Source organism: Alligator mississippiensis, chromosome 2 (assembly GCF_030867095.1).
Source record: "Alligator mississippiensis isolate rAllMis1 chromosome 2, rAllMis1, whole genome shotgun sequence".
Classification (NCBI taxonomy): Eukaryota; Metazoa; Chordata; order Crocodylia; family Alligatoridae; genus Alligator; species Alligator mississippiensis.
The window spans coordinates 57,889,750-58,019,122 of record NC_081825.1 but is presented as its reverse complement, the minus strand read 5'-3'; the positions used below and the strand labels follow the sequence as shown (position 1 = coordinate 58,019,122).

Here is a 129,373-nt window from a genome sequence, read left to right as displayed (position 1 = left end):
TTTGTACAACTTTGTTTTTAATTTCTCCTGGCTTTCCCCATTCTGTATGCTTACTCACAATGACTGGAAGGACAAGTTAGCCAGATTTTCAGCACTGAGTCCTTTTGCAATAATCACAGGTTTTCTAGTATGAAAGATGGTAACCCTTATGAGTATGAAGTCAGGCAGATGACGAAGTAGGTTGTTGAGTATGCAAGCTCACATCTCTCTGAAACAGCAAGTCTTTAAGATGCCCCCCTGCCCTACCTTCTGCCACTATGGAAGTGGGATCCTCCAATTATACTGAACTGGTTAAATGAACATTCTCTCCAATATCACTGTACATAATGCATTTTATTATGCTTTGTTCTGCCAGTATGTGCAGTAATGGAGCAGACAGAATATGGTTTAACATATGCTGTGGAAAGGGAAACTAAAATCAAATGAAAATGCTAACATTAGTACATTATAGTGAAAATTAATCTACCTATGTTCTTCCCTATAAAACATATGGGATGAAATCCTAGTCTCATCAAGGTCAATGATAACATTTCCCAGCAAGGTTACCAATCCAAGAAATTGTTTTTATTGACAATCTGCAAACTTTTACTAACAACCAAACTCTCTTACTGACATATGTTTTAGATAATGTAACTATAACCCTTCTACCAGGTACTAGACATCAGTAACAAGGGCCAGATTCAATTTAGGGGTTTAACACCAGCTTTTCACTCTTATTTAACTGCAGCAATGATTTTATACTGTGTTGCCCCACCCCACACCCTACTACTCTGACCACACCTCAAATTGTGCTGCCCCCCAGCCCACCAGCCCCACTCCTCTTCATTCCAACACAGACCCCCACCTCCCATCTCTCCCTACTCCCAGCCCTGTAGCTCCATCCCAGCTATACCACACTCTGCTTGTCCCACTCAGTGCCTCAGACTGCCTGGCCCTACATACCTTAAAGGCAAGCAGCCATTACAGACAGCACAGGTAGACACAATAACAGCACATAGTATTGGGGAGGAGGGGGCTATGGAGGCTTCCATGGGCTATAAAGCTCTGAGAGAATGCTCCCTACAGGATGCTGAACTCCTGCTCAGACAAAAGACAGCACTGCTCTAGCTCTGTTTGTCCACCAGTGCTTTCCACCAGTCTTTCCAATGACAGCTCTTCATTCAAGCTCAGGGCTTCTTAGTTTTTTGCTGACAGCTGACTTTTAATGAATTTTATAAACAAGCATTTTTAACCCTTTTTATGGCCCCTCCAGAAATTTATGGACAGGTGTCAACCCTCCTCCTCAGTGACTTTAATGGGGCCATGATTTCTATTTCTGTCTCTAGCTCTTCACCCAATCTTGGGCCTCCCAGTCCCTTTCTAATTCCTAGCAAGGTATGTGTAACTGATTTCTGCCTCTGGACTTTTGATTTGATCCTGGATGCTGCCTTTTGGTTCTGCTTTCTAGGTCTATATCCCAGACCTAACCATTAAGGCCAGACTGCCCACCCATTCCCAAGATGAGACTACTGGAATCTCAGTTACAAATAATATTCGACTTAAATTAGGAGGACAAACAGATATGCATGTGAACTTCAGAGCCATAGAGAAAAAGCATTCTGAGAGAGACACCAGTAGACCACAGGTCCTGGACCAAATCAGTACTTCCTGAAAATATTTTGTGAATTCCTAGTTAAGTTAATTTGGTGCACAATATTTAAAGCATGGCACAAATCTGGATCCATATTAGGAAGCAAAGCACAGAATATACACCATGTTAGGAAGTAGGCATTGTTGTTAATCAGTGGGGGAACAACTTTTTTTGGTAGCCATATTACAAATTAGTCCTGTGTGCTACTCCAATCCCCTTCCTTTGCCCAACCTGCTTCCCTGTTTTCTGTTCCCTGCCCAGTCTGCTGCTTTGCTGCCCATATTCTGCCTAGTCTGTTGCATGCCACACACAAAGATTGCCCATGCCACTTGGGACATTCATGCTATAGGTTAGCCACCTCTGATTTAAATTATCCCCAAGACCTGTGCTTGCATAAGTTATTCATATTTTGGGACATTTTGGTTGCATCTTTTTAAATCAGTGAGTTTACTGGTGGTGACGATAAGTCATACTGAAGAAAACAAGAATAAACTCCAAATGCAGACATTAAATTAGAGAAAAAGTGCAGATTCAGTGGTCAAAGAACATGAAGCAGCAGTAATTTCATTATCCCAGCTATAATGGTTATAATGGAAAGAGTATGCATTACCCTGGTATTCCCTGCCAACTCTGGTATTTTCCCATAGAATTTCTGCATTCTGACCATTAGATAACAGCACTATTGTGAATGAGCAATACATTCATAATTCAGTATAATGACATTTTTTTTTATAAAGTAGTGGTCTATTCCTGTGTATTATTTCAATTTAAATATGCTCATCTTCTCTCAGTGTGACTTGGTAGAAATGTTTGAGACGGTTAGAGGGAGGTTAGCTTGTGTTAAAAAATGGCCACCCAATCTAACTTAATTCACCCAGATGTGGATCTTACATTTAGATCCCTAGTTAGGTCAATCTAGAGGTGCAGACAGAAGTGACAATTTTTGCCCAATCTGACCACAAAAAGTGGTCTAAAGCCATATCCAAACACAAGTGCACAGCTGCAGACCACTTGAAAAATGGCCGATTGGGCAAAAAACAAAATCTCATCTACATGAATGATGCATGCCTCCTGAGGCTGGGGGGGCACAGCGATCACCCACCAGTGGCAGCAGCGGTCTTGGCGGTGGTGGCAGTGAGTGGAGACCACCCACAGGTGGCCACGGTGATGTCAGCGGCAAGGGCAGGCCAAGTGAGGACTGCCCAAAGGTGGCCACAGCGGTGTCAGCGGTGAGAGGGGCAGCGAGCAGCAGGTGGCAAGTAGGGACTGCCCGCAGTCACCATCCACACTGTTGGTGGCAGCAAGCAGCACGTGGGGACTGCCCACAGCCACCGGCGGCCACATCAGCGGTGAGGGGGAGATGGGGGGCAACCACCTGCAGAAGCTGACAGCGGGTTTGGCAGTGGCCAGTCTCAGCGGGGGCACGTGTCCTGCTGTGTCCCCCTATATGTCGCCTATGCTCATCTAATGAAGCATCAAACTAAGTCTGTCTTTTTAAGACTGACTCAGAGAATCCGTACACTTCTGTTGAAAGTTTAGTTGTCATGTCCCTAGTCAGCCACAGGCAGGAGACAGAGAGACTTAGAGTCTCTTGTCAATTTTAGACAGGGCTGAGACTGAAAAGCCCAGCACTGCAGGGAGCTCTGGGGTGGTGAGCCACACTGGCTGCATGTGCCACAAGGCATGGGGGACACTGCACTTTGGGCAGGTGGCCAGACCCTGCCAAGTCCAGATCACTGCCCAGTTTCTCTCCTGATCGTGTCTGGGGAGTGGGTAAGCAGGCAGGCTGGGGGTTCACAGGCAGGCAGGCAATTCCCTGGGCTGGGATGTGGCGGGTCCTGATCTGGGTGATCCCTGGGGGTGTGGGACCCTGGCAGAGAGCTGGAAAGCCCTCTAACACCACCCCCCACCATCAGTTTAACAGCGGCTGTCACAGAGCCAGCTGCTGAAATTGACCAGGCATGCAGCCACTCCCAAAGCCAGGCACCAGGCAGCACAGGCCAGAGCTGGAAGCCCAGGCTGGGCTCCCAGGGGTTCTGGACGCCCCCTCCCCCCCCCCCCCCACACACACATTACAGTCCCCTTGCCACTTTCTGTCCACAGCCAGCTAGAGTCAGCACAGGCAGGGGCTGGCCCTCCAAGCTAGGATCCCAGGGTGCGGGACCCAGGTGGGGGGCTGGAAACCCCTCCAACACCTCCCCCTCCCATGCCCCTGTCAGTTTAGCAGTGGCCTGGCATAGAGCTGGTTGGGTGTGCCCAGCTATGGCAAATAAAAGCCCTTCACCAACTACCAGGTGCTGTTACGAGGCATGGAGGGTATACCTAACTGCAGCAGCTAGATGACAATGGGCATTCATCTAGGGTCTGGAGTTTGTACAATCAAGGGATCCTTTTCCAAATAAAGGGGTGAGGTGATTGCTGGGAGCACCTTCAAGGGTTTCAGCCTGTGGGGATATCCTAACTGTTTCAGCCCCTCCACTAGTGGCATCTCCACAGCTGCTGTTAAAGGAGCAGGCACATGCTGGGACCCACAGCTCTGCAAGTACTGCTCTACTTCCAGCAATCATTCTTTCCAGGAACCCTATCAGTTGTCCAGGCATTACTTCTGACTACCAGGTACCCTGACACCATTCAAGCCATGGCTTCCCACTTCCAGCACACAAGCATGGATACCCAGAAGCTGTGACAGGTCCTAATGATTGCCCTGTGTGCCTCTTGCAGTATGGTAGGGTACCTCACATATACCCTGCTGAACCTGACACATCAACAAGAGGCCCTGGAACTTGCCCTCATGCCAACACACACCTTGCCATCTGCCCTGCCCCTGCAACACAACCCATTAAGCGCTAATGGCTATTCCTCAAGATACTTCCTGGATAATGACAAGGGCATTCTGGATGGTGTGAATGCTGGGGTGCTGTGGGACCACCTGAACACTCTCAAGCTCAGGATCAGGGCACACCCCACCAGCACTGGCTGGTGGGAGAGGATCATCCTTGGCACCTAGGATGATGGGCTCTGGCTCCAGATCTTCTGCATATGTTAGGACATCTTCATGGACATCATCACCCAGGTCTCCCCCCCCCCCCCCCACACACACACATTAGACATCAGGACATTCGCATACAGCCAATCCTCAGGCCAGAGAAGCAGGTGGCCATTGCTGTCCTGAAGCTGGCCACTACTGGCAGTCTCACCTATATTGCCAACCAGTTTGCTGTTGGCAAGTCCACAGCTGGAGAGGCTGTCTGAGAGTTTTGCCTGGTCATTCAGGACATCCTGGCAAACTGGTTCATCTGCCTCATCAACCTCCAAGAGATGGTAGCTGGCTTCCAATGCATGAACTTCCCCAACTGCATTGGAGCCATAGATGGTACCCACATCCCAATAGTCTGCCCATCCCATAGTAGCCAGACCTTCATCAACTTCAAGGGCTAGTATTCAGTCATGCTGCAAGGTGTCGTTGGCCATCAGGGTCACTTCACTCACATTTACACTGGCTGATCAGGCAGTACCCATGTTGCCTTTGTCTTCTGAAACTCTCCACTCTCTAACATGATGGAAAGTGAGTGCTACAGCCCCTGCCTCCCTGATTTTGTCATTGGTGAAGTTGTCATCCTCCCATTCATCATAGATGACCTGGCTTACCAACTTCTGCCCTGTCTGATGAAATCCTACGTGGGCCATGTGGATTGTCTAAAGGAGCACTTCAACTACTGCCTGAGCAGGTGCCAAGTGGTGGTTGAGTGCTCCTTTCACTGCCTAAAGGCACACTGGTGGGCTCTCAATGCATGTCTCAAGGTGGATGAGGAGAACCTGCCATGAGTTGTCACTGCATGTGCGCTCCACAATACCTGTGAGTCTAGAGGGGAGGTATTCCTGGAATCCTAGGCAGAGGAGGCACAGCTTGCTGGGGCATGTTGATGTGAGTGCATGCGATGCAGGAATAGGGCAGAGGGCAAGCCCTCTGCCACCACTGTAGGCCCTGACACCACACAATGGCTGGCCAACTACTTTCTCACCCTCGTGGACCAGGGAGTGGAGTAGTAGCAGCATGCTCTGTGTACCCATGCTTTGGCAATGGGCCATGCCTCTCCAGCCCCTGAGCCACAAAGCAGGCTTTGAGAGCATGCAGCATGATGAAGGCACAAGCCTTGTTTTATACTGTTGCATTTACTGGGCTCAGGGTTTGGTCCTCAGGCCCATATTGTTCAACATCTTCATCAGTGACTTGGACGAGGGGGTGAAAAGCACCATGTTCAAATTCACAGATGACACTAAGATGTGGGGAGAAGTGGGCACGCTGGAGGAGAGGGACAGGCTGCAACTAGATCTAGACAGGTTACAGGGGTGGGCGGATGAGAACAGGATGGGATGCAATACTGACAAGTGCAAGGTACTGCACCTGGGGAGGAAGAACCAGCAGCATACCTACAGGCTGGGGAACTCCATTCTTGTCAGCACAGAGGCAGAAAAGGATATTGGTGTCATTATTGATTCCAAAATGAACATGGGCCGCCAATGTGGGGACATGGTCAGCAAGGCTAACCGCACCTTGTCATGTATCCACAGATGCATAACAAGCAGGTCCAAGGAGGTGATCCTCCACCTCTATGCAACACTGGTCAGGCTGCAGTTGGAGTATTGCATCCAGTTCTGGGCACTGCACTTCAGGAGGGATGTAGACAGCATCTAGAGGGTCCAGAGGAGGGCCACTCGCATGATCAGGGGGCAGCAAGGTAGGCCCTACAAGCAGAGGCTACAGGACCTGAACCTGCTCAGCCTCCACAAGACAAGGCTGAGGGGGGATCTGGTGGCCATCTACAAACTGGCCAAGGGGGACCAGCAGGCTATGGGAGAGTCCCTGTTCCCCCCGAGCACTACCGGGAGTAACAAGGAATAATGGCCATAAGTTGACCAAGAGTAGATTCAGGCTAGACATCAGGAGGCACTACTTCACTGTCAGAGTGGCTAGGAGCTAGAACCAACTTCCAAGGGAAGTGGTGCTCACCTCTACCTTGGGGGTCTTCAAAAGGAGGCTAGACAGCCATCTAGCTGGGGTCATTTGACCCCAGCATTCTTTCCTGCCATGGCAGAGGGTCGGACTTAATGATCTGCTCAGGTCCCTTCCGACCCTACCTACTATGAAACTATGCAACTGTGGGGGTTTTTTAATAAAGAAAACATACAGAACATGTTCCCTCCCTCTTTCCAATTCACAGTAACTGGGGAATCTTCAAAGGATGCGTTGGGGTCAAGATGGAGGTGTGGGAGGATAACAATGCTAGGACAGGTTAGGACAGGGATGGAGGATGGAGTTGAGTGGGGTGGGGGTCTCTTGCACAGGGCCAGAACTGAGGGGAAAGAAAACCATGGCCATGAGGCAAGTGACACCCTGTCCTCCTGGGCTCTCCATCAGGGGACCCTTAGCCACTTGGCCAAAGCCCCCAGAGCCCCGTTTCCCCATTCGAGTGCCAGGAGCTAGGCCATCAATTGCCCTGCCCCCTCCCTCCCCACCTTGAAGTGCTCATATGGCCCTTCAGGGCTGGTTTGAAAACACTTTGGGAGTCTGCACCTTCAGGCAGATCCCCCATGGTGGGGGGTAGAGCCGTGGAGAGTGCTGGTGACCCCAAAGGCCCATACTGTTGCCACATGTTGCGGGGTACTTGGTGCCTGGTAGCCCCACCCCTACCGAGGTGGGCTAAGTGCTCCCCATCGAAAGGAATGCTGATGCCACTCAGGGGGATTATACATGGTTACCAACTGATTCAGGAGCATGTGGCTAAATTGCCTCTCATGGCACAGCAACTCAGTAAGCTCTATTATGGCACAATTTGCCTCATCCAGACTGTTTGGTTATCTGGACCCCCTGCTGCTGTGCTGCTGCAGCCCACTTCTATGGCTGGACCAGCCTGTCCATTTGCCCCCTCCTTTCCTCATATTGGGCCTGCAGCTGCTCATTCCTGAGTCCACAGTGCATGCAGAGCGTTCACAGAGTGAGACAAGAGACTATAGCATTTCTAGTTTACTGCCTTGATGATGTCTCCTGAGATCCCTCATGCATTCAGCAGATGTTCTCCCAGCCAGCCTTGAGTTACCATCTATTCCACCATAAGCAACACTCCCATACACAGATGCAGCATCTGCTGTCAGGGGAGGGGGACATGAGGCTTTGTGTGAGTTTGAAACTTTCAGTGATTACAACATACTATAAAAACAGCCTTCCTGGACCCCCACACATCACTTGCCTGGACACGAATGCAAATACGCCTCAGCGAACCATGGTGAGTTCTCTGTTGCTACCCAGGACCCTACCCTCCCTGGGCCAGTGCCACTGATGGAAGAAGGACAGTCTGCTCTGACAGCATCCCTGGGAAGCACAGATCTGCCTTACAACATGAGAATCTGCTTCAAGCGGTACCTGTGGCAGAGCTATGAACTGCTCACACCCCAGGATCAGTTCACAAGTGCCAAAGCTATTGACAGTCTACCCAGCCATGACCTGTCTTGAGAGCAATTCCCAGGGTCTTGTCTGCTTAACAAGAGCCCTGTCTTGCCAGCCCTGGTTCTTTGAAGTCCATTTATTTTCATCATCCGTCCGTCCGTCCGCCTGTCCGTCCATCCATCACTTCTACCATGGTAGGTTGCTTTGCTTACATCGGTTTGGGATAGGGAGAGCAGTGCCTGATTTAGGCACAAGCTAAGTAAGCTACATCTTAGGGCCTCACATTATGAGGGGCCTCTAAATATGAAAAAAAACAACCTCACAAATCCAGTGTGCTCAGGACTCAGCACGTGCCGGAAATTTGAAAATGCCGCATTTTTTAAATCAGCACTGCAGCCAGTCACAAAGCTGGGGAGGGGTTGGGGGGATAGCAGCGGCCGGTCCCAGAGCACCAGCTGCATGCAGAGCAGTGGCACAGGGTGCTTAATGGAGGCAACAGCAGCCGTGTGCAACCTTCCCCCACCACTTCCAGGTTGGCGGGGAGGAGAGGCAGCCAGTCCAGAAGCGATGGGGGACGTGCCGGATTACTGGTAGTGCTATGGGGCCTCTTAAACTTGACATAGCTTAGGGCCCCAGCCTGTCATAATCCGGCTTTGAGGGGGAGGGTTTTTTTCTGGCCCTAGATGGGTATGATTACTGTATGGAAGGGGGCGTGCTCTGTGGGACCAGAGGGCTGAATTTCACATCTCCCACATGGGGATGGAGAAACATTAGGCAGCTTTTGGAGCCAAGGGAGTGGGGTGGGTTGTTTTTTTCTTTTTTGCTGTGGTGAGGCAGCCAGTTATCTATTGATTGACATTTTAGAAATTGCCTGCATTGCTCAATAAATACCCTGAGTCCCCTATCCATTGCTGGCTTCTGCTGTTGATTCTGTCTTGGTTCCTCACTGTGTGACCTCACAATGAATATGAGAACTTGCAACAGTTAGCTGAAGTGATTGAGAGGAGCTGTTAATGGCCCTATTTTTGCTGAGAGTTTCTACTGGCCCCTCTGCAGCTGAGGGGTTTGGAAGTGGGGGGATGGGATGGGACAGTGATAAGTCCTCTGATCAATGCTTAATGTAATAATGCATACACGGGGGGGGGGGGGGGGGGGGGGGCAGTAATTTACTCTACACCCATGCCCCAACAAGGTAAGACTTTGTGACGACAGGGTTGCCCAGATTCTGCTATGGCTTGCCACCATGAGTCCCTTCCTCCAGAGCCCAACCCTTCTCCCCTAAGCCCTGGGTCCTTGTGGCTGTGTGGAGCTGTGGCTAGCTGTGCTCTCCAGGGGTGTTGGGTTCCCTTCCTTTGGGCCTGAGTCATCAAGAAAAGGTGGGAAAAGCTGGTGGTTGGTCTCTCAGGCTGTGGCCCCTATGTGGAGACATACCAGAGCCTCTGTGCCTGCCTGCAGTCTGCTGGTTCATGGTCAGAGGATGGGGCTCCCTGGAGGTGGAGGGCACCTCCTGGGAATCCGTGCCCTGTGTCTCAATGTCTGCATCATCCCAGCTCACCTCCCCCTCATGTGCACCATGCTTCATAGTTGTGCTCAAGGGCAGGAATAAGCTGCAGCTGCACCTCTGCTCCCACCTCCTGAGATGTAGTGAGGACAAACACCAATGTGCTTGTCTCCTCGCAGGATGGCACCACACCTGCAGTCTTCCACTGCGGCCTTTGGGAACCCCTTCTGGGCATCTGTTTTGCTCGCTGTCACGGGGCAACCCATCAGCCCTTCCACATCTGCAGGTGTCCCTGACACCAAATCCTCCTGCCCCCTACCCCCATGGTGCCAAAGGTGTGTAGGGTTTTGATGGCTCTGTGTTCGGTGAGGATACAAAGCTTGTAAAAGGGCATGGTGTGCCTTCAGGCCCTGGAACACTTGTTGGAATCCTGTACCTGGCTAAAGGTGCCCTTCAACAGTTTTATTTTTACTCAACATTGCTTCCAGTCCCTGTGGTGCCCACAAACAAGCATCTGCTAGGCAGTGCTCATATCGATGTGCCTGTTGCAGTGCCTTTTCTATAGCTGGCTTCGGACCTTTTCCTCACCCCAGATGGCAATGAGGTTTCTCACTTCCCCAAATTCCCAGTTGTAACCATGAGGTTGGCTGATTGTGGAGGGGGAGCTGATCTATCCACGGTCCGCTATGTAGCTGGTGAAGTTGTCAACAACACTGGATGAACGAGGGTCTGACTTGCAGGGTGTCAGGGTACCTGGTAGTCAGCAGTAATGCCTGGACGACTGATAGTGTTCTTGGAAGGAATGATTGCTGGGAGTAGAGCAGTACTTGCAGAGTTGTGGGTCCCAGTGTGTGCGCCTGCTCCTGTAACAGCAGCTGTGGAGGGGCTGTGGAGGTCTGAAACAGGGGCTGAAACAGTCAGGATATCCCCATATGCTGAAACCCTTGAAGGTGCTCCCAGCAAATCACCTCCCCCCTTCACTGTGAAAAGGATCCCTTCAGTGTGCAAACTCTAGCCTGTAGGTGAGTGCTCATTGTCATCTAGCTGCCGCAGCTAGGCACACCCTCCATGCCTCTTAACGGGGCTTGATGGCTGGTGAAGGGCCTTTATTTGCCACTACTGGGCACATGCACCAACCCAGCTTTGGGAGCCCCAGAGCACGGATACATGCCTCGTCCATTTCAGCAGCCAGCTCTGTGCCAGCCACTGTTAAACTGACAGGGGCATGGGGGTGTTGGAGGATTTCCAGCCCCCAACCCAGGTACTGCACCCCAGGGATCCCAGCCCAGAGAGGCAGCCTATGCCCTCAACACCTCCAGCTGGCACTTCAAGCCCCTGACACGTTGCTGGTTGCTGACAGTAGCCGAGCTGGCTGCAGACAGAAAGTGGCAGTGCAGCTGTAGGGTGGGGAGGCGGTCTCTGAGCCCCCATCCTGGTCCAGCACCCCTCGGACCCCAGCCTGGGCTGCTTGCTGTGGCCTCAGGGAATGACTACATGGCTCAATTTCAGCAGCTGCCTGCCAGCTGGCATCCATAGCCCTGGCTGGCTTACAATGCAAGTAGCATTGCCCCCTACTGCCTGGCTTCTCTCACTGCATGGAGGCACAAGCTAATCCTTTGCATGTGGGCTTGTCTGTCTGGTTTTGATAACACTGTAAATTTTAGAGCTTTGTGTAAAGCGATAAAGTTTACAGCGATATTGCTAACTTCTGTCTACACCCTTAGTGCAAACTGTACAGAAGTTTCAGGTAGGTTAGATCAGGCAAAAAATAGCTGACCCAATCTAAGTTAACTGTACTTTAAAAGTAGGCTAACCATGGGAAAATGGAGTAAAACTGCAGATTTTACCCTTTACCAGAGGAAAATGCAGATTTCTCATTTTAGCAGAGAAACCCATGGATTTTGCACTTTTGCAAAGAGCTCTCTGCAGGCTGGCAGAGTTCCAGCCTGCAAGGGTCTGGGAAGGAGCAGGAAGAGGGCAACATATGCATGCACATGGCCTCCAGGCAGCCTGGAAAGTAGCTCCCACAGGTAAGTGGCGCGGGGCATAGGTGATGTGTAGTGGGAGCACATGCCCCCTGAGAGCGATGGTGCCCAACAGTGAGTGCTTTGGTTGGTAGGGGGGCACAAAGAGCACTACTGTCCCCCTTGAAATTGGCTCCACTGGTGGCATTGCCCCCCCGGTGCCTCTCCAGACTTGTGAGGCACCAGTCGCCCATTGAGGCCTCCGTAGGGACATTGGAAGAGAGTTGGGCAGGGCTGAGGATGCTGCCCAGTTGGGCAGTGCATTGGTCTCGAGTCCCAGAGCCACAACGTGCTGCCACAGGGCCCCAGTGGCAGCTGGTTCGGGGACTGGAAGGGAGGGGTCGACTCCCCACCACTGTGTACACTCCCAGGGATGCAGGGAAGACCCATGTCCCCCAGATATGTACTCAGGGCAGGGACAGCCATGGGCTGCCTGCTGCGGGCTTGGGCTTCCACCCTGCTGCCCTTCCCTGGGGCCTCTGCAGCTCAGCAGGTGAAACCCAGCACTGCAGGGAGCAGCAGGGCTGCACAGGAATCTCCTTGCTGCTGCAAGCTCCGCACTTTCCTGGTGTCACATCCTCTGCCCATGAGGCAGCAGTGAGGGGCACAATCCTATGCTGCCACCCCCACTGCTGCCATGGGCAGGGGACATGTGTGACAGACTAGTTGGCAGTGACTTAGCCCAGGGGTTTTGAAAAGGCAAAAGGTGATTGGAGGACTTGGGATTCCCTTTCCTCACCAATCTGGTAATGATTTGGCCCAGGGGTTTTGAAGGGGTAAAAGATGATTGGAGGACTTGGGATTCCCTTTACTCACCAATCAGGCCCCAGAGACTCACCCTCCATGTCCCCTGATTGGCCCCTTGGGTCACCTGGAGGGGGATAAAAGGGGCAGCGCGGCTGACTCAGGGGAGACTAGCGAGTGACCACAAGGAAGGAGCTTCAAAGAGCTGGACCAGCGGGGCAGGAGCAGTTGCCCCAGAAGCACCTGAAGGAGTGGGACCTGCAGACAGCAGTTAGACCCTCAGCAGTGTTGTGTACGGCCAGCAGGAGAGGCTCCCCGCTGGGCTCCAGGATCCCCTATGAGAGGCTGTGGCCAGCAGGAGAGGCTCCCCAGCTCCAGCAAGGATCTGAGCAGCAACCTGAGAGGTTCTCAGCTCTGCTTCCAGCTCCTTCAATAAGAGGCCAGGAAGCTGTGAGGCCAGGGCTCTGGGAAGGTCAAGCCCTCTTACAGGTTGGAGCAGTCTCAGCACTGGTAGTTGTGTGGTAGAGTGTCTGCCTACCAGGTAGAAGAACTGAATTCAGAATCCTAGCTGGGGCAAGTGAAGTAACAGGGAGAAATCCTTGTTGCAGTGGAAAGAGGTCATTGTGTTCTCCTTCTTTCCCCTCTCCAGGTACCTAGGCTCTATATTCCTTGTTATTTGACATTTTGTGCCTTTTATATTTCACCAACCAGTATTGTTTGTTCTGCTGTTTATGTTTTATATTTTGCTAACCCTGTCTTTTGTCAATGATTGTAAGTGTAACCTTTGTTGAATCCTGCCCCCTCGGGGCATTGTAGTGTCCCCTATACCCCCTGGTTTATGCCTGTTATGTTCCCAGTACTGTTCTCTCATTAAAAGGTATATGGTTAAGGTCCCATTGGTGGTCTGGCTGCAGCAGCTGGGCACCTCTGCCCCACCACTCCCCGCCACCCAAACCCTCAGTAGGCAGGCAGCAGCGAGGTGGAGCCGGGCTCTGCTCTGCTGCAGTAGCTATCACCTCCTGCCAGGAGCAGGGGACTGTGGACCCAGGTCCCTGCCCCCATAGCCCTGGCAGCCTGGAGGCCCCTCAGGCAGGGGGCTGTGGGAGGTTCTAGGGATGGGATTGAGGGGCCTTTCATTTTAAACAACAGATTTTGGGGGTTTTATCAGAGAATTTGCTATTTTTTTTTAATCAGGGAAAACCTGGATCCCTGCAGATCAGGTACAGTGAGACCGATCTATCTGAACTTTTATACACATTCATAACACAGCCCCAGGGTCAGGAAAGTTTAGACTCTGGGCCCAGCCCTGGGGATGTATTTTTCCTAGTCCACCCCAGCACCAGGCTATTTTTAGCCCCACAAATGTCTGTATGTACCCCATATATCACTTATAAAAAATTCACATGAATGTATAGATTATTTTTTTTTCTCTTTTTAAAAGTAATGATATTCAAATTACCCATACCTGTTTTGTGGTGTTTTCAGAGAGCACTCTTAATTGAAATTTTGCACACAAAGAAATCACAACAAATATACAGAATCTCTGAACATGCACACAAATCCTGAGGATGACAGAGAAGAAACTGTAGCACAGTATATGTCATCATGAATTAGATTACGGGGGCTGGAATCAGACTCACATTATTTTTAGGGAAGATCTCATGTTAGATTAGGTAACTGACTTTTGACAAGTTTAGGAGAAAGAAAAAATTCTCACAGATTAAACCTATTTCCTGTATTTTATGTAATTTTTTGTTTTCAAAGTATATTGTTAACTTTTTAATTGGCAAAACCAAAAAAAATCTATTTTAAAGGGAATGTCTTGAATTGAGTTTTCTAAATTATTTACCAAAAAAAGACTCATAAGGATTTTTCTCCTCTTGTTTTGATGTTCATAAATTCTTTGTCTGCAAAGGTTTAAGCTTACAAGAGTAAAATTACCAGTACTTATAATCATTAAGTATTTGTAGAATCTGCCTGTGGAGAATATTAGGTAATTTGGTGAGTTAGTGTTGTTTTATGTATGTGATTGTGGGAAGTAAAACCTGAGGTTGGACATGAAACAGTGATTTAACATCAGAAGAATCTGTAAAGACCCATTTGGTTATTTTATTAGGAGCAATATTTGTTCAAATGCCAGGAACTGCATGAAAACCAATGGAAGAATTGAGGCTTGCCAGCTGACATGGGGTTTTTGGGACCTTGCTGAAGGTCTCAGGAAAGGACTTTCAAGACAAAGACAAATCCATTAGAGACTATAGGGGCACATCCCCACAAGTAGGAATGTGTGTTTCCCAGAGACAAATAGCAACAGCACATTTGTGCTGTTGCTAGTTGTCCCCAGGGAACACCCCTGCATGCACACTGGCACATGGCAAGTTGCCCCAGGCCAGGTAGAGGAGACTGGGGCCAACAGCCTTACCTGGGGTTCTGGGGAGGCTCCCAGGGCTCCAGCAGTGGTGATCTGGGCGCACAGAGCATGGCCACCAGCCAAGCATGGCTCTGGCTGGCCAGGCTCTGGTTTCAGGCAGCATACACTGCTACCATGTGTGCTGCCCTGCTTTTTTCTGGCACCGGGATCTGGCGGTGTCAAAAAACCGCCACCATGCTGCTAATTAGCAACACAATGAATGCCTGCATTTGCAGCACATGCAGTTTGCAGTGCTGCAGACCACACATACACACTTGTGGAGGCACGCCCTAGCAGCCTTAGCTTCCAAGAAGGCAGCATTGAGAGAACATTCAGAGGACCCAGACTGTAGCAATTTCTGAGAGGGAAGTTTGAGCTGATATTGGTGGTAAGCCTTTCCTTGAGCTTGAGAGGACAAAGATCTCACCTTCTAAGTGAATTCATCCATGGCTTGTGAATTATAAATGATAAAGCAAGAGTTTGATAACCTGATCTGTAGTGGAACTGTGGTGACTGAATACCCCTTCAAAGAACGGGTGAGCCACCTGCTCCTGGGGAGCAGAGTGAAGGCAGGGGAGGTGTCATGGGATGGAGTCCTCAAGGATGGCCATGATCTCCTAAGGGCCCTTGACCTTGCCAATTTGGCCCAATGGGCACCCTCAGTTCTCGCCCACCACGTCTTTGATGGAAAATATAAAAATAGGGAGGCTGCCTTTAAGGCCTCTTGGACATGGTTTGATAGACTCTCTGAACCCCATGGGTTCCCAGACCTCTTGTAGGTCCCATTTCACAACAGGTGTTTCGGAAGCACCCTAGCCTTATGGGCTTTATGTGTGGCTCCAACCACCCCTTTACCATGCCCCAAGCCTCGCAGATGGTACTGGCATTGTCTTGCCTAGGTCTCATAATTCGGCCCCTTGTCCTCGCTGGGCTCTCCGCAGCCCTGTCTCTGCGCCCCTCTGCACCGGGGTCTGTGCCCCCCAAATGCCACGCCCTCTCTGGCGCCAGGGTCCCCACGGGGACGTGGGTCCCCAATGAGGCCTCCTCCTTCCCCAAATAGCCTCACCCAAACCACCAGTCTTATACAATGACAAATAAAATATAAGACCCTGGGCTATAACATAACACAAGCTACATAAGTTGAGCTCGGCCCCTCTACATTACTCAAGCAGAACCCAGTCATACCACCACTTACTTCAGGAGGGCTCCTCCCTTGACCACCAGCAGAGAACTGCCTCCTAGTCCCCAGCCTGGGGTTTATATGGGCCCAGGGCCCTGCCCCTTCCAGCCAGCTGACCAGGTGCAGGTGCAGGCTAATTTCCTCATTAGCTGGTTGCCATGACAACCTGCACCTGGGCTCCTGTCTGGCTCTTTGAGCTCTTCCCAGGCAGTTTCTGCTCTTTTAAGAGCAGGCACCTAAGTGCCCTGCGACAGGGTGATATGACTGAGACATGAGACACTTGGTGGTAGCAGTTGCTGGAGTCCAGAGAACAGGGAACCATTAAACTGGATACAGACAAAGTATTGTAAAATGCACAAAACAAAAGATACTCAGATACTCTTGGAAAAGGTGAGTGGTACCAAATTTTCAGAGAGATGAGATTTTTGAATTAACAGTCTAATTTTAATAAAACTACTCACCGTGTTCCTATGCAGACAAAGTTTCTGCTTGATACTGTAGTTGACCTGTACGTAAAATTTCCACTGTTGTAAGTAGAACCTGTGCACGCATAAGACCACTGCAGGACCCGGATAAACATGTCTGACAAGAGCTTTTGAAACAAAATGTTTACAGTGGCATGATTGCTTGGTATTTATCATAATGCCAAAGAATGCCACACAGCTTGTGGCACCAAACATCTCATTCCAATATACACAAAAAAGTAGAATGCCAGACAAGAAATGGGCATCTTTAAAACAGTGCCTTTTGAGACAACAATTACAATCAGCCTTTTATTTTGTACATAGAAGTCTTAACTTTTATGAAGCGGATTTTGTGTTCATTTAAGGTATAGAATATGGCCCAAAGTGTATCAAAACCATAGCAATTTGGTAAAAACCTAATTTACCATTCATAACTAAAATGATGTTAAACCGTTTGTTAGAAAAGTGCAAACAATTTCTTGAAAAAGTCATGTCCCTCTTATATCTTCTGTGCATATCAAAATGGATACATTAAAGAATGAATTAAAATATTTGCACAATATAATTTAGAACAGCAACAAATGCAAATATGATCACAATGTGTCAAAATGCATATGCTATAGGGGTTGGACCACATTTTATAGTTTCCTTTCTCATCCCAGTGAAAACTGTCTCCTATAATTTATAATCTGAGAAGACCCTGGACAGATGTGTACTTTTTGTTGCCCTATCAGGATTATGCAGTTTAATATATGGGCAGATTTTGTTACTCCATTCTTTTGTATTGCTCAAGCTGTTCAAAATGAGCAAAATTGGCTGTATTCTATGACTTTGATTCCCTCAGCCTGTTGAAAGTCTTAGAGGGTAAAGACTAGTATAGCCAGCTGGAGCTCCCAGTGCAAAGGGCATGTTAGAGGAGGGCAGCTAGATACGTTCAAAATGGCAAGCAATTCCTTCAGGATCACATAGCATAGAACATGGCAGCATAAAAGAGAATGAAAGAGCCATGTCCAGCCCCCCATTCTCTGCTTTACTACAAGCTTTGCCCTCCAGCGTTCTCCAGTTTACTGACAAATCTGTCCCTATAAAATAAAACTTAAAAAAATAACACTCACTTTTCCTTTTACACCAATGTCCATGTTGATTGACACTCACTCTAAACAAAATACTAAAAAATCTTTTCTTTATGGTCCACTCAAGTTCCTCTGTTATCAGTCAGGACATAATGGGCAGATTTTAATAATATTGCACTACCTGATAGTTTTTCCGTTTTAACTTGCATAGTATGGTTTGGTTTGTAGTTCTGTTTAAAGCTCCAGACCTTTCCTCTTCACCAGATTGATACATTATTTCCTCATTCTAGTCTCCTGTTTTGAAATACTTGGGAGTACTCATATGAAAATGATGAATATGTTCATAATTGTGTCCATCTTTGTAGGATCCAAACCTAAGTAAAAATATTGAATATTGGGTAAAATGAAATATTCTATGTAATCAAACTCTGCCATTTTAAAGTGTAATTAATATTTCATCTTAATTATTGTTGGTATTAATTTCTTATAGCAATATGCCATAATTTAATTTGCATCATGATCAACTATAAATCAGAATCCAGTCAAGTGAGAAATGTTTAACAGAAGCATTTAATTTCTTATACTGTGGATTCATGTAATGGGATTAATGCCCTGGACAGTCTATAAATAAAACTCCAGGTAACATGTTTTGAAGTTTCACTTTTTCACTGAAATCCTAGCCCCATCTTACCCTAGGGGGTTTGCACTGTTAATGTCTCACACTTCTTAGTCTTAAAAGCATGCCAAAATGTTATAAACCTTAGATCAATGGCATCATATATATTTCATACCACATTTAAACTGTCTCTTAACTTGTGTTTGACTGGTATGGTAGGTGTGTTCAGACAAGGAAAACCAGATTGTTTATTCAAAATGTCAGCATTAGACATGTAAAAACCATAACAATTTTCTTTTAAAAGTTATACAGGAGTTAAAAAAAGTAAAACTTATGCTTTGATGGTTGTCATTGTCCTGCTTTCAAGCAGCAGCTAAAGAATTTCAAACGGGAAATAATTCTACATTGAAATCAACTGAAAAATATCTGGACTTTGAATCCTGATGGTAGGTAAGTTTCAACATATGGGATACAGTGTGTAAACCCTAATGCATGAATAATAAGTAATGATCTCAATATCTGAAAAACAGACATTGAAACTTACCTCAAACTTCACTACCACTTCTGATTTCCAACCTGCCCTCATTTCTCTTACTTCCTATGTATTAGCAGGTAAATGGAACCATCCATGGAATAAATGAGACCTTCCTTAGCCACAGGAAGATCAAATTTCCACAGTATTCTCATTGTCATTTTCCACAAAGCATATAAATAAACTGCCTCAGAACTCTTTTCCTTTAACGTTTGTTCTGACTCCTCATTATTCAGGACTCATATTATTTTAAATGGTCTCCATAATGAATATTTAGCATTTATATTTCATTTTATATTTCAAATGATAATACATTATGGGTTTCATCCTTGGAAGTGCCACGGAACATACAACATGTAACTCCCATTACATTTCAAAAGGATTGCAAATGCTTGTAATCTCTCAGGATCAAGTGCTAAGCATGGGGTAACTTACACATCACTAGTGTGGGGTAGGTATTAACTTCAATTTTCAGAGCAGTACATGGGAGATATAGAAAAGCTATGAGACTTACTCAAATCATATGCCCTATCAGTGGGGGGAAAAAAATCAGGCTAGAAATCAGGGGCTCTGGCCTCCCAATTTTGTCTTGGCCATATCCCATGTTGTATTAAACAATTTTATTGGTGTTGTTGTTCTTTTTAAATACACTAACCTGGGATTGAAATGAATATCCTCAGGAACTTGGCTGGGGTTGATGACAATTTTGTCATTGTCAATATAATTCTCCAAGTCATCTGGAATTCGAAACTTAGCCATCTGAACTTCTGAATCACTTAGGCCAGCATGAGAAATGCGGGCATAACCCAACCTATCAGGGTACAAATGCAGAATTGCCTTGAAACAGCAATTTCATTACATTAAAACTTTGGTAACACTCATAGTTACCATTGTAACTGACCAATATCATTCTTTCCATTCCTATAGCATCCTTCATGCAAAATTTTCAAAGCAATTTACACATGTAAACTTTACAACACAAATTTGCAAAAGTAAAAAGGTAAGAAACTGTGTTAAGTGCCTAAGACCACATGCTGGGCAAGGATTATTGCTTAGGAAGCACTATGTTGTAAGTTACTGCTTTTAGAATAGACACACTGATACAATCACAAGTCAACTTTTTCAATTAAATCACTCTGAAAGTCTCCAATATGTATTCAGGGAAGGCAACTGAACTTAAAGTGCGGGAATAGCCATAAAAGTTACTTCAAAACAGTCACATAGGGACGTAGCTGGATGTCCGGGGCACATGGACAGTGATGACTTCCAGTTGCCACATGATAGCAATAGTGATCACATAGCTGCCAGCAACAATTGCTTTTTCGAACACCTCCCCCCCCACACAAACACACACAACTCAGCACCCAGTGTGTTTGCCACTTTCACCCTTCCCTAGTTACACCACTGCTTTAAAAATTACTCCTTGAACAGCAGTTACAGACAAACATTTTTCACTATGTTTTACTCCTATTAACATGCCAGAATACATATAGCTGTAGCACAGTGAGCTAGACTGAATTCTCGTTCATGCATCGCCAATGGAATTATTTACAAGAAGCTTGACTACTCTGGCCCTAGTCCAGGAAGGCTCTTAAACACGTGCTTAACTGTAAACATGTGCATATCCTCATTGACTTCACTATCAGTGTTGCTGGAGTGAGTCCAGAGCGCTCAACATCTTGCATAAGCCTGCCCTAAAATACAATTTCAGAATTCATAAAATCTGCGTGGTGATATGAGCGTCCAAAAGAACTCAGCTTGGTTTTCGCACTGCAGGATGAAATTGCAAAGCTGAGCCTTGAGGGGTAGGGCAAGAGAAAGGTGTCTTTTTGTGCATTAATTGAGCAGTTCTAATCTGAAATGTCTTGGCACACAAAGATAGAACTCTCATAATGACATTTTTATAATTTCACTTTACACAGTAGAATCACAAAAACTCTTAAAATCTATCTTTCAGTGTTTCATCTTACCTCATATACCTAACCACCATAAATAGTTTTCTTAACACTTTACCTTTAGCTAGTCTAAAAAAATAAAGAACTTTGTAAATTAAAGAAAAGAACAGTGTAAATTTAAGTTCTTTTGTTCATATGAGTTATACAGATTTCTATCATAATATCTAAAAATTAGATATCTAGATATTAGAAAATTAGCATCTTTCAAGTCAATAAGTCATCCATTATGACATACCTTATTAGTCCACGATACATAATATAATCACACCATCTGTCATGATCTGTATTATCAATATCCTGCAGGGGAAAAGAAATCAAACAAATGAAGAAAAATGTTTCTTCAAAGACAGTTTACATTAGTATCATACCCATGGGTAAACATAGTGCAAAGAAAGAAAAATGTGATATTAGATCCAGAGAGGTAAATGAAAGAAGACTCATTTTTAAGGCATTTTTAAGATTTTAAACTACAGTAATATTTACTAGCAGGTAAGTGAAATATAGAACTCATTTTAAAACAAGCTGTGTGAGTTTTTTGAGCGTATAAACTGTATTTTTAATTCAGTTAATTGTTATTTGTAGTAGTAGTAATTCAAGATTACCAAAACATTCCCATTTTCAATTAACTCTGTGTAATCTCTGGATCCAGGAGCTGAAGTGATATATCCAAGAAATACAACCTGCTTAGAGCTAGCCCTTAACAGCTTTGCAACAGCTCTGGCCTGGAGTTTTCTGTCCAAGTCCTCTCTGGAAAAAAAAAGTATATTTTAAAAAGACTATTCTGGCCCTTAAAAAAAGAACACTATTGCACAGAAAACCACCTATAGGCTTAACACATACATACCTGTGTAACTGTGTACAACAAAAAATTACAATGATAGGTTGCTTTTATATTTTATATTTTTTCAGGGCTTCATTTTTTCAGTGCATATAAAACTGTAGGTTCTCTCACTTAAGTACTTTCCATGAACACTTTGTTCTACATTTTTTATACAGTGCTCATCTGCAGGTATTATATTTGCTGTGGTCAGTCTGTTTACATTAGAGGTGTAGCTATCCCAGCACACAATTGCCTCACATGTTTAGGGATGTCCACAGTTTAACATGATTTATGTTATGGACAGGACAACATTGTCTTAGAATTTTGCTATCACATTATAGTGTAACTTACATGAAGTCGTTTTCCTAATGCCACTCAAGAACTATGCCATCCCAGAAACACTACTGACAAAAATGGCCACCCAGAACACCTCACGTAATTGTGGTTTGACAGTATGAGACTTAAGTGTCACAAAACCCTGGTTGCAACTTTACAGACTGTAGCCTAAGTAAAACCTTACTATGCCCTGTAATGCTATGTAAGGTACTATGACTGAATCTTAACTGTAATACACTGTAGATCAGGAGTGGGCCTGGACTGGATAAGTAAAGCAATGCTTGGTACAAGGTGCTCTTCCTGAGACCCTTCTGCCTACAATCTTGCAGTTGGTTGTAAGTGGGGAAAACCAAGTCCCTCTCTCAAAGGACAGACAAATGCTGACCATGATGGTGAGGGAGTGAAACCTCTGTCAAGAAAACTGTAGGACTAGCAATACTGCAAGCTCCAAGCATTAAAAAATCCTGGGTAACACCTTACAAAACATAAGATTAGCTAGAATTAATAAAAGGTTTGTTGTAAAATAATACAGTTCAGGTTATTTTTGTCTGCCTTCTACCTTTAGAGATTGAGTGTATATTTACAAGCCATTCACTGCATCTAGGAAAGCTAGAGACATTTTTAAAAAAAAATGAACACCAAGATCCTTAAAATCATTTACTACTGGAGCTTGAGCTCTAAGGAAAAAAAACTTGGTAAATACTATGAGAATTGGCAGCACTAGTATTCTTCCTTAAATAAACAGAAAGTTAACCTTACTATTTTATTCCACTAAGAACAATTTTTGAGTGTAGGAGGTGGTGTTGGAGAAATCCCTGAATTGGATTGAAAATTAAAAGACACATTCCAATTGAAACAAGTATCAGCATTGTACTCTTCTTGTGTAAAGCCACAAGGCCAAAGGTCTTGCATGAATGAACATTCCATTGTTACCGATTATGTCTATATACCACTCATTTTGCTAACAAGAATTCCCACTGTTTACAGGAGTTCTTTTATGATTAAATTCCTATCTGACTGCAAAATTTCTCTAGGTATAAACTACATCAAATAATAGAAAATTCCCTAATTGTCTCTACAAAATTGGGCATTTTTTACTGGATAACACAGAGAATAAAGTAGAATAAAATAACAATACTTAAAGAGTCTCAGAATCTGTCCATTATTATTACTATGGATTATACAGCAGCATTCAAAACACTTTTTTAAGGGAAAGACTCAGAAAGACAATCGATTTGTTAGTCACATTATGCTTCTGAGTTGCCATTTTTTATTTCTGATGCTGGAGGCAATATTTCACAGTATTAGTTCTAGATGCCCAGAGATATGACTATGGCCACATACAAGCATTATTTTTCTACTAAGAAAAACTATGAGCATGAAATAATGCATTCAATTTCTCCTGTGGGAAACATTCTCCTTCTGGGAGAAAGATTTTCCAGGTGTCAACCTGGGAGATCTCTCTTGCAAGGGTAAATGTTTATCTACTCCCCTTCTGTTCTGGTCCTGGGGAAATGGGGAAATGAACTAGCAGGGCAATGCTGCCCCCCTTCCCCAGACCTGGGACTGCCCAAGGGAGGGAACAGAAGAGGACCAGAGCAGTTTAGTCCCTAGTCTGAGAAGCAGGTAGGGGGTTTACTGTGCTGCTTCCTCCACTCAGCTTCCAGCCAGATCCTTGTTCCCCACTACCTCCTCAGACCAGGGTCCTCCAGCTTAGGGTAGGGGCTGGAGGTTTTGCCATTCTGTTCCTGGAGTCTGGAAGCAGAACAGAGCAGGCTGCTCCCCATCTGTTCTCTAGTCTGGGGAAGGTGCAAGGAGTGTTTCCCTGCCACTCCACTCCCTCTGGAGACCAGGAAGAGTAGAGCAGCCACCATTCTCCATGCCATCCTCAAATCAAGAGCTGAACACTTGTATACACTGTCTCAGAAAGATTTCTCCTGGTGGAAATTTCTCAGAAATTAATACCTGTTCATGGCCTGGATTTTTTTTCTTTGTTTACACAATGTGTTTTATTGGAAGCCTGAAAATCTCCCATCTTTCAGTGCAACAAAAATCAACTCCACACTTAGCTCCTTGAATTTCTTACTAAGCCACACTTTCTGCACCTGTAGCCAGCTCTACCATCCTCATATAATATAATGAAATTCTTTTAATCTACTGAAGGAGGATCTGATCTAAACAAATAGGTATACACTATGATATAAAACCAGTGTAATAGCTTTTTAAGGTCTGTAACAATGGATACCAGAGGCCCAAACGATTTTAGAAGATTCATTCTCTTTTAAACTGACACAGCAAGACCCTTTCCCCAAGAATTATCTGCATCTCAGTATCTTTTCTGATGTGCCTGATTTTAAAACAGCATTATGGAAGACATTTACACTTTAAAAGCATTACTCAGTGCCAATTACATTTTGCTTTCCATTTTCTATGCCATGGGGTTAATAAGAAATACGCACTCTTCATTTCCAAAGTGAGCAACAACAAAATCCACCAGCTTCCCTGTAAAGTTGACAGACATGGAGATGGCTGGGGCAATCTCTCCCTCAGGGGATGGGAGAAGATGATGAGTAGATCTCACTATTGGGTATCTTGAAAGAACCATAATCCTAAATGGAAATAAATAAAAAGACTGTTAAACGTCTTAGTTCTAAAACACAATGCGTATGATTTAGACACAAGCAGACCAAACACATTGATATCCGACCTACTAACACTGGTCTAACACTGCTCTACAGTTAATAAAAGAAGGTAAGTGGAACTGGACAATAGTTAGTATGTATGGATTAATTTTAGCATTTAGAGCTTGAACCAGTTTCTCCAAAGTGAATGAATAGATTCTCTCTTCAATGGACTTTGGATCAGACTCTAAATTTTTAGCATAGCATCTCAGCAAATTTATATCTGCTAGTCTCATGACAGCAGGCTCAGTGCCAAACTGTACAAAACAAATGCAGCACAGAGTAAAATAGCTGTAAAAATGAATATATTCAATATCTGTATTTATAAATGTAATAAAATCATTTTTAAAGTTTTTATATTAAAAAATCAACAAATACCTGAATAAATTATTTAACTGTTTTGTCAGTTAAAACTTTGTTAAAAAATTGTCAGTATAGTCTTTCAATAAGGAAAGAAGCTGCAAAGGGTCTACTGTCAGGCACCGAGCACCCCAGGAAAATGCGAAAATAAGATCACTGTGCCATTTACAGCTCCTAATAGCATAGCCCTTCCAGACAAAGTACACACTTGTTATGGTGTCCCCGACAGGGTATGGTGCATTTCAGAAAAAGTTTCCAAAAAACCCAGCAGAACTACATTGACTACCTCATAACCTACAGAATGGTGGGAGGCAGCTAGAGGAGGGGGGGAGGGGGATCTTTTGAAAATTGCGTTTATACACTAAAGCCTAAAACTACCCAAGAAGAGTGGCTCAGGGAAGGAGAGCTGAACTAAGTGGTTGGTATCCTGCAGGCAAAACAGGACTTCATGCAAACGATCCTAATATAATTTTTTGGTTTATAATATTTACAAGTAAACCACTCCTAATTGCAAACCTTCTGTTTTTTTCAGCTCCAGTCTAGACATTTTTCATGTAGTTTTTACTGTCACAAAATATTTTATGAGGTGGTATTTTAGTAGGAAATTTTATCAAGCAATACTCATTCTTGATCTGCTTGATTCTGCCTCCTTTAAATCAGGGGTGTCAGACCTGCAGATGTGGGTCATCCAATCTGCCATCTGTCATAACCCAATGATTTTTAGTGCCTCGGCACATTGGAATTTTCCCGCCACATGGAGCTTTCTTTGCACGGTGGATTTCTCAGCTGCAGAGAGAAATCCCTGGTGCAAAGAGTTCCCGCCACACATATGCAAATTTGTACCTCATTATTGGCTGATTCTAAATTATTCCTACGTGGCGGCTAGCAATTGGCTCGCTAGCCGTACAAAAGGTTAGAGCGGTTTCCGCCTAAGTTGGAGGACTCCACAACCATCTCGTGGGGAACTCTGAGCGCGCTGTGGAGCCTAGCAAACTCCGCATGTGTCTTGGAGGAGGACAGAGAGGCCTGATCAGCTCTTAGCCACTCCCCGTCATAGTGTAATTTGACGTATCCCCCATGTGAAAAAGCACTCGTGGAGTCATATATCGACGACTCATCTCGGTTCGGTGTGGTTCGGAAGAGATCTCATTTGTGTTTGTTTGTCTGCATCTGCAACTCAAGCAAGTTTTCTCCCTGCACTGTGACCATCGGCAGTGTAAGTAAAGCTTTCTTTATAAAACCAATACACTTCCGTGCCTAACTCTACTCCGTCGTGGAAAAACCCCACCTGATGGTCCGGGCTACTGGCCATAGCCTTAGACCGACCCTCGGTCCCCACATGGCATCACAAACAGGATCCAGGGAAGACACGATGGAGTTAGAGTTAGTGAAAAACTGCCCTTGGCACAGTGGAAAATGGCATGTAACAGACGCCGAAGAATTGGAGGCGCATATCGCTTACCATCAGGCAGGCGGAACGGGTGAAAGGTCCATCAGTGGGTACTTTTTGCTGAAGGGAGAAGAGAAGGAAGCGCATCTTCACCCCGGAGCTTTCGGGTGTGTGATGGGTGGAGAGCCGGTCCTGTTTAGATCCCGAGAGGAAGGGGGCACCGTATAATCAGCCTGAGTGAAACCGGTGGGCGCAGTGCACCCGACCCTCGACCCAAAGTATACCCGCTGCCTGCGATATGTGCAGGAGACGGAAGACCAGTTTACTCCCCAAGCAGTGTTGTCTAGATTGAGGAGCCACGAGCTCCCGTCCGATCTCCATGAGAGTTTTGAGACGGAGGGACGTGCCGCAGCTGAAGGGGCAACCCTGAGGTGCGACAGGGGAAGGATGTTAAGTGCAATGGTCCAAGCTATGACAACCCTCATGCGGGAAAACGCAAGTTTAAAAGCCCAGCTGCTCGCAACCGTTCAGGCGGCTAAAGATGCAGCTGGGAAAGAGGATCTTGAGATGCCATTCCAAGATGGCGCCGAGCAAGAAGGGAGCCACGCGGAGGAGCCAGAAAAGATGGGTGGAGCTTCAAAAGAATGAGCGAGAATCCGTCCAGCGGTCCCGCCCACTGAAGTGACGTCGCCTCCGGCAGCCCCACCTTCTTGCCACGGGAAAGAAACATCGAGCGGAGGAGAGCATCTGCCCCTCCTACCAGAATCAATAATGGCTCTAGCAGCAGTTCGCCCTGTGACACCGACCTGCCAGTCAACTGATCCATCGAGTGCAGCTTGTACCACCACCTATCGTGCTCGTACTCGAACTGAGCTGCAGGAACTGTACGAGGAGTCAAAGATCAGACCTGAGGAGACCCTAGCCGTGTGGATGGGATGCCTAGTTGTGGAATTTGGGTCCGATTTGTTGAACCTAGAAGAAGCAAGCTTCCTAATCTGGCGGGCCTCGTGGAGTAGAGGGCATGCCATCGACGTCAATACAGTGACGTTCAACACTCATTGGCCCATTCTGCTTCCGGTGCTTGCAGCAGGACAAGTCGGTCAGGAATCTCACGCATGGCATGACGGACAGCCAGAGAAAGCCAGCGCGGAGCAGCTTTTGCTGGCTATGGTCAGAGTCTCGTACTACTCCTGGAACCCCAGAGCATGTGTACTGGGACTAACACCATCCCAACAGAGAGGGCCGTGGCCTCATCCTTATCTGCGAAATCCTAAAACGATGCCAATAAAGCTGGACAGCGTAAGAGTCTGTGTTGAGGTCTATGGGGGAAAGAACATCGTCCTCCGAGTTTTCCTCAACCCCATGGTTGGTCAGCCTGCAAGCAACCTTTTGCGTCAGATTTCGCGATTGCGCATCCTCATGAAGTCGAGAACACCTAGCGACTGGGAGCACCGATCTACTATATACCCGGATGAGGCTCAGGGCGCGAGCCCTAGCGAATCTGATCAACCGTTGCCGCAGAGAACGCCTGAAGAGCGAATCATGTTTGGGTTCCTCATAAACCATTCTGGGCTCACCAAACGACATCTCCGAATCCTGGGGGATGCAGGCCAATGGCAATTGGCCTACGAGCTGGGTTTTCAGTATCCAGACAAGCCAGACGACGACTCCTCGACGTTGTCATCGACGTTTTCGTCTTGCTGAGCGTGGATAGAACCCCGTGGTGTTTGCCATCCACTTCCACGTCGGTTGTATCCATGAGCGTGCAGGAGAAAAATCGTCTAAAGCGGAGCCGTGCCCGAGCACCTGTATTGTGTGCTGTGAAAAGCGGGAAGCGGTGAGAAATCTCGCTGACTGCCCCATCGCGCGCGGTTCCATATAAATATTGTAATATAGGTTAATTTATCGTTTTGAGGATTTTCTTTTCACAGGTCCAGGACTCAAAGTGCGTGGTGGAGGGAAGTCCCAAGAGAGAGAGATGGAAAACATCATTAAAGAAGCGAGGACTTGACTTGTGACTTCGCCATGACACCCACTGAAGTCCTGATAGTTGAATTTCTGGTTATGAATAAAATTATGTGTCTGTGTGTTAAGTGCCGGCTATTATCTCATTCGGTCCTTAGAGGACGAACTTATTGTGTTGTCTGAATTTGTGTTCAACCGTTTAACTTACGAACCAGCTGAAAGAGCTCATAACAACTCACACGACGCGAATGTGGTTTAAAATTCCGGCTGTGCCATCGGCAAGGGGGCATGTCATAACCCAATGATTTTTAGTGCCTCGGCACATTGGAATTTTCCCGCCACATGGAGCTTCTTTGCACGGTGGATTTCTCAGCTGCAGAGAGAAATCCCCGGTGCAAAGAGTTCCCGCCACACATATGCAAATTTGTACCCCATTATTGGCTGATTCTAAATTATTCCTACGCGGCGGCTAGCAATTGGCTCGCTAGCCGTACAAAAGGTTAGAGCGGTTTCCGCCTAAGTTGGAGGACTCCACAACCATCTCGTGGGGAACTCTGAGCGCGCTGTGGAGCCTAGCAAACTCCGCATGTGTCTTGGAGGAGGACAGAGAGGCCTGATCAGCTCTTAGCCACTCCCCATCATAGTGTAATTTGACGTATCCCCCATGTAAAAAAGCGCTCGTAGAGTCGTATATCGACGACTCATCTCAGTTCGGTGCGGTTCAGAAGAGATCTCATTTGTGTTTGTTTGTCTGCATCTGCAACTCAAGCAAGTTTCCTCCCTGCACTGTGACCATCGGCAGTGTAAGTAAAGCTTTCTTTATAAAACCAATATGCTTCTGTGCCTAACTCTACTCCATCGTGGAAAAACCCCACCTGACGGTCCGGGCTACTGGCCATAGCCTTAGACCGACCCTCGGTCCCCACACCATCCTCACCTGGTACCAGAATGAAGGAATGAATGGGAGCAATAGTTGGCCCATCATGGGTTTGCACCCCTTTATCAGCCTCAAACTGCTGTGGGAAGAGGTGTTGGTACAGCGCTTACTGAAACTACCCCTGAATTTACCATTCCCCATTGCTGGTGGTGGTAGCACTTGCCTTCAGGGGTGAGCAACAGTGACTGCAGTAAGGGCCATGTCAGCACCCACCTTGCAGTAGGAGGCTGACAAGGGGACACAAATCCACTTTAACCCCTGGCTGCTGGCCACGCTGACGTCTCTGTGGCTGCCACAGCCACAGCAAAAGATGAACCTCTGTCAGCACCATGGGCAGCAACCACTGCAATCAGAGTAGGTGCAACATCTGCAAAGCAGGGAATTTGATCCACAAACTAATTTGAGTTTGATACCCCTGCTTTAAATCTTAAGCCTCTGGCAGAATCTTCTAGCCAGGTGTTGTTAGCAAGCTTCATATGCCATAGAAAACCCTAAATCCACCTAGAATTTCAAAACAAACCAATATCCCAAGGCAGGGCTTTCCAACTTCTTAGTGGCCAGGGGCTACATACTATGGGGGTCCATGGTCCTCCCCCACCTCTCCAGATGCAGGTTCCCCATTGCACCACATGGCAAGCTACCCAGGCACTACATTCATGGGAAGAATGCCCCCCCAACACTGCACTCTCAGTAGAAGGTTGCATGGCCCCCCTACAGCTGTACCCCATTCATAGGTGGGAGTGCGCCCTCTCCCTCCCTTCTCAGCCATGGCCTCCCCTGCTGTACACATATGATTGATGGTGATTGTATAGCCACTGCAGGCTACACTACCCCACCCCCTGGGGCAGGGGAAGGAAGTGGAAGCTGGAAGAGGAAGGGGGAGCCCAGAGACCTCAGCTGCAGCAGCAGCCAGAGCAATGGGGGGAAGAAGGGGGAGGCCAAGGATCTCAGTTTAATCCTCTGCAGGCTGCATACAGCCCACGTGCTGTCAGTTAGACCATCCTGTCATAAGGTGTTACTTTGAGACAGCAAAGATCTTCAAACACACCTGACTAGTAGTTGGTCAAGAAGTAATAAAGAGCTGTCCACAAAACATATGGATACTACTCTTTCTCCACATTTCCTTGTGTACAGTACAAGCTGGATTAACTTAAGATCATCAAAATTGCTAGTCAAGCATAGTTACATTCTCCAGCTTTATCCTGCCCTTTTAGCCTAAATCACAGGTTGGAGTAAAACATAATGAAGAGAAATGTCAGCCAGTTATACTGTTTGGAATATTGCCCTTTGAAATGTGACCAGACTGCATGCTGGTAGGAATGTCTTCCACTACATTGCAATGGGTAGGAGAATTCAGAATGCAGAATTTGAAAACTGGCCCTTCTAAAAATCAGTACCACATTCATCTTCCTTAAGTTTTACAGCCAGAAACTTAGTGCATATTGTTCTCAAATTCTAGTTACATTTATTCTGTGAATTTTCTGAGGGTTCATTTGTCCACTTTTGGAAAACCCAAGGCTGTATGGTATGTTCAGTTGCCTTGGAGCGATCTTCTACTATTAAAGCATATGGCATTTTAATTGGTATATATTTTTTTAATTTAGGTCTTTAAAAACGTCCCATGCCTTCTGTATCCAAAGACAACTCACCCCCAAGTGTGATCTCTTGTACTTGGACCAAAATCTGTGTAAAAACCCAGTTTTTCTCCTAACCACATTGTTGGATCATTATTCCCCATGAATGGCTTGGAGGCATCACTCTCTATAATGGTAATGAAGTCAGCACCTAGTAGACAAAAATGTTTTTAAAATTGTAACTATGTCAATATAAAAATCAATAAGCTTCTTTCTGACCCTACTGGGATTTGTGCAGCACCAGTTTATACCACTCCTATAGTAACCAAAGTACATAATGCAATATAAGATTTCCTCTCTCTTCCAGTAATTGAAGTATTCTCTGAATCTGATAGACTACAAGGAAAGGAATATTGCCATCTCAAACAAGGAGTCCTTCCATCAATAGCTCAGGCTGCTTCCACCAAGTAATTTCTTAATAACACCCTCCACAAGATGGAATTGTAGCCTTACTTCACTTTTGGAGCATATTATTTAATAGTGGGGGCATCCACATGTTCATTTATGAGCCTTCGCTACTGTACATTAAGTTTAGTACCTTTAATATGAGGTATTAGATAAAGGTACAGTAGCTGTGCTAATGCGCAGTAGCGAAGGCGAATGCTTTTTTGTGATGCTTAATGTGCAGATTAATTATACTGCGCATTAGCATGGTTTTTGCTGTGATGCGCTAATGCGCAGTAGAATAGTCCACTGTGCATTAAGATGCCTCATGTAGACATGCCCAATGTGATAAAAATACTGGAAGAGGAGACAGTAGCTCAGATGGTTTGCAAAGAGACACTGATATTTTCACTTCTAGGCAATAACTTTACCAGGTACAAGGTAATGCTTGATCCTTTATCAGGTATTTATGTTTACATTAACATACAAAGATAATATAAAAGTTACAAAGAAGACATTGTGTCTAATAGTTAGAAATTAACATGTTTTTTAGAATTTGCCTAAAAAATTCTTACTATCTTTTTACTTCTGAATTATTATATTTAGAAATAACATTTCACTAGTAAAAATTAATGTTGAGAGGAAATAAAGTAAATAACTAATCCTGTCATTCCTGCTTGCAGGGCGAGTACTTGACCAGTCAAAAAATACCTGTTTAAGCAATCAGTCAAATATTTTCAAATAATGGTCAACATTTTAATTTACTAGAAGAGTGAAGAGAGAGACTTTGATCTTCAGTAGGTGAGATAATTATGCTAACTACAGTAAAAAACAAGTTAGTTAATGGGTGTTGTGAAACAATGAAATTAAATTCTAAAAAACTGTAAGGAATTTTTGGACGTATCTACACATTGTCATGCCATAATATTGCTATGGCGCCATGCTTTAGTACTTTCTAACCACCCAACTGCACCATGCACATGGCACAGTTAGATTTCATTGTTATGTTGCCATAGCGGCATGCTATAACAGGGGAGCACGTCGCTACAGTGACATAGCTGCCAATCACATGTAGACCCACGTGATTCCTACATTGCTGTAGTGCATTGCTGTCACCATAGGATGACTTGTAAACGTGCCCTTTGTAACTACTGATGTTAGATAAGTGTAAATGTGAATTATATTCAAGACTGAACAGTTCCTTGGTTTTTATCCCAAAACCACAAGATCAGCCCAAACAATTACAAAATTTAAAAAAGAAAAGAAAAAAGAAAAATACTAAACAGGAAAAAAAACACACTTGGGAGCTATAAAAGACAAAAGTCAGTTTTTTAAATAATTACGCTTAGTAGACAGCAGAGCAGCTCCTCCAGCATGTTGCTGTGTGCATTTGGAGATGCCTGCAATCACAGCAGACAGCCAGTAGGAAAAGCTTTTCTGTACTGTTGGGTTTGATTCTCTCCTCAGCACAATGTAGCTTTTGAAGCTGTCTTGCCAACCCTAAATACATTTCTTATGTAGACCCTTCCAGCTAAAAAAAATATCATGGTCTACACTGTTATATCTGCAGGAAAAAAACTAAGAGGACAGGAAATACCCCAAATTTTAATTCATGGAGCTCTCCAAACTGTATTTTTAAAAGGCTGGGGATCCCCTACAGAGTGAGCCAAGAGTCCAGCCCCATTAATCACAAAAGTATCAGGACATCAGCAGAGATTAGAATCAGTTCCTCCCTGCTTCCTGGACCCTGTCTCATAATGACAGCAAAACTCCGAATGGAGCCAAGGCACCAATTTCTCGTCACTCCTCACTGACCTTAAACCAATGCTTGCTCAAGGGAAAAACTGAAGGAGAACAAACATCATAATGCTAACTAGAATGGCAACATAACACTTTCCTAACCACCTCTGTGCCACTCCAGAGGAGCTTCTGTAAGAACAGTGTTACAAAGGAAGCAACACATATATATACCCACTCACACACACACACACACACACACACACACACACACACACACACACACACACACACACACATATATATTGCCTAATCTTAGACCCTTTCATAGATACAAAAGGGACAATCCAATCATATAACTGAATATTATCAAAAGAGGAAATTGAAATGTCCTAACAAAGTCATAAAACATAACATCCAAAATAACTGCATCATAATTACAGCTCTCAACTACTCTTTATAATTGTTTATTTTATTAATTTCTCATCATCAACAGAAAAAGAGTTAATTTCATAGGGTATAATTCATTTTTAGTTTTTTCATGGTCCTCAGGGAACTATGCAGCACCATAAGATGCAGTTTGCACACATTGTGAGGCGTATTTGTTTAAAACTTGTTTTCATTAGAATGAAAATAAAAACCATGAAAAAGTTAAATAAAAAACAAGCCAAAAACAGCATATTGAAAGCCAAATTGGATCCATGAGGGCCTCAGAAAGTTTCCTATAAGTAAGAGTGCCAAATATTTTGCTTACAGAAATGTGTTTGGACAGTCATTCTTTTCTACTACAAGAAAAAAAGTCTGAGGTTAATTAAGAGCTCTTTCCAACTGGAAATACCATTAACACAGAGTGAAATCACTTTCTCTTATTGCTGAATGTAAATGGATTTTTAACCATGCCACTGAAGTGATTGGACTGCAATAGCTATATATACAGAAGTATACATCAAACACTTTTTCTAATGCCTTAAAGCAATGGTTCCCAATCTGTGGTACGTGTGTCACCAGTGGTACTCAGACAACCTGTTAGTGGTATGCGTGAACAGATTTATTATAATAACTTTATGTGACAAAAATTTGCTGGTGGTACTTAAGGTTGAACTGAATTTTTTTTTCCAGTTGGTACTTAAGAATGTATTGTTTTAAATTGGTGGTGCGCAATCTGTCAGGATCTGGGAACTGCTGCCTTAAAGAACAGTTTTGCCTTAGCAAAAGAGGGGACTTGATGACCAGTAGGTGGCTCAGTGTCTCAATTGTAGGATTCTACCTTGTAGGACATAATAGTATAAACTAAGCTGCTGGGAGAGAAACTAAGACTGAAACAGAGAAAAAATAATATTGACATAAGAAGTACCTGTTTGGTTAAGCAGAAGAGCTGACCCTTCCAGGTTAGGCCACCCTTCATTGTCATAACCGAACCTGAAAGGCCAGACCATAGCAGAGAAATCCCTCTTTGGATGCTGAAAAAAACAAAACAAAACAAAACATAAATAAATAAATAAACAACTATGCAAGCCCCATTATGTCTTTTCATCTGATTTGTGGCATCAGTTATAAAGGTGACATACCACAGGTCTAAGAAACATTTTATTCAGAACATTGTCCCATCACTGTCATTTGGAGGTATACAGATATTTTAATGACACAGAAAGAAGAACTGAAGTCATGACATTTAAATGTGGCTCCATATATAAATGTAATAACATGAATAAGAATGAGGGTAGAAAAATCAGTTTTGGGAATGAATATCTGCATCTTTCTCAGAGCATGCAACCACCCCTCTCCCTTCACAATCTATCATAAGCCTGGATAAATACTATAAAAAGCTACACACAGATATTTGCTCAAAGTTTAATGAATTCACATTCACCTTTTTTAAATCTTTCTTGCATGTCATGACTCTTCCAATGAAAATATTTAGTACTTGTCAACTCAAAAAGCATATTTTGAGTGAATATTTGTGGATGGCCACAGAAAGCACATTTCTAATCCATAATTTTAATTATCTGTACCAGAAACATGGTTTTGTGACACTTCTCCAGTCACATAACAGAAACATGTCAAGTAAACAGTGTTTCCAGTCAAACCAGGTCTAATTTCAGGTTGAGAATACTCAACACTTGCAGGAAGCAATCTACATGCTAAAATATGTTAGTATCAAAAGAATTATCTCAGAGTTGTGGCTATAACTATATCTGCCAACTCCTTGGCCAGGTAGGAATCTGGGATCTTCCAATTTCATCAAATCTTCTTAATGAATCAGTTAAGAAGAGCACATTTAATTCAAGTAGCTTGTCAGAGATACTCCGTTCAGAGTGACATTTATAAATGTATAAATGAATCTGTGAGTTAAGGGTTTTTTACAAGACTAGTTTTCCTATATGGCAGCACAGTAGGTCTTTGTGCCAGCTTTAGTGCAGTTTTTCACAGTAATATTACACAATTACACATACCAGCAATGCAACATCACATCAACCTCATGACAAGCTGCAGTTAGGGCAGCGTTCAAACAAAAAATTTAAAGCAAATTAATCAAAGATTAATTGCAGGGGTGGTGGGGGAAGGAAGAATTCATTCTAAATAGTCTAATCTAATTTTAAACAAAATACTTACTAGGTAGACAAACCCTACAGTCTAACCAAACCTCTGTTTACCTTATTCAAAGAGAACATAAGCATGGTACCCTCTCAAGGATGGTGATTTATGAAGGTTGGAAATGAAAATGAAACTGATGCTGGTCTAAGGACATAAGCAGGCAAGGTTCTTTGGGTAGATGCAATATTTTTTACGAGACCAACTGAGTAGTTGGAGACAAGTTCTTAGCAACTGAGTAGTTGGAGACAAGTTCTTAACAACTGAGTAGTTGGAGACAAGTTCTTTTGGGCACAGTCACCCTTCTTCAGGCATAGCAAGTCTCTGCTGGTCTGAGACTCCAAGGAATGAGAGAAGCTAACAGTGTGACTGGATGTTAGTGAAAATGTAAATAGGTACAAAATTAGGAAGACAAAGGGTAAAACAGGGAAGGGAGAGGGGGAAGGAGGGGGAAAAAGCCAAAGGTGAATCAAGGATACTCTACAATAATAGTGATTCAAGGTAAAAAAAAGAGGCTGTCTGTGAAGAAGGAAACAGCTGGAAATTAGGAAGACAAAGAGCAAAAAAGGAGGAGAGATGAGGGGAGAAAAGTGGGGTGGAGGAAAGAAAAGTGTAAAAGGTCAGGTCTGGCAGGTACCTGGTGAATCAGATGTCAGGCAGGTTGTAACGTGTCATAAATCCAATGTGTATATTGAGTCCATGATTTTTTGTATCCAGTAGATTTATGAAGTGAAGTCCCTAGGCTCGTCTATGAAAGGTATTTTGTAAGTTCTGATGAATGCACGGTATGAAACTGATGCAGTTGTATACCATACATAACAAGTCAACACTGCCAAACTCAGGAGAAAATCTGAACAGATTCTACTGAAGCCAGACTGTGTGTGCCTTGATACAAAACCATTTGTTTGCTTAATTATTGTTACACATACTTAGGTCATGCTGTACCTAGTCATCACTGCTGTGACTATCTGCAATACTATTAGAGAAGCACTCAGACTTCTTTGTTACTCCTCAGGTTAAATTCTGCTTTGAAGAAGATAACGCTGTGTCACCCTAACTAAAACAAGTGCCCTTATTCATAGACCACCACATATTACACAAGTGCTCTACTAAACCCCTGGGGAAGATCCCTATCCTCTTCACTACATAGTGGTGTATAAAACTCACATAAACACTCATCAGGGAAGGAGGAGAGGGGCGAGGAAAAGTTTTCTCTCAAAGAGAAGTCATTTGAACATCTCCCTGATCATTTCCTCCTCAAGCTTTTGGATAGAAAAAATATCCTCCTTTCCCAGGTCCTTCCTCAGCTTCTTTCCCAACCTGAAAATAGGTGTTTTGTGCCCCAAATCTTGTTTAACATCTCTCATTCCCACATCCCCTTGCCCAATGCTGAATTCAGTGCCAGGGGAAAGGCAGGAAGGAAGTGGCAGCAGCATTCATCCTTGGAGTCTCAGAGTTAAACTGAAAAGCCAGTGAGTTCATAGAGCATATTGTGCATGCACTGCACAACCAAGGTGGGGTGTGCCCCCTCCTCCCGATTCTCTCCTGGATCTGCCAAGGTTGAAAATATATTATTTTGTTAAAAAGGAAACATATTACTCACCCCATGACCTAATTTCTTCTCATAAGCTTTATATCGTAGTCCTAATCCTAGCAAACCCATACCAACAAGTAGCCACAAGACTTGAAACAAAAAACAAACATGGGAGATTAGTTTTAAAGGGGAGGGGAAGTTAATGTCATGGTCTCGAGTCAAGTATGTAGGAATATATTCCCATCCTAGAGATTAATATGCATGGAAAAGAACTACTGTTAGTATACATTTCAATATCTATATATACCAATGACAATACAACCCCCAAGAAGAATATTTATAAAGTACATGAATATCTGTACACCTACAGATATTTTTAGAAGGAGAATGCATTTTACCTTGCATGTGTACTCTTCAAAATGAAACAGAAAGAATAGTCTTTGCACAGACTTCACTTTGGAATGTTTACACTAATATGTTAATTATTACAGAAAGCCTATCAGGGAAGAAAACTCTTTATAGTTTTCCTCTCTGTACCAGACACTCATTTGGTACATGCAAGTGTGAATGTGTTGATGATGTATTGGCAAGAAAAATATAGCTTGCTTTAAAAACTTCCACATCTCAAAAAGATGCAATCCCTGCCAACCCTCCCTAGCAGCACTTTACTAAATGTATTAACTCCCAGATGTATTAATTGTCAGATTCCTAGAGAAGTACTATGGCCTCACAGAATGTGAATTTGTGATTTTCTAATGCTTCAGGAGTCTGCCAAATTATAGCACTGGATAGCTTCTCAAGGGTTGGCATTTCATAACCTCTTTGTGGTTCCCTCAGATTAAATCTACAAAGAAAAAAATAATTTGTAACTCCAGTTAATTCATTCTTCAAATTCTTTAAATAAAGTGTAATATAATAAATTTTACCTAAATATCAAACCCTTTTACAAACTGACAGATTACCTGGGCACATTTTATCAGGAACAAAAGAAGAAAAAAGGACATATTATTTACATAAAAATACTAAGAAACTATGGGCTTTAATAGAATATGAAGCTGCAAAAGCTGGAAATGTTGATGAAGTTAACACGACAGTCATTTAGGTTCTAAACATGTAATAACTGAAGCCTTAAAAAAAGGAGAGAAAAATAAAAGAAAAGGTGAGCAGGTAGAAGCTCACATCCTATGAAGTGCTCTAAAAATGACCCTGAATCATAGGAAAGAAAGGCTGGAAGGGATCTCACAAGGTCATCATCTAGTTCAGCCCCCTGCTCAAGGCAGGATTGTCTCTGACTAACCATCCAAGTGTCTGTCTAATTTGTTCTTGAAAATTTCCAGGAATGGAGATTCCATAACCTCTCTAGATAGCCTGTTCCAGTGTTTGACCACCCTCATAGTCAGAAAGTTCTTTCTAATCTCCAGTCTGTTTCCTCTGCAGCAGCTTGCGACCATTGCTTCTAGTTCTGCTCCCTATGGCCACAGAGAATAGCCTCTTTCCAATCACCCTCCATATATTAGAAGACTTGACAAATCCCTCCTCAGTCTTCTCTTCTCCACACTAAATAACGCTAGTTCTTTCAGCCTTTCCTCAAAGTCCAGACCCCTAATAATTTTTGTTGCTTGACACTAGACCCTTTCCAAACTGTCCACAACCTTCTTAAAGTATGGGGTGAAAACTGCATACAGTTCTCCAGGTGAGGCCACACCAGTGTTGAATAGAGTGGAAGAATCATTTCCCTTGATTTGCAAGTGATCCTCTTGTTGATCCAATTTTTTTTCCCCACAGAAACTTCTTTAAAACACTTCATTTTGAAGCACTTTTAGTTACATGTGTATGCTCCATGAATAGACTTGGCAGAATGTGTTTTTTCTTTTTTAGTAATTTTGACAGATAATATCAATGTTTATTTTTAAGCATTTCTTTTTAATTTTATCAATTTAAATTATCACAGGATTGCCTTAAATTAGGGATATGGGGCAGACAATTTATTAATGACACACAACTACTAACAAACATTTATTAATGACAGATCTACACCAGCTGAGTGGCAGATCTGCCATCAGTCCTGGCTCCACTGGCTAGTAGCTTCCTCATGTGCTTTGTTACTTCCTTGTTCTTTGTTCCCAGGCCCCCAAGGTTTCTGGGAGTTGCAGTCCAAACTACAGTCAACACAGTTCTGTAGAAATATTTTTTCATCCATCTGCGAGTGGGAGGTGAAATTGACGTTTATCAATGTTTACTGCCAAAAATCAAATCCTGCCAAGCCTATCCATGGAGCACTCAGTCTTCCAGGATCTCATAGAGCTGCTCCCTTCTGCTCCCCCACCAGTTGAGGGATCCTCAACTGGTGTAAATTATCATAGCATTTCTCTGGAACTAGGCCAGTTTATACCAATTGAATAGCTGGCTCTGTAACCAAGGCACCAGGAAAACCTCTATAAAAATAGCTGACTAAAACCTTCAACATTTCATTTTCTTTTTACTGAAACCAGATCCACAGTTCAAAACTAAAATTAGAGCCACCTAGCTAAGAAAGGAAGCAGAATTATACTTACATAGCTTAATACATGTTTCACTCTGTTTGATAAGTGGCTTATGACTGCTTTTGACTTGGAATACATAGCTCAGGTCTTTTTTGGAGCCAGTAAGTATACCTGATCCAATACACAACACGATAAAGCCTGTAACAAACAAAAGTTAGCTTTTCATACATCTATAACACTCTAAATACAAAGATCATTATAGCTAAGAGCTTACATCTGTAAAGTTTCTGGACACTTAAAACTAAAAAGCTGTCTCAGCAATCATAACTTTTCCCCATTGCAAGTATTAATAAAATGTAATATTAAATACATAAATCCAATAAATGCATGCAGGGCTTACTGGCAATGAGAACCCTACTTAATGTCATCATGATACTCACTTAAGCATGCAATATCTCAGCCGTAATCTGATATTTGATTTACATACTTGTGTTGTGTATTGTAGCCAATAAAAAAAAAATCAGTTACTAAGCATGCATTTTAGTTTATATAAAATTTAAAATATGCCACTAATCATAAATATTTCAAAATAAGAGTATTAAACAGTTATTTATAAACTAAGAGAAGACTTAAAGCTCAATACACTCCTATTTTACATTATTATGAGGAATGGATAGGCATGATCTGGCATTGACCAGGGGTTAGGACTATCTAACTCCCTCAGGTCCCTTCCAGACCTACTTTTCTTTATGATTCTAAGGGTCCAAATGAAATTCTCAAAATTTTATTTTAATAAATTGCTGTTCAGAAAGATCTAATATATTGAGAACAAAGGGACAATCATGTTAAGCATTCATTGTTCTACTCTGGTACCACAAAGCAGGTTTAAGACTAGTTAAGGTAAGTAACTGAAGATCCCTTTATTTACCTAACTCCTCCAGTAGTCTAGAGCCAGGCCAGGTATGCATGTGTGCATGCATGCGCGTGCGCGCACACAGACACACACACAGACACACACACACAGACACACACACGCACACCCCCCATTAGTGCCTACAGCCCTGTCTGACCCTGAAGCCCTTGGGGACTGCCGCAGTTAGTGCAATAGAAAACCATTCCTTCTTTGGAGTGGAATTAGTGTTCAACAGCCCAAGGGAATCAGCGTATAGCCAGCTCTGCGGTCTTTGATCCTAGGTTGTACTGGGTGTAAAACAGACAGTCCTGAAGATCAGTCTCATTTTTTATATGAGCTCAGAGTGCTTTACCTTTATTGTTGCTATTGATTTATCTGGTTTATTATCACTCTACTGGTCTAAGTTTGATTTTGTCTTATCCAAGATGATTCAAAGGTCTTTTGTAATACCATAGATCACTTTTTAAAATATTTTAATAAAATTGTTATATAAGTAAAAATGGCCACAGCCCTGTAGTAAGATCTATAAACACAGAACCCTACACCATTACCAACTTCAGTAAATCCCTGAAGGATTTCTGGTCCCAAGTCAAAATCAGAGTCTGAGATTTTATTCAAACTCACACTGGATGGTTCTAGTCATCTGCTGAGATCTACAAGTCCCACATCAGTCTAATCCCTTTAAAATTTACTGGGTCCAATCTGGAAAACTGAAAACAAGTTATTCCTAAAAATTCGATTTACATTATCTTAAAATAATAGCCTGGTAAATACCTTCTAGATTCTGTCTGCCCATTATTTTTTATAAATCCTCTGCTCTTTCATCAAGACAATAACCACCATTCACATAGGAAATACAAGGCTAACTTTTCAGCTGTGTCCTTGAAACCTGTATAAATTGTCTGTAACAGCCTAGGTTAGGGGCTAGTTTAATGTGGCAGTATATTATATTCTTCCACTCCAGAGCAAATACAGAGGACTGTGCTGTTTAAGACTAAAGACAATAAAAATTTAGGATATTTAAATAGCCAAGAAGAAGCTTAAGTTTGTTGACAGATATCATATTCTTTAACAGATATTTTCTTCTCAGTGTGTGTAATTTAGTTAAATGCTACCAGTAATATGCTGTATTCCTTATGCACCAAAGAATCCCATTAGCTACACTGAAAATTTGGATGCAGGAAGAATTCAGCAGAGGGCTCTCTTGGAATGCAAGAACATGCATATGCTTCATTTCTATTAAACATCAGGCTGTTGTTACTGAAACCCAAAAAATCATTTCTGCAACTTTCTCACAGTCCAAAGTACATCACATCAGCTGCAACGAATGCCTGTATACCACACAGGTGATCATACACTTACTATACACAGTAATGCAGCTCTCCAAATGGGAACAGTTCTCAAGGCCATTAAAGTCAATGGAAAGACTCATTAACTTTGATAGGCCTGGGATAACTATGAAGCAGCACTGTTACCGGTACAATGAGGTTTGTTGTTTTTTTATATATCTATGATCTTACTTTCATCATCATTTCCCTCATGGTGGTTCCCTACATAAACTGCAGCGAGAGAAAGGCAGGATATTGGACAGGAGGAGAGGGCAGAAAGCAACACTCACACCTGAAAGAAACCAAAAGAAACAAGTTTGCCAAAAGCCAAGCTGTAAGGGAGGAAATGCAGTAATAAATACAGTCTTGTGATGTAAGATGAAAGTTTCTGTAAGCAATGGAGTAGTGTTAAACGCCCAGAAACTGTACTATCTCTATTTCTTCATCTTAGAAGACTTAGGGGCACCTCCTCAGGTAGTATAAAAATGAGTTCATTCCAGTGACTGCACTGGGTCTGGCTAACAGTTAAAATGTCAAATGAAGACACTGTCAATTGAGGTCATAGATACATTATTCTCAAGTCCCCATGCCAGTTGAAATACTTACAAGGATTTACTTCCAAAGGAGTGTTATATGGTACAGGGTTTGTTCCACAAAAGCAGTGTTTCTGGAAGTGTTTAACACTTCACTGCCAAGCCAGGTCTTCACATGATTTTTGAAATAAAATTGATGAATTAAGAAAACTATTCCCATAGACCTCCAGAACATTCCCAGAGCAAATAAAGCTAGATACAGTAAAACCTCATTCATTCAAAATGCAGGGGAACAAAAACTACTGACTTTGAAATAAATGGGTTCTAAGTAAATGTACCATTACTGGTTTGAATATATGCAAATTAGTACGGGTGTCTTGAGGCGGTCCAAGACAGGGGGTGACAGAGCCCCTTGCTTGGGCCTTCTGTATTTCTTGTGCCTCAAACCTTGTCATCTTGAGTTTTAACATTTTTGGCACCAAGGGGAGGGTGTCAGGGCTGGTTCTGCCCCCCCTGATGCCAGCCTGGTATTGCAGGGCCTCCAAGCCTGTTGCCAGTTCCCTGCAAAGGGAACACCAGCCTGTTGTTTTTTTTAAGGACCACAAAAAAAAACAACAAACAGTTCCTACCAGCATGTTTGCCCAGTATGGGCCTTGGCTTTGTGCCAAGTATTCTATGGTTTTCCTGGTCCAAGGGACCAGACAATGGATTCAAATTTCAAAGTAACCATGTTTTGAATTATCCATATTGTAAAGTATACAAAAAGCTATTCTTTTGGCTGGGGAATGACAATACTGATACTCTAACTATTCAATACCTAATTAACAAGGCATTACTGTAGAAAACTGAATTAAAAAACTTTTTCATAATCCAAGGTAAGCAGAAACCTGACTACTAGTCTCACAGAATTTGAAAAAAAGTATGCAAACTAAAAAATTAAAATGATGTAGAGTGGTAGCAAAAGTATATCTGAAGTCTAAAACTGTCTGGGCAATCATGAGTCAAGTAAAACATATTAAGAATATATTCAGTTAAAATGTAAAATAAATCAACCATCTTAAAAATATATTATGAGAGCATTTTAGCCCTCCAGTTTAACGTTTTTAAACATGACTATTCGTCAAGATGCTAAATGAGGTTTTAAAATACTAATTAGCATGTATTAAAATGCCATTTGTTTTCCCACCATAGATAAACATAAAAGATGGAAACAAGCTGTTACCTTTTGTTGCCTTTGTCCTGCCATAAACATTTTTTCATGGTGGCACAAAGCAAAAGCAAACAGATGTCCATATCCTTTGTCGTGCCACAAATGCAAAGTGAGAGGCAGTAGTGATTTCTGCCACTTGATTGCAATGGACGTCTATTTGCTTTATAACATTGTGAGGAAAGCCTGGAGTTGCCCACAGTCTCCAGCTACCCCAGGCAGGGACTCCCAAGGCTTGGGAGGCTCAGTCCTGTATGTCCCAGGAATTGCCTCCAGCAATCTCTAAGGCACATCTCTAGAAGCAGAGAAAGTCATGGTTCCCCACTTCCAGACATGTGTCCCCAGCAATATCAAGGGCCTTTAAGTGTGGAAATTTGACTTTCCCCGCTTCCAGAGACGTGCCCTAGAGATTGCTGGGAACATGTCTCTGGAGGCAGGGAACAGCCATGGATAGATCTGGTGGGGGCAGTGCAGTGGTGCATTCACACCCCACCTTTGATTCCTGGTCCATCCAAAGTTTAAAACTGACTGCCTGACAGTGGCAACAGCATTTCTATTCAGGCAACAGTGAGGGAGTCACTTGACTTCATGGCTCATTATAATCTACCTGATTCCATCTAAACTCATCATTCTGCAGGGTTAATGACCCTCTCTCCCTTTTTAATGGTCTTAATGTTCCACCAATCAAATTATTCTTTCTTCTGCAAGTCTGCTGTTTGTTAGCTGCTCCTCTTAATATAGCTCCTACTTCACAGCCCTGCAAACTGTTTTTAAGTTAAGATAAAAACTTAATTCAGGTATGGAAACAGTAACTTAGGTGAATATCAACCAGGTGTGGAAATTGTATCCAGTGCTTCACTGGAAGTTGTGTCAAAATGCTAAAGAAGTCTAGATTTTGTTTTATGAATCCAAAAGAGATATACATATAATTCTAATTACAACAGGACTAAAGAAATAGCATCTATTGATTATTTTTACCTAGCTTGTTCTGTTTTTATATATAATAGGCATTATAGCAAATTAATGCATGTTCCAATAAAGTTATACTTGTTTTTGCTTCAATCTTGAACTGAATAATACAGCCCTAGGCTCCTACCATTTTAGTAAACTTCTAGGTTCTTTTTAACTGGAGAGAAAAAAAATGTGTGTTTTATACTATGTGATGATGATGTACCACATCATCTGCCCCTCACCTCCCCACACGTTTTCAAATCCTAGATCTGCCTGTGGGAATACCTCACCCATTTTTTCACGTGATCCGACCAGTGGGTGACTCAATTCTTCAGTGAAGCAGATCAGTTGTGCCAGGTCACATCCAGGCTCAGGCAATCCCATCCCGCCCCCCCCTCCCCCCCGCCCTTCCCCACACACACTTTACCTACTAGTAACATAGCCAAAAGATCCACGTTTAGGGCTTTCAGAATTTTCCTCCTAGACCAATCCCTAATTATTTTTGCCCTTCTCTGCTTTTTCTGACACCAAGATACCCAGAACTGAAAACAGCTGGCTAATGAGGTTAAACATTAACATAGACTTTTGCAAAAGTCTTCCTGAAAAAGACTATCAACTCCCTGCTTTGAGATGACATTCATATACAGGCACTCCTCACTTAACGACCGAGTTCCATTCCTGCGACTAGGTCGTTAAGCGAATTGGTCGATAAGCGAGGAGCCGCCCCTTGATACTGCGTGCCTTGGCTTGAGACGCCGCGCTGCCGCGCTGCTGTTTCCACAATACGTTTCGTACGTATTATGGAAACGGTCCGGCTCTGAGCAGCAAAGTGCTCCCCTGAAGCCAGGGCTGGTGGGAAGAGGATGCTGAGAGAGGGAAGGAGCTGGCACCAGGGAGCAGGAGGGAAGCTCGGCCCCGGCAGGCAGAACTAACCACCGCCCTTAAACCCACCCTCCAGACCCGCGCGCGGGGCTGCTCTGCGCCCTGCCGGCTGTTGTCGCGTGGGGCCGGGGGCATCGCTCCCCCGGCTGCTGTGACCTGGGCTGGGGGTGTCAAGCCTTCCGCGGGGGCACTGGGTACTGGCTGGGCTGGGCTGTGCCAGTGCTCCGACGGGGAGCGGCCCGGCTGAAGGCTCTGGCACCTCTGGCTCGGGGTCAGACCCATGCCATAGTTGGGGCACAAACGCATTTTACCCTGTGGCTGCACTGGCACGGCCGGGGAGGGGGCTGCCTCCTCTGGAGCGGGGCGCCCAGCGCTGCTGCTGCCCTGGCCCCCGCGAGGCCCTGGGCTGGGGCGGGCGGGTCCTAACGGCATCGGCGGAGCAAGAGCCCGCCCTGCCCTCGCACTCCGGGCCGGCGCCTTCCAGCGGGCGGCCGTGCACGCGTCCCGGCCCCACGGCCCCAGCGCTCCCGGCCCCGGGGCCGCTCCAGGACCTCCGCCCTGCCGCCTTCGCGCCTGCAGGCAGGTGGGAGCCGGCGGAGCTGCCCCGGCCCCAGCCCCAGTGAGGAAAGCCCGCTCCGTGCACCCCGCCCGGGCCGCAAGCACGGGAGCTGTCCGCCCCACCGTGCTGAACCTGCGGCGCGCCATTTCCACAATACCGACTGCTCGGAGAGCTGGTCGTAAGTCCGCGCGGTCGTTAAACAGGTAGGTCGTTAAGTGAGGAGTACCTGTATATGCAAAACTAGCCAGCCTTGACCTTTATTGCTTCCATGTCACAATGTAAAATCTACTTGAATTTACAAGCAACCCTCCCCTGTCTAGTGTCTACCCTACAAAGCAGAAGAATGTTTGCACAGATAAACTCAAGTTAGCTTTAAACTAGTTCACTAAGGTAATGCTTATGGTGTACCAAAGCAGCATGGCAGTCAGCCTGGACTGACTACTTGACTACCTAGGTTCCCATACTGGTTCTCTAGCCTCCACTAAACTGGGTGCTGCTAGCAGCTATACCTTTATTAGGTCTGAACTAACTAGCTCAGGAACTATCTTGGATATGTCAAAACAAGTAGCAATCATACTTCTGGGTTGTAATGTTGGCACATCCTTAGATCAGTATGAAATCACTGATTCCCATATCTCTTCCTCTCTTTGAACACGGAGCTTTCAGATTCTTTCCATTCTTACTTTTTCTGTAAGCTGAATATCATTTTATTTTTTGGCCACATATTCAAATACTTTTAGCAATAGAGAGGGAAATAGGTTTGTTATTCTTTATTATCTTGCTTATCTCCCTATCCTGCCGTCATGGTAACGCACCTACCACACTGAAGTCAATGGGAAATTTCCTTTTCTTTTTTTGTGTCCTTGTGACAAGATATCTAACAAAATTTGCAGATTAGTTGGAATCTGACAGGTTGTACCATGAGCACTTCTGCTATGATCTCAAACTTGTAACCTTTGAGCTTATCAACTGTGTCCCTTAGTGCCTGCACCACCCCAGCCCCAGTATGAAGTAAGCATGAGGGAAAAGCCCTCATAGAAAAAAAAAAGCATAATTGTATAGTTATTCCTGGTTATGAACATACCTAGAAGAAGGTGGGAACTCTCTCTTATGTAAGTTCCTCCTGGCACAAATTTATAAGCTGTGCACCACACACAGAAGAAAATTTCTAGAACACAGACAAACATAGCTGTACTCATGGCTTTCCCAGGATGCAGAGAGCTGATGAAATGTCCACTCAGTCGAGGCCATACACACATTGTAAACATGGCAAGGATGTTGCCGGCTATAGCAGCGCTCCAGGTCTGTAAGTAAAGGAGACCAGCAGAAGAGGCCATGCCTATGAAGAGACACAAAAGAGTGTCAGCGAGTCAATCAATTGCACTTTTCCTTTTTACTGCTCACAATCTGAAAGATTTGGTTTTCTAAAAGACAGAAAAAATGGGTAGCAATCAGAAATTTAGTGTACTTAATGAAAAAGGTAGGCAGTATATGAAAAGGTACTTAATGAAAGGGTACTTAGTATACTTAATGAAAAAGGTCGGCTACCCTTCAGAAAACAGTTACAATCAATGAAAATTTCTGTGGCTCCTTCCATTTCATTCTCTCAGCCAGATTAGGGCTGGGCCCTGGGCAGGTATTGCATTTGTACTACTAAATTATAAAAAATTAGGGTTGGAAGGGACCTCAGGAAGTCGTCTAGTCTAATCCCCTGCTCAAAACAGAACCATTCCCAACTAGATCATCCCAGCCAAGGTTTTATCTAGCTGGGTCTTAAAATCTGCAAAGATGGAGAGTTCACAACCTCTCTGGTTAACCTGTTCCAGTGTTTTACTACCCTCCTAGTGAGAAAATTCTTCCTACTATCTAATCTAAACTTCTCTTACTGCAACTTGAAACCATTGCCTCTTGTTCTGTCAGCTGCCACCACTGAGAAGTCTAGCTCCATCCTCTTTTGAACCCCCTTCAGGTAGTTGAAGGCTGTTATTAAATCCCTCTCAGTCTTCTCTTCTCCAAACTAAATAAGCTCAGTTCCCTCAGCCTCTCTTCATAAATCAAGTGCCCCAGTCCCCTCACCATTTTCACTGCTCTCCACTGGAATCCCTCCAATTTGTCCACATCTTTTCTGTACTGGGGGGGCAAAAAACTGAGCAGAGTACTCCAGATGTGGCCTCATCAGTGCTGAATAAAAAGGAATAATCACTTCCCCTGATCTGCTGACAACACTCCTACCAATGCAGCCCAATATGCCATTAGCCTTCTTTGCAACAAGGGCACACTGTTGGCTCATATTTAGCTTGTTGACCACTGTAATCCCCAGGTCATTTTCTGCACAACTGCTGCCCAACCAGCCAGCTCCCAGCCTATACCAGTGCATGGGATTCTTCTGTCCTAAGTGCAGGACTTTGCATTTGTCCTTGTTGAACCTAATGAGATTTCTTTTGGTCCAATCCTCCAATTTGTCTAGGCCATTCTGAATCCTAGCCCTACCCTCTAGTGTATCCATTACTTCCCCCCAGCTTGGTGTCATCTGTAAACTTGCTGAGGGTGCGCTCTATGCCATCTTCCAAGTCACTGATGAAGCTGTTGAACAAAACCTGCCCCACGCACTCCACTTGATACCAGCTGCCAACTAGACATCAAGCCATTGATTACTATTCTTTGAATCTGATGCTTCAGCCAGTTTTCTATCCACTTTACAGTCCATTCATTCAGCCCATACTTCTTTAGCTTGCCTGCGAGAATGTTGTGGGAGACCATATCAAAAGCCTTGCTAAAAAAATCAAGGTAAAGCAGATCCACTGGTCTCCCTGAGTCCACAGAGCCAGTCACCTCATCATAGAAGGCAAGCAGGTGATTGCCCTTGGTGAATCCATGCTGACTGTTCCTAATCACCTTCTTTTCCTCCAAGTGCTTAGAAATGAATCCCGTGAGGGTCTGCTCTGTGATTTTTCCAGCGACTGAGGTGAGCAACTGAGGTCTGTAGTTCCCTGAATCCTCCTTTTTCCCCTTTCTTAAATATGGGCACTATGTTTGCCCTTTCCTCAACCATCCGGAACCTCTCTTAATTGCCATGAGTTTTCAAAGACGATGGCCAGTGGCTCTGCAATCACATCAGCAAACTCCCTCAGCACCCTTGGGTGCATCCCATGGACTTGTATATGTCCAGCTTTTCTTAACAGTCCCTAACCTGTTCTTTTGCCACTGTTGGCTGCTCACCTCCTCCTCAGACTACTACACCTGGCAGCAGAGCCTAAATGTAGCACTACAGGGGTCTATAGGATCCCCTATAGGACTCCATGCTTCTTACCCTACCCAGAAGCCCTGGTAAGACTTTGCTACTGCTGTTGCTGTTTCAACAGTCAAGAATCAGGGCTCTTAAGGCACCAGCAACAATTCCTGCCACTGCTTCAACAGGCCCAGAAAGGGCCAAGTGAAGTCTAAGGCTGTGATAGACCCACGTTACCCAGTTCCACCAATCTGCTGATAAGATACAAGCAGCAGTGACTCTGTCACAGCCCCCATGGCCAGCAGAGTCCTCGTGGTCACCAAGAAGAGCAGTTCTCCACACCCCTGGCATGCCTGGAGGGCAAAGTGCTTGTCTTTGGTAACTTCTGCTTTTCAACAGTAATCAATTGACCATTGACAGCCTGCCCACTTCCCCAACATGGAAGAGGCAGATTGTCAGTGGTCATACTCTGGTAGCAGAGGCCCACAGAACAGCCCACTATTGCTCCCTGGCTGGAAAGATTGCCTTTGAGGTGATTTTGTAGCTCTCCAGCCAAATACATCCCCACAGTGCTATATTTTTGTAGTGCTATAAAAGTCCCAAGACACTTTGTAGGACTATAAATGAACCTTTACTATCCTAAGAGGCTGTTGTACTAAGAGCTGAATCTGAATAGCCTAATGACAATGTATGAATAGCGCAGTCTGTAATGGGTTAACAGCCACCTGACTGTCACATAGCTGCTCAGCCAAAAGATCAAGTGAAGGATCAGCTTGGTTATGTATAGGTCTCGTCTCCTCCCTGTTAACTTTATACAGACCACAGCATAGTCACTTTGTCACAATCCCCTGGACCATAATAGGATTTGGCCTCAAACAGAATAGCAATACAGACTATGCTCACAAAATTAAATTTAATCTTAAAAAATATGGAACTACTGAAATACAAGAAAGTAGTTATACATTTTAACTGTGATCATCTGAATTACGTACATATCAACGTGATGCATAATAAGGTCAGAACTATTCAGTGTTTGATTAGAACAAGTAACATAGATAACACAAGAATAAAACCCTTTTCTAAACAATGCAGACAGACTGTGCTGTTCTTACTGTGCTCCTGTCATCAGTATGATACTTTCAGTATCCACCACTGTAGCAGAAATTATTAGGAAAACTTCTAATTGTAGGACTGCTACATATCATGATTTTACTTTGACTCAGGATATTTGACATCTTAACTGAAATCCCAGCTCTTGGTGATACAAGTTTATAGGAAAATCTAGACTTTCATTATAAAATAAAATAAAGAAAATGTCTAAGCTTCATAGTGGTAGAGAACAGTTTGAGCAAGTGATGGAAAGTGCCCTTGCAGGCTCAAAAAATTAAAGCCAAAATAAAAAAGAATCCAAAATATATCATTATTTTTAAAACTACTTATTTGAGGTCCTGATCTTTATTTTTGAATATTCAAGACAAGTAAATTGCTTTGTCCTCTTGACAGAAACAGCCAAAGGTAGATTTTGAAAGACCAGTAAAGCACAGTTCATTTTTCTATTTTAAATTCATTCAGGTTTCCATAAAAACTAAAATAATTGCTTGTCTGCCTGTCCTGAGAGGGCGGGGAACAATTGCCATCACACATTCAAGAACAGGGCAGCTGGCCAGAGTATTCCTCAGGCTCTGGAATATCAGAGATCCTGACCCCTAGACTGCATGTGCCCAGATCCAGCAAGCCCCAAAACCACCCATTTTACATTGATTGCTTTGCAGCCCCAGGGACTTGAATGCTGGCAGAATAATCAACACACCTGAGATACGATTTATCAGACTGTCCTGCATTCTTCCACTGCCAGGGATTCAAGGATATCTGTAGCTAGGAGGGTTGGGAATTTGATTTGCCCTAAAGTGAATTTTAGATCAAACTATACATCTTTAACCCAACTGTACTGCCCAGTCAATAGGATCACCTTTTGCACATATTCTCAGCTGTCTACTGACAGCTACTGTCAGTGAAGTCAGTGAGGTCTACTGACTTCATTGCAAGACTACACTCTGCAGTATTTGTTAGATCAACCCTATGGTCTTCACTGCAAACACTGAGATATGGCTAAGCTTGCCAGAATTTGATTTTTATTGGTAAACATTGATAAACATCAATTTCACATCACATTGACTAACAGAAAAATATTTCCATCATTAATAATCAAAATTTATAGAAAGGGCACATAAGAAAAATGATGGCTGATGAAGCATGTGATGATGGGGGAGCATTCCTACAGAACCATGCTGACTGTAGTTTAGACTGCAACTCCCCAAAACCCCAGGGGACTGGGAACAAAAGGAAGAGGACATGACAAAGTGGAAGCGGGAGCTACGAGCAAAAGGAGCCAGGACTGATGGCAGCTCTGCTGCTCAGCTGGTGGTAGGGTGACCACCCATCTAATTGGGTGGGAAGTCCCAGAATGGGAATATCAAGTCCTGGTCCTGAGCTGCATGACTCCTGGACAGCATTTGTCCCAGATCTGCAGTATCCTGCAGGGATCCAGCTTTTCCATTCACCATGGGAAACAGCAGGTTTCCCAATGCAGACTGGCAGCATTCCAGCCTGCCAGGGACTGCTGGGAGTGGGACACAGGGGGCGCCACATGCATGTGCACGCCCGCATACGTGCATGTGGCTGAGGATACAGCCAGGCAGCGTGGAGAGCAGCTCTCTGCAAGTAAGTCTATGGGGAGGAAGTGGCATAGGAGGGGCAAGGGAGGAATTTTGAGGCCCCCATGGTGAGGGGGGAGTGGGGCAGGAGCTGGGGGTGCTGCCTAAGGGCGGTGCATGGGGCCTGGGGCTGAGGTGGGGGATGGAACCATGGGCAGCTCATCCTGGGGGGCTGTGGCTCCCCACCACTGTGTGCACCCCCCAGGGGCACATGGAGGGGCATGTGCCCCCCAGATTTGTTTGCGGGGTGGAGGTGGATGGAGGCTGTCTGCTGCAGTTTCTGGGCTCCCTGCCCTGCTGCCCTCCCCCTGGGAGCCCCATGCTGGCCACACCACCATGGTGAGGCACCTCCTCCCCACCTGGCAGCAGCAGGGGTGGCAGCAGCATGGACGTGTGCCCCCTGCTGCTGCCAGGTGGGCAGGAGGCACGCAGCTGGCATGGAGCTCTCAGGGGAAAGGCAGCAAGGTGGGAGCCCCGAGCCTGCAGCAGGCAAACCACACCTGCCCCTGCTTCACTCAGGTCAGCTCTGCTCCAGCCATGCTGCTGGAGGGAGAGGGAGGTTGGGGGTGGTGAAGAGGCAGGAATGTTTTCTGCCTTTCCATTCTGAAAAGGTGGTCACCTTAGCTGGTGGAAGTTCTATAGTAGCTACATTTGTTATGGTTAACTGCACTACAGTAGTAGTATATTGTTATTAATAAAGTGTCTGCCCCCCACACTCCTAATCTGGTGCAACCCTGAAAATTTAAAACCAATAGAAATCAAAATAAATGCTTAAAAATAAACATTGATATCATCTGTCAACATTATTAAAAAATAAAAATCAAATTCTGCCAAGCCTAGTATGACCCAGATCTCACACTGGCATAAAGCTGTGGAAGTCAGCAGAGAAAGGCTACTCTATACCAGATAAAGAATCATGGGCTAGATTAGCATACAAATGACCTAATAAAGTATGTGTACAATAAAGAAGTACTGAATTTAGTGCCAAACAAGAAAATTGATTAAATAACCTATGCTAGGTAATTATACCCTCATAAAAAGTAATTCTATTGGCATTATGTTCCCGCCTCTGCTCTATCAGGCATTCTTGTGCAGCCTTAGCCCAGACTATCAATCTTGCCTGTCCCAGGCCTACGAGTGGACCCCAAAGGCTACCCCAGCTGACGTCCGGGGATCCCCTTAACTCGCCTGCCATGACTTTGAATGGAACCTCAGTGGAGGGGTTCCCCTTCGAGGCAGCCTCCAGGGTCATCACGCTTCTCAGCAGGCACTCATGGGGCTCCGACCTCCCGTACACTCCGGCCACTCGCCACCTTCAGTCGCGGGTCTTCTGGCCCTTTGGCATCCCTGGTTCCACTTGATTTCTTCCCTGGCCTCCCGTGGCCCTCCAGCCACGAGCCCCAGTGTCCCTGGGCCGCAGCTCAGGCATGAAGGCTTTGAGGCCCTTGGTCCTAGATCCGACTATCCCGTATCCCTAGTGTCCTATTCCAAACAGCCCATGACGTAATGTGTGATCCCCACCACCATGACTGCTGGAGAGATGCAGCCAGTGGACCAGGAGGCCACAAAGAAATAAAGTGACCCTTAGCCTACAGGCCCTGTGTTTTCCCAGTGCCTCGGTGCCCCAGCCCCGGTTGCTTGCCCCACTCGGGGCTCCTATCTCTCCCCCAGGCCTGACTCCACTCCGGGGATGGTGTCCTGGTCGACTCTTCTTGGGGATGCTGTGGGTCCATCTGCTGACTCCCTTACTTAGTTAACTGCCCCTGCTTGGGGTCTTCTGCCGCACCTTGCGGCTATCCCCGTTGGGGTTCCCGTCAGCTCCGCTCTCATTACCTCCTCTCCGGGCTTCCCTGTAGTTGCTCCGGCTTCCTTGGCACTCGTCTCCTCTGCTCTTCCCACTCACCGCTGCTCCCTTTGTCAGCTTCCCTGCCAGCTCTTCTGCCGGCATCCCTGCCGGCTTGCCAGTCGGTGTGCCTCTGCTGGCTCCGCTGCCAGCTCCTCTGCCAGTGCCTCTGCCGGCTCTGCTGCCGGCTTCTCTGCCGGCTCCGCTTCCGGTGCCTCTGCCGGCTTCTCTGCCGGTGCTGCTGGCAGCTTCTCTGCCAGCTCCACTGCTGCTGCCTCCACCGACTCCACCCCCGTCGTCCCTGGCTGCCCGATGCAGCGGCTCCACCCTTCGGGGTGTGGGCTTCCCCGTGGAGCCTCCGCTTACCAGCCTCCCTCCTGTGCTTTTGGGGCAGTCTTTTGTTTCTGCCGGGCGGCGTCTCCAGCCGACGTCACCTGGCCCCAGCTGAATATGAACGCGGCTGATGAACCACATGGGCGGTTTCTTTGTGTGCGCCTTCTCACTCCTTTTGGCCCCTGCAGATGGTAAGTTGGGGCTTTCTTCTATTTTGGGTTAGGGTTCTCCTGGAACCCCGGCACCCCGGGACACATTACTAGGGAAATTTCAGTGGAGGGAGCTGTGTGGGAGATGATTTTTTTGTTTGAGATACAACCAAAAAGAAGAGATTTAAAAAACAAAAACTGCAGCATGTCTGCATCAGATTGTCTCATACCTATCAGACACCAGCAAAAACTGGTGAGGGAAGACCAAGTCCAAAACGAAAGCATCACTCCATGAGCCAGTCCCAATAAAATGGCACCTCTATTAAAAAATAAGAAAAAAAGAAATGCAATTATTTTAATCTTATAATTAATTGTACTCAAAGAGAGACTTTCAGATGATGCAGAAAGCACTTATTCATTTAATTTACATGCTGATTTAAAAAGAGAAAAAAACTACTAACATACTACTTTTCATATCTTATAACCCTTTTGCTATCAAAGATGCTTACATGAACAGAAATATCTTTATCTAATACACTTTTCATTTCATTCTTGAGTGGGCGCATCTGCACAGGCCATTATGGCGCATGAATAAACCGCAAAGCTTATTGCTCCACAGTTCATTGCGCCTAGGTGTACCAGTTACACATGCATCCAGACCACAGCACATTGAGTTGGGCTGGAGCACCCCCTGGCTCGCATGCTCCAACCCAGCTGTGGAGGGGCCGGCTGAGGCATGAGGGTGCTTCGGCATGGGGCTAGCCAATAGGCAGCTCTCACACAGAAGCCCCCACATGTCCCAGCCAGCTGGGTTGGCACACAGTGCACAAAAAAACTCTGCAGCAGGGTAGTACTTGTAAATGTAAATGTACTACCCTGCTGCAGAGTTTATTTTCATCTGTCCTAATAAGGGCACATGTGTAGACATTGAGACGTTTATTGTGCAGTTATTTAGTCAACTGTGCAGTACACATCTTGTGTGGATGAAGTGAAGCTAAAACTGTTTAGTCAGAAATATTACCCTATGTGCATCTCTAACATGATTCAGTTTTATGTTAACTTATAAAATTGCTCCTCAAGTTTACTTTTATAGACCTTCTATTCAGTCAGTGATCCAACTCATTTACTATTTTTATAAGTCTTGCATTAATACATTTTGAATTATGTTTCTTAATTTCAAAAACCACTTTTGGTGTGGTAAATCAGATACTATGCTGGAATACTAAGTCTTATCCCAGGGCCTAAATCTTGTAATTTACTATCCTGGCTGACTAAAAATTATTATTGAATCGTTATACTGCTGTGATCAAACCTCATCCTGGGTTACAAAATGCATATGATTTATTATCCAGGCTGCTTAAAGATGGTGTTTAATGGGTATACTGTTCTAGAAACCAGATAACACAATCAAGAACTGATCCCTGATCAAAGAAGTCACTGCAGAAACATATCTGAAAATAAGTAGTACTGAGGAAAATTCAAATTGTAACTTCTAGTTAATACACTTGGGCCCCCATCCGCAAATAAGTTCTGTGTAGGAATAACTTGGCACTTACTCTATTATACAAACGTACTTGCATCGTGATCATCACTGTATTATCTGAACAGCATGACTAACGCCTATACATCTTGTTCTCTCTCCCTCTCTTCATGGGGCAGGAAACTAATACAGTGACATGTTTTGATTTGGCAGAGTTTCAAGCTGTGAAGTTCATTGAAGGATTGGTGCCGTAACATTACTTTTCAAAGTAGGGGGAAGAAAACACAAAACTCCCTTACCCATATGGATTAGGATCAGGCCCAGGATATGGGTGTCCACTCACAGCCCATCTAGAAACAAGGGAGACTTCTCCAAATATCCAAAATGTGAGGAATATGAGGCTGCCAAAAGCTGTCCCTGACAGAAGCCAGTTTGACCCAGAAACAGTTTCTTTAGCTGTACCGCCAGTCTTCTTACTATATGGGCCTAGAATAAAACAAAGACATATTGTAAATATGGGCAAAAAAGTTGACTAATGCCAAAAAAAATTTAAGAAAAAATAGCTGGGATCAGAAAACAGTCAAGAAAATTTACCAACTCAGGCACATGCAGACACACACGTGTATGTGAATGTGTGCACACACAAATCAACTCACCTACACATTACCACAATAGGTGATAATGAAAACACCTCATTACATTTTACTAAATATGGTACTTAGAAAAAAACTGTTCACCTTAAGGGAATGGGCTCAATAGATTTTTAAACTACTGTATACTGTATTGGCATGAGTAGTCTTTAAGACATTTGTGATGTTAAATCAACAGAAAAGTCACTAACATTAGCTGAAAGGGAGCTGCTATCTGAAATCCTAAACCCTGGTAAGAATGAAACAAGACACTTCCAAAGAAACCAGAAATAACCCTCCCTCCTCTTTTTTCCATGCATTTTAGATCTTCTGTCTAGTAAGTATTTAATTTGACTGTACTATCTATGTGGTGATGTCAGCAATCAAGGATTATTTTCCCAAACTAACCCCCTTTCCCAAGTTTATAAAATTTTGAAAATTGGACTGAACTCACCCTAAAGTCTTAAATTAGCATCAATTTCTGTTATTAAATATAACAAAATGGATGAACATCATTTCATCTATGATTACAAAGCAGACAAACTTGAGCATTTCTGTTTTGTTTCTTTAAAAACAATGTAAGTTCATGCTCTAAGTTGCAGAAAGCTATTGTTGAGGATAATTTGTTTCTCTAAGCATTTTACATTATTAACTAAAAGTATCTATGACACCATTTTTAAACCTAGAGACCCCTAATTAGACTCACAAATCTATTTAGTTCAATACCTAAATAAAAGTGGCCTATTTTCCAGACATGTTAGATGACAGACTGTTGAGGTCAGCGGGAGATTCTAAATTTCCCAACTAACCTAAGCACTCATCTCCAGACGTTCAGGTCCTGACATATCAGACTTTCAAATTAGTATTCTGGATAGTGATTCAGGCAGACAGAAATCAGTTTTAGGGTGTCTTAATGACAGGGGGAAAACTATAAAAAGTAGTCCCAAGCCTGCTCTTAAAAACTCCCAAACATGCTTGAAATCATTTTAGTACTATATACAGCTTGTACAGAGTGCATGGGGTGTAGTTTGATACACACGTCTTATAAGGATAACCTGCTTGTCCCGTTTATGGACTTTTCATTCCATAAGCCAGTGGTTCTCAACCTTTTTTGTCTACAAATGGGTCCTGGTACATCGATGGCCAGTCCCAATCCAGTAAATAGTTTAAGTAGAAAACACACAAGTATTTTGGCCCCAAAATATTTATTACAGTCTACAAGTTAAAGCAGCTCAACAGTCTTAATTTTAAAGATAGAAATCAACATTAACAGGTAAACATTAACAGCAATATCATCATGTGGCCCTCCAAGTGACATTCATCATTGTGTAATTTGCACAAATCAATTTGCCAGTGCCCTTCATTCCTGAGTTGCCCTGCCAGTGCCCCTTATGGCCAAGCCACAGCACCCTGGCACTGCTGGTGCCCCTCACTCCTGACCCACAGCTCACTGGCCCCACCAATGCTCCTCACTGCTGACTCATTCCCCTGCCCACCAGGCCATGCTGGTGTCCCTCACTCCCAAGCCACAGATCCCCCTCCCCGCAGCCTTGCTGGTGCCCCTCACTCCTGATCCACAGCACCCCCATCCCTGTTGGTACCCCTCACGTCTGATCCACAGTCCCCTGCCCCCCTCATGGTGGTGCCCCTCATGCTTGACCTGCAGTTCCCTTCCCCCCCAGCCCTGCCAGAAGTGGTCCCCAGCTGACCCAGTCCTGCCTGGTGGCTGCAGTGACTACAACTCATGTGGGCAGTGGCATAGTGAATCCAGCCCCAGCATGGGCTAGAGGGAGGAGGAGGGGAGGCCTGTGGTACCCCCCCCCTGGGTTGGGGCTCCAGTGCCATGCCAGATGGCCTGGCCATGGCCTCCCCGCCAAGCAGAGTCTCCTAGCCACCCCATTCCTGTGAGCACAGGAACCGGCCCTGGCGCCACCAGCCTGGCTATGCAGCTCCCCACCGCCCCTGAAAGGCCCCCCACCATGCCCTTCCCTCACTGGAGGGACAGGTGCCTCCTCCCCCACCCTGCCACAGCCCCAATGCCTGGCCACCTTCCTCCAGTACCAGCAGGCACCCAACCAACTCACATACCCATCCCCTCTACACACCCCTGCTATACACACACCCCCTCCTTCCACAGTCCCCCTGACAGCCCCCAAGCCCTGGCCCTGCATCCCCATAGACTTAACTGCATCCATCTGCCAGGGCTGCTCCAACCACCCTGCCTGGCTGCATGTCAGCCATGTGCGTGTGTGCGCACAGACACACATGGCACCCCGTGCCTCCAATCACCACAAGCAGCTCCTTGCAGACTGGAAGGCTGCCAGCTTGCAAGGGGAAGCCTGCATTTTCCTACATTTTTCTGTGCCTGTTTGGGACCTTTTCAGATAGTCTTGAGAGCCACTTATGGGTCATGACCCACAGGTTGAGAAACACTGATTTACACAACACCCTTCCAAGCTGCGCTACTGCTCTTCTGCCCATAGGTGGCCAGAAAGAGCACGCAGCCTGGCCAGCTTGACCTGAGGGCCAAACCCAACCAGGGCAAGGTCTTCGACGTGACCTCGAAGTGGGACTCCAGCAACCACTTCATGTCCAGAGGGAGCTTCACGCACTTCGTTGACTGCTGCTTCTTCCACCACGCCCGCCTCAACTGCCTGCCTCTGAACAGGGCCGTCCACTTTGGCCACCGGGACAAGAGGTGCCGACGGTGCGGCTACGCGGCAGATACCCTCCCCCATATGCTGTGCAGCTGCAAGCCGCACGCCAGAGCCTGACAGCTCTGCCACAACGCTGTCCAGGACCACCTGGTGAGGGCCATCCCGGCTGCAGCGGGGGAGATCTCCATGAACTGCACCGTCCCGGGCTGTGACAGCCAGATGCGTCCCGACATTGTCATCACTAATGAGAAGGCCAAGAAGGTTGTGATCATGGATGTAACCATCCCCTTCAAGAATCGGTGCCAAGCCTTCACCGATGCCCGAGCTCGCAAGCGGGAGAAGTACGCTCCGCTGGCCGACGTCCTGAGGGGCCGTGGCTATGACGTGACAGTCAACACGCTCATCGTGGGAACGCTCGGAGCCTGGGACCCCAGCAACGAGAGTGTCCTGCGTGCCTGCCATGTCTCCTGCCGCTACGCCAAACTGATGCACTGATTCATGGTGTCTGACACCATCCATTGGTCCCACAACATCTACGTGGAACACATCACGGGCCACCGCCAGTACTCTGACCCCACCAAATGAACCACCACCGGACCAGACCCAGGGGGGACCGCCTGAACCCCCCACTCTGCACCAGATGGACCTTCACTTCGAGAGGATTCTTCAATACTGAACGACCCTGCTCCACCTGAAGAGGACCCCCACGATGAGACTCTATATGGACTGAGACACTTTTTGTTCGAACCACTTCTTCTACCATTGCGGACCATTATAACGGGTTTGTATGTATCTATCTTCTTTCTCTCTCAGCATCGCGAACTCCCTCCCTCCCCTTTCCCCTTCCCCCCACACCCGGGCTTAGTTGGCTAACATGGTATCTCCTGTAACCTAGTTGCGTTCCCCTCCTCACCCCCATACTTCTATTGTTAGTCCCTTGCTCGGACACTATGTATTTCCCTACCAGCTTTGTCATCTTTTTTGGATTCACAATCCTAAACATTTACAATAAAAGTCAATCTTACAGATGCACGTAGCTCTGCCCTATGAAAAAGCATTAGCATATTTTATCCCACGTACTTCAGAGGGACTTGAAGTGGAACAGTGAACCTATAGGTCTGTAGGATCCTCGGACAAAAGGCTTTTTCCTGAGACAGTTGAAGTATCTATTTATAGCCTTTTAATGGCTCAGCTTCAAAAGAAATACCAGAGAAGAGACTGAATAATGGCTGACCTGAGAGGTGCACAGAGAAGTGCAGCTTCCAGCTCTAACTCAGAACAATTTTTGCAAAGTGTTCCGAGTTACAACATTACCCCATACCAAACAGAAGCTCACTGTTGGTTCCAGAGGGAAAGGGAATGGGTAGGAGCCTGCAGCCAGGTTTCCAAAGCAATGGCCAGCACTCATAAAGGAAGAAAACCCTTCATTATTAAGCAGTTAATCCTGATAGCCAATGCGTGGGAGAAAATATTGTGCATCTTCTAAAGAATGCAAGTGTATTCATGCACAAAGACTCAATACCTGATTTTACATGAAACAATATGTACCTATCTTCAGCACTGAGATTTAAATATTTTTATAATTATTTTTATAAGAATTTTTTTACTATAACATTTACCTGTAAAAATTCGGTCAGCTGCTGCTATGAAACCTATGATCAATATGACCATGTTGGCAGTTTGTGAGCTCCAGACTGGGTTTAGCGAAGTATACCAGATTCGTAGTACAAGAAGAAGAATCTTTCCTAGGATGAATCCCCATATCCTGCTGTATCTGTAAATGCAGAATCAATTCTTGAGTATATGGTACACTTTAAAAAATGGTATATGCAAACTGGGATTTAATTATTGTACAAATACTATATTAAATTTAAATTATTTTGCAATTATTGTTCAGTTCATCAATTTGAGTTGTGCTCATGAGTCATCTATAAGCATATTGATATTTATAACTATAAACAATACCTTTGTAAACTGTCTCCTGACCACCATGTTACTGTTTGAACCACCAGTGATGAGGAAACACCTGCAGCCAAGATCAATAGTCGAAGTACAGCATTCGGAGCTTGATATGAAACTATGCTTCCTGCAGACAGATGCAGAAACTTACTTTAAAAGGGCTACATTTGGAACAGACCAAGAAATAATTATTTTCTGTGCACTTGTTCAAATTCACCTAGGATTTATGCCTTGTTCCATGCTAATGTCATAGTTAACTTTTCTTTTATTGTTAATTGCTTTAAGGGCACCTCCAAATTGCCCCTATTATTACAATCCAGGAGATAATCAAATGCAAAATTACTACCAAGTGCCTCCAGCCATAGCTATTCTGTAAATATCAAAGATAGCTTTGTATGAAACTTCAGTGCACAAAATAAAACAGGTGATTATCAATAGGAGCAGTGGCGACAAAAAACTAGCTACTTATGAGGGACAGCTGGATCAGTTTATTAAAGAGATTACATAAAGTGTTTGCTTCAAATAGCAAGGAACTGGACTCTATGACCTAAGGTGTTCCTTCCATTCACCTTTAAATTAACAGCAAATTTTCCTTGCTGTAGTTTTACCATGCTGTTCTGTCAATATGACTTAGTATTTAACTGTTCAAGCTGCTGCTCCTTAAGTCCCTATTATACAAACTATTTCAAGCTAATAAAATCTGAAAGTAGTAAAATCTGAAAAAGCTGTATCCAAAATGGATCTCTCTGGAACATACAAGGTTTCACTCCATTAGCAGTCCCCAAAGTTGCCATGAAATTCTGATTTTTGTCCCAAGACTCAGACTTAGTCATACTGAACATTCTTGACAGCCCATTTCATTTCAGCAACAAGGTTTGCTGTACCTAGCATATTCATTCTTACAGGTTGGCTTGTTCCTGCTTCTTGCAGCTCCCTTCCTAGGTATGTCACCCTGGAATCACCTAACCTGTAATCAGTGTGCTCCTGTCCTTTCTCATGGAAGTAGTCACCCTAATGTCTCCCTGCCCTTCTAACATGCCTCCAGGATCAACAAGCTTCTTCTGACTGCTTTCCTATGGCACAGAAATGAATGATCTCTGATCAACTAGCTTACTTTATCTGGGACCAGCTCACTTCTCTCCTGTCCAACAAACAGAGCCTATCCTTTTTCTTCTTCAGGAGTCCCTTGGCATCATTTTCATTCCAGGTTTACTTCCTTCCAGTCCACCTCAGTTATCCTCCAGCAAGAAATATACTTTCCAGATCTCCCTTATGCTCCTTGTAAGAACCTTCCACCACATGCAGTAAAACCTCTTCTCCCCTGCAAAACCTGTTCAATAGAGCAGGGTGTCCCTATTTGCTGTGGAGAACATGGTTTGGGAGGCTTAATTAGCTCACCAAGTTAAAACAGGTAAATTTACCGCACATACTTCAGAGCCACATTACCATGAGGTGGCTGCTGTACTTATGTCTGCTGTATCCCAGTGAAAGCTAAACCGTGGTAATTTAGTAGCTGTTTCATTTGGGGGTAAACTTCTACTTGCCACTGAAAAAGTAGACACAGGAAGCAGTTGCAGCAATTCAGCTGACATGTGTTAAGTCCAACCCCCACTTCACCTTAAAATATTTTATCTACTCCAACCCTGAAACATAGTTTAGCTAGTGTTGACAACACCTAAAGGAGCTAATGTAATCTTTCAGATCTGGCAAACTTCCTTAGGTCACTAAGGGTCAATCTTGCATAATGCCTTCTGCATTTATGGGGGGGGCTCTGATTTAACTTAAACCAGGAAGGGGTCTGGGACAGAAGTTCCATAATTTGGAACTCCTAGTTTGGCCTCAATCAGTTAAGTTTGATACTTACTACATTCAACCAGGTTTATCTTAAACCAGTTTCGGCCGTTTTGAAACTGGTTTATGTACACTGAACTTTTGTTCTGTTACAGGTTTAAGCCAGTTTCTGATTCCGTAAATCAGTTTATGTGTAACTTCCGTCTTAGGCCTAAAGGCTACCATTTTTGGCAACCTGCCCAGAAGATCTAATAGAGGTTGGATATGGCCATATATCAGCATGACAGCAAATTGGCCTGGACTTTGGCCTGCATCTCTGTACTTCCTGTGCTCGCTCTTTTTGCATGTTTAATTCTGCTTATCTCTATTGATATCTTTTGCTGAACCCATGATGAAACTGGTAAGTGCAGTTATAATGTATGATGTAGTGGTTACTGGAGAATGCATTAAGAAGTAGAATGAGAAAATAAAGGAATCAGCAGATGCTAGGGGATGAAAAGCAGTCCCAGCCCCTATCTATGAGCCAGATGGTTCCTCTGGATTGCTGGGCAGGAGAAAATTCAGGGAGGAACTATGTATATACAACTATATACAACTATATAAGGAAGCATTCACACCACCTTCAGAATTATCCCTATTACAGAGCAGTTACAGGATTGGATATTTAGTCACCATGCCGAATTTGAGCATTTGAAAAAGGCTGAAAGCATTATTCCCAAAAAGATGACAGATAATGCCTGAAGCAGCCCTAGGACAGACCTTGGACAAGGGGGTGAAAAGCAACCTGTTCAAATTTGCTGACGATACCAAAATATGGCGAGAGGTGGGCACTTTAGCAGGGAGGGAGAGACTGCAGAAAGACCTGGATAGGTTGCAGGGGTGGGCTAACAAAAACAGGATGCGTTTCAATACTGACAAGTGTAGGGTACTGCACTTGGGCAGTAGTAACCAGCAGCACACTTATAAGATGGGAAACTCCCTTCCTGAGAGCACGGAGGCAGAAAGGGATCTTGGAGTCATTATTGACTCCAAGATGAACATGGGCCGACAATGCAAGGTCACGGTCGGCAGGGCTAACCGGACCTTATCGTGCATCCACAGGTGCATCTCAAGTAGGTCCAAGGAGGTGATCCTCCCCCTCTATGCGACACTGGTCAGGCCGCAGCTGGAGTACTGTGTCCAGTTCTGGGCACCCCACTTCAAGAGGGATGTGGACAACATTGAGAGGGTCCAAAGGAGGGCCACCCACATGATCCGGTGGACTGCAGGGCAGACCCTACAACGAGAGGTTACGGGACCTGAACCTGTTCAGCCTTCACAAGAGAAGGCTGAGGGGGGACCTGGTGACCAGGGGGATAAATTCCTTATAAACTCACTAGGGGGGACCAGAAGGGTTTGGGGGGAGACCTTGTTTCCCCTAGCACCCCCCGAGATAACAAGGAATAACGGCCACAAGTTGTTGGAGAGTAGGTTTAGATTAGACATCCGTGAGAACTACTTCACAGTTAGGGCAGCTAGGATCTGGAACCAGCTTCCAAGGGAAGTGGTGCTGGCTCCTACCCTGGGCGTCTTTAAGAAGCGGCTTGATGCCTACCTGGCTGGGGTCATTTGAGCCCAGTTTTCTTCCTGCCCAGGCAGGGGGTCGGACCTGAAGATCTGCAAGGTCCCTTCCGACCCTACTAATATGATTCTATGATTCTATGAAGTGTCTGTTAGAAATTACATTGATTATCCCATGATTGGGGGAGCAGCAAAAGCCACAGACTCCTGAGGTTTTGCTTGCACAGTGTTTGAAAAGCAACCTGTCAGAAGATGCTGGCCTGTGTCCTAAAAGGCTGAGCAATAAGGTGCATTTTTGTAGCATTTAATGCTCTGGGCAGAAGGCTTCAAATGAAGGTTCATCAATTAGCTCAAGTCAATGAAAAACTAAAGGAGCAATAGTGGAAAAGGATCTCAGGATTCAGAAGATGTGTATGCTAACAGAAAGCTATAGAGAGTGTATGGGAAGTAAGAGAAGGCCAGGAAAGGACTTGCTGAAGTGCAGAATAAGAGGACCAGTGCTTCAGAAGGGTCCAAATTAGGGAGGTGCTCAAAAGGGACAGCAAGTCTTCAGGGAGCAAGGCCTTGGGTTCACTGGAAAGAATCTCTGTTCATGAACTGCAACAGACTGTCACTGGACACATCTATATGTGCACTAATGTGCCATAATTATGGTACATTAAGTTTAGTATCTGTAATAAAGGGTACTAACTTAATGCACCATAATTGGTGCTACTGCACAGTAGGGCTCTGCAAAACTTCGGCAGCCGTTTCATTTTGGAGGTGTTTCGGCCCGTTTCAGCACTTGAAACACTGAAACCAAAACAAAATGGAAGGATCCAAAATGTTTCAGAAATGTTTTGAATGTTTCACAGTGTTTCAGAGGCACACCCGGGAATAGTCTGGCACAACCCCTCAGTCCTTCTTTTAAAGTGCCAGGAGGCTGGGGCCGGGCAGGGGATGGGGCCGGGCATGGCAGCCAAAGGGGCTTCTCCCACAGCTCCCCCCAGTGGGGCAGAGGGTAGGCCAGAGGAGCAGCAGGAGAAGCCCCCATTACTGCCCTGCCCATCCCCATCCATAGCCCAGCACCAGCCTCCTGGCACTTAAAAAAAAAGCAAAAAAAATAGCCCTGTACTCATAGGCTGTAGCAGCAACAATCAGGGCCTCTGAGCACTCATGGCTTAGGCCCCCCCCCATGCAGCACAGGACATTGGGGAGCAGTGGGGATCACCCCTCCACCTAGCACCCACGCAGCAGCTGCCCCATGGTGTGGGCACAACGTGGCTCAGCAGGGCACCAGGAGGCTGGGGCCAGGTGGGGCAACCATGGAGGCTTCTTCTGCAGCTTCCCCTGCCTGGGGACAGGCAGGCACAGCCAGAGGAGCCACAGGAGAACCTGCAGCCCCCCAGCTGTGCCTGCCTCTCCCCAGCTGATCCAAATCTCTGAATCAGCACCAAAACAGCATGGAAACGCTGAAACAGATTCAGCCAAATCGAAACAGAACAGTGATCTGAAACACCAAATTTAATCACTGTCCCTCCGAAATGGCCGAATCTGAAACAGAAATGAAACAGCCATTTCACACAGCCCTACTGCACAGTAGTGCCAGCACATGTCTTTCAGGTGATGCTAATGTGCAGTAGACTAATTCTACTGTGTATTAGTATAGCTTTCACTATGAGGCGCTAATGCACAGTAGAATTAGTCTACTACTCTTTTAGCATCTTATGTAGACATGCTCCCTGAGGCTGAGCCTTCTCTTGCTCCTGATTTGCAAAATAGACTGTGGCATCTTATGAGACTGATCCTTGTACCCTATTCCCAGAGAATCATAGAATAAAATACATTAATGGGGAAGGAAGGAAACTGTGGGACAGTGATACAATATTAGGACTTGAGCAAAAAAGACGTCTGATTCATACCACATATTCAGTAATAGCATGGAGCTCTATCTAAAGGAACAGTTTTCAGCAGAAAAGGCTTCAGAATATCAATTGCTAATGAAACTGACTTAAAGGACTTCTGAAAGAGATAGAGATCATTTAGTAAAATGTAGAAAGGGATTAAATTAACAACATGGATTAAAGGGAATCTTAGCATACAGTGGGTATGTCTTCACTAGCACTTCAATGTGCATTAGCCTATTTTAATGCACATTAAAGTGTCACAGAAAAGTGCTCTTTTGCTAATGTGCATTAAAATAGGCTAATGCACCTTCTTCTAGTACCTCACAATGGAGGCACTAAATGTAATGCGCATTACCAAAAGCACATCAATGAATGTGTAGACATGCCCACTGAGTCCCTAAAAAAGGCAGCTGATATATACCGGCAACAGGTAATGAAAGGCTAAAGAATTAGCAGTAGAGAAACACATATAGCTTGAGGCAATAAATAAAAAAGAACAAAGGCTGTATGACCTGAAGGTAGTTACTGCATAAGGAAAATTATTGGATCTTAGTAATGATAGTGATTTGGCCCCCTTTTTATAAATACCTCAGATTGCAAATACAGCATTACTCTTGATTTACACACTAGTGGGAGAGCTAGCTTTCTTGTAGGTAGACTGGAAACAAGTTTCACCCTTGAGTCATGATATGAGAATAGAAGGTGTCAAATTCGTGTTTCACAGGCTGTCTTCCTCCTGCTTTCCTTATCTCTAAATAAAGGCATCACTTAAGCACACTGGCAGGATAGGGTGAAGGGTGACAGTTCCATTTTATGGGGGACCCTCACTGCTGGGGGAGGGGTGTGTAGTCTGTTTTAATGAACCAACCATAAATATTAGTTCTGTGAAATAGTATAGAATCCTTTTGTGAAACTGATCCAAGCTAATGATGAACATGCCAAATGTTCCAAGCTGGAAAAGGGTCTGGCAAGCAGGTTGGTCCCTCTCCAAGTTAAAGAAGTTCTGATCAAAAAGGTACAGTTTGCATGTTACAGCAGTGCTACATCTAACAATTCAGCCAGTGGGAAAGTTTCAACATTGTAGTGATACTAAAGTTACTTCTTTGAGTTACCCCAGTTGATAAAAATGTAGCTTATCAACAGCAGAAACAAGATAGCACAGTTCAAAATACTAGATAGAGAAGCACATGATCAGTGGACCCCAGTGGAATAAAGCAAAGCTACTATGATAGCTAGGATTGGTTACTGGGAATAAAGTAGATTTAGAACGGATTAGAGGGCATTTCCTTTTGTTAATTAGATTTGTATGCCTTTCTCCCCCAAATTAGCTCAGTGTGGCATACAATAAAAAACAAAATAAATTATAAAACGGATAAAAATATTAAAATAAAATAGCATGTTATCAAATAAGTTCCCCAAACAATGCCCCAGCTGTACAATGTAAGATGAGGCTGTCACAACCCAAAGTTGTGAGTTTTGTTTGTGTGTGCTTCGGCAACGCTAAATTATGTTCCTGCTAAAATTACAGCTTCCTTGCACGGTGGAGTTCTCTGCTGCAGAAGAGAACTCCAGTGCAACGGGGAATTTCCCGCCAAATTTGCAGCTTCTTTGCATGGTTCATTTCTTTTGTATCTTGGAGATGCACAGTGCAAAGGAGTTCCCGCCATTTGTATAAGAGTTCGTACCACATTATTGGGCAACTCTAATATATGCATACGTGGCAGCTAGCAATTGGCTTGCTAGCCGTATAAAGGGCTTGGGTGGCTTCCGCCCAAGTTGGAGAGAAATCACTTGGAGAGAAATCACCTAAAGAGCGTGAAGATCTCTAAGTGCTGCGGATCCTCACGGACCCAACGCATTTCTTAAGCAGGCAACAGAGGTCTGAACAGCCTCTAGCCTCTCCCTGTCGCCGAGCGCAATCCTAGACGTATCCCTTTCCTATATGCTCAATTTTCAAACCCACGGAGCCTTAACAACTCCGGGGACCTGAGAATCGAACAGAGCCCACGGAACTTCGACAACTCCGTGGGAAAGAATTGCCGAACCCGCGGAGCCTAAACAACTCCGGGGCCAAAGAACCGAATTTGTCATAGTCCTCCAACAAGGATTTAAGCGGAGCTGCACCTGGAAAACTGTCCAGCCTACACCGCGACCATCTTGGGTGTAAGTAAATAATCTTTCAATCAACCATTACGCTTCTGTGACTAATTCTAGCCCGCGCGTGCCTTGCCTCCGCGCGGTTTCCTCTGACCCCGCGTGCCTGGGCTGCTGGCCACAGCCCGCGTGCGCAAAGACGGGCCCGGCTCGCCCCCGGCCCGCACAGAGGCTACAGAAATTATGGTGGTAGCATGGACTTCAGCATAGATGGCAATGCTGGATACAGATTTGGATTGTTAGTCTGCATTGAAATCCATCTTGCTGTGCCTTCCTCTCCATCATTACTCATGCGAGCCAAATTAAATGAGGGTGGGTATATTTACATATGTTACAGCTGAACCTTCATCTGGTGGCTAGATGTTCCCTCACTATAAATATATGGATCCTCACACACAGCATGTGTATGGTGTACACACAACGAGACAATACAGCACTGATTTTAACAAGCAAATAGTATGCCTGAGTTTTGATAAGGAGAAGGGATACAGGAGTGAAGCAGGAGATAAGTATGACTGGAAAGGGTGCCTGGCAGGGGAGGAGATGGGGGAAGGGGTCTTCAGAAAATAGATATTTTTCCCAAATGAATGAAATGAACAAACATAGTTTTGAGGTTTTTGTAATTGTTTAAATGAATAGCCAAAAACTAATGTAGGGAGCAGGCACTCTAACTAGAACAATTACATTTAATCAAAATGTCAATTTTCCATTGAAAAATAGTTTTGCTGTGAATTTTTGAGCTAGACTTAGAGGAAAGGTATGGGAGATCTGGGCCTGGTAGATGAATGGAATGGGGGAGGAGAAGGCAGGAAAGAAAAGGCAGGGAGCCAACAGGCACAAAGCTGCAGGGGAAGAGAATGAGTGGGAGACATGGCATGCTAGGACAGAAAGAAGAGTGACAGCATGAAGTAGCTAGACCACTTGAAGGTGAGAATCGTCAGCTGGATATAGAAAGTGTCCAAGCCTTTAAGAAAAGCTGCTGCTTCTGCTGCTTTAAAGGTGGGGCATTTGGTAGTTTAGGGTGGTTTAACTGTGTCCCAGAACCCTTGGTAATAGTCAGGCATAGGCTATCTGAGGCTCCAGAGGGACCTAGTGTTCTCACTGGCTGTACTAAGAACAGAGAGGGTGAAGAAACTGTTCCCATCTCATCCCTTATTGCTGCTGTTATGCACAAGAAGTCAGAGAGGTAAGGGCTAAATCACAACTGGTCCAGCATAGGTTGACACCTAGGGGAGAAGGGAAGAGGACAGGCTGTGATCCCTCTCAAGGCAAACTCTTGCAAAGAGACACTATAGGGATAGCTGGATAAAGAATAAAAAGGGATAGAGATGTTACTAGTGCTGCCAATAGTACTACAAGCCTCAGAACGAGCCTGGATGGGGACACAGGGTGGATCATATCCCCATAGTGGCAGAAGCTAGCTCTGTTTAGGAAGTCCCACTGTCCAGTGTACTTTCTGCAGTGCCTAAACACTGCATTAGATCTCCAATCAACGCCACTCAGTAGCACAGCTCATCTCCAGAGCAGCTTGACCAGAGCTCGAACCATATCTTTTTTTTAATGTGTAACCCACAAACAGGTCAAGAGAATCTTTCACATCCTTTATACACAGCCACAAAATAGAAAGTAATTTTTAAAATACGGCACTTCTGACCTGGACCCCAAAGACCTCATTGCTCATTAGCAAGCTCCCTAATAATTATATTTGCTAAATAAAACACCACAATGTAAAAAAATCCTGGGGAAAAAAATTCTAATTATCAGCATGGCCAACAGGCTGTAGCCAAAAATCTCTTCAACCTGTTTTTCTCCCCTGATACCACAGCTGCAAAGGCTCTTCTAGACCACTTGAGGCAGTATAGGAAAAATGGGTCCCAATCCCATCTGGCGTGCCAAAATCTGTGTGGCAAAGTGGGCTCCCCGACTAGCCACAGTGCTAGTTTACCCACTTGCCTTTGGGCACGCCACCCACCTGACTAACCTGCCACACCTTGTTGTTAATTAATTAAGATATTAATTGAGGCGGGAGGCTGCCCATTCTTGCCCCGAAGCCAGGGGGTGCTATCTGCAGCTCCATTCCTCCCCTACACCACAGCCCAAGCCTCACAGATGGCATCCAGATAACACAGTGCTCCCAGCCTACAGCTGGACCAAGCTTAGGCCTTGTTGTCAGGTCTCAGACACACTCACATCCATACTGCCCTCCTCTCACTAGAGCCTCTCACACTCTACCCTCTCTCACAGGGTCTCTTTCACACATTGACAACTTATACTGCCTTGCTCCCTCTTGGAGCAGGCCCCTTAGGCCGTAGGCTTTACCTAGTTCGTACCTTGGGTGGCAGACGTACTGTCTTTTGGGTCTCTCCCGTGACCCTCACCGGGGTAGTGGCCAGCCAATTACCCGACCGGGTCTAAGCTTGCCCTGGCCCCTTCCAGGGCAACTCTATATAATCAAACATACTGGGTTCCCAGGCTTCTGGTTTTTCTCCTGCACTGGGGTGTTCTTAACTCACACCACAACTGGTTCTCCAGGGTCTCATGGGGACTCTCACTCCCTCTCTGGAACAACACGTCATTGTGCTCTACTAAAGCTCTTGCTTTCGACCCACACTCAGCCTCCCAGTGGTGGAGGACTTACTGGGGTCAGGACTCACCCCTCTCTGACTGAGCCCCCTTTACTTGGCCCCTGGCCCAAACTACAGCCTTAGGCGTCCGGAGACATACCTTGGCCTACTCCCCTCACATGGGGTTGCCCCCTCACTGGGGCTCCTCTACTCTGCCCCCTTCACTGGGGCTTCACACCACACCCTTCACTGGGGCTCCACGCCGCCCCCTTCACCGGAGCTCCACAGTCTGCATAATATAATCTTTAAAAAGCATTTTTCTTATATAATGGGAATTTGTACTGATATGAAAGTCTCTATTTATTAACAGAATTAAAATGGAGTTTTCTTTTCACTCTGCTGTACTGGTATACTAACCAATACCATGAACACATAGGATGTTTTTCATAATGTATTTAAAAACTTGGAATGTCCAGTTTTGTACCAAGTTACTAAGGTGATAAATCCAATGAAAGAATTAAACCAACTGTAGCAATTATAGAAATATTACAGTTGTTTGTCTCAGGAAAAGTCATTGGTTCCATGTTGAAGTCTTCGATCAGCAATGCCCTCCATGACAAAAGCCAAGATATTCAATATGTCTTTAGACTTAGTCATTCTACTACTGACCAGATCATAGAATTATAGAATCACAGAGCAATAGGGTTGGAAGTGATCTCCAGAGGTCGTGTAGTTCAACCCCTTGCCTGAGAGAGGATCATCCCTATCCAAACTTTCCCATACAAACCATAATCTAAACTCTATGGAAGACTACTGTCAACCCAGGCACAACACCCTAACATGCCACAGGTAAAGCAGGGGAACCACAGCAGCTAATAGGCAACTTCTATGAAATGTTGTAAATCCATGCTCGAGAGATCGTTGGTAGAGGGCCATATCCCCCGCTACAGAAGAAAGCAAAAACCAGCACAGTCCATACCAATCTGGCCATGGGGTAAAATTCCTTCCTGACCCCACATATGGTGATCAGTCTGACCCTGAGCAGAGAGCCAAGATTCTCTAGCCAGGAACCTCCAGCTTTGGTCCCAGCAGAAACATTGGCACACCCGAATCAAAGTCCCCAGCCTTAGCTGTAGCCAGCACCAAATGCCTCTGAGGAAAACTTAAAAACACCCTGACACATGTAGCAGAAAGCAGGGGATGGAAGCAACCAGCAAAGATCAGAAGCATGAGAAACACCCATGGTAGAACCTAGGCAGAGAGACCCCTAGATCATACCCAACCACTTGTTGTCCAATCTCTTCTTGAACACCTCCAGTGATGGAGAGTTCACAATTTCCCTAGACAGTCTATTCCACTGCCTCACTATTCTAATAGTGAAGAGGTTTCTCTGGATAGCCAATCTAACTTACTCTGCTGCAACTTCAAGCCATTGGTTCATGTGCATCTCTCTGAAGCAGGAGAGAAAAGGTCCTTTTCCTTTTTTTACGGCAGTCTTTCAAGTATTTGAAGACTGCTATCATGTCCCCTCTTAAGTGCCTTTTCCGCAAGCTGAGCATGCCTAGCTCCTTCAGCCTCTCCTCATATGACATGCTTTTCAAGCTCTTTATCTTCTTTGTTGTCCACCTCTGGACCACCTCTATATTCTCCACATACTTTTTTAAATGTGGAGCCCAGAACTGCACACAGTCTCCAGATGAGGTCTAACCAGTGCTGAGCAGAGAGGCACTTTCATCTCCTGTCTTGCAGCTAATGCTTCTATTGATGCAGCCTTTTGTGTTGCTGCATCACACTACAGACTCATATTGAGTCTGTGGTCTACCAACACTCCCAACTCCTTTTCCATAATGCTGCCATCCAGCCAGGTGTCACCATTTTATGTTTATGTATTTGATTTGTGCATTTGATTATTCCTTGCATTTGGCCACACGGAACTTCAGGAGTAGTAGTCTCTCTATCTTTGTGAGAAGATTATGAATTTAATAAGCCCCTTTCAGTGCTTTTTAACTATTTCTGCTTGTCTTTTACTCAGTGCATGTAAAAAGCTTGTGAAATCTGATAAGGTGACTTGGCAGCCACAGGAAAAATGTGTTACTGACAGCAGAGCTTTATAATGGACTGGAAAGCTGTACGTAAGTTAATGGTTGACATACAGCAAGATCTCCTGTTTCCACAGGCATTCAGCCAATTGCTCAATATTAGCTTTGTCTGAAAGAGGCAGATGTCACTTCCACTCAACTGAACACCTTTTTGCTTTGTAGCCTTGAATACACCAACAATACTGCCTGATCACTAAACCTGACAAGCAGCAGCACACTTTGGTTTAATCAATCAGCCAACCTGTACAAAAGTCCCCCTATCATAGGACAGCTTCCAACTCCTAATGATGATCAACTTATTACTAATCTATTACAGACATGATACAAGCACGAGAGACAATGCTGGAGGATGGCTGAAAGGCATGGATGCTAGTATGGCAGCAACCACCATAATTTTGCAGCTTCTCCAGTTGATCTCCATGTAGGCAACAGCAAATGTCTCACCTGTGACAGAGCTATGGTTATAATTAATTGTACTGTGTAGCAGTGCAACGTGGGTGCTAAGGTGTGGCAAACTGATATTTCAGTGCTTCCCATCTTTATCAATTGTTCTAGAGCAAGTTCAATAATGGAGAAATTGTAGCCAAAGTCAGCAATTGCCTCTATCACTATTATTTTGGCTTTGGCAGCTTTCTTGGTATGGAAATGTCATTACAGTGCAAAACTAGTGACTTACAGGATGTGTTTGCCAAGAAATGCCACTATACATTTGGTACACATGTGGTCACCAAAAGCTTCGATGGCACAATTAAATCACCAATGACAGCAACAGAGAGAACAACCAGGCAGTCCATCCAAAGGATCAACTAGAGGACTGATATACAGAGCAGCTACAGTTATTTGAGACTCCCTTGATATTAACTGCTGCATACAGATATGTAGTGTTGTGGATCACATGAAGCAAGCACTTCAGGAAACCTAAAGACTGAGATGTCTCTATCACTTTTTATTATATATTGCCTTTAATCCTCTCTCCCTAACCAAGGTACTACTTTTCAAAGTTATTCAGTACATTTTCAGTTAGAAAATGTTAAGAATTCTGCTATTTGCAGTAAGCCATTTAATCAAGGATTTCACAAAATCTTCACTTCAAACCCTAACACAAAACCACTAGGCATAAAACCAAAAACACCCAAAACACCCTGCAATATGCCATGGGTAAGTCCTTGCCAATCTGACCTGGGGGGAAAAGATCCCTCCTGAGCCCAATTTGGTGATTGGTATGACTCTGAATTGAAAAGCAAGATCCTTTAACTAGAAAAATTAGTTTTCCAAGTAGTGGCAGAAGCATCGGCATAATCCAGTTTAAAAATTCAGCCTTAGTTGTAGACAGTAGCACAAAGCTTCAGAAGAAAAAAAACAAACAAACAAACAAACCTTGCATCATGATTTTATATTGTTAACTCTCTGTCAATATGCCTTTGGAATTCTACTCCAAAATGGTGATAAAAAGACAGACACTAGGAAGACTAGTTTTACAATTAAAGTAGAGTTTGAAGTACAATACAGGCTATGGTTATACCTCAGACTTCACCATAGTGTAAAGACACCTGCACTTGCTACTATCTTTAAACAAGCTACCTTGCTTCTCAGGAAAATAATTTGGCTTGCAAGGAATTCTGTGGCTCAGAGACTTCTAGTAATTCAAGTTAACCTGTTTAAGGCTAGCTTGGGTATCAATAACAGACATATTCGCAACCATATACAGAACAAAATCTTAAGATATACCTAGACATGTTTCTCAAATCACCACAGAGACATTTGATTAGCTTTTCTTTTTCTTTCTTTTTTTTTTTACTTTTGCTAGCTTTTATTTTAAGGCTTTTTGTTATGTTTAGGTTTTCTCTAACTTTTTCAAGGTTCTAAAGCTACATGTTAATTGTTGTCTGAAACATAGATGTGATGCTTCTTCTTTTCCCAAGTCATGCACCTCCAACTTAGCCTGTGGCCCACATGTGGCCCAGCTCAGATCCTCAAAAACCGAAAGCACCTTCATACTGGCAAGGCCAGATAAAGCAACCTTGGTCTCTAGGCACACACAAAAATGAGATCCTTATGGCCCTCAACTTGGAATAATAGTAACAGGGGATAGCTAAAGCTGGCTTGATGGGAAGCCCACCACTATGCTTCTTTGGTCTAAAGAATCCCAAGAAGATTAATAGAATGGGCAGCACAGTCACAGGCATGAGCAACTGGTGCCTCCTAAATCTGGGGGGGCACCTGCAGAAGCTGCCAACTGCAGCAGCCCTGTCAGGGTGGGCACCAGCCCTGCTGACAGCATCAGTGTTGGCTGTCAGGGGGGAAACCGGCCCCATCGGGGGGGCACATGCACCCCCTACCAGTCACCTATGGCCACAGGCTATGGGCAGGTGAACAGAGGCCCAGAGAACTTCTATTTAGTAGGGGTGCACCGATAAAGATTTTGAGGGCCGATACCAATAGCCAATTTCTAAGGAGGCATATTGGCTAATACTGATCCGATTTCCAATACAGCTGTGTCCAGCTGGTAAGTCTGTTGGGGTGGAAAGGGAGTGGGGAGGGAAGGGGCATGGGAGGGCAGATCAATGCTTGCCACGGTGGGCGAGGGAATGGGGCTGGGGCAGATGCTGCCCAGCCGGGTGGGGCGGGGTGGGGCATGGGACGGAGTCACAGCTTGTCTGGGGAGCACTAGAAAGGTGGGTGGACTCCTGCCCCTGCACACACCCAGGGAGGGCATGGGGGGGGTGTGCCCCCTGGATCTGTGTGGAGGAGGGTGGGCTGCAGCTGAAGGCTGGAGACAGGGATGTGCCAGGCTCTTCTTGGCAGGGGCTGGGCTTGGGGCAAGCAGTGGTGGTGCTGGGAGGGGGCTATGGGGGGGGGGGGAGCTGTAGCCACTCCAAATTTCACCATAGTCCCTTACAAACCCCACCTCCCAGCACTGCCACAGCCTACCCAGCTGTGCGCTGGGAAGAGCCAGGGCTGCTCCGGGTGGATGGTGATGGCACTGAGACAGGGGTTAGGGTGGGCTACAGTGAAATTTGGGGTGGCTGCAGCCCTCTTGGTAGCTCCCTCCCAGCACCACCACTACCCACCCCAACCCCAGCCACCTGCTGAGAAGAGCCCAACACAGCCCCAGCTCCAGTCCACAGCTGCAGCCTGCCCACCCCACCCTGAGCAGATCCAGGGGGGCACCCCCCCCTGCACTCCCCAGATGAGCCATGGCTCCATCCTGTGCCCCGCCCCACCACGGCTGGGCAGCGCTTACCCCAGCCGCAGCCCCACTCCCTCCCTCACCATGGGGGGCGTTGATCTGCCACCCCACACCCCTTCCTTCCCCTCCCCTCTAGCTTTCCATCACAACAGACTTACCAGCTTCATGCAGCTCTCCACACTGTCGGGCTGTGCTCCTCACTGCCTGCATGCTGTGCTGTGGCTGCGCGCGAGCACGGAAATTTATCAGCCAAATTATCGGCTGCACTGGGCTGATTTCCAATACGGCCAATTTTCTTTATATCGGTGCCAATCTGATATTGAACCAATGTATCGATGCACCTCTACTATTTAGAGAAAGATTGAAAAGACAAATAGGTTAAGTTAACAAAGAGAGAAAACTAATAAGAGGTGATAGGATGAAGATTTACAAAATAATCAACAGCTTGGAGAAAATAAGCAGGGTACTTCTAATCATCTTCTCTCCTCATACCAAAAGAAGGAGATGGTCATTGAAACTGAAAAGCAACATATTTTAAAGATAAAAGAAAATACTGTTTTTACCCCTTACATTATTTAGTTTTGGAATTTACTTGCAACAGAGTATCTTACTTGCAATTCCAAGGCCTCAGGAGTCAGATTTAGAAATGTGCATAAAGACTCAGAACATCTACAGTTAAATTACATTTTAAAAGACACAGAATCATAGAGAAATAGGGCTGAAGGGAACCTCAGGAGGTCATCTAGTCCAATATCCTGCTCAGGGCAGAATCATGCCTGTCTAAACCATTCTAGACAAACATTTGTCCAGCCTGATCTTAAAAACATCCATAGATGGAGATTCCACAAGCTGTCTAGGTAGCTTGTTCCAGTGGTTCATCACCCCCAGAAGAAGGAATAGAAAACCTGTGCTTCAAGGCACAAGGCAGCTACTGACTGATAAGTTAGAAAGAAACTTTCCCCTCAGTAGGGCATTTTGGAAGTGTCCATCAAAAGGTTTCTTACAAATTCCTTCAAAGGCTCTGGATTCTGACTACTGTCAAAGATAGGATATTTACAGAAGGGTCCCAAGCCCATCTGGTGTGCCAAAGTTTGCATAAAATAACTTTAAAGAGCATTTTTCCTATAGAATGTGAATTTGTACCGATATGAAAGTCTCTATTTATTAACAGAATTAAAAATTACTTTTAACTCTGCTGTACTGTTCTAAAAACCAATGCCATGAACACATGGAGTATTTCTCATAATTTATTTTAAAACATGGAATATCCAATTTTATACCAAGTTATTAAGGTGAAAGATCCACTACAATCATCTGAATCCGTTCCATCAATTGAATATTAAACAAACCATAAAGCATACTTACCAACCATAGTCAGTCTTAGCAGGGCTAACATATACTTGTTGTTAGCCAACTTCCAAAAGGGACCAAATATTAAGAATACTGGAGAAAAATAAGCCAAGGCAAAAACTTCCCAACCAGTAAGTGCCAATGTTTGTAGGGGGAAGTAATAAATCATAGATGGGAAGGCATGGAAAAGAGACCATGAAATGTAACCTAAAAGAAAGGTAAAAGAGTTATATCAATGTGTTTTCCTTATTACGTTTTACTTGAGATGTATTTACACCTAAAATACACTGGTTAGAGTTCAGATTGTGAATTTTCAGTAGCAGCTCTTCTCTGGAGAGATTTTTTTTTAAATTTCAAGTTAAATAATTATATTTGAAACAAACAGGTGAGACAAGGAGGGAACATAAACAAAACAGATCATGCATTCAAAAGATATATTGATAAGCGCAGGTCATGCTGACTTCACATCTTCATATTTTCCAAGTAGGAAGCAACTGTGCCCACCTGAAACCTGAGCTTCTGCTCCTGCTCCTGCCTTTGTTCCAAGGTAGTCTGCATCATCACAGGACCTCACAGAGGTGAGAGCCAGCTATGAACTGATGGTCCAAAGGAGTTTTCCATCTTTTGACTCCTCTGTGAAATCCTCTGACATATGAACTTTCATTTCTACCCAGAATAACTTTTACAATCTTTTCTCCGATGCCAGATGAAGGGTGTTCGTGCCCGAAAGCTTTCAATTAAAGAACATTTTTTTTTTTTGCAAAAATCTTGTTGGTCTAATAAAAGATATCATCTCTACTACAAGTCCAGATTACTTTTTCCTCTGTGCCAATACGGCTACAACCTGGATACCTGATGCAAAAGGAGGGATTTGGGGTTTTTTTTGTTTTGTTTTGTTTTCCTGTCGACGGGGGTTTCTTTTCTCCATTTAGACAATGAATACAGGCAGGTGAAGAGCCACTTCTCTTCGACAGAAGTGTTTGTGAATCAAAAAAAGCAAAGCTGGTGTCCAGAAATGGAGTGTGCAAAGAGGGTCTACACAGGTCCGGGGACCTGCAGCAGCAGAGGTCAGTGCAGGATCTCAGCACATCACAGGGAAGGCTGGTCAGACAGACACAGACTGACAACCGGCCCCACACGCGCGCGCGCGCGCACGCACGCAGTCCCAGCAGAGCAGGGGGCAGCGCCCTCGCCGCCGCCCCGCGGGCTGCCCCAGGCCCTGCTGCTCTCCCCACCCGCGCAGCGGGACCCTCTGGCTGGAGCCGCCCCGCCTGGCCACGGCGGGAGGATTCCCAGCGCCTCCTCGCCGAGGGCCCGGGCAGGTGCAAGAGCCCCCCCCCGGCATCCCCGCGGGAGAGCAGCCGGCGGCACCTACCCAGCGCCGCTTCCGCCAGCAGCTGTCTCTGGAGGGCCCACATCGCCGGACTGCCGCCGCCGCCGTCTGGCGCGCCACAGCTCGGACACTGCTGCCTCTGGGCGGGGCGGGCAGGGCGCGCCCAGCCTCCCCCGCTCGGGGAACGGGCCCCCGCCTTCCCGGGACACCCGAGCCCTTAGGATAGGCTCGGGGCGAGGGAGGGCCAGGAGATAAGCAAGCCCCATGCTGAGGCGCGGGCTGCCTCCCCTCCCCAGAGTCCTGCCCGCTGGAAGGGCAGAGCAGAAGCCCTCGAGACTCAAATCAGGGCCAAGAGGCTAGGCAACCCTCAGGAGCCATGGGCAGTCCTCCAGCTCGAGGGCACTCTCCACCACACCTCACTGGTGGGTCTTGGGATGGCTTAGGAGTCTGATCCTTGAACCACTGGACTTCAGGGGTTTGTTTCAGCCCAGCACAGGTGTAGGCTAAACTAAGAGTCAGCCTTTGTGGGTAGAAAAGGCTGGCTAGGGTTGTACATGGGATAGAGACAACAAAGGGACCTGTATGTTCTCGCTTTTCTTTTTCCAGGAAAGTACAGGATGTCTAACACGATACGTGTAATATATGTTCAATAGACACTACTCAGGGATGTTTGTATATACTGTGTAAAAATGAGATGACATGCAATATGATACCAATTCTGATGGTTTTTTTAGTATGTTATTTGGAATGTTGTATTATCCTTTTGTGAGGCCTCTGTGCCTCTGTTTGGAGGTCGTTTTGAGCCTTTTGTTACGGTCTGGTTTTCTAATAAAATGTTTTTAAGAAAAAAACAAACAAACGATCCATTGCCTCTCTGCCTTGTGAAGGCTCAGATCAAGCAGAGTGGGAGGGGGGAATACCACCTATGTGTGTCCAAGAAGGCAGTTTTCCTGAACCACCTCACAGGAGAACTGCTTCTGGCATGGTTCAGTACCTGCCAAGGTGCAACAGATTTAAGCCTGGTTTATGGAAATGGGAGTCTCCTCCCTTGCTTGCTCTGGGGGCCATATGGTTGAGGGCATGCAAAACTCGGGGGCATCTGAACCCCAAACCTCCCAGCTTGAGCTTGCTTGTAGGATGCCCCCCAAAGTTTTTGGAAACATCTGAAGCCCCAGGTGTGGGTGGAGGATGTTTGCCAGTAGTAGGGCCACTTATGGTTCTGGACTCTTGAATTTTGAATTAGTTTTGGCTAATTTGGCCTCAGATACAAATTAAATACATTTTTTAAAAATCCATCCAAACCCCAAGGTTCTGGGCTTGGGCCTGCATGTAGGGTGCCCACCAAAGGATTTGGAAACAGCTGAAGCCCCAGGTGGAGATGGAGGATGCCATGTATGGTTCTTGAATGACTCATGGATTTGGAGTTGATTTGACTGATTTGACTTTGGACACAAAAAAATTTCCTTAAAAAAACATTTTTATATATATATATATATATATATATATATATATATATATATATATATATACACACATACAGTAAAAATGCCTTAACCGGCACCTTACAAGCCGGCATGCTCTGTTAACCAGCATGCCGGCTTGAAAGGCAAAAGTGAAACCGGAAGTATCCATTATGGCACTTCCGGTTTCTCTGAGCCCCCATGGCCCGGGGCATAGCAGGCTGTGCGAGGCCTGCCTCCATGTCCCTTGGGGCCTGCGGGAGGGGCAGCAATGCCCCAGATGCGGCGGGACAAGGGGCATTCCAAACAGGCAAAGATGCCTGTTTGGGCCTCTCAATTAACCGGCATATTTTGTTATCTGGCACCCCCCATTCCCCATGGGTGCCGGATAACAAAGCTTTGTGTGTGTGTGTGTGTGTGTGTGTGTGTGTGTGTGTACATATATCCATCCACAGAAGCTGCAGGTCTTTCACCAGGGGGAAGTAGGCTGCAGGCTGGGATTTCTCTCCTTTTCCTTCCTCTGCTCGCTCTTCTCTACTTTAGGAGTAAGATGCTTTACCTCAAAAAAAGCTGTGGCTTGGTTGAGGTTCCAGTGCCATTGGAGCCAGTTGGCATCCAGTGACTCCCAACTCTTGAGGTCTGTGTCTGTTCTTTTGTGGTATGCCTTCAATATGGCCCTGCAGCATTTCCTCTGGCCACCCCAAGACCTCTGACCATTACTAAGCTGAGAGCAAAGCACTTGTTTTGCGTATCAAGTCAAGGATCCACACACGACATCCAGTCCTTTGGTGTTTGAGGATTCCTGACTCAATCCTGGTAACACTGTCTCCATCAAGGATGCTGGCATTTGTGTGGCAATCTTCCCATTTGATGTGGAGGATTTCTCAGAGGCATCATTGGTGATACCTCTCCAGGATCTTGAGATGACAATGGTATGTCACCCACATTTCACATCCATAGTGATGAATGGGGATGATGACTGTTTCATAGACCTGGATCTTTGTGTCTTTCCAGAGATTGCGATTAATAAAGACATGTCGAAGCAGTTTTCCAAAGGAGGCACTTGTGCATTGGATCATGTGCTGGCTCTTCTCATTGTAGCGTGAGATTTTGAGTCATGCTAAGATTTTGAGCAAGACTAAAACCTAAAATAGAAGCAGGATGCTATAAATTAAATGCTAAGTTGGCTATTGCAGTAATTTCCATGCATCTTCTGTTTTAAAATTTATATATGGTAAAAACTATAAGCTTGATAGATAATTGGTGGTGGTGTCAGAGAAAGTTGTCACTGCAAAAGTGAAAGTATCAAAAGAGGAAGCAGGTGCAAATGGGTATCCTGGAGAGACAGACACAGCTACTGTTTCCTGCTTCTGGAAATTGGGTCAGAAGACACCTAGGAACATTATGCATCCAACAAAGGATCTGAGGATCAGTGCCCCCAAAGACTACTGCTGAGAAGCTTTCATTTTGCCTGACAGGTTGTATTGTGGAGAGGAAATCTGTATGTCTGTCTGGGGATTATGAATAAAGATTGCCTGATACCAAATCAGAAGAGTGGCCGTGTCAATCCTGAGATGCCTTGGTAAAGAATTGTACTGGCAACACTCATCAGTGTTCTCTCTCTGAGAGAAATAGCTACTGAGGTAGGGGAAATGGTTGACTACCTAAAGGGTCTTTCCCTTGATGGTAACTTGGGGAGGGGGATCACATTCATGGCTGGGGCAAACTGATAGAGCACTCTAGTTTTCGCAATTTTTAGAGAGAATGCCAAAGTTCAGTAGGCTTCTCCAAAAAGATCCAATATAATCCAGAGGTTTTCCTCAGTGTGTGCAAGTCATTGGGTCATTGAAGATCAACGTTGGTTGTTTTGAGTACATTGGTCTTTGAGCAAAAATGACCCAGAGCCCTCTATTCAGTGAAGAGCCCTCTGTTCAGTACTTAGTGTTAGTTCCAGAAGAAAGCCAGTCCTTAATGAGAACCAGGATGACTGTCAGAAAAGTGGATTTGCCAGAATTGGGGCAATGTTGCATCCTTGCTTGACACCACTTCAGATGAGAAATGGATCTGTCTCTGATCCTCTACAAAGCACAGTCACAATCATTTGATAATGGAGGAGCCTCAGGACCTTGATGTACTTTCAGGACATGCAAATCTGGGTCTCTGCTAACCACACACAGCAACCCTCAGGTGGGGTGCACAAAGGAGAAAATGGGAGAATGAAATGCGAAAGGGAAATTTGCTTGCTACATGTCAGTGGGTGGGGAAACTGAAGTGAAGAACAACAGCCCAAAGAACTCATTCTGTGGTGATGGGTGTCTAACTTGCTATTTGTATGAACATGACTTCTATTAATTGTTGCTGGGGGTTTTTTTACCAAGTTGATGCTGAGCTCATTTCCACGAGAATCAAGGTTTCTGATTTATACACAGATTTTGTACATGTGAGAGAGAAAATACTGTTTGCTCAGGAGAGGTACTCAAAAGAAGAAGTACTTAGCTTTTCCAAGTTTATGGGTAGGGCTCTGAATAGGTGTATTTGTTAATTTTAAAAACAGCTTATAGACATTTGAACCAGGCCCTTCTTGCTGCTGACACCACCTGACAGAAGGGTTCCAGATTAATGTTTGTATAGCATTTTTTCATATAAATAATACAACTGCAACTGTAACTGTGTACTGATTTTTTTCATCTATGAAGAAATATAGTTTTCTTAAGTACTATTAATCTTTATGTATTTTCCAATATAATGTAGCAGTCACCTCCCATTTGGAGTAAACAATATTATTACTTTACAACTGACCTTTTAAAGACCAAGCAAAATTCTATATTTATAAAAGTTAATTTGAAATACCTGAGACCTGTTGAAGATGAGGTATTACTAGTAATATATATATATATATATATATATATATATATATATATATATATATATATATATATATAAAATAATCCTTGTAGCTAAAGTACTGCATGGACAAGTTTGTCATTCTACAGGTAAGTACTGGTTGCCTAATCAAATGTACCATAATCAATCTGTGGACAAGATGTGGCAAACTACTGTAGGTTCAGAACAAAACTTTTAAAGCAGTGCTGCTCAAACCCTGTGGGTTATGACCAAAGAGGATCTCTGGATCAGTTAAGGGCAAAACAAACAGACCAATCACAGGGTTTAAATTACTGAAAGTTTTACATGGAAAATTTCCCGTTTTTACCATAAGCACACATATTTCTACTATATGCATGCCATATGCAAAGAGAAAGTGTTGCCCATTTAAAACAGGCAATTTAACAATTACAACTGCCCTTTTATATACAGGCAAAGGATATGATATCTCAGAAAATGCTGTGCAATATCTGTTGCCAACGGATGGTTTTTTAAGGGCCAGCAATACTTCTCTTTGGTTCTGGAAGACAAGAACATGAGATAGTTATATAATCTGTACATGAAACAAACAAGAGAAGGAGAAAAGCTTCAGTACAAACCAAACAGGGAATATAACCTAAGCATACTTATTTCAAAACCACCCTCCCTAAAGGAGGGAGATGATAGCCATGACTCTTGCAACTCCACTCTTACACCACATTAATTTTTCCACACACTGTTTTATTTTATCTTGAACTTCAGTTTTCCATCCCAAGCGTAACCAAGAAAGTTTATATCAGAGTTTACATCATATAACATAATCTGATTTGACATATCAGTAACTATAACTATTCTCTATTGTTAATGAGCGAACCAGATACAATAACTTCGCTGAGATTTAGCTGCCATTTTGAAATGCATTGTTATGAATTAATACTAAATTCCATAAAATAACCAGTCTTTTGAGAGCCAAAAAAGGTGTTGGGAGAGGGGAAATAGGCAATCTTGGTTTAAATACTTTCTTTTTTCCTCTGATCTAGTCTTCTCAGTCCATGAGATTTCTTCCTTTCTTTCTTCCTTACTGCACCGCCTTTGTTTTCAATTTAGTGTCATCAAGAATCACCCTAAAAGAACCAACTGAAATTCTTGTTCCTTGTTTGGAATCATTCAGGTGATGACATCACCACACCTCCCTGCTACATGACACAGACGAAACTCATAGAACAGAGCTAGATCCTCTTTTTGTAAGATGGAAGCACTCTGATCTCTACTTAATATTTTCTCCTGTAAACTGCTAATAATAATTAGATGTCCACAAGTTACAAGGAACCGGTAAGAACTTGATTTGATTATACAGTGCTTGTAATATGTCTTGCCTCTTGTTTGACAGTGGAGCTTATGTGAATCTGAACAGAACTGTCATTACCTCTTTTCAACACACTTACACGGGCTGAGCCAGAAATAATCCAGTTCTTACTATACGCAACTGCTATTGTCCTGGCAATTTTTCTTCAACTAGTTAAGTAATGTTTCAAAAACACCACTTAAGAAGTTATATTCAACTTCTATCTGCAGCACTGCCATACTCCTCTGGACATGTATAGGGAGTACATGGGAAAGGATTTTCTGCATGGCATACATTTTCCGACAGAAGCAGACAATAGTTCCTGAACGATCAGAAAGCTGACAAGTTTTTCTTAATTGCTTACACATATCTAGTGTGTGCCCACTGCTGTGATTTTCTGCCTCATGAGTGCCAAGAATTTCAGTCTGATTAAAAAAAAACAATAGCATATCATCTACTGAAAACTCCTGTTCTATTTAACCAGTAGAACCAGTTGAACCATAAGAATTTAATTAACTGAAAAAAGTAACATAAGCATGCTGCCAGGTTGTATTATCATATGTCCCAAGCCAAAGGAAGCCATTGTCAAAAGTAATTCTGAATAGGACCAATGGCTGTTTGGGTTCTCTTTAGCTCCTATATCACTACATGCATTCAGATTTGACACCAAACCTGTTATGATAATCTAAAAACTTCACAATCTGAACATGTGATAATTTGCAGATACTAATCCGTATTGAGGATAAAGCAGAAATAAGCCTGCCCAGGAGGAATAGCTTAGTGTATTTTACAGTTTCTCAAAAATGGTAACCTTGATGCTTACTATTTCATTCAGAGAGTTGCTTAATCAAATGAACTGTGTCGTTGCTATGACCTTTGATTGTCTTATCTCACTGCTTATATTTCTGTTCTGTTACCACCTGCTGTTTCACATGAAATGGTGAGCTTCCGTATTTTTATTATGCACTGGTTTCTTTTGGTTTTTTCATCCTTGAAATGTTCTTGTATTGATCTGTCCTTAGTACCCTGGTGTGTCTGCATTACTCCTTCTGCTTTTTGTCTGGAATTTTTATTAGTTACTGTTTCTTTGTATCATTATGTTAATGAATAAATGTAGCATCCAGCCCATCTGCAGAATCTTCTGTTTTATTTGGGTGTATTCATATTTTGGATATATCAGTTAATCAGAAAATAAGATACTGAACTTCTAGATCTACGCAACATTGCTGGAATTTTAACACACGACTCACCTGACCTTCCACAATATTCTCCAGTAGATCCTTTCTAACACTTCTTGATTAACAAAGTAAAGTCTTTGAGACCTGAATTTTTTCCCACACTGGGGGCATGTCTACACAAGACGCTTTACTGCACATTAGACTAATCTAATGCGAAGTAAAGCATCACTGTGTATAAGTGCATGGCATTTACTGCGCAGTAAATTAGTTTACTGCACAGTTAGCTACTGCCTGTAGATACAGGTACTAAACTAACCATGGACCAGCTACTGTGCAATAGTGCATGCGTAGATGCTGACAAAGAGCAAATCTGCTACCGGTCAGCCACGCCAGAAGGGAACCAACTTCCTGCCTAGGGCAGAGCTACATGGATGGGAGTTCCTCCAGCCATGTGGCAGGGTATTTCCTCTGTAGCTGGCCTAAGCTGACCTCCAGACCCCAGCTCTGCCCCGCAAGCCCTGTGCCTCCAGCTGCCTAGCTCCCTGACACCATGCACATCTGCTGTGGGCATGTGGCAAGCCCCAACAACACCTGGAGTCCCTGCCTGAGCCCCTGAGGCCTCTGGCAGCACCTGGGATGACAGCATCCCTGACGCCAGAGACACCACCTCAGGGCTCCAACTGGCCGAGCAAGAGGTCAGTGACCTCATAGCAATCTTGGATGAGGTAGACATGCAGTGGCAGTTTGGCCAGGGCACTTGGGCTAGCACCCACATCCATGAGACAATGGCAGCCCGCATGCAGAACTGCAGCCCGCATGCAGGACAAGCAGTCTAGGTGGCAGTGCTGCATCAAGACCATGCCCTTCATGTAGCAGCTGAACCACTTCCAAGCCACGAGGGACCATGGCAAGGGCTACCATGTATATTCTAGCCCAGGTGGGCAGCCAGAGCCAGTGCTGTGGGCCAGTGCTGATAAGGACTCTCCAGGGCAGGGTCACATGGGGCCCCAGCAGCATGACCTTGTGTGTACCCCACCCTTGGCCTCAGCTGGCAGTGCAGGCAGCCCAGGCCAACACCTGCCCCACCAACTCCAGCTGTGCACCCCAAGTGGGAAATCCAGGGCAGGGATGGTACCTGTGACAAGCAGTTCTAGCTCCTCCCTGGAGGGAGCCACTACCCAGGTGGCCAGTTGCCATACCTCCACACCCTGGGACACTGCAGAAAGCTGGACCACCTTGCCACTGCCAGGGACAAAGTTGAACTGCCAAGACCACCTGCCATGCCTGTCTGGTAAGCCTTGCACAGGAAGGAGAGCTGGGGAGGGTAGGGGGTTCTGCGGCCACCGATGCCCATGCCAGCTCACCTATTCACCCCCCCAGGCTGCACACCTGGGGCTCTGAAGAGGGAATCAGGTGCTCCCACTCCCCTCCTCTCCCTGTCCTGCCTTACCAAGTTGCCTCCTGCCTTCTGGATTTTCCCACCCCAACATGCAGTGAGGCAGGAGGCACTTTATTGAGCGGGCAGCAGCCTCCCAGCTAGGCAGCCAAGGGTCTGTCTCATGCAGAGAAACTCATAGATGGAAATGGCACTCTTCTTCTCAGCCGTGAGGGTCAGGGACCTGTAGTGTAGGCAGAAATACCACTTCAGGCAGTGGTGCACATTGTGGGGAAGCATGGGCTTGCCTGGGGTATCATCAAAGCTGAGGGCCCATGCCAGGTTCTCAGCTGCACCTGGGGCATCATGGCAATCAGCAGCAGCAGGGTGTAGTGGACCAGGCATTTCCAAGCATGCTTAAAAAGCTTGTCAAGGCACACTCAGGGGACTCTCTAAAGGGCACGCTTAGGGCGCAGACCACAAACAGTGACGACCCTGGAGAGGGCTGCTGGGGAGACAGTGGGGGGGCATCACCAGCTCCACATCACAGCCAAGTGGGATCCCTTCACCCCCAGGCCTTGGGTGCCGCAGGCCTGGTGGCACAGGAGAAAACTGCCTGGCCTGTAGGGAGGAGAAGGTTGGGGGGGAGTTGGTCCAGAGCTACTATAGCAGCTGCCAGCAGGAGCCAAAACTGGCCCAGCCTGGGTAAGAGACAGGGAAGGTAGGCTGCCTGCTGCAAGCAGCCTCTCTGCCCCCATGGAGGGAGTAGAGACAGAAGGCTTGGCCTGCAGTTGCCTGTGGCAGCAGCTGCCCAGCCAACTTATCATGGTCCCTGGGCATCTGCACACACACAACCCCTGATCTGAGGCTGGGTGGTGCCCAGCCCCTTGGTACAGTGCAAGTTGTCTCTGAAATATTGCAAACTCTCACAAAAGCCTTTCTGTCCTTGATCTGCAGGTCCAGCAGCTGCATGCAGGGGAGAAGCACCAGCTGCCAGTGGGGATGCACCTGCAAGGACACTGGCACCATTAGCCAGCACCCTCTGCATGCACCACCTCTGCCAGTGGCACATATTAGGCCTGTGAAAAGCAGCAAGTATTCAATTCGGATTCGGTAAATTTGGAGGGACAGTGATTTGATTTGGTGATTTGAGTCACTGTCCCAATTCAATTTGGCAGAATCAGATTTGAAGATTCAGAGCTGATTCGGAGATTCGGACATAGACTAAACAGGCAGCAGTCCGCAACCACACTGGACACAGCTGGCTCTAGCTGGTGGACTCATAGGCCTGATGAACCCAGGACCAGCACTGGGAGTGGTAGAGGGACTGGGAGAAACATGCCTTCTAAGACAGGCCCCTCACCCTCAAAAAGAGGCACATCACCCTCCGTGAGAGGATGCTCAAGGCCCAGAAGCAGCAGTCCGCCATTGTGGCCCAGGCAGTGGAGGCAATGAAAGAGGACCACTGGGTACTGGACACCATCCTAGCCCTGGTGGTCACCTTTGTGCCACCTAGCACCTAGCCCCCAGCCCCCAGCCCCTACCCTGCCTGGGCCCTGGCAGCTGCCTGTGGCCTAGTCACCAGGCCTGGCCTTGCCTGCCCCCTGGCAGCCACCTACAGTCCAGCGCCAAGCCCCACAGTGGGCTTGGGTTGAGGTCTAGCACTGCTTGCAGCAGCAAGGCCCTTGCCTCTGGTCCTAAGCTAGGTCCCCGGGAAGCCTGGCCCCCCACCTGGGCCATCACCTGCTGCTCACCCAGCCACTATGTGGCCCAGGGGTGGGCAAAATGCAGCCCGCGGGCTGGATGTGGCCCACCAGGCCATTCTATCCAGCCTGCGGGGGTCCCTAAAAATTTAGAAAATTAATATTTAGCTGCCCCTGGCTGCCTGTCATGTGACACTCGATGACTTGCCAAAACCCAGTAAGCAGCCCTCTGACTGAAATAATTGCCCGCCCCTAATGTAGCCTCTGAGTGGGAGCTGCCCACAGCTTGGACAGCTTCACACATGGGTTCTAGTTGCCCTGACCGTGTGGTGGAGGGGAGGCAGCAGGCTGGTCAGCACCTACCCTCACCCTTGGGTAAGCCCCCAGCATGCTGGCCTAACCACAGCATCTGCACCTGCAGTGGTGCCTCCAGAGGCTGGGGTGCTGGGCACCTCTTTCTCGGATACATGCCATAGGTGCCTCCACCCCGCTGTTCCCCACCTAACAGTGGAGACAGCACATTGTACATAGTTGCATGGGAAGCAGGACCTTTATTGTTGGTGCATGTTGGGGCTAGGGAGGGTGTGTTGCTGGGAGGGAGGGAAGCAGGGAGGGAGTGTGCTGTTAGAGAAGTAAGGAAGGAGGGGATCTATTGTCAGGGTGAGGGGTCTGTTATTGTGTGGTAGATGGAAATAAAGTTTGGTGTTTGTTGCAAACTGTCCATAGTGTGTGTGGTCTTGGGCAGCTGCCCAGACACTCTACTGCAGGAGGTGGAGAAGGAGGTGGTCTGCGAGTGCTGCACAGACATGGTGCCCTATCTGCCACTGCTGGGGGGGAGGGGGAGGAGCATCCATGGCACACTGGCTCCAGGCTTCAGGGAGAGTGTTTTCCAGGCTGAGCCTACCTTCCCCCCTAGCCCACCAGTATGAAAAACATTAAATCCATTGTGGTAAGTTCCTTTTGAAAGTTAGTTCCAGAAAGAAAAATAAAGCTATGCTGATTTTCAATAAGCCACTTTGTACAAGAAGATGTAAGAATTCTAGTAACAACTACTCACTAATTTACCTTATTTCCTAGTGAAGGCTGCTAGTCTAATGTTCTTTCTCTTACAAGTGACTACTACTAGTTTATCTAAACCAGTAAAAGCCAGAGTAAAGTTATCATGTGCACAACGCCACAGGGGATATGCAAACAGCAAGATGGAAGGAGAAGAGGGAGAAGCAGAACTCTTAAGTCTGTGATTCTGAGAGGGGAAAACCAAAACTGCATTTCTTGTTGAGGGCCGGGGGGAAGGGAGGGGCCACAAAAATAGCCACTATTGCAACAGTCACTAACTGCATTGCCACCATCGGCACCAAGGCAGCCAGTGCTGGCTTATGCACTACAGCCGCCCCAGGCCTGGACCTCCCCTGTTACACCTCCGTGTGTAATGATTTCAGATGATGAGTCAAAGTCTACTCTGCAAAGAAATAAGGTTGCTTGCCCTTCCTCGTGACTTCCTTCACTCGTGCTTAAACTTCTAAGTATTTATCTTCAGAGAAATCTAAAGTTGTTGTGTTGCCATCTTATTTTTTCCTTTCTTTCCCCCATTTCTTTTTCCCTTACAATTAAAGTGATCTTTCACATGCTGATTCGTTTAAAGTGCCACATGTGATTATGGGCACTTCAGCTATTACTCTTCAAGTCTTATTTGCTTTGTGTTTACAAGGATACTTGAAGACTTGCTTTGTGTTTACAAGGATACTTGATGGATCACAAAAGAAATATATAGGCTTTTCAAAGATGCCTTTAACAATTGTCAAAGATGCTTTTACATTAGTCAATTTAGAACACATTTAAAGCCATATGTTTTCTCTACACTAGACTTTGAACATTCAGTCTTATGCTGGAAAGTATTAATAGCAATTATACAAAAAGTTAAAGTGGGTGGAGGCTGCTAAGCACCCTTCGGTAAAGCTAAATAAAAGGACCAATTAAATGCCCCTTTGTGTAAACATAGCTGAAACAATAGGAACTACCAACCAAGGCCTGGACACCATGGGAGAGTGTGAGAAACTAAGTTAGATGAGCCAACGCTAAAGGATGGATGGGTGAGCAGACCACAAACTTTGGGCACTGCCTAAGGGGAGGGGAACATTGAAATGGGGTTAGGCAGGGGCCTCACCCTGAACTGCAGTAGGGCCCAAATGACTTGACATGCAAGAGCAAATGCAAGGGTCCCCAGATTATGGTTGTGTGTGTCTGTAGGTGTGAGATACAGAAAACAGCAAGAAAGTTAGAAGATTACCAGTGAATCAGAAGTGAGTGTAGCCCAGGGAGGAAGCCAGGAGATGAAGCTTATTTTGGACACAGTACTCAGTAGATAGTCAGACTCCTCCAAGGACAGTAATTCTGATGGGGTAGTGCGGGTGATCAGAATAAAGCCAGAGCAAAGAGCAGAAGGTGTTCACAAAAATGTAAGATGACCTAAAAAAGCTTTGTTTTCACTCAAGATTTAACTTGCTGCGAATCATGACTTTTCTTGTTAAAATACTCCACATCTGAATGCTCACACTAAGGCCTTAGTTGTGTCATATCATAAGGCAGCTGCTATGCTCTGAGGTACTGAGCAAGCCACAAGTTACTTGATCTCACTTTCTGCTAATTCCACTGTGAAAATGCCACCAATCACAATAATCTAGAATGAGCCACACACTCCTGCATACATGCACTCCTGCGTCATGTCTTGCTATCTTTCTGTCCTCTGTCCTCTGACCAGGAAGTGTCTACTTTGTATATCTGTTCAGAGATTTTATAATCTGTGATTTCTGTTATCACCATGTGATTAGCTAGACTTACGGAACTGAAGTATCAGGATATTGTCCATGCAAACAAAGTGAGTGAATAAAGACACATTCAAACTCTCTACTAAAGGAACATATTTTCAGCTTGATCAGTAATAATGGCTTTATAGAGCGAGTCCTTGTCTGTCAAGACAGTATAAACTTGTGTGCATTTGCAGTAGGATCTTCATGTTTACTTCCTTCTGAAAGAACTAAACATTAAGCATGTCACCAGCTTTCTTTTTGGTCTTTTGAAGAATAACAACTGTTTACTAGTGACATGAAGTTCGGTGCCTCTCCATTTTGTTTTAAGTAATTTCCCAGTTGAAAAATCTAGGCTGTGTGAATGCTTCATTTGTGCACTCAGTCCAAAGTACTGGTAGTTTGTACTTAAAAGCTATACAACAGTAGTTACAGAGAGAATTGTCACTGAAATGGAGCTACTGAAAATCATCAGATCAGAGTTAAGTTTCCACAGTGGAAGACTTAAGTTGCATTAGATGAGCTCTAAGACATGCAAACATCTGGTGGCATTTGGCAGCATGCTCTCTTTTGGCACCTGTTGCAGGCAGGGGTGGATCTGGGGATAGGTACAGTCTCACATCCCCTTTGGCTGTGCTATGCATGTACATGGAGCTTTCTGAGCTCACTAGTTTGTCAGAGCAGCTTCTGCAAGGGCTGCTGCTTTGGTGCAGCTCTGGGATCCTGTCCCTTGCTTGCCCTGTGCCCTCTTTTCCCCTGCTGCCAAATTCAAAAGAGACCCACAACACAGCCAAAAGGGGATTGGAATGACTGGACCTGCCCACCGCTCCTTCCTAGATCTGCTCATGAAGATTTCACAGATTTCATAGACATTTGGGCTAGAAGGGACCCTGGAGGATCATTGAGTCCAGCCCCCTGCCCCAGAGGCAGGAAGTCAGCAGGGATCATAGGATCCCAGCAAGATAAACAGCCAAATGTGTCTTGAAGGCATTCGAAGTGGGTGCTTGAATCACCTCCGGCGGCAGTCTATTCCAAACCTTGGGGGCTCAGACAGTGAAGAATTTCTTCCTTATGTCCAGCCTGAATCGGTCGCAGAGGAGTGTGTGACCGTTCGATCTTGTCATCATCCCTTGGGGCACTCTGGTGAACAGACGTTCCCCCAGATCCTGGTGAACACCACTGATAAACTTATAGGTGGCCATCAGATCGCCCCTGAGCCTGTGCTTTTCCAGGCTGAAGAGTCCCATGGCTCTCAGCCTCTCATCATAAGGACTATTTTCCTGACCTCTGATCATGCATGTGGCTCTCCTCTGCACTCTCTCAAGCTTCTCCAGATCCTTTTTGAATTGTGGAGCCCAAAACTGGATGCAGTACTCCAGCTGCGGCCTCACCAAAGCCGAGTACAATGGGAGAATGATGTCCCGGGATTTGCTTGAGAAGCATCTATGGATGCAAGCCAGCATTTTGCTCACATTACTAGCCACAGCATCACATTGAAGGCTCATGTTCATCCTGTGGTCAATCATGACCCCCAAGTCCCTTTCATCTGTAGTGCTAACCAGCATAGCACTGCCAAGCCTATAAGCATGCTGCAGGTTTTTCCTCCCAAGGTGGAGAACCTTGCATTTTTTGGTGTTAAACACCATCAGGTTCTCATCCGCCCATTTCATGAGCCTGTCAAGATCTGCCTGGATTGCCCTCCTGTCCTCAGGTGTGGGTGCTTTACCCCAGAGTTTGGTGTCACCGGTGAACTTGGCCAGCCCGCTTCTGACACCAATATCTACATCATTGATGAAGATGTTAAATAGTATAGGCCGTAGGACAGAGCCTTGAGGAACCCCACTGGTCACCATGCACCACGACGATTGACTTCTGTTAACCACCACCCTCTGGGTCCTACTGCGGAGTGAATTCCCCAGCCAGCAGATCATGGTGAGGTCAAGGCTGCAGTTAGCCAGTTTTGCTAAGAGGTGATCATGGGATACCAGATCGAAGGCTTTTTTAAAGTCAAGATATATGACATCAATCTCTTCCCCTTTATCCAGGTGATAGGTCATCTGGTTGTAAAAGGAAATAAGATTGGTCAAGCAAGACCTACCCGCAACAAACCTGTGCTGGGTATCCCTCAGGATATTGCCATCAGCTAGTCTGTTAAAGATGGCCTCTGATAATCTCTACCAAGACCTTCCCCAGGTTAGAGGTCAGGCTGATGGGCCTGTAGTTTGCCGGATCTACTTTCCTCCCTTTCTTGAAGATAGGCACCACATTGGCCTTTTTCCAATCTCTGGGCACTTCACCAGAGCACCAGGAGTTCTCAAAGATCCATGCCAGGGGCTGAGCTATGATGTTAGTCAGCTCCTTGAATACCCTTGGGTGTAAACCATCTGGACCGGGTGACTTGAAGGTATCCAGCCTCTCAAGGTGTTCCTTCATGAGGTCAGTTTTGATGGAGGGTAAGGAATCTCCCTCACCCAGGTCTCCCTGTCCTGTAATGGGCAGGGGCGTCCCATGGGACTGGTGAAAAACTGATCCAAAGTACCCATTTAGCAAGTTTGCTTTTTCATGGGGATCGGTTGTTAGTTGTCCCATCTGGTTTAGCAGGGGTCCAATGTTGCCCTTGCTTTTCCTCCAGCTCCCCACATATCTAAAAAAGGACTTTTTATTGTCCTTGATACTTGTAGCTAGCTGGAGTTCCATCACAGCCTTGGCTTTCCTGGTTCGCTCTTTGCAGGTCCGGACCAGAGCAGTATTCCTCCTTGGTGGTTGTTCCAGTCCTCCATCCTTTGTAGGTCTTCCTTTTAAGATGCAGGACCTCTGGTAGTTCCCTGGAGAGCAAGGGGGCTGCTGTGCCCTTTTGCTGCCTTTCCTCTGAGACGGGATAGTCTTTGTTTGTGCATACAAGATTGCTCCCTTGAGGAGCAACCACTCATCCTGAACTCCCCTCCCCTTTGGGTTGTGGCCCTTTAGGTGATGGGCAGATGATGGCAGAGACAGCATACTACCACAAACAGAAAAAGGTAAACACTGGTCGCTGGAAGTGTAGTTTTCACCTTCTGAATCAGCCACGATGTAAGTGATGATTACTTGAAACTCTGCACTGTGTTTTTGTTTTTCACTCAGCCCCACTTAGTAAGAATGATGTAGTATGGAGGATTAAAAAAAAATGCACACAATCCCCTATTCAACCCATCTTTTGCTCCCTGAGCAGTGTCCCTTCCCCCTTCCCCCTGTCCTTTTCCTTTTTTGTTTAAATTCCTCTCTATTTTATACCCTTTCTTTCTGCAAACCCGTTCATAGCATTTGACAACATAGGCCATTGCCTAAGAAAGCTCATGCGTATCTGAACCAGTTAGTCTCTAATGTGCCTCCCTGCCATATATTCTGGATGGGGCAGTAATGTAACAAGGGGCAGGCTTCTGGGGCACCAACCATGGGTGCCAACTTAGATGGGGTGCAAGAATGGCAGCAGCTGCCAGCCCATCCCCTGTCATTGCTCCTGCAGCCAAGGACAGAGACCATGGTTATTAATTTATGCCTCTGAGTTAGGAATCAGATCCAAAGCTATGTCTATTCATTGGCAATAGAGTGCTCAGTCTCATCACCAGCAAAATAAACCTCTCATCCAAATGCTGGAGTAAACTTCTCACTCAGAGCTCCAGAAATGTTTTTTCCTCATGTGACTATTTTGGAGCCGCTGTTGGTCATGTGTTTCCACTGCTATGTATTCCAACCACTCCATGCTTGTGTAGCAGGCTCACCTTTCGGAGCTTGGGTTGAGTCCCAGGCTTGAGATTTTGCTGTTTTGATTGGTGGGGCGCATCCACCAATCAGAAGGCAGCAAGAGGAGTTAAGTCACACCCCTTTCCTGAGGGGAGGGAGAGAGGAGCTTCTCCTGGACCTGATTGCAGACTGCAACACTGTCAAGTCCAGAAGACTTTAGGGGCAGAGCCCTGAAGAGTATAAAAAGAGCTGTATGCCCAGCATGAAGGAGATGCATCTGGGACAGAAGAGAGAGAAGAGCAGGGCTTAGAAAAGCTGAGAAGAGCTGCTCAGTAGGGCAAAACAGTAGCCCAGAAGTGCCTCTGAAGACTTCCATTGGTGGGGAATGGCATACGTCTCCAATGGCTAGACTCTCGGTGCACAGCACGGTGCATGGTGTCCAGACCCTGGGAGCTGCGTGAGGTGGCTCAGGTCTACAACCTGTGGCATGTGGCCAGAGACACGGTGCACAGGCCAGTGCACAGAGCAGGATCGTTGGAGCCACTTGGGCAGCTCAGGTCCCCAACCTCTGGCACAAGGTTGGGAGCTCAGTGTAGGAGGCACTGCACAGAGGGTCCGGGAGTGGACCAAGCCTGGTGCTGCACAAGGCAGCCCAGGCCTCCAACCCATAGCAAAAGGTTGAGTCCAGGGAGCTAGACGGTGCTTGGGCTACTGAGCCAGCAGACAGGGCCAAGCCAGAGGCCCCAGAAACCCTGCATAGCAGGGCCCTGTTCAAGGGGACAACGACCCCCCCGAAGCCCACTGCAGGCGAGAAAGCAGCTTGGTACAGAGGATGAGGGCCACCCTTCAGGCCTGGGAGCCATGAGTTGCAGGGAAAAAGGATTCCCACAGGGGAGGGGGAAGTCCCCATTGGTTAGTTAAGGGCTCCTGAAAGCAGAGGTCCCACTGGGAGGGTCCACCTGAAGTTATCAGCTTTCTCGAATGGCTGGGGAAAAAGCCCAAGGGCATTGGGGTTTCCCCTTGGGATTAAGTTTATCTTTGAGGTTCTTGTGCCAGAGTGGTGTGATGTCGTGCTTATATTTTGTGAACTCTCATGTTTGTAAATTAGTAGATGAGTAGAGTCCTAGGGTTCTTCTGGGACCCGCTTTTGCTATTACTTTACCTGGTGTTTATTTGTATTTATTTGTGGCTTATTTATTGTTCACCTATACTTATCTATAGTTTATCTGTTAATTATCTATGTTTATTTTGGGGTGTATCTGTTTCAGATCAGATACTTACCTGTGACTTACCTGTTTCTGGAGCACTGGTATAAGGTTTTATAGCATTTACCCAGAGGGTATTATGTTATTTGTTTAGATATCATATATATATACTATATATATATATATAGTACATATGATTATATTCATGTTTCTTTTCCTTGTGAAAAGTTAATGTAAATAAATTTGTATATACAGGAAACCATCGGTATTCGCAGGTTCAGCATTTACAGTTTCAAATATTTGCGAATGTTGAACCCACATTTTACATACACTTTAAACACTTACCGGAGCTCCTCGGTAGCTCTGCACTTGCTGCTGCCAAGCTCCTGCTGTCGCCACCATGCTCCCACGGTCACTGCTGGAGCCATGCCCCCACCAGCCACTGAGGGCACTGCGTTCATGAACGCAGCACCCTATTCACGGATTTCGCCATTCGTGGGGATCATGGGAACGTATCCCCCGCAAATGGCGAGGGTCACCTGTAGTTAAGTTTCCTGACTGTCCTGGCCTGGTTCTATAGGGACGGAGGGAAACTGAGTGGTCTTCAGGTCCTCCACAGCACACCTGCCAGCTAGCAATTCCCTTCAGTTGGAGAAGGGGAATATAGTTTCATAGTGCTTAGGGTCAGAAGGGACCTAAACAGACCATCAGGTCCGACCCCTTGCCCCAGGCAGGAATGGGTGTCGTGGTCATATCACCCCAGCTAAATATCTGTCCAGCCTCCTCTTGAAGACTCCCAAGGTGAGAGGGATCATCACCTCACTTGGGAGCCCGTTCCAGAGCCTGGCAGCCCTAACTGTAAAGTAATGTCTTCTGATGTCCACCCTGAACCTTCTCTCTAACAATTTGTGGCCATTATTCCTAGTAACCCCGGGTGGTGCCCAGGGGAACAGAACCTTCCCCTTTCTTGCTGGTTCCCCCTGGTGAGTTTGTAAACAGCCACCAGACCCCCTCTCAGCTTTCTCTTGTGGAGGCTGAATAGGTTCAGGCCTTTTAGCCTCTTCTCGTAGGGCCGGCCCTGCTGCCCCTTGACCATGCAAGTGGCACTCCTCTGGACCCTCTCAGTGCTAGCCACATCCCTCTTGAAGTGCGGTGCCCAGAACTGGACGCAGTACTCCAACTGCAGCCTGACCAATGCCGCATATAGGAGAAGGATCACGTCCCTGGACTAGCTTGTGATGCATCTGTAGATGCACGACAAGATGCGGTTAGCTTTACTGACTGCTTCCTCGCATTGGAGGCTCATGTTCATCCTGGAGTTAACAATGACTCCAAGATCCCTTTCTGCCACCGTGCTGACAAGAAGGGTGTTTCCCAGCCTACAGGTGTGTTGCTGGTTCCTTCTCCCTAGATGCAGTACCTTGCACTTGTCTGTGTTGAATTCCATCCTATTCTCATCCACCCACTTCTGTTTCCTGTCTAGATCTAGCTGGATTCTGTCCCTTCCCTCCAGCGTGCCCACCTCGCCCCACAACTTGGTGTCGTCAGTGAATCTGGACAGCATGCATTCCACACCCACGTCCAGATCGCTGATAAAGATGTTGAACAGTACAGGCCCCAGGACCGAGCCCTGGGGGACTCCACTGCCCACATCCTTCCACTTCGAAAATGACCCATCCACCACCACTACTCTCCGGGTGCGACCATCTAGCCAATTTCCACCTATCTGACTGTATAGGCATCAGTGCCGCAGTCACCAAGTCTTTTTAAGAGAATGTGGTGGGAAACCGTGTCAAAGGCCTTCTTAAAGTCCAGGAAGATGACATCTACCCTGACACCTTTGTCCAGGGACTTTGTGATCTGATCATAAAAAGAAACTAAGTTAGTCAGGCAAGATCTGCCCTCAATGAACCCATGTTGGTTGCCCCTGAGCATTATCTCCCCTGCTAGGCTCTTGCAGATGTGCTCCTTGATAATTTTCTCAAACATCTTCCCAAGGACCAAGGTAAGAGTGACTGGCCTATAATTTCTGGGGTCCTCCTTCCTCCCCTTTTTGTAAATGAGGACCACATTGGCCTTTTTCTAATCATCTGGTACCTGGCCAGTGCCCCACGAGTACTGATAGAGCTGTGCCAGGGGCCCCCCCTAACCCCCCATGCCGGGGCCAATTCCCTCAGTGCCCTCGGGTGAAGAGTATCTGGACCTACTGATTTTAATACATCCAGCCCCTCCAACAGTTCCCTAACTAGGTCATCCCTGACCCTAGGCCGCCCCTGGGTATGTCCACAATTCTAGTGGGGGAAAAGTCTTGGTCTCTGTTCAGGAATATGGAAGCAAATAATTCGTTAAAGAGGTCAGCTTTTTTGTTTGCAATCATCAGATTGCCAAGCCTATCCTGTAGGGGCCCCATGTTACTTGGTTGTCCCCGCCTCTGCTCCAAAAGGCGTTCCCCGGCTGCTTTTGCTCGGGTGGCTGACCGGGTCTGCCCTGGTCCTGCGGGAGGCCCCCAGAGGGTGCCCCGGGTGATGGTGGCAGACCCCCGAAACTCGCCAGCCACGGCCTCAACTGGACCCTCAGTGGTGGGGGTCCCCTTCGCCGCAGCCTCCAGTGTCGTCACGCCTTCGGCGGGCACACACGGGGCTCCAACCTCCCCTACACCCCAGCCAAACACCACCTTCTGTCGTGGATCTCTCAGCTTCTTCTTACCGGCCCTGCCTTGTCTCCTCCCTCGTCCCCGACCAGCTTGACTCGGTGACCTAAGCTGGGCTCCGGTCTGAGGACTATGAGACCTGAGGTCCTGTTGCCCCTGCGGGCTTCCTTCCCGGCTTCCCTGCCGGCTCTCCCACCAGTTCCTTCACCGGCGTCCCGGCCAGCTCTCCCACCGGCTCCACAGCTGGTTCCCTCCCCAGCTCTCCTACTGGCTCGCTCATCGGCTCCGCAGCCGGAGTCTTTGTAGATGCGGCTCTTGCCGCTTTCGCCGCTCCCGGCGCTGCTGCAGCTTTTCCTGCCCAAGGCAGAGAAACCCCGTGGGTGCACGCTCCTGACCTCGGGCTTCCCTGCGGGCTCTGTGGTCTCCTGCAGCCTCCCTCCTGTGCTCCCGGGGCTGCACTTTATTCCCGCCGGGTGGTGTCTCTCGCTGATGTCACCCAGTTTCAGCTGGATGCAAGCGTGGCTAATGAAATGCGCGGGTGGTTTCCCAGCGTGTGCTCCTCTGCTGCCCTCAGCTCCTGCAAGGGGTAAGTATGTACTCTCTTTTTCTTTGGTTTTGGGCGGGGGTTTCCCCATAGCCCCGGTGTCCCTGGGACATAACCCCCCCCTTAAGATGCCTTGGGGCGCTTCTTCGTTCCCATTTCGAGTCGTACCTGTGGGGCCGGTCAGTCCCTTTACTTGATCTCCTTGGTTCCCCGTCTGGTCTTCGCCTCCGCACCTGGACAAGAAGTCCGCTACTGTATTAGTTTTTCTGGGTCGGTGTATTATGTGGAACTTATATGGTTGGAGTGCCAAGGCCCACCGGGTAATCCGGGCATTATCGGTCTTGGCTGTGCTGAGCCACCTCAGCGGGGCATGGTCAGTTACCAGTTTAAACTCTCTGCCCATCAGGTAGTATCTAAAGTGGTCTACCGTCCACTGAATTGCCAGGCACTCGCGTTCTATAGTTGCGTACCTCTTCTCCGCTGGTAGCAGTTTGTGGCTGGCGTATGCCACGGGTCTCTCGTTTTCCCCTTCCTCCTGGGTGAGGACAGCACCCACCGCCGTCTCTGAGGCATCCGTCTGTAAGATAAAGGGTTTTCAGAAGTCAGGGGTGTGTATTATAACATCTTCGCACAATGCCCTTTTCAATCTTTCAAAACTTTGCACCGTCTCTCCCGTCCACTTTACTGACCATAGCTGGCGGCAGTTTTGAGGGGCTGTAAAGTTGTGGATGGTTTCTACCTTGTTGGCTAAGGGTTTAATTGTACCTCTGCCAACCAAGAACCCTAAATACTTTGTTTCTTTCTGGGCCAGGGCACATTTTCAGGGGTTTGCCGTTAGGCTGGCGCGCCTCAGTTCTGTAAGGATGGCTCGAAGGGCGTTCCTGTGCCGCGCCCAGGTCCGGGAGTATATGACTATATTGTCTATGTACGCCACCACGTATTCGGCGTGGGGTGCCAAGATCTGATCCATTAGACGTTGAAATGTTGCGGCAGCGCCATGTAATCCGAAGGGCATTCTGACAAACTCATACAGTCCCCATGGGGTGCCAAACGCTGTCTTCAGCCAGTCTTCCTTGGCCACCGGAATCTGCCAATATCCCTTTGCCAGGTAAAGGGTCGATATATACTGGGCATCCCCTATCCTCTCTACCAACTCTGCCACGTGGGGCATGGGGAATGCGTCGAAAACTGCCATGGCATTCAACCGTCTGTAATCCACACAAAGCCTTAAAGTCCCGTCAGGCTTATGCACCGGCACCAGCGAGCTCCTCCAGGGACTTCTTGAAGGCCAAATGACTCCTAGCTTCAACATTGAGTCAATCTCTCTTCGAACGGCTTCCAGGAGGTGGTGTGGAATGGGTCACCACCTCTCCCTCACTATTGCCCCGGGTGGAGTTTTTATAGAGTGGAATGAGCCCCGAACCCAGCCGGGTTCCTCGTGGAATTCCTCCCGGAACTCGTTTATCAAGCTTTGGGCCTCTCACCGCTGAACAGTGGATAATTCCTCTCCTATCCTAACCGGGGTTCCCTCCAGAGAGGGCTCAGTCCCTCTTCCTAACCCCTGGGGTCCTAGGTCCTTGTTATCGGCCTCAGAAAAGGCCGCCTATCCTTCAGGCTCCCGCCACTCCTGTAGGAGATTCACATGGTAGATTTGCTTTTCTCGAAGGTGTCTGGGCCTGTGTACCTCATAATCCACTGGTCCCACCCGTCGGAGAATTTCAAATGGCCCGCCATTGAGTTAGGAGCTTGCTTGTGGACATGGGGAGCAGCACCAGGACTGTCTGTCCCGGCTTGAATTCTCGCTCTTTGGCCCGGCGGTCATACTTTCCCTTTTGACAGGTTTGGGCTTCTCTTATGTTTTCCTGAGCTAGGTCCCGGGCCAATCTGATTCCCTGTTGGAACGCCTGTTGGTATGTCTTTGGCTCTTGGGAGGGTCCTCCCTCCTGCTCCCACTCTTCTCTCAAGACCTGTAAGAGACCCCGTGGGCGATGTCCCAACACTAGATCGAACTCAGAGAACTTTGTGGAATCTTGAGGGGTGTCCCTGAGGGTAAACAGTACTAGAGGGAGGAGGAGATCCCATTTCCGGGGGTCTCCTTGTATGCATCGGCACAATACCTGTTTTATCGTCCTGTTGAGGCGTTCCACCAACCCATTGGCTTGGGGATGGTAAACCGAGGTGCGGAGCTGTTTTATTTAGAGGGTCCAGCATACCACCCTCAAAACCCCGGACATTAAATTCTTTCCTTGTGTCACAACCCAAGGGTGTGATTTTTGTTTGTGTGTGCTTCGGCACTGCTAAATTATTTCCTGCCACTCGTAGCTTTCTTTGCAGGGTGCATTTCTAGGTTGCAAAAGAGAAATGCACGGTGCAAGGAGTTCCCGCCATTCGTATACAAATTTGTGTCCCACTATTGGCCAGTTCTAAATTATTCCCACGTGGCAGCTAGCGATTGGCCTGCTAGCTGTATAAGAGGCTTGAGCGGTTTCCGCCCAAGTTGGAGGACTCCACGACTATCAGGAGGAAGAGAACTTCACATCTCATGAAGATCTCTAAGCGCTGCAGAGCCTATCGGACCCAGCATGTATCTCAAGAAGGCTATAGGGGTCTGATCAGCCTCTTGCCTCTCCCCGTCGCCGCCTGATCCCTCAATGTACCCTTCCCTGCACGCAAGTTCCACGGAGCCTAGCAAACTTTGTGTGAGTGTATTCAGAGCTCTTTGCTTCGAGTTACTTTCTTCAGTTGACACGACGGGCTCGCGGTTTACAGCTTTCAACTGGATGGGCTAGAAGGTTCACGGGAAGGAACTCTAGTCCGCCTCTCTTCTTTTCTGTCTGTAACTACAACTCAAGCAAGTTTTCCTGCCTGCACCGCGACCATCTTCGGTGTAAGTGAAATAATCTTTAATCAACCACTAAGTTTCCGTGCCTAATTCTAGCGTGCCGCCTGCCTTCCCTGACCCAGCATGTCCGGGCTGCTGGCCACAGCCCGCTGCACAAAAAACCCCCCCGAGGGCCTCGGACCGCTCCCGGCCGGCACACCTTGATCCGTTAGTATCTCTTGCGGGATCCCCATTCGGGCTATCCATCTTATTAGCTCTTCTGCAATACGCGGGGCGGTTACGGCTCACAGGGGGATTGCCTCCAGGTACCGGGTGGCGTAATCCACAATGACCAAGATGTATTGGTGGCCTGAGCTGCTGCGGGGAAGCGGGCCCACGACATCTAAGGCTATCCTTGAAAACGGGGTGTCTATAACGGGCATGGGCTGGAGGGGTGCCCGTGGAGGACGCTCGGTTCTTGTCTTTTGGCAGTTGGGGCAGGCTGCACATTGGCGGGCCACTTCCTCCCCCATCTTGGGCCAAAAAACCCACCTGCTCACCCTCACGAGGGTCTTGACCCGGCCCAGATGTCCCCCTGTGGGACTCGCATGAGCCAACTGCCAAATAGTCTGGTGGAATCAGGCGGGCACTACCAGCTGTGAGCCCTCGGTCTCCTCCCCCCCGTCCCCTTGTAGGCGGTAAAGGAGACGATTCCTTACCTCGAAGCGGGGATGCCCTTCAGGCGATAATGCTGAGACCCCTCTGGTACTTTGGGCCTGCTCTCGAAGCGCCGTGACTTCCTGATCCTCCTCTTGTGCCTCTCGGAACTGGAGGCTACTGGTAAAGTTGTCAAGGTCTAATTCATCCATCTCGTCTGCCGACTCCTCGTTTTCTTCGGTCTTGCCCAACCAGCCCTCCCGGTTCTGAATTTTCCTACGGGCCACTTCTGTGTCCCTCACCCTATCCAGGACATCATATACTGGTGTCCAGTCTCATCCCAGAAGCATCTCACACGCTAACTGAGGCACGACCCCCACCAGGAGTTCTCCCTGGTGCTCCATTACCCGTAGGTGGACCCATTGGCGCCCAATTTGCTTGGTGTCCCCATGGAGGCAGGCTACCCTCACGGGGCGAGCCTTCCGCCGGCCTTGTGATTGCACCAAATCTGCCCTGACAAGAGATTGAGCACACCCTGAATCCAAGGTAGCTTGCACAGGGCGACCTTCTACCCAAGCCTTGACAACGGGACGACTCCAAGTCACGTTCTCCCCACCGACCACATAGCTGCAGTCCATCGGCTCGCCGGGCTCTGGGCGCCTCTGCCTCTCTGTTGGGGCCACTGCAAGTTGGCATGGACAGTGCTATCCAGTAAATTAATTTTCTGGGAGTATTGCAGAGTCAGTGTGATGTATACATGCTACACAAGTTCACAAGGCCGCTAACTGAAAGGATAAGAGAGCTGTATTCCTTCCTGGGCAGAACCATATCAGTCTCATGAAGTGAGCTCTACTTTTTCATTAAGCAGCTGCATAGGTTTAGCGATGTAGTAGGAGGACAAGATTTGGCCCAGAACCTATTTTAGTTCTTCTTGGCCTATTGTCAGCTTAGATGATGTGTTAGTACCACACCTTAAAAACTAGTTGAGACAAGGCCTTCCAGTTTTCAAGCATTTGACAGACCTGTCATGAAACAGCACATTGCCTTTTTTAGCTAAAGACTATGTCTTCAGTTACAATAAAGTGTGTTTATATTGTGTGATAAATAACACACATTAACTGTTCCAGTATAAAAATGTATTAGGGACATATAAGGAAACAAGGTTCTTTGGGCAAATCCAATATCTTTTATTAGACCAACTCAAGTAGTTGGAAAAATTCTTCTTAGGTATCAGGGACATATAATACATACAGTAAGATAATCATGGTTACCTCAACCATGGGTGGTGGGGATTTAATGTTGATCTCAACTAGCTGCCTCACCTAGGAACAATGAAAAGACCTGTTTTACAGGGAGATAATTATTGTTTAGTCATCCTGCTATGCATATATTAAAAAGTCCTTTTTAATCAATACAAAACTCATAATAAAATTTCTCTTAGCTTTGTTTTTAAGCTTATAATTACTGCTGGGTAGCAATTGCATTTTCCATGTTATCAGAATTTTCACTATTTGAAATTTTGAAGCTTTCTGCAACATAAAATTCCAATCAAAATTTGTCTTGGTCAACTGGTACATTTTATATGGAGTTTCCTTTTTATTTCATCATCATCCCCACCACCAGCCCTGTTAATAATATTATTTTAGTGTTTAGGTACCCTGTTATGTTATATTATAACATCACATCAAATCATATCATATCACATCACATCTGTAAATAGGAAGATCTTTTTCAAAATAGAAGTAAAAGAAGTTCTACTCTCAAAATGTCAAAAGAGACCTTTTTGTTTCTTTTAAATGCAATTTTGTAAAAAAATCACACACTTCTACAGAATATTTTTCTTTTACTTTATTTTTTTCTGATGGCAACTTTTTCCTTGGAAAATCCCAGCTAGTTCTACTGGTCATACTATCATCTATACTAGATTCAATATATTGTGCAGTACTTGTAACTATTAAAGTAAGTGTTCTAAATTCCATTTAGGAAGTGTAAGAGAGTATCCAACTACAATGTTACTACTTGTTTTGTTCCTGGAACTGCCTTAAGGCCTGGGAGGTGGCTCAGCTTAGCAACAAATGGCAGAAAAGCAACTACATCAGGTTTACGTATTCACTTCTAAGTATAAATAAGAGTCTATGCTTTTATTAGCAAGTAGGTGGGATAGATCTGTCTCATCTTTTTTTCATCCAGAGGGCTCAAAGGTGTGCTGTGACTCAGTACAGGTCCTGGATACCCTGCCTACATCTTATTTTAGACTAAATCTAAAATGATTGTGTCCAAAGTTGTGCTAATGAATAAAAAGTTTTATTCATAAATTATATTTTGTGTAAGTTATAGGTGAGAATTTGTTTCCACACAATAAATCCAGAAATTGACAGAAAACAGATACTCATTTTAATTGCCCCACAGGCATAGCTATTAATTATTTCGTAGGCAGTGTATGTGTTGCAAAGACTTCTGTGCAAACTATTTTGTAGATGCTGTAGATGCAATGTCCTTTATCATGTATAGGCAAGTGCATTCATGAAGCCTACCACTCTAATTGCTGTCTCCCTCACTTGCTCACCTGGCACACCTTGTTGGGAGAAAGAAAATATAGAAAGGGATTGGCAATGACTAGTGTGATGGCAGATGGTTGGTGCTCCAGTCTCCGCCACAGGGCTCTGCCTCCCCTACACCCTGGCCAGACCTGGCCTGTGTCCAAATGGTGTTGCTCCTGATCATCAATTCTTTCCTCTTCAGGTGTGAGGACAGCTGCCCTGCTTGTTTTCTCAGTGGGCTGGCCCTCACTTTTCACTTTCTCTCGCTCACTGATGGTCCATAATTCCTCTAGGTGGGGTTCTTTCTCCCTCCCCACCTTCTCAGTGGAAATGGAACACCTCATAAGGGCCTCCTGTTTTTGTATGCTTGTCCCAAGCTTAGATATAGAGCCTTCCCCACCTTGTAACAGTTCCACTTTGGAAAGAGTGGGTCCTCCTCAGTCTAACATGAAAGGGAAAATGGAAGAACCTCTATTTTCTTCCCTTTGGTGCACTACACATGCCAGTCTTTATTTACATAGGCATTTTCTACTTAAATTCTACTTGCAGCTAATTCACCTCCCCCTCACTCCCCACCAGGGTTCTCCATCCCTGGATAACTCACCATGACTATGAGCTTGTTGGGGTGTGTGATGGCCTCTCTCACTCAGCTGGCATCTCCCTTTTTAGCTCAAAACTCTCTACACCCCTGCGCGGATCCACAGCAACGTGCTCCAGCTGCTCCTGTGTTCCCTCTCTGGGGGTTAAGTATTCACTGTCTTTTCAACAGGTTCTTTCAAGTCAGGGATCAATCAACAATGGCTCCAGCAGCAGACCTCCATGCTGTTGGAATCTCCTCCGGCGTCTGATGTCATCAGTCATAGGAGTAGTAGGACGTGTTCACCGGAGGTGAGTGTTGCTCCATTCCCTTTTGGCTCTCGGAACAGATGATGGAAACGGTCCCCTGTTACATCACAGAATTCCATCCTGCATCATTGAAGTCAATGGAGGCTTTGCCTTACTGCGGTATAAAGTTTTAACAAGTATTATTTAAATTTATTTTGTGAACATTAGGGTAGAAGTCTGCCAAGAATCTCATTTCAGACCCATTTCAGCACCACATTCGTACTTTCAAGCACCTAAAACTTTCCCATGCACTTTCACCATTTGTTTTTAACATTTGTATAATAAAGTTATAAAAAAGTAAAAAAAAAAAAAAAAAGTTTATTAAAACTACTTTTACTCCTATTTAGAAACTTTTATCTTCCTCTCTTTTCCTGTATAGAACCATCTTCTAGTATGCCTCTTATCTTGTCTGCATTTCATTAAGGCAGGTATTTTTATGGTATTGGTATATTTTATGATTGCTTTATATGCTAACCAGATGACTGAGGTTGGGTGGCACTATAGTGTACACGTAAGTCCCAATAACACTCTCCTCCCCTTCACAGCTTGGACTTTGACCTGCAGGTACATATCAGGCTTGTAACTAATGAATACCAATCCTTCAAAGATATTTAGGCAACAACCACTCCTTCCAATGCCTCAACCTGGGCATGAAAGATTGACTTTACCAGGGACGGATCTAGGATTTTGAAACGGGAGGTGCATATGGTGAGTTGTATTATCCCATATAACACAGTACCTATTTTTCTCCAGGTAAAAAGAAACTTAGAGCTTTATTAGTATGTCAAGGGCTGAGGGCTGTATTGTTCAGTTTAATATTGAAGCAAAAAGAAACAACTTCATTGGAATGAGTTACAAACAGTCTGCAGGACAGTGAAATAGGAGCTACATTACCAGGAGCAGCTAACGCAGGGGTGGGCAATTATTTCAGCTGGAGTGCTGCTTAGCAAGTTTTGGTGAGCTGTTGAGGGCTGCAAGGGTAGCCCTGCCCCTTGACAGGTGCCCTGCCCCCTGGACATCATCTTGGGACCAGAAGTCTCACCCCTTAACCCTTGACCTTTGCCATCAGAAGTCCCTCCCTTTGCCCTAGAAGTACTCCTTTTGGGAAGGGCAGAGTTGTCACCTTAAAACCAGAAAAAAATCATATACTAAAAAAATCGAACATCTACTATAACATATTTTAATTTTATTTTAAAAAAATATGTTTGTCCTGATTTATGTGTGTTTGCATAGTGTATCTAGAGGCAGTTGCATAATAGCTCAAATACAGTCTTAATCTTGTATATTGTATATTGTGTATGGGGGTAAGGGAGTGTATTTACTGGAACATAAAACATAAAACACGCAATATAAAAAGCATAAAGAACAGCAAGGCTATTTGCTTCACTCATTCCCATGCATATTCATTCATTCATTCATTCATTCATTCATTCAAGGGAGATAAATACACACACATAGATAGCTAGACAGTCCTGCAAAGGTCAAGGTGTTACCAAGTTCTAAAGTTCCTCAGGTCAGTCTGATGGCCAGCCAGACTGACCAGAGTGCTGGAGTCCGGTCTTGTTGGATGCACCCAAAACTCCTTCTTGCAGGTGGAAAAGACCCAAACCTTGTCTTTGTGCTCATTCTTTATAGTGATAGCTGTCCATACAAGCCTATGGATTCCACTGAGTCAGATGCGAAGGTCATCCTCCTTGTCCCATTGGCAGGCTGGGATTGGTAGGACATGACCTTCTGGCTTTGTGGGCTGCAATCTTCAGGGGGGCCGTTGCTTGCAGTCTTCAGCCATCAGGGTGAAGCATGATCCAATATTTGGTAATCCTTAACTGCTGACTCGATGTCGCTGCAGCCTTTAACTGTTAAACCACAAAAGGCTATTTTTACCTGCCGCAAGATTGTCTTCCGTCACGTCGTCACGTGCATACATCATTCACTCTTTCGTTACCTCTTTCCACGTATGTCAGATGTGCCACAAACCTGGCATAAACATTTTCCTTATACTAAATTTCAGTTCTAAAATCATGAGACCAATATATTCAAATATATTTTAAATCATGAGACCAACATATTAAGTACATTTATGCTAAGCAATAGAAAATTTAAAATAGATGGTTAATTTCAGAACACTAATAATGACTGATCAAATTATTATAAAAAGTAAATCATAATGAGATTAACTTTATCTTAATGGTTAAATATTTTATTATATAAAAAGAAAAATAACAATATAAGCAATCAAAGCAATTATAGTCACTGCAACACTACAAGCCTGCCAACTAATACCTCTCCCAGCCACTGTGCTAAGTATATGGACGCGAATAAGGAACTGGATTTTGGACTGGGATTATAGCTACAAATCATTCTTGGGCCGCTCCATGCCATGTCTCTGTGGTACTGGGGGACTGTTCTGGACATCTCTGACCACAGATTTACCTGGCCTAAAGCATGGTTTGGCTGTGCCAGGCTGCCTACTGATGCCTCCCTCCCCCTGCAGACACTGTGCTAAGTGTATGGACCTGAATAAGGAACTGGGTTATAGGATGGGATTATAGTGAGATATACTTCTTTGGCCACCACAGAGCATGTCTCTGTGTCACTGGGGGATGCTCCTGGACATCTCTGATGAGAGACTTTTCTGGCCCAACGCGCAGTTTGGCCGTGCCAGGCTGCCAATTGATGACACCCCAGTCACTGTGCTATGTATATAGACCCTAATAAGGAACTGGATTTTGGGCTGAATTATAGCTACAAATCCTTCTTAGGCCACCCCATGCCATGCCTCTGTGGCATTGGGGAACTCTCCTGGACATCTCTGATTACAGATTAGCCTGGCCCAAAGCCCGATTTGGCTGTGCCAGGCTGCCTACGACAGCACCCCGGCCACATGCAAAGTATACAGATCCGAATAAGAAACTGGATTTTGGGATGGGATTATACCTAAAAATCCTTCTTGAGCCATCCCAGATCATGTCTCTGTGCCACCGGGGGACTCTCCTGAACATCTCTGACCAGAGACTTGCCCAGTCCAAAGCACCATTTGGCCGTGCCAGGCTGCCAACTGACAGCACCCCAGCCACTGTGCTATGTGTATAGACCCGAATAAGGAACTGGATTTTGAGCTGGGATTATAGGTAAAAATCCTTCTTAGGCCACCCTGTGTCATGCCTCTGTGGCACTGGGGGACAGTTCTGGACATCTCAGACCACAGACTTGCCCAGCCCAAAGCACGGTTTGGCTGTACCAGGCTGCCAACTGACAGTACCCCAGCCACTGTGCTAAATATACAGACCCGAATAAGGAACTGGATTTTGGGCTGGGATTATACCTAGAAATCCTTCTGGGCCCATCCCAGACCATATCTCTGTGCCACCAGGGGACTCTGCTGTACATCTCTAACCAGAGTTTCGCCTAGCCCAGAGCGCGGTTTCTTCATGCCATGCTGCTAACTGCAGCCCCCCATTCCCACTTTACTAAGTATAATAGCTCGACTAAGGAATTTCTTTTGGCCTGGGATTAGCCATATAAATTCTTCTTGGGCCACCCCATGGCATGTCTCTGTGGCATTGGGGGTCTCTTCTGGACACCCTTGACCATGTTTTTGTCTGGTCCAAAGGACACTTTGGCTGGTCCAGGCACCAATTTACTCACCATCCACATGCTATTTACATTGCTACCAATAAAGAGCTGCCCTTCTGCTGAGCTCATGGGGCAAAACCCTCATGGAATCATCCCAAAACATGTCCCCACTACCAAGGAGCATCCTGAAGAAATCTGGGAATGTCTCTTCCCAACACAATGCTAGCTTTTTGAGTGTTAGCCTGCCAGCTGACACCCAACCTTTAAAACCTTTATGTTGCTATTCCACAAGGCACTGGATGGCAGGATGAATGACTGCATGCAAAACAGTGCACCAGTGATGGACCTCTGCTCTGATGTGTGATATTTAGCATGTGTCAGAACAGACTCCAAGCTGCGCTTTGGGCTGGGCAAGTCTCTGGTCAGAGATGTACAGTACAGTCCCTCGGTGGCGCAGAGATATGGTGTGGGGTGGCTCAAGAAGAATTTGTAGCTAGAATCCCAGCCCAAAATCCAGTTCCTTATTTGGGTTCAGAAATTTAACACAGCACCTGGGGTGCTGTCAGCTGGCAGCCTGGCACGGCCACAGGGTGCTTTGGGCTGGGTAAGTCTCTGGTCCGAGATGTCCAGGAACATCCCCTGGTGGCACAGAGATGTGGTCTGGGGTGGCCCAAGAAGGATTTGTAGCTATAAACCCAGCCCAAAATCCAGTTCTTTATTTGGGTCTATATATTTAACATAGTGGCTGGGGTGCTCTCTGTTGGCAGCCTGGCACGGCCGCAGGGTGCTTTCGGCTGGGCAAGTCTCTGGTCAGAGATGTTCAGGAATATCCCCTGGTGGCACAGAGACATGGTCTGGGGTGGCCCAAGAAGGATTTCTAGCTATAATCCCAGACCAAAATCCAATTCCTTATTCAGGTCCATATATTTAGCACAGTGGCTGGGGTGCTGTTAGCTGGCACCTTGACACAGCCAAACCGCCCTTTGGGTCAGGCAAGTCTCTGGTCCAGCATGTGCAGAAGAGTCCCCTGGTGGCACGGAGACATGGTCTGGGGTGGCCCAAAAGGATTTCTAGTTATAATCCCAGCCCAAAATCCAGTTCTTTATTTCGGTCTATATATTTAGCACAGTGGCTGGGGTGCTGTTAGTTGGCACTTTGGAACAGCCAAACTGCATTTTGGGCCAGGCAAGTCTGTGGTCACAGATGTCCAGGAGAGTTCCCTGGTGGCACAGAGGTGTGCCACAGGGTGGCCTGAAAAGGATTTCTAGCTATAATCCCATCTCAAAAGCCAATTCCTTATTCATGCCTATGCACTTAATACAGTAGGAATGAGAGGATGTCAGTTGGCAGCCTGGCATGGCCAAACTGCGCTTTGGGCCGGGCAAGTCTCTGATTTCCAGGACAGTCCCCCAGTGCCACAGAGGCATGGCATGGGGTGGCCCAAGAAGGATTTGTAGCTATAATCCCAGCCCAAAATCCAGTTCCTTATTCGGGTCCATGTATTTAGCACAGAGGCTGGGGTACTGTTAGTTGGCAGCCTGGCACAGCCAAACCACGCTTTGGGCCAGGCAAGACTCTGGTCAGATGTGTCCAGTAGAGTCCCCTGGTGGTGCAGATGTATTCTGGTGGGTGTCCCAAAAAGAATTTCTAGCCATAATCCCATCCTAAAAGCCAGTTCCTTATTCAAGACATTATAGCATAGTGGGCATGGGGGTTTATTTGGCAGCCTGGCATGGCCAAACCATGCTTTGGGCCAGGTGGGACTGTGGTCAGGGTTCTTTGGGACAGTCCCCCAGTGGCATTGACAGAAAGTTTGGAGTGGCCCAAGAAGTATTTTGTCTCATAATCCCATCCTAATCTGACCTTCATTTAGGGCTCTGTACTTGATGTGGGATATTATTTTCCATATTAATTAGTACATATGCATAGCTAATGAAATTCTCTCTCTTTAGGATGTGGAAGTCATTAATAACAAGGTTCTATTGGGTCTAGATTAGCTTTGAAAAAGGAACTGGGAATAAGCAACCAACTTCAGTCTCACGGCTAAAGTCTGGGGGGGGGGGCCTCAGGCCAGGTTGGGGAGGGGGTGGTGCTTAGCAAGCAGAGCTGTACCTCTTGCAGGGAGGCACCACTTGCAGAGGAACAGTGAGGGCCAGGCAGGGGTGATGTGCAGGGGATACACCCCCTACAGAAAGGTGCCACCAACACTGCGGGCAGTGCCCGCTTGCCACCCCACCAGCACCGTCTGCAGGCAGTTCACAATCCCCACTGGCTGCCGCCACCACTGCCCTCTGGCCTGTTTGCACAGCTTCTAGCTCTTTTTACCTAGAGGAAAAACGCGTCGTGCTATAGGAGATAACGTACAGCAGCACAGCACGTGGCTCTCTCCCCTTTTCAAAATCCTAGCTCTGCCCATCGGGGGTGGAGGGGCAGATTAACCCTTTAGTGGGCCCCAAGCAGACGAACTCATGGGCCTCTACTTCATACTGTAGATTTATCTTACATTTCTTACTCGATAGTTTTAGGTAACATAAGCACAACTGGGCCCCTTCTTCACTCAGGGCCCTGGGCCCGTGCCTAGTTTGCCTACGTGTTAATCCAGCCCCGTTGCCCATACGGCTCCCTGCCGCCCCGGGGCAGTGTCAGGTCTGAGATCTTCGTGGACCCGGAAGCAAAGAGGCTGAAGAGGAAGGGGCCGCCGCAGCGACAAAGCAGGAAGGCCATTTTGTGTCCCAGGCCGAGCTCGGTGCCCGCTGGGCTCGGCCTCCAGCCCCGGCCAGGTTCATCCCCGGCTTCATCCGCCGGCTCCGGGCGAGGACGGGGCGGCCCGAGCCCGGCAGAGCCCCGGGGCCGGCGCTGCGGCCACGAGGGGGCGCTGCAGCACAGACGCGCGCCCGGAGCCCGCCCTGCCCGCGCCCGCCGCTCCGGGGGCCGCCGCCGTGAGTGCGTCTCCTGGTTTTTTCCCTCTGCAAATGGCCTCGGCTGGCAGTGGCCCGGGAGGCCGCGGGGGGCGGGCTGGGCCGGGCCGGGCCGGGCCGGGCGGGGCTGGGGAGGGCTGACCCGGAGGTGAAGCCGGTTGTCGGGGCTCCCGGAGATGTTCAGGTCAAGGTGCTATAGGATGGGACGCGCCTTCCCCCAGGGCTCGAATTACATTTGGAGCCTGAGGGTCTGCAAAATAAATTGGGCTGCCCATCACGATGCTCTAATAAAATTGGAGACCCCCCTAAGTTATGACTGCCAAATCTTACCGGAGGGGGGGGTTCATGTCTTACGGGGCGGCTCAACCCTCCCAAGCTGCCCCGTAATTTGAACCCTGAACTTCCCCTCGCTGGCGCCGGCAGGATCCCGCACCAGAGCACACCAGGGGGAGGCCAGATGCTGGGGCTTGTGGTGGGGTGCCCCAGCAGCCCCATCCAGACCTCGGATGGGGGCTCCCAGCCACAGGAGTGGCCACAAGGTCGGATTATGGGGTGATAAGAACGAGCCACAAAGTTATACCACATACTTTGTGGACCAGCCCCATGGGTTGTTCTGTCCTGTCACACCATGATTAGATTGAAGGTGTAGCCAGGTTGCAACCGAAGATGATTGACTGGTTAATCGTGTCTGAAGCGAAACGTGTGGATGGGGCCTGCAGGCGAGAACGCATCCGGCGTGACACAGACGTAGAAGCAGAGACAGAGCAGGGCAAGGAGCCAAGTGCCTCCTGCACAGGAGGGGCTCTGTGTGGTACCGCAACGGAGAGCAACACATGTCCCCCTTTGGAAATGGCAGTAACACACATTAAGGTCACACTCAGCAGAGACTCTTAAGATCTCAGAGCATCAGATTGACTTGACACAAACCAGTTGACTTGGACCACATCTCGCAGCTCAGCCCTGTGGAAGGCATTCATTCCCTTTAGAGGGGAAGTTGTAGCTTAAGATTTTGCATGACTGGCTTTGCCTAAGCTCACCAGGGAAGTGGACTGCGAGGCGAGGAACAGAGGCTGATGCCTGTGACTAATTGCAAGACCGTTGTTCCTTTCCAAGAAGATAAAAAGTCTCATCACCAAACATGTTCCAAAGCCCTTGGAAGACAAGGGACAAAATAAAAACAGGTCTCTGCTCTAGACTGCAACTCAGAGAAATTATTTTTAGCAAAGGAACAAACAGCTGAGCACAAGCTTAACTCTCCTGTTTCCATGAAGCTGCCCTGAACTGGGTGATATTCCCATCATCAAAATAAGAGTCTCTTAATTAAAACAAAGAGTTTAATTCAGAAGTTGCTATCATCTCTCTCCTGCAAGTCTTTTCCTTCCCAGCAAAATGGATGCCAAACATCTGACATGCCCCTTCCAATGCTGAGTGGTCATGATAATTGTTTTTTCCCCCCATAAGAATGCACTACAGAAACAGTCTCCATTCTCCTGCTAAAGTGTGGTCATTCCCAATTAAGACTGGTCTTTGAAAGACTTGCAAATGCTGTTCCCACCTTCTTCCTCCTACTACTTTCCCAGACCTAAAGAGTGATCGCTATCCCCAACCAAATCCAGGCTTCTTACTGCAAAAGAGCATACAGAACTGCACAAAGGTTGCATTTTCCCTGTCTTACCCAAAGAAGACAACCTGGCCATTTCTCACTTCCTGCCCTTCATTACCAGGCTAGAGGAATTATCAAAACATTTAATCTTGCAGAAAGTCTGTATCCATCCTCCATTCTTTGTCAGTGAATAAACGGCTTGGGCTTATGAAGTCTGAAAATCAAAGAATTAAAATGCTTTAAACAACTGATCCCTCGCTGGTGCCTCCTCGACGCAGGGATATTTCTGTCTCTCAGATTCTTTATCAAATGAGCCTGTTGGTTATGTAAAAATAATAGACTAAGAAGAGAATTTGCCCCATGCTGAAACTGACTCCTTTAAACATGCTTAGCTCCAAAAAACAGCAGCAACAGCAATATAATTAAAATATGCAAGAGAAAACAGCATGCTTTCCCAATAGATCAATTTAAGCATAATATTTTGTCTAGGATGATGGGAGTGGATATCTTTCCAAAAAAAGCAATGCCCAATGATTTCGAAGGACTTTAATTTCCCCAGACAGAAGGTGCTATATATGCCATGTACTAATATTAATAATTCATTTTAGTAATATTTTGGTACCCTAGACTGTTTTTTTACCTTGTTCTTGCCAACAGAGCTTTCAACCTTCATTCCAAGTGGTATAGTGTCGTGGAAACACACGCAGCATACTTCTGGGTCAGGTCAGCAGAAGCTTTTATTTAAAAGAAACTACAGCTGTAGGGGGAGTTCCAAAGTGACATGGATTTCCCAAGCACTTGGAAGGGGTCCCCCCACAAGAGCAAAATCAGGAGGCTTATATATTTTTTAACAGTCGCTTATAACTCACGTGATCATATAGTGAAATTAGCATGAAAAGCGGCTATAATATTATTTTATTATTTCTTTGCTGTAATCAGGATGGGAACTAATGGGGGAGGCGAAATTAGTTCACAAACCTCCTTGCACCTGGAAATTAACTTTGTACATACTTTTTTTTGCTACCTTCAAGGCCGCGGTGAGCGAAGCAGTTGCAGAAGAGTTACAAAGAACAAACACTTGCCCTTATCTGTTCTATTGTACAGAGCCAGCAATTCTCTACAAAGCGGTTATGTCATCTTATAACTAAAATAATCAAAGTTTAAGGCATATATTTTTTTTGATTCCACAGCCCCCCCCTTTTAGACTATTTAGTTTCACTTTAGCCTTAAATTTCCATTCTCATGAGCTCCTCTATTTCATTATGCAGCCTTTTATGTTTTTTTTTAATCTGTTCACACTTTTGTAACACCATTATTTTAGACTCTGCTGTGGGTTTTCTTGCCTTGCTAAAGCTTCTCCTGCTGGCTTTCACGCAGCAGAGGATCAGTTGCGCTAAGACATAAAACATTATTAGAACTATCAAGACAAACAATATTCCATATAGGATTTTTTTGTCAAGGGCCCCGAAATCTGGGAGCCAGGAGGTTAGCCAAGACCACATTTTTTTTAGACCCCAGGTAGTATTTTCTGAAGCCACTTGATGTAGGACCCTTAACTGATTTTGGATTTTGTGAATGTCAGTTTTGATTCGCATGTCCTGATTGACATAGACACAACAGGTGGAGTTAATTAAGGCACATACTCTTTCCTGGGATACCAATAGGTAATCTAGGGCTATGTGGTGTTGTATAGTTACTTGTGAGATCTGGGAGATCTCTTTTTGCAGAGCCTGAATTGCATCTGCAGTGGCATTTTCCATAGCTTTTATTGTGGCTGAAATGTTAATTATGGCTAGTTCTAATTTTCTTACTTTAAGCCATGTTATGAAGGTTTTTACAAATCGATGGAACCCTGTGTTTCTGGTAGCTAAGGGGTTAACCGCCCTTTTTATGTGATGGTTGAAATTTTTTATTTGTTTCAGATATATTGTACTATGCATTTTGAAACCAGGGATAACACGTTCAAGAGTGCATGCCCCCACCCAATTCCAGGGCAAGATTTTATGAGCCCTGTTTCCGCAGAGCCAGTAAAGGCCTGGGGTAGAAAGGGTACTCAAATCTCGACAGGTGTTGTGCCATATCCGGCACTTTTGATTGATATGCATCGTATAGGACAGACCACGTTCAGCTGTTATTTTGCTGGACCGAGATATATTATAAGAAGTAAAATTGGAGTTAATGTAAAATTCCGATCTGTTTGCAATGAGAGCAACATGAGGTTTTTTAGAAAAGTTGTAGACCATGAATCCTGTACAATTGTATGTTATCCAACAGGATTTCACTGGTGCTACTAGGGCTATAATCTAGAGTAGTTAGGCAATGAGGGTAGTGTTCTACAGGTGTGGCTTTATTATAAGCTCCGGTGTTGTTGGATCTGTAACAGAAAGGCGCCTCTACTCTTGGGGAGATTATCCAGTTAGCAGGGGCGGCCCTCCATTTTTTAGGAGCGGACCGATGGGCAGCTAACAAGTAGTGTTTAACGAAGCCGCCGTTTATTGTTTTTCATTGTTGGAGGGATATTGGTACTTTGATCATTGGGATTTTTTGGTGTAGGTGTGTTGGGCTGTGAGAGCATATCCAGCATTTACTTTTATTTTCAGCTTGAGCCACCGTACGGGAGATCTGCAAATACAAATTTTTTTCCCACCCCCCCTTGGGTGATATTGAGATACCCAAGTGTGATATATAAGGATATCAATGCCATTTTTAGATACAGGAGGGACAAAGAATCTTAACAACAAACATAACCAGCACCAGTAAGAAAAAGAACACTACCAGCCAAACCCAGGATGGCAGCCAAAGTCTTTCTTTGTCCTCTGGGCTCAAGTTACCTAAAGGACTGATAATGTCGGCTCTTGGTCTTGATTGAGGTGGTGATTTTCCGAATGGGAGCATTTACTTTTTTCGAGGCCGAAGATGATATCTTCGTTCTTTAACTGATGAATCCGGCTGGGCTGAGGTGTTGGGTTCAGGGGAGAGGTTATTAGCACTTGTACCCTGATGCTCCTCACTTGCCTGAGTGAGGTCTTGAGGGTCTTTGTCTTTGGCCTCAGGGAAAGATCCCAACCGTGGTTGGAATACAGCTGTTTCGGGGTTTAATGGAGGTGATATCTTTTTGCAGTGTGAGGCGTGAGTTCACGTTTGGTGACCTTGGCAACGAACAGCAGAATTAGTGGTCAGAAGTACCTGGAAAGGTCCTTTTTATCTGGGTTGACGTGCATTTTTCCGTCGATAGACCTTTACGTAGATCCAATCCCCTGGTTCGAGGTTGTGACAGGGAACATCCGGTGGTTGAGGTAAGGCTTCTTGGACCTGTGAATGAACAGACCTGGCATATTTTATTAATGCCTTGCAATAATTTAGTATAGTTTCATCAGTTAATTGTAGGTTTGTTTGGTGTGGGGCAACAGGTGGTGTAGCTGGCATCCTCATGGGTTGTGTCATGAGTATTTTATAAGGGGTTAGGCCATGTTTTCTGTTAACAGTGTTTCTAATGTGTATAAGAGCAATGGGCAGTGCATCAGGCCATTTGAGGCCTGTTTCAGCACAAATCTTTGAAATGCGCGTTTTTAAATCAGAGTTTTTATGTTTTACAGCACCACTTGATTGTGGATGATAACTACAGTGTAGGTGTTGTTGTATGTTGAGTGCTTGGCAGATGTTTTTTATTATCTGTTCTGTGAAATGGGTGCCGCGGTCACTATTTATTGTGAGGGGCAATCCAAATTTAGGGATGAATTTTTTGAGCAATTTTTTTGCTACAGTGATGGAATCAGCATGTACGCATGGGTAGGCTTCCACCCATCCAGAGAACACATCAATAATAACAAGAATGTACTCATAAGAACAGCACTTAGGTAGCTGCACAAAATCAACTTGTAGATTTATAAACAGTCCCCATGGAGGGGGATGGGCTGCGGGTGTCGTTTTTATCCGTTGCCCAATGTTGTGAGCTAAGCAGATGGGACAGGAGCTACAGTACTGTTGTGCCATGGAAGGAAAATTTGGGGCAAACCAATTTTTTTGTACTGTAGCAAGCATCCCTCCTTTGCTCGTATGGGCCACAGAGTGGGTTAAACGAGCAAGATGTGGCAAAAGCTCTCTAGGCGCCACCAGGCGGCCATCCGGGGAGCACCAGAGAGAGTTGGGGTGTAGTGAACATCCTGCATGCAGCCAGTTATTTATTTTTTTGCGGGGGGGCCTGATTTTGAAGAAGGGCCAGACTTTAAAGGCTAGCCAAAGGAGACTGGTCTGCTGAAAAACAAACAAAAACAGAGTTAGGAGCCTGTGGGCCAGAAAGGGCCGCATTTCTGGCAGAACGGTCTGCCAGATCATTTTTTTGTGTGACATCATCAAAGGGTTTCTCATGAGCTTTACATTTAACAATAGCAATAGTAAGAGGCAATTGAACAGCTTCTAAGAGCGCTTTTATATAACAACCATGACTGATTTGGGTTCCTGATGAAGTGAGGAACCCTTTTTGTTTCCAGATTTGTTCAAAATTATGAACAACACCAAAAGCTTACTTAGAGTCAGTATAAATGGTTGTGGTTTGATTTTTTGCAAAAATGCAAGCATGTGTTAAAGCAATGAGTTCAGCAACTTGAGCAGAACGAGCTTGGGGTAAAGAATAGGCTTTCAAAACAGCATACTGAGTGCATACTGCATATCCCGCAACTAATTTGCCTGCATCATTTTTAAGACAGGAACCATCAACAAACAAAACAAGGTCAGAGTTTGGGATAGGAATGTCCCTGAGGTTAGTTCGAGGGGTTAACAATTGAGTTGTGACAGACAGGCAATCATGAGGCTCACCATCAGAGGCAATAGGCAGAAGTGACGCAGGATTCAGAATTGAACAGCGATTTAAGGTTACATTTGCAGCTGACAGTAGAAGTTTTTTATATTTAGTAAGACGGGAATTGGAAATGTGTTGAGTTTTGCCCTTGAGCAGAAGGGCCATCACAGCATGTGGAACTGCAACGGTTAAAGAGTGTCCCAAAACTAGAGAATCTGCCTTTTTAACCAACAAGGCAGCAGCTGCAACTGAACGGAGGCAAGGAGGAAGTTCCGCAGCTATGGGATCAAGGGCAGAGCTATAATATGTAATTGGGCGATGCTTTTTACCATGCAGCTGAGTGAGTACTCCTAAAGCGATTCCTTTCCGTTTATGACAAAACAAGGTAAAGGGTTTTTTATAATTAGGAAGTTCAAGAGCGGGAGCAAGAGTGAGGGCTTGCTTAAGGGCCACAAATGCTTGTTCGGCTTTGGGAATTTAAGGGAGGGGTTTTGGGGTGGTATCATGAGTGAATGTTTGCAAGGGTTTTGTAAAAGCAGCATAACCCAGGATCCACTGTCTATAATAACCCGTTGCACCTAAGAATCCCCTCATCTGTTTTCTAGTCATAGGTTTGGGAATGTTGAGGATAGCTTTAACTCTATTAGGGGAAAGGTGTCGTTTTCCTGCTGAGATATCATGCCCTAAATAATGTATCTTAGACTTGCAGAGTTGCAATTTAGATTTTGAGGCCTTGTGGCCTTTTTGAGCCAAAGCTGTGAGGAGTGTTAAAGTATCTTGCTTATAGGCCTCCAAAGTGGGTGAGGCTAACAATAGATCATCAACGTACTGAACAAGGGTGGACCCCCCTTTGAACATGATAGGATCCAAATCTTTTTTTAGGATCTGGGAAAACAGGGTTGGGGACTCCGTATATCCCTGAGGGAGTCTTGTCCAGGTATATTGAAATCCCTGATAAGTAAATGTAAACAGATACTGGCTATCCTCATGAACGAGGATAGAGAAAAAAGCAGAACAAAGATCCACTACTGTGAAATATGTAGCATCTGAAGGGATACAGGAAAGAATAGTGGCAGGGTTAGGGACCACAGGGAAAGCGGGTAAAACAGCGGCATTTACAGCTCGAAGATTTTGCACAAAGCGATACGTATCTTTACCAGGTTTTTTGACAGGTAGGATAGATGCGTTGCAAGGGGAGCGTATTGGGACAATAATCCCTTGCTTAAGGAGTGAGGAAACGACAGGCTTGATCCCTTCCTCAGCTTCCTTTGAGATGGGGTACTGTGGGACACGAGGAAGTGGCTTGGCAGGGTTCAGGATGATACGCATTGGTTTAGCACTCAGCATGTGCCCCACTTCATTCGCATGGGTGGATCACAGCTGTGGAGGTACTCGTGCCAACAGTTCCTCTTGTAAGTAGGAAGTGTTAGGATCAGAGTACTCCTGGGTTAGCAAAGCCACAAGCTCGGTTTCCCTATGTTCCGGTACCTTAAGGTAAACACCATCTGGGCTATAATAAATCACGCATCCCAGTTTACACAGCAAATTCTTACCAAGAAGGTTGACAGGTGCACAGGGGCTAAGAAGAAAGGCATGATTTTCAGACAAAGGGCCAATAGAGATGGAGACAGGTTCAGAGACGGGATGTGGGATAGGTTGTTCGCCTATACCGACAGCATTTATAGTTTTAGGAGAATAAGGTAGAAAAGGAAACTTAGCAGCCTTTAGCGTGGAGCGGGACGCTCCAGTGTTGACAAGACAGGAGACAGGTTTATCAGAAATAAGGCATTCAACAAACGGACCAGATTGGTCAGTAGCAAGCAAAGGAGCAATGATGTCACTGTCCCTCAGGCTGTTTTATTTAACACTGGGAAAATTGACAGGAAGTGGAGGTGGGGGCTGGGGGCTGGGTCCTTGGCCGGGGCAGTTGGGGCATTTTGATTTCCAATGTCCTTCTTGCTTGCAATAATGACATTGGTTCCTATAGCCTGGGTTTTGTGGGCTCAAGGATCTATCTCTTCCCCTGAATCTACCCGGGCCTCCCCTTCCCCGTCCTCGTCCCCTTCCTCTACCTGGACCCTGTAACTGAGAAATCTGTAAGGCCATTAACTTAAACTCGGCATTGTTTTTAGACCGTTTTAATTTGTTATGAAAATGGTTAGCCGCAGCAAGGACTTCGGTCAAATCTTTAGTTTCTCAGCCAGCAATTACTGTTTGAATTTTCTCAGCAATTTTAGGGTTAAGTCCCTGGACGAATGCTGCCACTATTGCTTGTTTAGCATTTTTGACTGGGTTATCCATTCCTGAGTATAGTTTAAATGCCTGTTTGAGGCGTTTTAAATAGTCACTGGGGTGTTCATTTTTGTTTTGTTTACAGGTATTTATTTTGGTCCAGTCTGCCTTTTTTGGGTAAATTGTGAGAATTGCCTGAACCAAAGCATTTCTCTTGTTAATAAAGTTTTGGCCAATCCCTGGGTTTTGATCTAGCCAAGTGCAGGCAGCGTACAGACGTAGCATCGTTTTCTTGGGCAAAATAGATCGCATGAGCTGATTAATGTCAGCCCATGTTGGATTATAACAATTTATAACAGTCTGCAATTCTTCCTGAAATTTTTTGGGGTCTTCCCTGATTTTTGGGAACTTTTGAGTTAAATTGTAGAGATCACCTGGAGTCCAGGGTGCATGCACAGTTGTTATATTTTGTCCATCGGTGCCAATGCCTGGCATTTGTCTTAGGGGGTAAACTTGTGCAGTTTGGGATCTCAGATTGATGGGAGATTTTTTTATGCCTATTCCCATTCTTCTAAATACACCTGTGGTGGGTTGTGACCCAGGAGTAAATTGCCACAATGGTGATGATTGAGTGGCAGATATGGTGGATGAGTCCGGACTATTAAGCTCCGTGGATGGATTTATTGAAGGAGCTTTAGCTAATGGGTCACTAGCCTGGGCTGCAGCCTGATGTTGAGCCGGTTGTTGCTGATGTGGGAGTTTTAGGAGAGCAGGGTTCGAACAAAGGTTAAGGATATCCTCGGCTGGCTCCGGTGGTGGGGGCACCCCGGGCAATGCTGGATACATTGGAGCGGTGGCCGGCGTGTAATTTGGGGGAGCAGCCAATTTCTCCTGAACAGCTTTTAACTGTTGTTTTAATTTTTTTTGAGAGTTTTTTAGGCTTCTAGTTTGAGATTCTGTCCGCCTTTTGGACATTTCATCATACCAATAAAAGAACGCGTCCCACTGATTTTGTGGTGTTTTGGATCCATGGGACTCTAAAGCCCCTCTCAAGTGCACTATTTTATCCTGATCAAATGTTCCTTCCTGTGGAAAATGCTTCACAGGATCATCCCTAGTATACCAGTTCCACTTATCCAGGTACTTGCAAGTCTCGGGAGAATAGTGTGTGTACATAAAGTATGCTGGAGTCCCCTTAGAGGGGACAGGAACTTGTTTAGACTGACTTGTTTCCATTTTCAGTCACACAGGGAGACGTAGGAGAGGCTTATTTAGGATGTCCGGGTCGCTCAGTGCCTTGCCCCACAGTTTTTCACTGCCCAGACAAAAGGCTTCTGACCTGACACCGGCTCATAAAATGGAAATGGGGAGGGAAACACTAGAGGGATCCTTTCACTCCTGCTCTCGGCAGAAGCTACTGGGACAAGGGGTTTGGAAAAGACAAAATCACTCAGACGCCCTGTCCACTGGGTCACAAGGTTCCAGTTGGGCCCCCTTGCTTTCAAAACTGCCCTGTCAGGCAGAATTGGGGCGGCTGAACCCAACCGTAGTCTCAGTCCTGGTCAGTGGCTCATATTTCTAAATACACACACACACACATTCATTCAATAAGCCCTGTCCACTGGGTCACGAGGTTCCAGTTGGGCCCTCTTGCTTTCAAAACTGCCCTGTTAGGCAGAATTGGGGCGGCTGAGCCCAACCGTAGTCTCAGTCCTGGTCAGTGGCTCATATTTCTAAATACACACACATGCACATTTATTCAGTCAGCCAGACCTCCTACCCCACACCGCCTTAGTTAATTAACTACAAGCCCGATGTGCTGTTGGATGAAGGTGCCTCAAACAGTTTCTCCCTAAATAAAACGTACATTACCAGACACAATTGGGATCCTTTACCAGACAGAAAATTTTAGCCGGCAGTAAGGTTCAGACTGACCTGTTTTAACAAGGTTCAGATCCAGTTACCACGGCCAAGTTGGGAGCCTACAGGCAGTCCTCCTCCGAAACCCCAATAGAGGTTTTGAATTAGGTCTCTTACCTCTCAAGTTTGGCGCCTCGGGGTTCGGGGGGGGCAGCCTGCGGTCCTCCTTCCTCAGCCTGTGTTCTGGATCCGAGTCACGGCACCAGGAATTGTCGTGGAAACACACGCAGCATACTTCTGGGTCAGGTCAGCAGAAGCTTTTATTTAAAAGAAACTACAGCTGTAGGGGGAGTTCCAAAGTGACATGGATTTCCCAAGCACTTGGAAGGGGTCCCCCCCCAAGAGCAAAATCAGGAGGCTTATATATTTTTTAACAGTCGCTTATAACTCACGTGATCATATAGTGAAATTAGCAAGAAAAGCGGCTATAATATTATTTTATTATTTCTTTGCTGTAATCAGGATGGGAACTAATGGGGGAGGCGAAATTAGTTCACAAACCTCCTTGCACCTGGAAATTAACTTTGTACATACTTTTTTTTGCTACCTTCAAGGCCGCGGTGAGCAAAGCAGTTGCAGAAGAGTTACAAAGAACAAACACTTGCCCTTATCTGTTCTACTGTACAGAGCCAGCAATTCTCTACAAAGCGGTTATGTCATCTTATAACTAAAATAATCAAAGTTTAAGGCATATATTTTTTTTGATTCCACAATAGGAACCAGGAAGCTATTTAAGGCCTACACATAGCTTGGATTTTTCATGAGGTTGCAACTGAAGTGCAGCAGCTTTAGGAATACTGGCTGGGTAAGAGAGGGAGAGAGGAAAAAGAGAGATTAGCTCCAGTTTATATTACTTTAAAAAAAGTCTTGCTTCTTGTTTACTTTCCCTGACTGTATTAAAGAAAAAAATACATAAAGAATGTAGAACTTCAAAATGGCTGCAGGGATAAAGGATGCAGGTGATATTCTACTGTAGTTTCTAGTGATAATCTTTATACAACCTCCTACGAATAATAAGCTGGAAAAAAAATGCATTCTAAATTTTAGAAAGTTTGACTGACAAACTTTTATAAAATCTGTGCCCCCCCTCCCCCCCAATCTGGCACAATTCTCCTTCCCCAATCTGGCACACTTTATGTTATCTGCTTTTTCACATTGTCTGACAAGAGGCTGACTGACGGACAAATTAAATTACTTCAAAGTTAGTCAAAATATGACTGAAAAGAAGAGCTGTCAGATTTCCCAAACTTCCATAGATCTTCAAAATTATATTTTTTGAAAGAAGCCATATTCATCAGTGCTTTTAAAACAGCACAGAGTGTGGTAAAATTGAGCATTTAGATAAGTTACTATGACTATAGATTTGTTTTAATACAATGGTCTGAGATTTTGGGGGAAATAGAATGAGGTTAGATTGCTTTTGCCCTGTCATTTAAAAAAATTGTCTGTTATTTGAACTCTTGCAGGGATCATAAAAAATGCTGGACTTCTCTTAAATGTTTTAATTTTGAAATTGTCCCAGAACTGGTCCCACAAAGCGTTGGAACACTTCATTAACCATTAACCAGCAATGGTGAATAAGTTTTGAAAATGTTTCCTGTTTTGCCTGTGTCAAGGAAGAAACCCTTGCCTCCTTCATCTCATTATTTTGAAAAAAGTGCTTTCCCCAACAGCAGCACTGCTTTGTATAGTAACAAATAATCTATCAGGCTGCCTGACAAAATGATGCCCAAAATTCACAATTAAGGCATTTATTCTTCTCCAGGAACAAGAAATATTAGGGTTTGTGTCCCTTTTCCTTTCACCTCTGTCCATTCTATTTAATCTCTCCCTTCCCCACAAAGAAAATTAAAGTAAAAAATTGTGGAGTTGAGCTAACACCTGCTGGTGTTGTGTTTTTACATTTCTTATCTGCTATGCACTGTCAGTCTTGTCTGTTTAGATTGCAATCTCTTTTTGGATAGGGAACATACTCTGCTGTATATATATATATATACCCCACGTTTGGGGCCTGTACTACCCAAATAAACATGATTAAAAATAAACAGCATGATTTTGAGGTGTGGACAGCTGAATTTCTAAAATATAATTTTAGAAAGTGTAGTATCACCTTCTCCCTTAAAATCCTCTATCAGTGGGATTATGTTAGATATTGATCTGATGTATGGCTTTGGTTCAGGAGTAGCAGGGGGAGGTAATTTCTATGGAAAAACAGGTACCAAGTAACAGGGTTGAGGTTAGGGCTAAAAGGGGTGGTGGTGGCACTATATGGAGATTCTGGACAGCAGTACTTAAAGCTGGCTTCTAAAACCTGGGGCAACTTCCTGGCCCACCCAATTTGTGCCAGTGGCCATTCTGACCCGCGCTGCAGTCAGGACTCAGGAAAGCTCCAGATCACTAAAGTCGCATCTGTCCTTGCTTCTCCACTGCTGAGTTTTCTGTGCTGTAATCAACGGGCAACTGGCCAGAATTTATCCCCACCCTCAGCTATTAATTCAGACTCAAATCAAGCCAGGAAAAGGTGCCCTGGAGTCAAACAGGATTAGCATGGTCAAGACATGCCAGTTTCTGTAGCCAGTGTCACACAAGGGAGTGGTGCAGCTATCATCGTGTCCAGGCTTGCTTTGACACCCCAACCTGTGGTACCACAGTGTTGCCAACTCTCATGTTTTTTGGCATTGTTCTTAAAGTCTCCTCTTTGGGAATGTGAAAAACTTAGCTCTTTCTTTTTTCACATTCCCAAAGTGTAGACTTTAGGAACAACCTAAAAAATCATGAGAGCTGGTAATACTGGTGGGTACCACTTACATTTGAGTTCACTGGGGTGGACTTCAGAATGACAGCTGAAACCCCTGCAGCCATAGCAAGATGTCTCAAGTGGTCCGTCACCATTCCCTAGCAATTCAAACTCAATATGTACCCTCTACTTCTAGAAACAGCAAAGGGAACATCCAAATACAAGTATAGTAACAGTCTCAGCAGAGTTATCCTATTACCTGGTTATTTGTATGGTATCTGGTATAAGAACAACACTCCTTGCAGAAGTGGGCATTACCATCTCTTGATAAACACTAAGTTTACTATAACGATGTAATGCTTTTATTTTTTTGATCTTCGTACCAAGAAGCAAGGGTAGAATCAGCTATAAGTTTCTGTCTCTCTTATTACCCAGAATTGTTATAAAAAGAAGAGGAAAGAGGGAGGGGACAGATAGACAGTCATGTCTTCTGAAGCAACCCAGGATAAGGTTCAGACATCTACGCTACAGCAAAATGAACAGGTAAGTTGTGGTTGCTTCCATTTTCTGTTTAATGATATCACTAGCCAGTGACTGGGATTGTTGTGCTGTCACTAGCTCATGAAAAGGTGAACAGCTGTTTGTTAACGGATGATGTTGCAGGAAAAAATGCAGGACAGGAGGGGCTTGTTACTATTCCTTTATGGAGTGTGTCCTGATCTACTTCAGGGTGGAGAGGATAGTAGGTAGCAGGGAGCCTTCCGATTACTAGGCTGCCTCAGCCCCATTCTGAGCCATAACTCCAGGCAGGCTGCCCTAACATATGCCATCTAGCCTTGATCCAACAGAGACCTTAGTCCAGTTATGAACTGGCAGACCACAGGTGTTCCCTGACCCATCCTTTTCTACCACCAGATCAGATTTTGAGGTTAATTTGGCAAAAGAGCCTGTACACTGCTTTAAGGCAGTTGAGAGCTACCAAATACCTGGGGGAAATCAGTCATCCCACTTTGGCTATCTTGCACCATTCTGTCTGTGGATAGGTGACTATTTAACTAAGAGTAATTTTGATATGGTGAAGCCATAACTGTTCACATCCTTACCTTTTACTTGGACTCCTTTATAGACCTTATCGTATTTGACTTAGCTATGAACAACACAAACTTCATTCCCTATGCTACGACCTTGCTGTGAAACTCAGTTTGGGGTCAATTTTGTAGACCTTATTCAAGTGAAATCTCAATAATCTTAATGGGAGCAGTAATTGAATAAGGAGCAGGGCATCATTAAGTTAACATTTAAAACTTAACTATAATCAGTAAATTATTTCAGCACTCTACAGAATTATGTATCAGAATAGTTCAGATTGAGGCAGTACTTGACAGCATGGCATATCTGTACAGCCACCTGCACAGCCACCAGGGTTTTCCATGTGCTACATAATCTAGTCTTTAAAAAAAAAAAAAGGTTTATTTTTGCTGTTCTTGTTGCAACGAAAACCTGGAAAACTCTGAAGTGTGAACTTCTCTATTTGCCTCAGCAAGATAACTCACATGCCCCAGTGATGACCAGCATTCCCTCTAAGCTGTGCAGTGTGCACGGTTGCACAGGCTTGTCTGGCAGCGCAGCATGAGTGTGCCTGTGTGGCCACGCAGCTTAAAGGGAATGCTAGAGATGACACTATACATGCCAACATTATTAATTATGTCAATGATCAGTAAAAAGAGGGGCATACAATCTGCTATGAATAACATTTTGGTGCCATGAATGCATGGGCTTGAGAGAATGTCACCACTTCTCACAAGCAAAAAAAAAGCTACACCCAAGACAGCAAACAGAATTCAGTAGTCCAGCTCAGTCCTACTGAGGAGGAGCCAGCTCCAAAAACCCCAGCAGAATGTATGAGTCACACAGAATTGGGAAGATAAGCTGGAGAGGCCGACAGAATCTGTGATCATCCTGAAATACCTGCACAATCTAGAGAGAGTGGCATATTAATTGGATAAAGTTTATTTTGTGGAAGGACCTTTGGGCCAGAACTACTTCACCTATTTGGCAAGTAAGTGGCGTGTAGCTCTCTTGAGGGCCAAAACCTACCACTCTGCTCGAGGCCCTGAAAAAACATTATGTTTGAAATATGCTTTTAGACTGAGCCACAGAAAGCAGTGATTTGAGGCAGAAGACCCAATTGTTCATCAGAGATGGACCAGGGTAATCAGTGAAATAGGATCCAATGATGACCTGCTTGAGTCCTTGAAAATGGTAATGCACATGTTGTGTGGATTCCCTTCCTTCTCTTTGCTGCTTTTTGGGATTTGTCTTCAGGCTAGGATGAAGGGAGGTTACAAAAACATGTTGACAGTTGGAATGAGATTGCATTTAGATGCCTAATTCAGTGTTGAAAAACAGCTAAAGTGTGGTTGATCAGAATAAAATAATAAGAGGAACACAACAATTTACAGCCTGTGTTAAACTAACAAATGAACTGTTTCAGAAAAATGTGGGCCGGGGGTACATGTCTTAACTCTAAAGCCCTACAAAAAACTTCATATATTGGCACCAGGGCTATTAAATATTTGATGCTGTACTTGCAGCAGAATAGAGGCAGGGTTGATTTGTTTTTTTTAGTTATTTATGAAAAGAAAATCCCTCCTAACGTGTTAGTAATTATGCAAAATTAATCTTTAATTTTATTCTTAGTACTCTTGTAAGGTGAACAACCATACAATTTTAACTGATTGCCCTTTTAGGGTATGTTGCAGTGCCCTATTTCAAATGCTCATGGAAATAGAGATGAAATTGCAAGGATCAATCAAGAGTGTAAAAGAGAGAGTTTTTGGTACAGAGGTAAGTGACCCAAATTCATTCTGCACTTGATTTTTTTTTCAGCTAAGCAGTGTTTAAAATGCTTCTGTGTGCTTTGCTAGGTAATGCTCAGGTGTGTTTTCTTGACTGTTAGTCTTAGGACTTCATTTTGTCATCCTTACTTATATTGAGTAGGACCTTAGTATAAAGGAAATGGGATTATTTGCACAGTATGGCAGTATTCAGTGTAAATCAAAATGGTAAAACAGGATCCTTAACTGTTAATCATTATTATGATTAGACTTATCACTAGCC

General features: G+C 45.5%; 3 protein-coding genes across 11 annotated transcripts in view; 1 reads left to right on the top strand and 2 right to left on the bottom strand.

Annotated features, from left to right (window-relative positions):
- Positions 1 to 16,677: 16,677 nt before the first annotated feature.
- CWH43 (cell wall biogenesis 43 C-terminal homolog) lies at positions 16,678 to 78,913 on the bottom strand. The gene is made up of 16 exons (XM_014594906.3): positions 78,763 to 78,913; positions 77,403 to 77,594; positions 60,800 to 60,920; positions 60,454 to 60,608; positions 55,848 to 56,034; positions 54,299 to 54,387; positions 46,885 to 47,139; positions 39,500 to 39,625; positions 37,014 to 37,093; positions 34,173 to 34,278; positions 30,713 to 30,848; positions 24,190 to 24,339; positions 21,177 to 21,321; positions 20,810 to 20,871; positions 19,275 to 19,430; positions 16,678 to 17,845 (listed from the first exon to the last, which is right to left on the bottom strand). The coding sequence occupies exons 1-16, from the start codon at positions 78,803 to 78,805 to the stop codon at positions 17,758 to 17,760; spliced, it is 2,091 nt and encodes a 696-aa protein (XP_014450392.1). The 5' UTR covers positions 78,806 to 78,913; the 3' UTR covers positions 16,678 to 17,757.
- Positions 78,914 to 112,755: 33,842 nt separating this feature from the next.
- Positions 112,756 to 129,373, top strand: part of OCIAD2 (OCIA domain containing 2) — a 27,595-nt gene continuing 10,977 nt past the window's right edge. The window contains exons 1-4 of one of the 7 annotated variants that reach the window (XM_059721731.1): positions 112,964 to 112,988; positions 115,224 to 115,289; positions 126,689 to 126,796; positions 129,004 to 129,100. In XM_059721731.1, coding sequence (XP_059577714.1) covers positions 126,737 to 126,796; positions 129,004 to 129,100 — 157 coding nt within the window. In that variant the 5' untranslated portion in view covers positions 112,964 to 112,988; positions 115,224 to 115,289; positions 126,689 to 126,736. Of the gene's footprint in view, positions 112,989 to 115,223; positions 115,290 to 126,688; positions 126,797 to 128,400; positions 128,516 to 129,003; positions 129,101 to 129,373 lie in introns of those variants that run through there. The other 6 variants (XM_059721732.1, XM_019481224.2, XM_019481223.2 and 3 more) reach the window with 6 other exon arrangements.
- ERVMER34-1 (endogenous retrovirus group MER34 member 1, envelope) overlaps positions 115,288 to 129,373 on the bottom strand; it is a 14,714-nt gene continuing 628 nt past the window's right edge. Inside the window, exons 2-3 of one of the 3 annotated variants that reach the window (XM_059721726.1) lie at positions 123,634 to 123,773; positions 115,288 to 117,878 (exon numbers count right to left, since the gene is read on the bottom strand). In XM_059721726.1, the coding sequence (XP_059577709.1) occupies positions 115,793 to 116,809 (1,017 nt within the window). In that variant the 5' untranslated portion in view covers positions 116,810 to 117,878; positions 123,634 to 123,773 and the 3' untranslated portion in view covers positions 115,288 to 115,792. Of the gene's footprint in view, positions 117,879 to 123,633; positions 126,285 to 129,373 lie in introns of those variants that run through there. The other 2 variants (XM_059721727.1, XM_059721728.1) reach the window with 2 other exon arrangements.

Excerpts from the sequence above, each read along its gene's own strand:
- CWH43 (XM_014594906.3), bottom strand. The coding sequence starts at position 78,805 with ATGTGGGCCCTCCAGAGACAGCTGCTGGCGGAAGCGGCGCTGG. Across the intron at positions 77,595-78,762 it reads GCTGGCGGAAGCGGCGCTGG|GTTACATTTCATGGTCTCTT; the intron begins GTAGGTGCCGCC and ends CCTTTCTTTTAG. Across the intron at positions 56,035-60,453 it reads AGCTGACCGAATTTTTACAG|GCCCATATAGTAAGAAGACT; the intron begins GTAAATGTTATA and ends GTTTTATTCTAG.